Source organism: Artemia sp. Qi Xiang Cuo, chromosome 18 (genome assembly GCF_049724085.1).
Source record: "Artemia sp. Qi Xiang Cuo chromosome 18, ASM4972408v1, whole genome shotgun sequence".
In the NCBI taxonomy this organism is placed as follows: Eukaryota; Metazoa; Arthropoda; class Branchiopoda; order Anostraca; family Artemiidae; genus Artemia; species Artemia sp. Qi Xiang Cuo.
Genome location: NC_142811.1, coordinates 56235336 through 56379514, shown reverse-complemented (window position 1 = coordinate 56379514; position 144179 = coordinate 56235336). Strand labels below are relative to the sequence as shown.

Sequence of the window (144179 nt, the reverse complement as noted above, 5' to 3'; positions counted from 1 at the left end):
ACTACTGAAATATTCTAACTCTTGCATTTCAATGAAAGAAATCTAAAATGATCTTTGAAAAATCAAGAGAATGTATGTGTGACAAGGTAAACCACGACAAAAAACTACTGAAATATTCCAACTCTTGCATTTCAACGAATGAAATCCAAACTGAACTTTGAAAAATCAAGAAAATGTAACGGTGACAAGGTAAACCACGACGAAACACTACTGAAATATTCCATCTCTTGCATTTCACCGAAAGAAATCCAAAATGAACTTTGAAAAATCAAGAGAATGTAAATGTGACAAGGTAAACCATAACAAAACACTACTGAAATATTCCAACTCTTGCATTTCAACGAAAGAAATTACAAAACGAACTTTGAGAAATCAAGAAAATGTAACTGTGACAAGGTAAACCACGACAAAACACTACTGAAATATTCCATCTCTTGCATTTCAACGAAAGAAATCCAAAATAAACTTTGAAAAATCAAGAGAATATAACTAGACCCCGGCGCCGTGCCGATGAGGGAAGACCGGCGGCGGCGGGGCAAAAAACAGCACGCTGCGTCGCGCCGCCGGTAAGACGCCGGCGGCGCACCGTCGGTAAATTGTCGGCGGCGCGCCGCCAGTGCGATCAATGTTGACCGCAAACATTAATATTTTCATCAGTGTTTCTCAAATCCCAGCTTGAATTTACAACAGATTCGAGCCTATTCATGAGTTAAAGACTTCACAAGTCACTAGTTGGAAACTGCTCTTCTTCGTTATTCATCAAGAGAAGTAGAAATCTGGTAGATACGAAATGGCTGTGACGTTTCAGAACCTTTGCATAATACGAGTAGTTGAAGTATCTATTAGTTATGTATTCTTAACATAAATAATTATCAAAATTATTAGTTTTTTTCATCAAGCATTACTGCATACACAACTTCAAATACCGTATCACAAAATTCGTCAGTTATCTGGGTAAAAACTTTGAATATAACTTTGAACTTAGAAGCTTAATTTTTCATAATGCCCTTTGCCTATATCTTTTTTGTCACATTTAAAACAGTTGAAATGGGCAAATTTGATATTGATTGTTTTTTTGTTTTTTTTTGCTCTTTTGGATTCCTAAGAAGCCTTCTTTTAATAAAAAATTGTTTTTAATAAAAATTTTAAAAAAATGCATATTAAAGTTTTTTTTGGCTTCTTTATATAATATATGTAATGTATGCTAAGGCTGAACTGCTGATTTTTTATTGCGTTTGGCTGCTCTTTTGGATATTATTCATTTTTTCTTTTGGGGATTCATTCTAAATTATTAACTGATAAATACCTAATATCAGTCAAATTATAAACTGTATCTAAAAGGAGTAAATTTATCAAATTGAAAAATACATGATGAACACTTCACATGAGAACACTTCAATTACAATGACACAAAAGAAATTAATAGTTTATTGGCTATGAAGAAAAATGAAGTACCAGCTATTTTCTTAGGTAAAAAATCAAAAGCTCATCCGTTTTAAGTGGAATTAAATGAAATAATATGCAGACTGAAGTAGCTCCAGGAAGCTTTTGAAATGTTCATCCTAGTTCGTCACTTTTAATCCAAGCAAAATGTTAGGACACTTAGTATCAGTTATTGAGTTTAAGCTTTGATTTCCAAATGCTCACAAGAATTACCAAATTTAAGAAAGTCGCAACAATAAGTCACCTATGGTCAAAATACTTAGACTCCTCTTTGATCCCCACCAAGGCTCAAAGCTTCTGCTATGGTCATTTCCATGGAAATCTCCAAAGAGTTTCTTTTTAAAATAGCTTTCAAGCGTAGTTAGGGGTATTTAGACTTTTTTGCTTTTCTTCAAAGCTTTGAAAAAAGTGTTATAATATTCCAAATGTTACATTTGTGCATATTTTTGGTAATCATTTGTGGGGTGATGGAATTTTCTAAAACACTGTAGATACGTAAGAACGTTGCAACATCTAGTACCCTAAGGTCACAAGACTGTCAAAGACTCCTCCTTGAACCTCCCAAATTGAAAGCTTTTATTATGACCTGGCCTTTTAGTGTAACTTTGGCACTGGACCAAGGGCGCCATTGTTACTCGAGCGCAACGTTAGGTGGGGATGTCGATATCGCTTTCGTCACACCAATTCGTTTTAGTGTGAATCTGCCTGGTACATATGAAGGAATGTTTTCAAAGTAAACCCATTTCATCAATAGGAAAAAAAACCGGATTGGACGCATATGTTCCTTTCCCTTTGGACGATAAAACCATGCAAGTGCTGTATCAAGTATAACTCACGAAAATCTAGTTAATTTTGTCAACTTTTCAAATTTTTGGCATACCTGCTTTCAATAAAAAAATCAAGGTACTGTCACTTAAATATAATCAATCCCTATGCCCCCATTCTTGATGACATCTTGAAAGGATACCATCTCTGCTTTAAATAAAAAAAAATAATAAACTTATTGGCACCTATGCTTTAAAAAAAAATCGAGATATTATCATTTAAATATGAAAGCTCAATACCCCCCCCCCCTCTGGATACCACCTTGATAGGATGCCGTCTCTGCTTTCAATAAAAAAAAATGAACTTTTTGGGATCCCTGCTATCAATAAATAAAATTTCGGGCTATTATCATTTAAATATAATACCTCCAAACCCCCCACCCCCTCAGGATACCACCTTGAAAGGAAACCGTCTCAGCTTTCATTAGAAAAATAATTTACTGAATAATTAACAAGGTCACTATATGGTTCAAACAAACACGCAAAATAACGTTAAAAATCCTAGTGTTCCTTGAAAAAAAATTGAGGGTATTAGCAAAGAGGTACAAAGACAACAACAAAAATGTCGAAATTATTCAGATATACCTCAAATTATTGGAAAACTGAGTGATAGATTCGCCATGGCAATCCATAAGATCCAAAGAATCTAATTAACAGGGAGCGCACACACAAGTCAGATTAGGCCAAGAGCATGTAATAAGTTGCAAAATATCAAAGACGCTGAAAAAGTCTCAATGGGGGGGGCCCTGGTTCTGTTAAAATATTTCAATGATTTCTCGATGAATTTGGCATAATTCCTTTCCTTCTCCATTTTAAATGAAAAAAATAATTGTCCTTTTTGCACCCCCATTTTCAATAAAAAAATAAGGTTTTATCATTTAAAAATGATAGCCCCCTATCTCCCCCTCCCTATAGGCAAAAATTTACAATTTATTTATGAAGCATATTTTTGGGGTAACTTCCGGTTCAATCTTTAATTCCCCAACCTTGTACATAGCTTAGTCTATCGCTAAATTTTGTCTCAACCGAAGGCTGTTTTTTTTAGAGGGGGGGAGGGGGGGGGGGGGGTAAAAATGTTCCAGATAGAAGATTGTATTTTCTATCAGGTGTTCAATAATTGAGTATTAAACATTAAGAAAATCTTATCTAAAAACAGCAAAAAAAAATCTGCGAACTTACAATTCAGCTGCAGGAACAATCTGTCGGCTGTCAATTTCAAGATCCAACAAAAGGCTGAAGCTGTATAGTAGTGAATGCGTTCTATAATTCTATTCAACTTGAAAATAAAATTCTTGACTACGGATGATGTAAGAAATAGCGATTGGGAAACTGCATTCGAAATGGTTTAAACTCATTTCATAAAGACGATACTTTTTTTTGTCAACATATGAAGAACTGTGTATATTGCAATATTTGCAATAGCATGTTGCATCTGTTTGGTTTTTATGCAAAGTAACAAAAGAGCCGAAAAACTAATGAACAAGAGAGCAGTGAAGAATTATGGTATACAAAGTAATATTTGGCAGGGAAAGTCACTGGTGATAAATCACTAGGGGTGTCACCGTGATTGCGTGATTTTCGGGAGTTCGGGGAACCAAATTTTTTTTGGGGGTGACGCATAGATTTTCGGGGAAATACCCGAAAGTTCGGGGATAGTGCAAGCTCTGCTTGATTTCTAAGCAGGGAAACCGAAATACTAAACCACACGAGGAGGAAAAAATCCAACTTTGCAGTTGACGCAATAAAGAATTCCCGTAAAATTAATTTAAAGTCGACCGAACGCCACCACCTCTGCTGGCAGTTGCGTGCCTGCGGCGCGCCGTCGGTGTTACGACATTTCGGTCGCGTTCGACCGGGCCTCTCGTCAGCGGCGTTCGGTCGATCCGCCGGCGCGGCGCCGGGGTCTAAATGTAACTGTGACAAGGTAAACCATGACAAAACACTACTGAAATAATCCAACTCTTGCATTTCAACGAAAGAAATCCAAAATCAAATTTGAAAAATCAAGAGAATGTGACTGTGACAAGGTAAACCATAACAAAACACTACTAAAATATTCCAACTCTTGCATTTCAACGAAAGAAATTCCAAAATGAACTTTGAAACATCATGCGAATGTAACTGTGACAAGGTAAACCACAACAAAACACTACTGAAATATTCCAAATTGTATTTCAATTAAATAAATAAATAATGAAATATGAAAAATCATGAGAATGTAAGTATGAAAATGTAAACCACGACAAAACACTAATGAAATATTCCAACTTTAGCATTTCAACGAAAAAAAATCCAAAATGAAATTTGAACAATCAAGAGAATGTAACTGCGACAAGGTAAACCATAACAAATCACTACTGAAATATTCCAACTCTTGTATTTGAACGAAAGAAATCCAAAATGAACTTTGAAAAATCAAGAGAATGTAACAGTGACAAGGTAAACCACGACAAAACACTGCTGAAATATTCCAACTCTTGCATTTCTACGAAAGAAATCCAAAATGAACTTTGAAAAGTAAAGAGAATGTAACTGTGACAAGGTAAAGCACAACAAAACACTACTGAAATTTTCCAACTCTTGCATTTCTACGAACAAAATCCAAAATGAACTTTGAAAAATCAAGAGACTGTAACTGTGACAAGGTAAATCATAACAAAACATTACTGAAATAATCCAACTCTTGCATTTCAACGAAAGACATCCAAAATGAACTCTGAAAAATCAAGAGAATGTAAATGTGACGAGGTAAACCAAAACAAAACACTACTGAAATATTCCAACTCTTGCATTTCAACGAAAGGAATTCAAAATGAACTTTGAAAAATCAAAAGAATGTAAGTGTGATAAGGTAAACCACGACAAAACACTACTGAAATATTCAAATTCTTGCATTTCAACGAAAGAAAACCAAAATGACCTTTGAAAAATCAAGAGAATGTAACAGTGAAAAGGTAAACCACAACAAAACACTACTGACATATTCCAACTCTTGCATTTCAACGAAAGAAATTCAAAATAAACTTTGAAAAATCAAGAGAATGTAACAGTGACAAGGTAAACAATAACAAAACACAACTGAAATATTCCGACCCTTTCATTTCAATGAAAGAAATCCAAAATTAACTTTGAAAAATTAAGAGAATGTAACTGTGACAAGGTAAAGCACAACAAAACACTACTGAAATATTCCAACTCTTGCATTTCAACCAAAGAAACCCAAAATGAACTTTGAAAAATCAAGAGAATGTAACTGTGACAAGGTAAACCACAACAAAACACTAGTGAAATATTCCAACTCTTGCATTTCAACGAAAGAAATTCAAAAATGAACTTTGAAAAATCAAGAGAATGTAACTGTGACATGGTAAACCACAACAAAACACTACTGAAATATTCCAACTCTTGCATTTCAACAAAAGAAATCCAAAATGAACATTGAAACATCAAGAGAATGTAAGTGTGACAAGGTGAACCACGCCTAAACACTACTGAAATATTCCAACTCTTGCATTTCAACGAAAGAAATCCAAAATGTACTTTGAAAAATCAAGAGAATGTAAGTGTAACAAGGTAAACAACGACAAAACACTACTGAAATATTCCAACTCTTGCATTTCAACGAAAGATATCCAAAATGAACTTTGAAAATTCAAGAGAATGTAACTGTGACAGTGTAAACCACGACAAAACACTACTGAAATATTCCAACTCTTGTATTTCAACGAAAGAAATTCAAAAATGAACTTTGAAAAATCAAGAGAATGTAATTGTGACAAGGTAAATCACGACAATACACTACTGAAATATTCAATGAAAGAAATTCAAAATGAACTTTATTCCAACTCTTGCATTTCAACGAAATAAATCCAAAATGAACTTTGAAAAATTAAGAGAATGTAACTTTGACAAGGTAAACCACGACAAAACACTATTTGAATATTCCAACTCTTGCATTTCAACGAAAGAAATACAAAAAGAACTTTGAAAAATCAAGAGAATGTAGCAGTGACAATGTAAACCACAACGAAACACTACTTAAATATTCCAAATCTTGCATTTCAACGAAAGAAATTCAAAATGAACTTTGAAAAATTATGAGAATGTAACTGTGACAAGGAAAACCATGACAAAACACTACTAGAATATTCCAACTCTTGCATTTCAACGAAAGAAATTCAAAATAAACTTTGAAAAATCAAGAGAATGTAACACTGACAAGGTAAAGCACAACAAAACACTACTGAAATATTCCAACTCTTGCATTTCAACAAAAGAAATTACAAAATGAACTATGAAAAATCAAGAAAATGTAACTGTGACAAGGTAAACCACGACAAAACACTACTGAAATATTCCATCTCTTGCATTTCAACGAAAGAAATCCAAAATGAACATTAAACAAATTGAAAAAATGAACAAATGAACAAATTTTTGGCATACCTGCTTTCAATAAAAAAATCAAGGTACTATCACTTAAATATAATAACTCCCTATGCCCCCCTTCTGGATACCATCTTGATAGGATACCGTCTCTGCTTTAAATAAAAAAAAATTAACTTATTGGCACTTATGCTTTAAAAAAAATCGAGGTCTTATCATTTAAATATGATAGCTCAATACCCCCCCCCCGCTGGATACCACCTTGATAGGATGCCGTCTCTGCTTTCAATTAAAAAAAATGAACTTTTTGGGATCCCTGCTTTCAATAAATAAAATTTCGGGCTATTATCAATTAAATATAATACCTCCCTACCCCCTTTCTCTGGATACCACCTTGATAGGATACCGTCTCAGCTTTCATTAGAAAAATAATTTACTGAATAATTAACATGGTCACTATATGGTTCAAACAAACACGCAAAATAACGTTAAACAGCTTAGTGTTCCTTGAAAACAAAATTTAGGGTATGAGTAAAGGGGTACAAAGACAACAACAAAAATGTCAAAAATTATTCAGATATACCCCAAATTATAGGAAAACTGAGTCAGAGATTCGCCGTGGCATTCAATAAGATCCAAAGAATCTAATTAAAAGGGAACACACACAATAGCCAAATAAGGCCAGTATCCTATGAGAAATCGCAAAATACCCAAGACAATGAACAAGTCCTAATGGTGGGCCCTGGGTCTATCACAATATTTCAGTGGTTTCCCAGGGAATTTGATATCACTTTCTTCTGTCTCCACTTTCAATGAAAAAAATAATTATCTTTTTGGCATCCCTGCTTTCAATAAAAAAATGAGGTACTATCATTTAAATTTGATAGCCCCCTATCCCCCCCCCCTATTGGGAATAATCTACAATTTATTTATTAATAATATTTTTGGGGTAACTTCCGGTTCAATCTTTAATTCCCCAACCTTGTACATAGCTTAGTATATAGCAAAATTTTGTCTCAACCGAAGGCTGTTTTTTTTGGGGGGGGGGGGGAAAAAATGTTCCAGATAGAAAATTGTATTTTCTATCAGGGGTTCAATAATTGAGTATAAAACATTAAGAAAATCTTATCTAACAACAGCAAAAAAAAACATGCAAACTTACAATTCAGCTGCAGAAACAATCTGTCAGCTGTCAATTTCAATATCCAACAAATGGCTGAAGCTGTATAGTAGTGAATGCGTACTATAATTCTATTCACCTTAAAAATAAAATTCTTGACTACGAATGATGTAAGAAATAGCGATTGGGAAACTGTATTCGAAATGTTTAAACTCATTTCATAAAGACGATACTTTTTTTGTCAACATATGAAGAACTGTGTATATTGCAATATTTGCAATAGCATATTGCATCTGTTTGGTTTTTATGCAAAGTAACAAAGGAGACGAAAAATTAATGAACAAGAGAGCAGTGAAGAAGTATGGTATACAAAGTAATATTTGGCAGGGAAAGTCACTGGTGATAAATCACAAGGGGTGGCACCGTGATTGCGTAATTTTTGGGGGTTCGGGGAATCAAATTTTTTTGGGGTGACGCATAGATTTTCGGGGAAATACACGAAAATTCGGGGATAGTGCAAGCTCTGCTTGACTTCTAAGCAGGAAATTTGAAATACTAAACCACACGAGAAGGAAAAGCTCCAACTTTGCAGTTGACGCAATAAAGAATTCCCGTAAAATTAATTTAAAGTCGACCGAACGCCGCTGCCTCTGACGGCAGCGGCGTGCCTGCGGCACACCGGCGGCGTTATGACATTTCGGCGGCGTTCGACCGGGCCTCTCGTCAGCGGCGTTCGGTCGATCTGCCGGCTCGGCGCCGGGGTCTAAATGTAACTGTGACAAGGTAAACCACGACAAAACATTACTGAAATATTCCAACTCTTACATTTCAAGGACAGAAATCCAAAATGAACTTTGAAAAATCAAGAGAATGTGACTGTGACAAGGTAAACCATAACAAAATCCTACTGAAATATTCCAACTCTTGCATATCAACGAAAGAAATCCAAAATAAACTTTTAAAAATCAAGAGAATATAAGTGTGACAAGGTAAACCAAGACAAAACACTACTGAAATATTCCAACTCTTGCATTTCAACGAAAAAAATCCAAAATGAACTTTGAAAAATCAAGAGAATGTAAGTGTTACAAGGTAAACCACGACAAAACACTACTGAAATAATCCATCTCTTGCATTTCAACGAAAGAAATTCAAAATGAATTTTGAAAAATCAAGAGAATGTAAGTGTGACAAGGTAAACCATAACAAAACACTACTGAAATATTCCAACTCTTGCATTTCAATGAAAGAAATTCCAAAATGAACTTTGAAAAATCAAGAGAATGTAACTGTGACAAGGTAAACCACGACAAAACACAATTGGAATATTCCAACTCGTGCATTTCAACGACAGAAATTCAAAATAAACTTTGAAAAATCAAGAGAATGTAACAGTGACAAGGTAAAGCACAACAAAACACTACTGAAATATTCCAACTCTTGCATTTCAACAAAAGAAATTACAAAATGAACTATGAAAAATCAAGAGAATGTAACAGTGGAAAGGTAAACCACAACAAAACACAACTTAAATATTCCAAATCTTGCATTTCATCGAAAGAAATCCAAATTGAACTTTGAAAAATCAAGAAAATGTAACAGTGACAAGGTAAACCATGACAAAACACTACTGAAATATTCCAACTCTGCCATTTCTATGAAAGAAATCCAAAATGAAGTTTGAAAAATCAAGAGTGTAACTGTGACAAGGTAAAGCACAACAAAACACTAGTGAAATATTCCAACTCTTGCATTTCAACGAAAGAAACCCAAAATGAACTTTGAAAAATCAATAGAAAGTAACTCTGACAAGGTAAACCACAACAAAACACTAGTGAAATATTCCAACTCTTGCATTTCAACGAAAAAAATTCAAAAATGAACTTTGAAAAATCAAGAGAATCTAACTGTGATATGGTAAACCACAACAAAACACTACTGAAATATTCCAACTCTTGCATTTCAACAAAAGAAATCCAAAATGAACATTGAAAAATCAAGAGAATGTAAGTGTGACAAGGTAAACCACGCCTAAATACTACTGAAATATTCTAACTCTTGCATTTCAACGAAAGAAATCCAAAATGAACTTTGAAAAATCAAGAGAATTTAAGTGTGACAAGGTAAATCACGACAAAACACTACTGACATAGTCCAACTCTTGCATTTCAATGAAAGAAATTCAAAATGAACTTTGAAAAATCAATAGAAAGTAACTGTGACAAGGTAAACCACAACAAAACACTAGTGAAATATTCCAACTCTTGCATTTCAAATAAAAAAATTCAAAAATGAACTTTGAAAAATCAATAGAAAGTAACTGTGACAAGGTAAACCACAACAAAACACTAGTGAAATATTCCAACTCTTTGCATTTCAACGAAAAAAAATTCAAAAATGAATTTGTCACAGTTAAAAACACAACAAAACACTACTGAAATATTCCAACTCTTGCATTTCAACGAAAGAAATTCAAAATGAACTTTAAAAAATCAAGAGAATGTAAGCGTGATAAGGTAAACCACGACAAAACACTACTGAAATATTCAAATTCTTGCATTTCAACGAAAGAAAACCAAAATGAACTTTGAAAAATCAAGAGAGTGTAACAGTGAAAAGGTAAACCACAACAAAACACTACTGAAATATTCCAACTCTTGCATTTCAACGAAAGAAATCCAAAATGAACTTTGAAAAATCAAGAAAATGTAACAGTGACAAGGTAAACCATGACAAAACACTACTGAAATATTCCAACTCTGCCATTTCTATGAAAGAAATCCAAAATGAACTTTGAAAAATCAAGACTGTAACTGTTACAAGGTAAAGCACAACAAAACACTACTGAAATATTCCAACTCTTTCATTCTACGAAAGAAATCCAAAATTAACTTTGAAAAATTAAGAGAATGTAAATGTGACTAGGTAAAGCACAACAAAACACTACTGAAATATTCCAACTCTTGCATTTCAACCAAAGAAACCCAAAATGAACTTTGAAAAATCAATAGAATGTAACTGTGACAAGGCAAACCACAACAAAACACTAGTGAAATATTCCAACTCTTGCATTTCAACGAAAGAAATTCAAAAATTAACTTTGAAAAATCAAGAGAATGTAACTGTGATATGGTAAACCACAACAAAACACTACTGAAATTTTCCAACTCTTACATTTCAACAAAAGAAATACAAAATGAACATTGAAAAATCAAGAGAATGTAAGTGTGACAAGGTAAACCACGCCTAAATACTACTGAAATATTCCAACTCTTGCAATTCTACGAACAAAATCCAAAATGAACTTTGAAAAATCAAGAGACTGTAACTATTACAAGGTAAATCATAACAAAACATTACTGAAATAATCCAACTCTTGCATTTCAACGAAAGACATCCAAAATGAACTCTGAAAAATCAATAGAATGTATGTGTGACAAGGTAAACCACGACAAAACACTACTGAAATAATCCAACTCTTGCATTTCAACGAAAGAAAACCAAAATGAACTTTGAAAAATCAAGAGAATGTAACAGTGGAAAGGTAAACCACAACAAAACACTACTGAAATATTCCAACTCTTGCATTTCAACAAAAGAAATCCAAAATGAACATTGAAAAATCAAGAGAATGTAAGTGTGACAAGGTAAACCACGCCTAAATACTACTGAAATATTCCAACTCTTGCATTTCAACGAAAGAAATCCAAAATGAACTTTGAAAAATCAAGAGAATTTAAGTGTGACAAGGTAAACCACGACAAAACACTACTGAAATATTCCAACTCTTGCATTTCAATGAAAGAAACTCAAAATGAACTTTGAAAAATCAATAGAAAGTAACTGTGACAAGGTAAACCACAACAAAACACTAGTGAAATATTCCAACTCTTGCATTTCAACGAAAAAAATTGAAAAATGAACTTTGAAAAATCAATAGAAAGTAACTGTGACAAGGTAAACCACAACAAAACACTAGTGAAATATTCCAACTCTTTGCATTTCAACGAAAAAAAATTCAAAAATGAATTTGTCACAGTTAAAAACACAACAAAACACTACTGAAATATTCCAACTCTTGCATTTCAACGAAAGAAATTCAAAATGAACTTTAAAAAATCAAGAGAATGTAAGCGTGATAAGGTAAACCACGACAAAACACTACTGAAATATTCAAATTCTTGCATTTCAACGAAAGAAAACCAAAATGAACTTTGAAAAATCAAGAGAGTGTAACAGTGAAAAGGTAAACCACAACAAAACACTACTGAAATATTCCAACTCTTGCATTTCAACGAAAGAAATCCAAAATGAACTTTGAAAAATCAAGAAAATGTAACAGTGACAAGGTAAACCATGACAAAACACTACTGAAATATTCCAACTCTGCCATTTCTATGAAAGAAATCCAAAATGAACTTTGAAAAATCAAGTGAATGTAACTGTGACAAGGTAAAGCACAACAAGACACTACTGAAATATTCCAACTCTTGCATTTCTACGAAAGAAATTCAAAATGAACTTTGAAAAATTAAGAGAATGTAACTGTGACAAGGTAAAGCACAACAAAACACTACTGAAATATTCCAACTCTTGCATTTCAACGAAAGAAACCCAAAATGAACTTTGAAAAATCAATAGAATGTAAGTGTGACAAGGTAAACCACGCCTAAATACTACTGAAATATTCCAACTCTTGCAATTCTACGAACAAAATCCAAAATGAACTTTGAAAAATCAAGAGACTGTAACTATTACAAGGTAAATCATAACAAAACATTACTGAAATAATCCAACTCTTGCATTTCAACGAAAGACATCCAAAATGAACTCTGAAAAATCAATAGAATGTATGTGTGACAAGGTAATCCACGACAAAACACTACTGAAATAATCCAACTCTTGCATTTCAACGAAAGAAAACCAAAATGAACTTTGAAAAATCAAGAGAATGTAACAGTGGAAAGGTAAACCACAACAAAACACTACTGAAATATTCCAACTCTTGCATTTCAACGAAAGAAATCCAAAATGAACTTTGAAAAATCAAGAAAATGTAACAGTGACAAGGTAAACCATGACAAAATACTACCAAAATATTCCAACTCTGCCATTTCTACGAAAGAAATCCAAAATGAACTTTGAAAAATCAAGACTGTAACTGTGACAAGGTAAAGCACAACAAAACACTACTGAAATATTCCAACTCTTGCATTTCTACGAAAGAAATTCAAAATTAACTTTGAAAAATTAAGAGAATGTAACTGTGACTAGGTAAAGCACAACAAAACACTACTGAAATATTCCAACTCTTGCATTTCAACCAAAGAAACCCAAAATGAACTTTGAAAAATCAATAGAATGTAACTGTGACAAGGTAAACCACAACAAAACACTAGTGAAATATTCCAACTCTTGCATTTCAACAAAAGAAATCCAAAATGAACATTGAAAAATCAAGAGAATGTAAGTGTGACATGGTAAACCACGCCTAAATACTACTGAAATATTCCAACTCTTGCATTTCAACGAAAGAAATCCAAAATGAACTTGAAAAATCAAGAGAATATAATTGTGACAAGGTAAACCACGACAAAACACTACTGAAATATTCCAACTCCTGCATTTCAACGAAAGAAATCCAAAATGAACTTTGAAAAATCAAGAGAATGTAACTGTGACAGAGTAATCCAAGACAAAACACTACTGAAATATTCCAACTCTTGTATTTCAACGAAAGAAATTCAAAAATGAACTTTGAAAAATCAAGAGAATGTAATTGTGACAAGGTAAACCACGACAAAACACTACTGAAATATTCCAACTCTGCCATTTCTACGAAAGAAATCCAAAATGAACTTTGAAAAATGAAGAGTGTAACTGTGACAAGGTAAAGCAAAACAAAACACTACTAAAATATTCCAACTCTTGCATTTCTACGAAAGAAATTCAAAATGAACTTTTAAAAAATAAGAGAATGTAACTGTGACTAGGTAAAGCACAACAAAACACTACTGAAATATTCCAACTCTTGCATTTCAACCAAAGAAACCCAAAATGAACTTTGAAAAATCAATAGAATGTAACTGTGACAAGGTAAACCACAACAAAACACTAGTGAAATATTCCAACTCTTGCATTTCAACGAAAGAAATTCAAAAATGAACTTTGAAAAATCAAGAGAATGTAACTGTGACATGGTAAACCATAACAAAACACTACTGAAATATTCCAACTCTTGCATTTCAACAAAAGAAATCTAAAATGAACATTGAAAGATCAAGAGAATGTAAGTGTGACAAGGTAAACCACGCCTAAATACTACTGAAATATTCCAACTCTTGCATTTCAACGAAAGAAATCCAAAATGAACTTTGAAAAATCAAGAGAATTTAAGTGTGACAAGGTAAACCACGAAAAAACACTACTGAAATATTCCAACTCTTGCATTTCAACGAAAGAAATCCACAATAAACTTTGAAAAGTCAATAGAATGCAACAGTGACAAGGTAAACCCCGACAAAACACAACTGAAATATTCCAACTCTTGCATTTCTACGAAAGAAATTCAAAAATGAACTTTGAAAAATCAAGAGAATGTAACTGTGACAAGGTAAACAACAACAAAACACTGATGAAATATTCCAACTCTTGCATTTCAACGAAAGAAATCCAAAATGAACTTTGAAAAATCAAGAGAATGTAACTGTGACAAGGTAAACCACGACAAAACACTACTTAAATATTCAAACTATTGCATTTCAACGAAAGAAATTCAAAAAGAACTTTGAAAAATCAAGAGAATGTAACTGTGACAAGGTAAAGCACAACGAAACACTACTGAAATATTCCAACTCTTGCATTTCAAAGAAAGAAATCCAAAATGAACTTTGAAAAATCAAGAGAATTTAAGTGTGACAAGGTAAACCACGAAAAAACACTACTGAAATATTCCAACTCCTGCATTTCAACGAAAGAAATCCAAAATGAACTTTGAAAAATCAATAGAATGTAACTGTGACAGAGTAAACTACGACAAAACACTACTGAAATATTCAAACTCTTGTATTTCAACGAAAGAAATTCAAAAATGAACTTTGAAAAATCAAGAGAATGTAACTGTGACAAGGTAAACCTCGACAAAACACTACTGAAATATTCCAACTCTTGCATTTCAACGAAAGAAATACAAAAAGAACTTTGAAAAATCAAGAGAATGTAACTGTGACAAGGTAAACCACGACAAAACACTATTGGAATATTCCAACTATTGAATTTCAACGAAAGAAGTCCACATAGAACTTTGAAAAATCAAGAGAATGTAACAGTGACAAGGTAAAGCACAATAAAACCCTACTGAAATATTCCAATTCTTGCATTTCAACGAAAGAAATCCAAAATGAACTTTGAAAAATCAAGAGAATGTAACTGTGACAAGGTAAACCACGACAATACACTACTGAAATATTCCAACTCTTGCATTTCAACGAAAGAAATTCAAAAAGAACTTTGAAAAATCAAGAGAATGTAACAGTGACAAGGTAAAGCACAACAAAACACTACTGAAATATTCCAAATCTTGCATTTCAGCGAAAGAAATCAATCAATCAATCAATCAATTTATTAATACTAAAAAAAACAATAAAATTAAAAACTTAAAATTTATATACGCCCAAGAAGCTAAGATTTTAAATGGCCAACAAAACAAATAACAAACTATTATAAAGCACATAAAAAAAAAAAAAAAAAAAAAAAAAAATAAATTGGATAAGAGACATTTATTAAAATAGGAAAATTAATAGGAGAAAATAGGATAATTATTTGAAATATGTTAAATTAAAAAAAAAGACATAAATGTGGATGGAATGCGAAAAAAAAAGAAGAAAAAAGGGGGAAAATACTATACTGGAAATACCCAGCGAGAAAGTGCCTTTGCAGAAAGAGATAAAGGGACATCAGGAGGGATAGAGTTCCATAGTAAAATAGATTGATAAACGGGAGACCTCTGACCTTCTGTAGATGATCGCTTAGGTAGAATGAACCTGCGATAAGAGCTACGTAAAAAAGAAGAGTAACTACCTGAGCCTGACAGAAAGAAAAATTGCTGCAGAGATGGTGGAAGTGTACCTAGAAAAGCAGAATGTGCTAAATAAAGGTAAAGTTTACCCACAATACAATCCAGCAGAGCTATTTCAGTATCATTATAAAGATCAGAGGAAGGGTAAAAACAAGGTAGAAGAAAAGTAGCCTTCACTGGCCTATTTTGGGCTGTTTGAAGTGAGCAGAGAAGAGATTTATTAGTATTACCCCAGACAGAGCACCAATAACAAAGGTAAGGAAAAATAAAAGCATAATAAAGAGAAAGAATAACATATGGGTAAAGAAATGAGTTAACCCTTTATAACAATAAAGATTGGTGGAGGACAAGGGAGTGATTATGAGTAATATGAGGTTTAAAAGAAAGAAAACAGTCAAGATACACACCAATAAATTTCACTGTAGTAGCTTGCGGTATAATATCATTCCCATAGGTCAGGATGGTTGGCTCCCTTGCGTCTCTCATACGATAAGGGGTTCTAAAGTGTACAATGACACTTTTTTGGCTGTTGATAGTCATACCATTTGACCAGCACCAATCTTTTACTTTATCAAGAAGACCTTGAGCTAGGGAAATGGCATATGGCAGGTCCACTGCAGCAATGAAAAAGTTACTGTCATCAGCAAAAAGTATAGGGTGCACAAGGGGATGAAGACCATCAACAAGATCATTAATATAAATTAAAAACAAAAGTGGTCCAAGCACAGAGCCCTGTGGGACACCTTTCACAATAGGCAAGGAAGAGGAAGAAGTACCATTAACCGAAATATACTGAGATCTCCCTGAGAGGTAAGACCTAAACCATTCAAGTGGGACTCCATGCACTCCAAATGAAGATAATTTAGACAAAAGAACAGAGTGAACGACCATATCAAATGCCTTTGAAAAGTCAAGCAATAGACCCAAAACACACAAGCCCTTGTCAAGATTAACACGCACAAACTCTGTTGCATCTGAAAGTGCATGCAAGGTAGAGAAACTGGGACGAAAGCCATACTGATGGTTAGTTATAAGAGAATTACCTGCAGTCGTATTAGTACTAAATACAAATGAAGAGAGTCTACAATACACTACTTTTTCAACAACCTTAGAAATTACAGGAAGGAGAGAAATAGGTCTATAGTTTGAAATTAGAGATGAATCACCTTTTTTAAACAAAGGTACAACATTAGCAACCTTAAATAAATGAGGAAAAACACCAGAAGAAAGAGAGAGGTTAGTTATGTGTGAGATGGGGTTAGATTCAAACTGACCAATTTTTTAAAGAACATTGCAGCTTAAACCAAAACCATCAACTGAACGGCTACTTGAAAGCTGAGAAATAATGTTAGAAATTTCGGTATCACTGCAAGGGAAAAGGAAAAAAGACTTTTTTGCTAAGGGAAAACTACTTACTCTAATGTAGGGTGGAATAGGAACTGAAGGAAGTGAGGTGAAATACGAATTGAAGGCGGTTGCTGAAGAATTTTTGTCCACGAAAGATCCATAACCTTTCCTGTAGCGACAAGGGGGGGACTGTTTAAGTTTCTTGTGGGAAAGAGCTTCATTAACTACATTCCAAACCTTTTGCAAAGTCTCCTTACACTCATCAATTCGACGCGAAAAATATAGCTTTTTGGCTGCACGTACTGAAGAAGTAAGCACACTTTTGTAAAGTTTATACTTCAAAAGATCATCCTGTGTCTTACTTTTACATGCAGCCTTGAACAGAGACGCCTTCATATGTGTAGAATTGATCAGACCTCTAGACATCCATGGACATTTAGGTATGGAATTCGTTGGCCTCTTTCTAAGAGGAAAATGCTTATCCAACAGAGCTCCCATACAACACAAAAATAAATTCGTTGCACAATCAACATCATTAGCTTCAAGAACACTAGACCAATCATTACTCTGAAGACTATGTATTAAATTAGAAATTTCTTTATCTGTGGAAGTTCTAAAAAAAGACTCATCCCGCTCATCCATAGCAATCTCAGTTTGAGGCACAAAAAGTGAAACATAAATAGGGAAGTGATCAGAAAGATCAGTGAAAACAAGACCAGAAGTAAACTTCAAATTAGAAGAATGAGAAATGAAAATATTGTCTATTAATGTGGCAGAATTTCTAGTAGGGTCAACACGAGAAGGAAAAAAAATTGAAAGAAGTAGACCAGCAGAAGAAAGCACATCAAAGAGATGGTCACATTCATCACTTGATCCAATATTTTACCTATTACAATTAAAATCTCCCAAAACACAAATACATTTTTTAGAGAAAGACCCCACACAAGAAAGTTGATCAAGCAAATCACAGAACAGATCTGTTGGAAAAGGAGGGGACTTATAAAACAAACAAACAGTGTCACATGAAAACTGGCTTTTCAGATCAATAACAAGAGAATAAACTGTCCTACTATTTGACACTACTGATGTAAACAAGGATTCAAGGTCAGACCTTCTTCTAAACTCAATATCAGACTGTATAAATAAAGAAATACCTCCTGAGCACTTTGTTACCATTCTGGGGATATGGACAGCAACATAACCATGCATATCATAGGCTGTAAAATTTTCACCATCAGATAACCATGTTTCTGTTAAACCAATTACATCAAAAGGGCAAGAATTATCAGACCACAAATACGATTTCAGACTATCCCACTTATCTCTTATCCCACGCACATTCAAACAAAATACATTAAAGCTACTATTTAAAGACAGTGAGGGTACAATTTTATCACAATAAACAATGGTAGTGTGATAATTACAGCTAAAATTAACCATAGATTCAAGGAGAGGGTCAAGCGTGTGAGTCTCTTGTTTACCAGCCCTAATTGGTTGATCAAAAATAACCGAATTAAGAATAGAAGAATTCAAAAGAAAAGAGAAATCACCCATAATTATCACAAATAATAAATATACACATAGAAATATAAGTGGGATGGCACAAATTATCCAAAGTATTGGACCAAAGTATAATGTGACACCAGTTGCTATTACATGAGCTGCAAGTGTGCTGGACTGACAAAAAAATAATAGAAGTTAGGCTACATGAAGGTGAGAGGATCAGAAAAAGCATAATGAGATGTCAGTAAAATGAAAGTAGAATCAAAGTATTGGCCCAATTTATAATGTGGGACCAGAAAATTATGTAAGCTGTAACTGACATGAGAAAGAAAAAAAATAAAAATAAATAAAAAAAATATAATAGTAGTCAGCCTACCTGAAGGTGATAGGATCACAGACAAATATAAATGAATATCAATGGAATGACACATATTATTCCAAATATTAGCCCAAAGTATACTATGGGTAGTAAAAAATTACGAGAGCTGCATATATACTGACATGACAAAAATTTGATAGAATTCAGGGTACACAAGGGTGATAGCATCAAAAAATAAGATAAAGAAATATCAATGTGATGGCATATATTATTCAAAATATTGACCAAAAATATAATATGGGACCAGTCAAAATTATGCAAGTTGCATGTGTGTTGACATGAAAAAAATATGATAGAATTCAGGTTACAGGAAGGTGATAGGATCACTAACCCAGATAAGAAAATAATAGTGGCATGGCACATATTCATCAAAATATTGGCCCCAAGTATAATGTGGAACCAGTCAAAATTATATGAGCTGCAATTATGCTGAAATGACAAAAATATGAAAGAAATCAGCCTGCATAAAGGTGATAGGATCACAAACAAACATAAAAAAAAATAAATAAATAAATAACAGTGGGATAACATATATGATTCATAATATTTGCCCAAAATGCAATATAGGACCAGTGAAAATTATATGAGCTGCAAATGTGCTGACATGACAAAAACATTATAGAAGCCAAGCTGCATGATGGTGAAAGGATCATAAACAAACATAAAGAAAAATCAGTGGGAAGGCACATATTATTATAAGTATTAGCACAAACTATAATGTGTGACCAGTTGATATTATGGGGGTTACAAGTATAATGACACGACAAGAATATAATGTAAATCAGACAACATGATGGTGACAGAATCACAAACAGACATAAAGAAATGTTAGTGGGAAGGGAGATATCATCCAAACTATTGGCACAAAGTGTAATATGGTACCAGTCTAAATTATGTGAGGAGAGTAAAGAATAATAGAGGAATATTTTAAGAACAGCAAGTAAATCCCTACAGAAACAATGCAATATATTATAAGAAAATAAATCTAAATCCATCACTTTAATTTATCTGCATTTGCAGCACATAAATCAATTTCACTCTGATTATTAAACTTAACCACTCTTCCAGATTGTTTTTTATACAGGATATCACCTTTACTGGACCAAACATTACGTAAGCCAAGCTTTGACTTGGCATATGAAAGAAGTTGTAAGCGTGGTTTTGTAAGTGTCTCAAAAAATAGAATCCCTGATCCTTTCAAATCCTTCTTTTGTCTGAGATGCAGTTGACGAACTCGTAAGTTGCAAAATTCAACAACTATGGGTCTGGGTTTTGCAGATGGTTTGCCAATTCTTTTGGCTGATACAACATCAGACTGAATAATTGGTATGCCAGGAAATTTCCCAGCACATAGTGACATGAATCGACTTTCAGTGTTTTCAATGAAGGTCTCCTTTCACCCCAAAGACAGTGATTTGGTTGCTTAAACCCTGCTGTTCAAAACGGTCATTTAATCTTGCCAGGTTGGACTGGATAGGCTGGAAAGAGTTTTTAAGGTCTATCATGGATGACTCTAAAGTAGCCAATGAAGATTCAACAGAAAATATGCGTCTGTTATAGCTTTCAAGAGTTTTATTCACTAGATTACTAAGATCTAGGTTGAGGCCAGCATACACCTCCTGCTTGATTGCATCCAGCTTATCTGAAGAGATAGTGACATTATGTTGCATGGATGTCTGTTCCTCTTTCATTTTAACCACTGCCTCATCTACCTGGGAAGAGATCTTAGCCAATATAAGGTCATCAAGTAACCCTTTCACTGAAGATTTAAGGTTGTCAGGTTGTAGTGAATCTGCTAGCATTTTATGTTTGATTTTTATGCTATTTATGTGGTTAGTGAGCATGAGTAGTTGCTCTGAAACAGATTCTGATCCAGAGAATTGAATTGAGCTGTCAGACCTTAGTTCACGAGGTGGCTTGAGTTGACTTTTCATTTCTTATCTGAAGTAAACAACAAAACAGGACCAGAATAAGCAGTGGTATAAGACAGTTTGGGTATAAGGCAGGTGGGAGGGGGGACCTCAAAATGCGCAAATGAAAAAGTATTAAAAAATGAGGAGGGGGGGTCTTTGGGGGCCCGGGGGGCATTTGTCGGTCTGGGGGCATTTGGGGGCCCGGGGGGCCTTTGGAGCCCTTTGGGGTTGGGGTATGGGGACCTCACAACATTGTTCAAATGGAACTTGTGTATTATAACGACCACAGAGTTTCCCCCAAATCATCTTCTAAAATGTCTCTAACTGTTTCGCCAAAATCATTTTCTAAAATGGCTCAAACTGTTTCGCTCAAATAATCCCCTAAAATGTCTCAAACGGTTGCACCATGGCGCACCAAAGTTGCAAAGTTGCACCCACGTTTGCACCAAAGCACCATGGTGCTTTGTGTTAGGTAATGAACTGCTCTGAGACAAAAGAATTCGTATAGTTTCACTCAGTCGAGGGCTTGTTTCCATAGTTACACAGTTACATTCTCTTGATTTTTCAAAGTTCATTTTGGATTTCTTTCGTTGGAATGCAAGAGTTGGAATATTTCAGTAGTGTTTTGTTGTGCTTTACCTTGTCACAGTTACATTCTCTTGATTTTTCAAAGTTAATTTTGGATTTCTTTCGTTAAAATGCATGAGTTGGAATATTTTAGTAGTATTTTGTTGTGCTTTACCTTGTCACTGTTACATTCTCTTGATTTTTCAAAGTTCATTTTAGATTTCTTTCGTTTAAATGCAAGATTTGGAATATTTCAGTAGTGTTTTGTTGTGCTTTACCTTGTCACTGTTACATTCTCTTGATTTTTCAAAGTTCATTTTGAATTTCTTTCGTTGAAATGCAAGAGTTTGAATATTCTAATAGTGTTTTGTCGTGGTTTACCTTGTCACAGTTACATTCTCTTGATTTTTCAAAGTTCATTTTGGATTTCTTTCGTTGAAATGCAAGACTTGGAATATTTCAGTAGTGTTTTGTTGTCCTTTACCTTGTCACTGTTACATTCTCTTGATTTTTCAAAGTTCATTTTGAATTTTTTTCGTTGAAATGCAAGAGTTGGAATATTTCAATAGTGTTTTGTCGTGGTTTACCTTCTCATAGTTACATTCTCTTGATTTTTCAAAGTTCATTTTGGATTTCTTTCGTTGAAATGCATGAGTTGGAATATTTCAGTAGTGGTTTGTCGTGATTTACCTTGTCACAATTACATTCTCTTGATTTTTCAAAGTTCATTTTTGAATTTCTTTCGTTGAAATACAAGAGTTGGAATATTTCAGTAGTGTTTTGTCGTGGTTTACACTGTCACAGTTACATTCTCTTGATTTCCCTTGATTTGGAATATTTTAGTAGTATTTTGTTGTGCTTTACCTTGTCACTGTTACATTTTCTTGATTTTTCAAAGTTCATTTTGGATTTCTTTCGTTGAAATGCAAGATTTGGAATATTTCAGTAGTGTTTTGTTGTGCTTTACCTTGTCAAAGTTACATTATTTTGGTTTTTCAAAGATCATTTTGGATTTCTGTCGTTTAAATGCAAGATTTGGAATATTTCAGTAGTGTTTCGTTGTGGTTTAATTTGTCACACTTACATTTTCTTGATTTTTCAAAGTTCATTTTGGATTTCTTTCTTTGAAATGCAAGAGTTGGAATATTTCAGGAGTGTTTAGGCGTGGTTTACCTTGTGACACTTACATTGTCTTGATTTTTCAATGTTCATTTTGGATTTCTTTTGTTGAAATGCAAGAGTTGGAACATTTCAGTAGTGTTTTGTTGTGGTTTACCATGTCAAAGTTACATTCTCTTGATTTTTCAAAGTTCATTTTTGAATTTCTTTCGTTGAAATGCAAGAGTTGGAATACTTCAGTAGTGTCATGTTGTGCTTTACCTTGTCACAGTTACATTCTCTTGATTTTTCAAAGTTAATTTTGGATTTCTTTCGTTGAAATGCATGAGTTGGAATATTTTAGTAGTATTTTGTTGTGCTTTACCTTGTCACTGTTACATTCTCTTTATTTTTCAAAGTTCATTTTGGATTTCTTTCGTTGAAATGCAAGAGTTGGAATATTTCATTAGTGTTTTGTTGTGCTTTACATTGTCACTGTTACATTCTCTTGATTTTTCAAAGTTCATTTTGAATTTCTTTTGTTGAAATGCAAGAGTTGGAACATTCCAATAGTGTTTTGTCGTGGTTTACCTTGTCACAGTTATATTCTCTTGATTTTTCAAAGTTCATTTTGGATTTCTTTCGTTGAAATGTAAGAGTTGGAATGTTTCAGTAGTGTTTTGTTGTGGTTTACCATGTCACAGTTACATTCCCTTGATTTTTCAAAGTTCATTTTTGAATTTCTTTCGTTGAAATGCAAGAGTTGGAATATTTCACTAGTGTTTTGTTGTGGTTTACCTTTTCAGAGTTACATTCTATTGATTTTTCAAAGTTTATTTTGGGTTTCTTTTGTTGAAATGCAAGAGTTGGAATATTTCAGTAGTGTTTTGTTGTGCTTTACCTTGTCACAGTTACACTCTTGATTTTTCGAAGTTCATTTTGGATTTCTTTCGTAGAAATGGCAGAGTTGGAATATTTCAGTAGTGTTTTGTCATGGTTTACCTTGTCACAGTTACATTGTCTTGCTTTTTCAAAGTTCATTTTGGATTTCTTTCGTTGAAATGCAAAAGTTGGAATATTTCAGTAGTGTTTTGTTGTGGTTTACCTTCTCACTGTTACATTTTCTTTATTTTTCAAAGTTCATTTTGGTTTTCTTTCGTTGAAATGCAAGAATTTGAATATTTCAGTAGTGTTTTGTCATGGTTTACCTTACACACTTACATTCTCTTGATTTTTCAAAGTTCATTTTGAATTTCTTTCATTGAAATGCAAGAGTTGAAATATTTCAGTAGTGTTTTGTTGTGTTTTACCTTGTCACACTTACATTCTCTGGATTTTTCAAAGTTCATTTTGGATTTCTTTCGTTGAAATGCAACATTTGGAATATTTCAGTAGTATTTTGTCTTGATTTACCTTGTCACGGTTACATTCTCGTGATTTTTTAAAGATTATTTTGGATTTCTTTCGTTGAAATGCAAGAGTTGGAATATTTAACTAGTCTTTTTTCGTGGTTTACCCTGTCAAACTTACATTCTCTTGATTTTTCAAAGTTCATTTTGGAATTTCTTTCGTTGAAATGCAAGAGTTGACATATTTCAGTAATGTTTTGTCATGGTTTATCTTGTCAGAGTTACATTCTCTTGATTTTTCAAAGTTCATTTTGGATGTCTTTCGTTGAAATGCAAGAGTTGGATTATTTCAGTAATGTTTTGTTATGATTTACCTTGTAACAGTTACAGTCTCTTGATTTTTCAAAGTTCATTTTGGATTTTGTTCGTAGAAATGCAAGAGTTGGAAAATTTCAGTAGTGTTTTATTGTGTCACAGTTACATTCTCTTGACTTTTCAAAGTTCATTTTGGATATCTTTCGTAGAAATGAAAGAGTTGGAATATTTCAGTAGTGTTTTGTCGTGGTTTACCTTGTCACAGTTACATTCTCTTGATTTTTCAAAGTTCATTTTGGATTTCTTTCGTTGAAATGCAAGAGTTGGAATATTTCAGTAGTGTTTTGATATACTTTACATTGTCACTGTTACATTCTCTTGATTTTTCAAAGTTCATTTTGGATTTTTGTCGTTGAAATGCAAGAGTTGGAATATTTCAGTAGTGTTTTGTCGTGCTTTACCTTGTCACACTTACATTCACTTGATTTTTAAAAGTTAATTTTGGATTTTTTTCGTTGAAATGCAAGAGTTGGAATATTTCAGTAGTGTTTTGTTTTGCTTTAACTTGTCACAGTTACAGTCTCTTGATTTTTAAAAGTTCATTTTGGATTTCTTTAGTTGAAAAGCAAGAGTTGGTATATTTCAGTAGTGTTTTGTTATGGTTTACCTTGTCACAGTCACATTCTCTAGATTTTTCAAAGTTCATTTTGGATTTCTTTCGTTGAAATGCAAGAGTTGGAATATTTCAGTAGTGTTTTGTCGTGGTTTACCTTGTCACAGTTACATTTAAACCCCGGCGCTGCGCCGGCGGATCGACCAAACGCCGCTGACGAGAGGCCCGATCGAACGCCGCCGAAATGTAACGCCGCCGGCGCACCGCGCCCGGCAGAGGCGGCGGCGTTCGGTCGACTTTAAATTAATTTTACGGGAATTTTTTATTGCGTCAACTGCAAAGTTGGAGCTTTTCCTGCTCGTGTGGTTTAGTATTTCGATTTTCCTGCTTAGAAATCAAGCAGAGCTTCCACTATCCCTGAATTTTCGGGTATTTCCCCGAAAATCTATGCGTCACCCCAAAAAAAATTTGGTTCCCCGAACTCCCGAAAATCACGCAATCACGGTGCCACCCCTAGTGATTTATCACCAGTGACTTTCCCTGCCAAATATTACTTTGTATACCATAATTCTTCACTGCTCGCGTGTTCATTAATTTTTCGTCTCTTTTGTTACTTTGCATAAAAACCAGACAGATGCAACATGCAACTGCAAATATTGCAATATACACAGTTCTTCATATGTTGACAAAAAAAGTATCGTCTTTATGAAATGAGTTTAAACATTTCGAATGCAGTTTCCCAATCGCTATTTCTTACATTATTCGTAGTCAAGAACTTTATTTTCTAGTTGAATAGAATTATAGAACGCATTCACTACTATACAGCTTCAGCCTTTTGTTGGATTTTGAAATTGACAGCCGACAGATTGTTTCTGCAGCTGAATTGTAAGTTTGCAGATTTTTTTTTGGCTGTTTTTAGATAAGATTTTCTTAATGTTTAAAACTCAATTATTGAACACCTGATATAAAATAAAATCTTATTTCTGGAACATTTTTACCCCCCCCCCCCCCCAAAAAAAAAGCCTTCGGTTGAGACAAAATTTAGCTATAGAATAAGCTATGTACAATGTTGGGGAATTAAAGATTGAACCGGAAGTTACCCCAAAAATACGATTCATAAATAAATTGTAAATTATTGCCTATAGGGGGGGGAGATAGGGGGCTATCATTTTTAAATGATAGTACCTCTTTTTTTATTGAAAGCAGGGATGCCAAAAATATAATTATTTTTTCTTTTGAAGTAGAGACACAAGAAAATTATATCAAAGTCCCTCGGAAACCATTGGAACATATTGATAGACCCAGGTCTCTCCATTAAGACATTTTCATTGTCTTGGTTATTTTGCAATTTCTCATCGGATACAGGCGTAATTTGGCTTTTGTGTGTGCCCCCTTTTAATTAGATTCTTTGGATCTTATGGAATGCCATGGCGAATCTATCACTCAGTTTTCCAATAATTTGAGGTATATCTGAATAATTTCGACATTTTTGTTGTTGTCTTTGTACCCCTTTACTAATACCCTCAATTTTTTTCAAGGAACATTAAGCTGTTTAACGTTATTTTGCGTATTTGTTTGAACCATATAGTGACCTTGTTAATTATTCAGTAAATTATTTTTCAAATGAAAGCTAACACGGTATCCTATCAAGGTGGTATCCAGAGGGGGGGGGGGGGTAGGGAGGTATTAAATTTAAATTATAAAAACTCGAAATTTTATTTATTTAATGCAGGGATCCAAAAAATTTAATTTTTTTAATTAAAAGCAGAGACGGCATCCTATCAAGGTGGTATCCAGAGGGGGGGGGGGGGGTATTGAGCTTTCATATTTAAATGATAATATCTCGATTTTTTTTTAAAGCATAGGTGCCAATAAGTTTATTATTTTTTTTTATTTAAAGCAGAGATGGTATCCTATCAAGATGGTATCCAGAAGGGGGGATAAGGATTTATTATATTTAAGTGATAGTACCTTGATTTTTTTATTGAAAGCAGGGATGCCAAAAAGTTGAAAAGTTAACAAAATTAACAAGATTTTCTTGAGTTATACTTGATACAGCACTTGCATGGTTTTATCGTCCAAAGGGAAAGGGACATATGCGTCCAATCCGTTTTTTTTTCCTATTGATGAAACGGGATTACTTTAAAAACATTCATTCATATGTACCGGGCAGATTCTCACTAAAACGAATTGGTGCGACGAAAGCGATATCGACATCCCCACCTAACGTTGCGCTCGAGTAACAATGGCGCCCTTGGTCCAGTGCCCAAGTTACACTAAAAGGCCAGGTCATAATAAAAGCTTTCAATTTGGCAGGTTCAAGGAGGAGTCTTTGACAGTCTTATGACCTTAGGGTACTAGATGTTGCAACGTTCTTACGTATCTACAGTGGTTTAGAAAATTCGATCACCCCACAAATAATTACCAAAAATATGCACAAATGTAACATTTGGAATATTATAACACTTTTTTCAAAGCTTTGAAGAAAAGCAAAAAAGTCTAAATACCCCTAACTACGCTTGAAAGCTATTTTAAAAGAAACTCTTTGGAGATTTCTATGGAAATGACCATAGCAGAAGCTTTGAGCCTGGGTAGGGATCAAAGAGGAGTCTAAGTATTGTGACCATAGGTGACTTATTGTTACGACTTTCTGAAATTTGGTAATTCTTGTGAGCATTTGGAAATCAAAGCTTATATTCAATAGCTGATACTAAGTGTCCTAACATTTTGCTTGGATTAAAAGTGACGAACTAGGATGAACATTTCAACATCTTCCTGGAGCTACTTCAGTCTGCATATTATTTCATTTAATTACACTTAAAACGGATGAGCTTTTCATTTTTTACCTAAGAAAATAGCTGGTCTTCATTTTTCTTCATAGCCAATAAACTATTGATTTTTTTTTGTGTCATTGTAATTGAAGTGTTCTCATGTGAAGTGTTCATCATGTATTTTTCAATTTGATAAATTTACTCCTTTTAGATACAGTTTATAATTTGACTGATATTAGGTATTTATCAGTTTATTATTTGGAAAGAATCCCCAAAAGAAAAAATGAATAATATCCAAAAGAGCAGCCAAAAGCGATAAAAAAGCAGCAATGCAGCCTTAGCCTGCATGACATATATTCTATAAAGAAGCCAAAAAAAAACTTTAATATGCATTTTTTTTAAATTGTAATTAAAAACCAGTTTTTAATACAAGAAGGCTTCTTAGGAATCCAAAAGAGCAAAAAAACAAAAAACATTCAATATCAAATTTGCCCATTTCAACTGTTTTAGATGTGACAAAACAGATATAGGCAAAGGGCATTATGAAAAAATTAAGCTTCTAAGTTCAAAGTTATATTCAAAGTTTTTACCTAGATAACTGACAAATTTTGTGATATGGTAGTTAAAGTTTTGTCTGCTGTTATGCTTGATGAAAAAAACTACTAATTTTGATAATTATTTATTTTAAGAATACATAGCTAATAGATACTTCAACTACTCGTATTATGCAAAGGTTCTGAAACGTCACAGCCATTTCGTATCTACCAGATTTCTACTTCTCTTGATGAATAACGAAGAAGATCAGTTTCCAGCCAGCGACTTGTAAATTTTTTAACTCATGAATAGGCTCGAATCTGTTGTAAATTGAAGCTGTGATTTGAGAAAGACTGATGAAAACATTAATGTTTGCGGTCGACATTGATCGCACCAGCGGCGCACCGGCGACATCTCGCCGACGGCGTGCCGCCAGCGTCTTACTGGTGGCGCGGCGCGGCGTGCTGTTTTTCGCCCTGCCACCGCCGGTCTTCCCTCATCGGCGCGGGGCCGGGGTCTAGTTACATTCTCTTGATTTTTCAAAGTTCATTTTGGATTTCTTTCGTTGAAATACAAGAGATGGAATATTTCAGTAGTGTTTTGCCGTGGTTTACCTTGTCACAGTTACATTTTCTTGAACTTTCAAAGTACATTTTGTAATTTCTTTCGTTGAAATGCAAGAGTTGGAATATTTCAGTAGTGTTTTGTTATGGTTTACCTTGTCACACTTACATTCTCTTGATTTTTCAAAGTTCATTTCGGATTTCTTTCGTGGAAATGCAAGAGTTGGAATATTTCAATAGTGTTTTGTCGTGGTTTACCTTGTCACAGTTACATTCTCTTGATTTTTCAAAGTTCATTTTGGATTTCTTTCGTTGAAATGCAAGAGATGGAATATTTCAGTAGTGTTTTGTCGTGGTTTACCTTGTCACAGTTACATCTTCTTGATTTTTCAAAGTTCATTTTGGATTTCTTTCATAGAAATGCAAGAGTTGGAATATTTCAGTAGTGTTTTGTTGTGCTTTACCTTGACAATGTTAAAGTCTCTTGATTTGACAAAGTCAAGTTCTAATGTGTTTTGTTTAAATAAAAAGTTTTTACTATTCAGTGAGTTTTTTTTTATGGTTTACAGAACAAAAAATTAATCATCGTGAGTAGGATGATTTCAGGGTTGATTTCTTTGATGGAAATTCTATAGGTGTAACATTTTAGCAGTTTTTTGTAGTCGTTTAACTTGTCATAATTAAATTCTCTTGATTTTTCAAAGATCATTTTGGATTTCTTTCATTGAAATGCAAGATTTGGAATATTTCAGTAGTGTTTTGTTGTGGTTTACGTTGTCACTGTTACATTCTCTTGATTTTTCAAAGTTCATTTTGGATTTCCTTCGTTGAAATGCAAGAGTTGGAATATTTCAGTAGTGTTTTGTCGTGGTTTACATTGTCACAGTTACATTCTCTTGATGTTTCAAAGTTTATTTTGGATTTCTTTCATTGAAATGCAAGAGTTGGAATATTTCAGTGGTGTTTGGTCATGGTTTACCTTGTCACAGTTACATTCTCTTGATTTTTCAAAGTTCATTTTGAATTTCTTTCATTGAAATACAAGAGTTGGAATATTTCAGTAGTGTTTTATTGTGCGTTACCTTGTCACAGTTACATTCTCTTGATTTTTCAAAGTTCATTTTGGATTTCTTTCATTGAAATGCAAGAGATGGAATATTTCAGTAGTGTTTTGTCATGGTTTACATTGTCACAGTTACATTCAGTTGATTTTTCAAAGTTCATTTTGGATTTCTTTTATTCAAATGCAAGAGTTGGAATATTTCAGTAGTGTTTTGTCTTGGTTTACCTTGTCACACATACATTCTCTTTATTTTTCAAAGTTCATTTTGGATTTTTTTCGTTGAAATGCAAGAGTTGGATTATTTCAGTAGTGTTTTGTCATGGTTTACCTTGTCACAGATACATTCTCTTGATTTTTCAAAGTTCATTTTGGATTTCTTATATTGAAATGAAAGAGTTGGAATATTTCAATAGTGTTTTGTCGTGGTTTACCTTATCACACATACATTCTCTTGATTTTTCAAAGTTCATTTTGGATTTTTTTCGTTGAAATGCAAGAGTTGGAATATTTCAATAGGGTTTTGTTGTGGTTTACCTTTTCACAGTTACATTCTCTCGATTTCTCAAAGTTCATTTAGGAATTTCTTTCGTTGAAATGCAAGAGATGGAATATTTCAGTAGTGTTTTGTCGTGGTTTAGCTTGTCACAGTTACATTTTCTTGATTTTTCAAAGATCATTTTGGATTTCTTTTGTTGAAATGCAAGAGATGGAATATTTCAGTAGTGTTTTGTCGTGGTTTACCTTGTCACAGTTACATTTTCTTGACTTTTTCAAAGTTCATTTTGGATTTCTTTCGTTGAAATGCAAGAGTCGGAATATTTCAGTAGTGTTTTGTCGTGGTTTATCTTGTCACAGTTACATTCTCTTGATTTTCCAAAGTTCATTTTGGATTTCTTTCATTGAAATGCAAGAGATGGAATATTTCAGTAGTGTTTTGTAGTGCTTTACCTTGACACAGTTACATTCCCTTGATTTTTCAAAGTTCATTTTGGATTTCTTTCGTTGAAATGCAAGAGTTGGAATATTCCAGTAGTGTTTTGTAATGGTTTACCTTGTCACAGTTACATTCTCTTGATTTTTAAAAGTTCATTTTGGATTTCTTTTATTTAAATGCAAGAGTTGGAATATTTCAGTAGTGTTTTGTGGTGGTTTACCTTGTTACTGTTAAATTTTCTTGATTTTTCAAAGTTCATTTTGGATTTCCTTCGTTGAAATGCAAGAGTTGGAATATTTCAGTAGTGTTTTGTCGTGGTTTACCTTGTCACAGTTACATTCTCTTGATGTTTCAAAGTTCATTTTGGATTTCTTTCATTGAAATGCAAGAGTTGGAATATTTCAGTGGTGTTTGGTCATGGTTTACCTTGTCACAGTTACATTCTCTTGGCTGTTCAAAGTTCATTTTGAATTTCTTTCATTGAAATTCAGGATTTTGTAATTTTTCAGTAGTGTTTTATTGTGGTTTTCCTAGTCACTGTTCCATTCTCTTGATTTTTCAAAGTTCATTTTGGATTTCTTTCGTTGAAACGCAAGAGTTGTAATATTTCAGTAGTGTTTTATTATGTGTATGTGAGCGCTCATGATAAGCTAAACTAACCTAACTTAAACATGGAGAAATGTTTACTAGCTAACCTAAGCTAACTTAGCTAACCTAACCTAACCTAACCAAACACCAACCCAGACATGTAAACAAATAGATTCAGACATAGAAACAGAGAAAGATATGCACTTTAGACATTTAAACCAACAAAGACAAATTCTTGGACTTGCAAAAAAAACAACCCAGATACAAAACACTAGTGAAATATTCCTACTCTTGCATTTCAACGAAAGAAATCCGAAACAAACTTTGAAAAATCAAAAGAATGTAACCGTGACAAGGTATACCATGACAAAAAAACTACTGAAATATTACAACTCTTGCATTTCAACGAAAGAAATCGAAAATGAACTTTGAAAAATCAAGAGAATGTAACTGTGATGAGATAAACCACGACAAAACACTACAGAAATATTCCAACTCTTGCATTTTACGAAAGAAATTCAAAATAAACTTTGAAAAATCAAGAGAATGTAACTTTGACAAGGTAAACCACGACAAAACACTGCTGAAATATTCCAACTCTTGCATTTCAACGAAAGAAATTCAAAATGAACTTTAAAAAATCAAGAGAATGCAACTGTGACAAGGTAAACCATGACAAAACACCACTGAAATATTCCAACTCTTGCATATAAATGAAAGAAATTCAATATAAACTTTGAAAAATCAAGAGAATGTAACATTGATAAGGTAAACCACAACAAAACACTATTGAAATATTCCAACTCTTGCATTTCAACGAAGGAAATCCAAAATGAACTTTGAAAAATCAAGAGAATGTAACAGTAACAAGGTAAATCACAACAAAACACTACTGATACATTCCAACTCTTGCATTTCAATGAAATAAATTCAAAATGAACTTTAAAAAATCAAGAGAATGTAACTGTGTCAAGGTAAAGCACTACAAAACACTACTGAAATATTCCATGTCTTGCATTTCAATGAAAGAAATATAAAATGAACTTTGAAAAATCAAGAGAATGTAACTGTGACAAGGTAACGTACAACAAAACACTACTGAAATATTCAAACTCTTGCATTTCAATGAAAGAAATCCAAAATCAACTTTGAAAAATCAAGAGAATGTAACTGTGACAAGGTAAACCACGACAAAACACTACTGAAATATTCCAACTCTTGCATTTGAAGGAAAGAAATCCAAAAACAACTTTGAAAAATCAAGAGAATTTAACTGTGACAAGGTAAACCACGACAAAATACTACTGAAATATTCCAACTCTTGCATTTTAACGAAAGAAATCCAAAATGAACTTTGAAAAATCAAGAGATTGTTTCTGTGAAAAGGTAAACCATAGCAAAACACTACTGAAATATTCCAACTCTTGCATTTCAACGAAAGAAATTCCAAAATGAACTTTGAAAAATCGAGAGAATATAACTGTGATAAGGTAAACCAAAACAAAATCAAGATCACTTGAAAATTCAAGAGATTGTAACTGTGACATGGTAAACCATAACAAAACACTACTGAAATAATCCAACTCTTGCATTTCAACGAAAGAAATACAAAATGAACTTTGAAAAATTAGGAGAATGTAATTGTTACAATGTAAAGCACAACAAAACACTACAGAAATATTCCAACTCTTGCATTTTAACGAAAGAAATCCAAAATGAACTTTGAAAAATCAAGAGAATGTAACTGTGACAAGGTAAACCACAACAAAACACTAGTGAAATATTCCAACACCTGCATTTCAATGAAAGAAATTCAAAATGAACTTTAAAAAATCAAGAGAATGCAACTGTGACAAGGTAAACCATGACAAAACACCACTGAAATATTTCAACTCTTGCATTTAAATGAAAGAAATTCAATATGAACTTTGAAAAATCAAGAGAATGTAACATTGATAAGGTAAACCACAACAAAACACTATTGAAATATTCCAACTCTTGCATTTCAACGAAGGAAATCCAAAATGAACTTTGAAAAATCAAGAGAATGTAACAGTAACAAGGTAAATCACAACAAAACACTACTGATATATTCCAACTCTTGCATTTCAATGAAATAAATTCAAAATGAACTTTAAAAAATCAAGAGAATGTAACTGTGTCAAGGTAAAGCACTACAAAACACTACTGAAATATTCCATGTCTTGCATTTCAATGAAAGAAATATAAAATGAACTTTGAAAAATCAAGAGAATGTAACTGTGACAAGGTAACGCACGACAAAACACTATTGAAATAATCCAACTTATTAATCTCAATGAAAGAAGACCAAAATGAAATTTGAAAAATCAAGAAAATGTAACTGTGACATGGTAAACCACGTTAAAACACTACTGAAATATTTCAATGCTTGAGTTTGAATGAAAAATATTCAAAAACAACTTTGAAAAATCAAGAGAATTTAACTGTGACAAGCTAAACCACGACAAAATACTACTGAAATATTCCAACTCTTGCATTTTAACGAAAGAAATCCAAAATGAACTTTGAAAAATCAAGAGATTGTTTCTGTGAAAAGGTAAACCATAGCAAAACACTACTGAAATATTCCAACTCTTGCATTTCAACGAAAGAAATTCCAAAATGAACTTTGAAAAATCGAGAGAATATAACTGTGATAAGGTAAACCATAACAAAATCAAGATCACTTGAAAATTCAAGATATTGTAACTGTGACATGTTAAACCATAACAAAACACTACTGAAATAATCCAACTCTTGCATTTCAACGAAAGAAATTCAAAATGAACTTTGAAAAATTAAGAGAATGTAACTGTGACTAGGTAAAGCACAACAAAACACTACAGAAATATTCCAACTCTTGCATTTCAACGAAAGAAATCCAAAATGAACTTTGAAAAATCAAGAGAATGTAACTTCGATAAGGTAAACCACAACAAAACACTAGTGAAATATTCCAACACCTGCATTTCAACGAAAGAAATTAAAAAATGAACTTTGAAAAATCAAGAAAATGTAACTGTGACAAGGTAAACCACGACAAAACACTACTGAAATATTCCAACTCTTGCATCTCAACGAAAGAAATCCAAAATGAACTTTGAAAAATCAAGAGAATGTAACTGTGACAAGGTAACGTACAACAAAACACTACTGAAATATTCCAACTCTTGCATTTCAATGAAAGAAATCCAAAATGAACTTTGAAAAATCAAGAAAATGTAACTGTGACAAGGTAAACCACGACAAAACACTACTGAAGTATTCCAACTCTTGCATTTCAACGAAAGAAATCCAAAATGAAATTTGAAAAATCAAGAGAATGTAACTGTGACAAGGTAAACTACGACAAAACACTACTGAAATATTCCAACTCTTGCATTTCAACGAAAGATATCCAAAATGAACTTTGAAAAATCAAGAGATTGTGTCTGTGAAAAGGTAAACCATAACAAAACACTACTGAAATATTCCAACTCTTGCATTTCAACGAAAGAAATTCCAAAATGAACTTTGAAAAATCGAGAGAATGTAACTGTGATAAGGTAAACCATAACAAAATCAAGATCACTTGAAAAATCAAGACATTGTAACTGTGACAAGGTAAACCATAACAAATTACTAGTGAAATATTTCAACTCTTGTATTTCAATGAAAGAAATTCAAAATGAAGTATAAAAAATCAAAAGAATGTAAGTTTGAAAAGGTAAACCACGAGAAAAAACTATTGAATATTCCAACTCTTGCATTTCAACGAAAAATTTCAAGAGAATGTAACTGTGGCAGGGTAAACCACGACAAAACACTACTGAAATATTCCAACTCTTGAATTTCAACGAAAGATATCCAAAATGAACTTTGAAAAATCAAGAGAATGTAACTGTGACAAGGTAAACCCGGACAAAACACTATTGATATATTCCAACTCTTGCATTTCAACGAAAGAAATTCAAAATGAACTTTGAAAAATCAAGAGAATGTAACAGTGATAAGGTAAAGCACAACAAAACACTACTGAAATATTCCAACTCTTGCATTTCAACGAAATCCAAAATGAACTTTGAAAAATCAAGAGAATGTAACTGTGACAAGGTAAAGCACAACAAAACACTACTGAAATATTCCAACTGATGCATTTCAACGAAAGTAATCCAAAATGAACTTTGAAAAATCAAGAGAATGTAACTGTGACAAGGTAAAGCATAACAAAACACTACTGAAATATTCCAACCCTTGCATTTCTACGAAAGAAATCCAAAATGAACTTTGAAACATCAAGAGAATGTAACTGTGATAAGGTAAACCATAGCAAAACCCTACTGAAATATTGCAACTCTTGCATTTCAACGAAAGAAATCCATAAAAGAACTTTGAAAAATAAATAGAATGTAACTGTGACAAGGTAAACCACAACAAAACACTACTGAAATATTCCAACTCTTGCATTTCAACGAAAGAAATCCAAAATGAACTTTGAAAAATCAAGAGAATGTAACTGCGACAAGCTAAACCGCGACGAAACACTACTGGAAAATTACAACTCTTGCATTTCAACGAAAGAAATCCAAAAATGTACTTTGAAAAATAAAGAGAATGTAACTGTGACAAGGTAAATCACGACAAAACAGTACTGAAATGTTCCAACCCTTGCATTTTAACGAAAGAAATTCAAAATCAACTTTGAAAAAAAATAGAATGTAACTGTGACAAAGTAAACAACGACAAAAAACAAATACTGAAATGTTCCAACTCTTGCAATTAACAGAAAGAAATTCAAAATAAAATTTAAAAAATCAAGAGAATGTAACTGTGACAAGGTAAACCACAACAAAACACTACTGAAATTTTCCAACCCTTGCATTTCAACGAAAGAAATTCAAAATGAACTTTGAAAAATCAAGAGAATATAACTATGACAGGGTAAACCACGACAAAACACTACTGAAATATTCCAACTCTTGCATTTCAACGAAAGAAGTTCAAAATGAACTTTGAAAAATTAAGAGAATGTAACTGTGACACGGTAAACCACGACTGAAATATTCCAACTCTTGCATTTCAACGAAACAAATTCAAAATGAACTTTGAAAAATTAAGAGAATGTAACTGTGACAAGGTAAACCACGACAAAACACTACTGAAATATTCCAACTCTTGCATTTCAATGAATGAAATTCAAAATGAACTTTGAAAAATCAAGAGAATGTAACTGTGATAAGGTAAACCACGACATAGCCCTACTGAAATATTCCAACTCTTGCATTTCAACGAAAGAAATTCAAAATAAACTTTAAAAAATCAAGAGAATATAACTGTGAAACGGTAAACATGACAAAACACTACTGAAATATTCCAACTCTTGCATTTCAACGAAAGAAATTCAAAATAAACTTTAAAAAATCAAGAGAATGTAACTGTGACAAGGTAAACCATGACAAAACCCTACTGAAATATTCCAACTCTTGCATTTCAATGAAAGAAATTCACAATGAACTTTGAAAAATCAAGAGAATGTAACTGTGACACGGTAAATCACGAGAAAACACTACTGAAATATTCCTACTCTTGCATTTCAACGAAAGAAATACAAAATGAACTTTTAAAAATCAAGGGAATGCAACTGTGACACGGTAAACCACGACATAACACAAATGGTGGGGGGGAGACAAGCAGTTGGGGGGATGTGGCCCCTTTGTGTCTCTAAATGCACAAATAAAAAAGTATTAAAAAATGGGGGCCCTTTGGGGCTCGGGGGCGAGGGGGGTCTTTGGGGGACTGGGGGCATTTGAGGGTAGGGGGGCATTTGGGGGCCAGGGGGCCCAGGGGGCCTTCGGGGCCCTCTGGGTTTGGGGGGGCCTTTGGGGTTGGGGTATGGGGACCTCACAACATTGTTCAAATGGAACTTATGTATTATAACGACCACAGAGTTTCGCCCCAAATCATCTTCTAAAATGTCTCTAACTGTTCTGCCTAAATCATTTTCTAAAATGTCTCAAACTGTTTCGCCCAAATAATCTCCTAAAATCTCTCTAACAGTTTCGCCCAAATAATCCCCTAAAAGTAATTTCTGCGTGTTCCTTTGTTTTGGCATCCCTGCGCTGTCACATTTGAAATTCCTATGAAATCCTTTTCCGCGCTAATCTCTTCATCTCGAAGATGTTCCTAGCTACACTATTATGGCTTTGATAGAATATCAATTTATCTCTGTCACTAAAGATCAGAGAAGCCATATTTAAAAATAGAATATCAATTTATCTCTGTCACTAAAGACCAAAGAAGCCATATTTAAAAATAGAATTTCTAACTCTTTAGAGTCCCGTATAATTCCTAGGAAACAAGTGACGTCATTTCTAATTCCTCTTTCGCAGATCAGTAATTCCCCTCGATTATGCAAATCAATTCCCCTTTCATAGATCAATAATTTTCCTTAGAAACTACAAATAAATTCCCCTTTCGTGGATCAATAATTCCCCTTAGAAACAACAAATTAATTTCCCTTTCGTGAATCAATAATTCTCCTCGATTATGTAAATCAAGTTCTAGGAAATCCACTTCCCCCCTCTAGTACCAGATCAATACATCTCTCCACCCTTCATGCGCAGGTGCCAACTTCGTCCCGGAGAAATTACACTTAGAAACAACAAATAAATTGACCGTGAAAGAGGTGTCATTGACCCGTTAGAATCAATAAACCATTAAAATACATCAAAGTGAGCAAAAACCTGTTTTTCATTCTCAGTAACAAAAACCATAAAAACATGCATAAATTATGTGCAATCTATAATTATAGATAGCTCCCTACTAATAAAAATCTAGAATCTCCGTCACCAGGGCACTGAAGATATTGTAACCCGTGCATCTCTTCACTACTGCGAAAACCTTCAACAAGAATGTCTGTCTCCAAACTTTTAGATGGACCCTTATAATTTATAAAGCATACATGACTGACGGGATTTTCGCCCTTTTTCACTGCTCTGAACCAAATAAAACAATATTTATTTTTATCCCCACATATAATAGTTTTTTAGTGAAAGTGTCAATAATGACCCTTATACATCCTTTAACTGTGTAGTCATGGCCCTTGCTGCGTGTGTTCCACCCCCCCCCCCCCCCGTCACACACTACTATAGTCCAATAGGAACTATTCAGAAACCTATCTTCATGAAATGCCATTTTCAGTGACTCCTCTCCGTTTTGCTGTAAGATTTCCGTCAACGTTTCCATCCATACGGTGCCAATTGCCGATTCAGTTTTCATGAAATTCACTTTTGACATAGGGCAGATGCCTAAGACACCCAGTTTTTCAGATAGCGTGGCGTAGCCTCAACCTGTCCCCATAATACCTCACACAGCCTTAAAGTCCATATTTCCTCGTAAATTGGTATAGCGCTCTGCTGTTCCTTTAGGCTTGCTGTCTGTAAAGGTTGTCAAATAGTCTTTTACACTTGTTGTGGGAGAATCAGGTTCTTTTTTTACGATTTTTTTTCCAATTACAGGCCCCAAAAGTCAAAAGCTTTGCCTGGTTTCCACGCGTTTACAGGCTGCGATACAGTATCTTATTTTTCTGGCATTTGAAAGAAGAAAGCCTTTGATGTCTGGAGAAGTTGTCCCGATGCAACTGACGCGTTCTTGGATTTGTCGTCTGCGTCAACTGCTACGAGACCGCGAACGTAAGAGCTACTGGAGAGATTTGTAGTTTTATGCTATGAGCGGACAAGCGATGTCCAGGGTGTTGACAAAGCGAGAAAAGTGCTTTTTGCCAAGGGACGGCAGATTGACTGCATCCCACCAACACCCGACGCCCTTCTTCAGCACACCAGACGTGCACACTTTCAGGTTGGCCGAATTTCGGCAGGAGCAGCTGACCCAATTCAGAATCCTCCTTCCCCCTTTGAATTTGGATGGAAGTTCATAAATGATGAGTGGCATCCTGTCTGGACGACGCTACCCGAGGCTTCCAAGGCGTGCAAAAACCGGGCAAATTTGGCTGCAAGAAAGCCTGCAAGCCACCATGCAAGTGCATGAAGGCTTCACTACCGTGAACTGATCTGTGTACCCGTAATGGAGCGTGCTACAGACGCCAGCAACGAATAGGCTGCTGAACCAGGGCACCAACTGCGTACCACTTTTTTTTTTGCCTCTTTTTATTTCTTCCTTCAGTGATTAAAGTCATATCTTTAAACGAAAGTTATAGTAGTGGATTTGACTCTTAAAGGAGGGGCAACGAGGGGCAGTCATAGTTTTGCGCGTCACAGCTGTCATCCACGGTTTCCTTTGTCCAGTGTTTGCCACCCACTCCCAGCAGAGTAATCATAACCACCGCAGCCAAATTTGAAAAGAAACTCATTTTGGCATTTTCCCCTGCGACCCCCTAGTTTCCCCTCTTTCCCCTATCCAAGATTTAGGATGTAATACTGTACCACTCGATCTTGAGAATGCCTCCTGAAATGGTGAGAACAAACTTAGAGACAGCAGATCAGAAATTTCCCTTCTTTAGCATTTCCACCAGGGGAAATATTTACCCTTGTTTCCCCCCTCCCAGGACATCCTCTGCATTTTCACCATGGCATTAAATCAGTGACTATAGAAGATTGAATAAACAAACAGAATACCAATTTGAAATAGGCAAAAACAAATATTTCCCGTTTCCCCCCTGTTAGGTGAATTCACCCCCCTGCCCCCACCCCACCCCCTTCCTTTGATGGTGGGACACTCTATTTTCCATCACTGCTTCAATTTCATTCTAATACCGAGTATACACACCGAATATCAAGCTAAAATAGGGAAAAAGAATTTTGTTTTTCCCTCTTTTGGGTGACTTTTACTCCGTGTTTCCCCCTCTTAGATGGTCGGATCACTTGTGTTCCAGTCTCATTCAAAAGAGCGAATCAAACTACCCTTGTGGACCAACTTTCACACTCTTCTTCAAATTTGCACGAACCTTTAACTAAGCGACTATATATATGGTTCTCTCAGCAGACAAACTCCAATTAAAGACAAGTAGTCAATTAAACGCAAGTATGACCCGTCCTAGCCTCGGGTATGTTTCCAGCCAGGGGGTGTAAAGTGGGGTTATGTAGGACAGGAGAAACAGAGTAAAAACTTAGTTTTATTTATAAATATATATATAAAATTAATGAATCGGATTAGAAAGCTGAAAAGTATTTGAATGAACTAAATAAAAAATAGCTACAATTTGAAGTTAATTTCGACTTTTTCGCTTTTATCCATGCTATGCAAGAGTCCAAATTATAAAAACACAAAAACAATCGTGAAGGAATAAATTAAAAGAATCTGGAATTTTCAATCCGGCCAATTACTTTTAAAAGTTTTTTTTGAATTTATAGTTTTCGATTGCTTCAAATATTCAGTTTCTTAGGCTCCAGATCTTTTTTAAAAAAGCTACCAGGTTTCACATTAGATTTTTTTTCCATTTCCTGGGAATTTATTCAGATAAAAAAAACGGCCAAATTTTATATCCTTTTTCAAAGATCACTTGTGCAAAATTTCACTGCGCTGGTATGGCGAGTCAGAGAGCAAGATCTCTTTTCGTAGCATAGGCAAATTAACATTGCAATGAATTTAGTGACTTTCACCTTAAAGCACTTTCAATAAGTAAATGAAACCCAAAACAGACAGAAAATGAATTAAATTGTCACGATAAAGTTTAATAAAAAGAAATTACAGCAAATAGGAGTAAGGCTATCGCCTCCTATGACTTTTGAAGCCCAGGAGATCATTCTCACTTTACTTAGAAATATGTATAATTTTAGATTACTTTAAAAAACTTTTTACCTCCGTTAAGCCAAAAATGAGGACCGATGTTTATTAATTTAGTATTTTTTTTTTAATTTTTCGACCAAGAGCAATAGTAGTTTTCCAGTTTTTAAGATTTTCAGTTTAATATACAAATTATTTGAAAAAAAATACGTTTTCTAAAGAGTTAAAGAGGCTGAGTCACAAGTTCGAACTTTAAAACGTACAGGGATTAAACGGTACATTTGGGGGGCTGCCACCCCCAAAACCCCCCACTTTTGCAGCCTCTTTTGTTAAGATTTTTGTTTTGAGGGTCTGCTGCCCTTCCTGAACCCCCGCTTTTTTCCTTGCAAAGAAATGCTTTGCAACACGAACAAAGTGTGCTTGAATCCTATTGCATCTCTTTGATTAGAAACAGTACTGAGGCTGTTTGCTGGATTTTTTACAGGAGATTTTTCCCTAACCGATAACAAGCTACAATGTGATGAACTTGGTACGACCAACTGATTGAAGGCTACAGGACTTAAAAAACCTTAGCAAAAGTGGCCGCAAAAGCGGGGAGGTTGGAGGGCGGCAACCCCCCAGCTGTACCTCCTAATCCCTGTGCGTTTTAAGGTTCGAACTTGTGACTCAGCCTGTTTAAGTCTTTAGAAAACGTAGTTTTTTTTCAAATAATTTCTTCACGTTTTAGTACAGTTTATTACTTATTATTGCTTGACTAACTGTTAGCTGATCGTGTCAGGAGGTAAAGTTGGGAGGCTGGCGCCCCCCAAACCCCCGCTTTTGAAGATTCTTGTGTTGAGGCTTTTAATTCCTGAATACTCAAATCAAATGCACAGTAAGATTTTCTTTTTTCAACTTTTCTTCGAGCATGCGGGTATACGGCATGTTATCAAAGCAGTGGAGACTTACCTGTAAGCTGAAGGCCGACTGTGATATTCTTCTGGAAACGTCTGTTGAGCCGAAGGATTTAATAGATTGGATTTAAAAAAAAACTGAGTTTCTTTTTTAAACTTTAAATTTAAGAGATATTACTTTAAATTCAATATATAAAAAATTTACTCTGACGGGGAATCGAACCCGGGTCTTCCGTATGACAGACAGGAATAGTGACCACTGTACTATCAGAGACTAATGGTTAATTATTTTTAGTCTCTGCAATCTATTTTCGACGCAAGCAAATACAAATTAAGATTTTCGTTTTTCGACAAAAAAACTTCTGGGAAATAGCTGGAATTTTTGGAAGCTTGCAGTCGGTCTTGTCAGGTTAAGAGGACTATTTTGATCTAATTTAATGATAAAATACTATGCTTTAAGGAATTTCAAAAATTAACATGGGCTCTTAAAGGAAAACGAGGTTTTTCGTAAATGTAAATTCGGGGTATAATTTTTTTCGGTCTGTCAAAAGGCCCTAACAGGTCGAATTCCGCTTCGAATGAGTCCTCATTCCCAACTGTGGCCTGTAGGCGTGCTGGTAAAAAAAAAACTTGATGTTTGGTTTTTGGAAAACAAGGAAGGAGTGATCGGATTGAGCTGAAATTTTGAGGATAAGCTCCCAGGCCCTAGGAAAGCTTATTCTCTAAATTTCAGCCCGATCGGACAACGTTAAAGGGGGGCTGTGGTGGGAAAAATTAACATGGCTCTTATAGGAAAACGAGGTTTTTCGTAAATGTAAATTCGGGGGATAATTTTTTCGGTCTGAAAATATCAAAAGGCCCTAACAGGTCGAATTCCGGTTCGAATGAGTCCTCATTCATTCGGATCCCTTGCCAGCTGTGGCCTGTAGGCGTGGCTAATATTTTTTTTTATGAACATTAAGTGGCTATATTTGGTTTTTGGAAAACAGGTAAACAGGTTTGGAAAACAAAACTCAACAAAAAACTCTCATCTCACGTCAGTGCTCCGATATAAATAAAAATGAAGAAAGAAAAAGCAAAAAAGGAACTACAAGGTTTGAAAAAAAGCACATGAACATTTCTTTACTTCTTATTCACTTTGATCATTGTACTTATCATCATCCGACCATAGACCTTACTTTCGTCTATGCCACCTGAGGTACCCAGGGCACCAAGGAGGAGTTGCCGATCTTCCCTCGGGTTTGCTGTTGCAGTGATGCCCCCCTCTCCCGTTGTGGTAAAACGGAGATAGCCGTTTTGTTCGACGTAGTTAAAAAGTCCGGAAATAATGTTTTTAACTATGACACTCCTCCCACAGCTCTCAGGGCAAGGGTTGTAAGTTATGCCCTGGGGGCATATAAGGTTTTGTTTTCATAGAAAGCGTTGTCGTAGAAAATTCAAAAAGGAATCATTCGATTGGAAATTGAAACGGCTAGTGCCCCTTTTAATGATCAAAAGTGATTGGAGGGCAAGTTAACCCCCCCCCCTCTCACGCCCACCTTTTCCCCCAAAAAATCCAATTAAAATTTTGAGATAGCTATTTTGTTCAAACTAGTTGAAAGTTCTGGAAATTAGGTCTTTGAGGAAGACAACCCCCTTACAGCTCCCAGGGCAAGGGTTGTAAGTTATGCCTTGGGTTATATACGGTTTTTTATAGAAAGTGTTGTCGTAGAAACTTCAAATAGGGGTCTTTCAATTGGAAATTGAAAGGGCTACTGCCCTTTTAAATAGTTGGAAGTGATTGGAGGGCAACTAACTCCCCTCTCACGCCCACTATTTCCCCAAACACATCTAATCAAAATTTTGAGATAGCAATTTTCGTCAACGTAGTGGAACGTTCTTGAAATTAGGTCTTTGAGGATGACGATCCCCCCCCCCAGCCCTCAGGGCAAGGGTTGCAAGTTATGCCCCGGGGGCATATAAGGTTTTTATTGAAAGCGTTGTCGTAGAAACTTCAAAAGGGCTCATTCGATTGGAAACTTCAAAAGGGCTCATTCGATTGGAAACTTCAAAAGGGCTCATTCGATTGGAAATTGAAATGAATAGTGCGCTTTTTAATAGTCGAAAGCGATTGGAAGGCAAATAACACCCCTTCCACGCCCACCATTTCCCCAAACACATCCAATCAAAATATTGAGATCGAAATTTTCTTAAAAGTAGTTAAAATGTACGGAAATTCGGTCTTTGAGGATGACAACCCCCCCCCCCCAGCCCTCAGGGCAAGGGTTGTAAGTTATGCCCTGGAGGCATATAAGGTTTTTATTGAAAGCCTTGTCGTAGAACAACGCTAGCCATTTTGTTCAACGTAGTTGTAAGTTCTGGAAATTAGGTCTTTGAGGATGAAAACCCCCTCACAGCCCTCAGGGAAAGGGTTGTAAGATATGCCTTAGGGTATATATGGTTTTTATAGAAAGTGTTGTTGTAGAAACTTCAAATAGGGCTCATTCGATTCGAAATTGAAAGGGCTAGTGCCTTTTTCTGTAGTTGAAAGTGATTGAAAAGCAACTAACGCCCCTCGCACGCCCACCATTTCCCCAAACACATCCAATCAAAATTTTGAGATAGCAATTTTGTTCAACGTAGTTGAAAGTTCTGGAAATTAGGTCTTTGAGGATGACAACCCCCCCCCCCGAGCCCTCCGGGCAAGGGTGGTAAGTTATGCCCTGGGGGCAGATAAGGTTTTTATTGAAAGCGTTGTCGTAGAAACTTCAAAAGGGCTCATTCGATGGGAAACTTCAAAAGGGCTCATTCGATTGGAAATTGAAATGAATAGTGCCCTTTTTAATAGTCGAAAGCGATTGGAAGGCAAATAACACCCCTTCCACGCCCAACATTTCTCCAAACATATCCAATCAAAATATTTAGATAGCAATTTTGTTCAACTTAGTTTAAATTTCTGGAAATTCGGTATTTGAGGTTGACAACCCCCCCCCCCCCCAGCCCTCAGGGCAAGGGTTGTAAGTTATACCTTGGGGGTATATAAGGTTTTTATTGAAATCCTTGTCGTAGAACAACGCTAGCCATTTTGTTCAACGTAGTTGTAAGTTCTGGAAATTAGGTCTTTGAGGATGAAAACCCCCTCACAGCCCTCAGGGAAAGGGTTGTAAGATATGCCTTAGGGTATATATGGTTTTTATAGAAAGTGTTGTTGTAGAAACTTCAAATAGGGCTCATTCGATTCGAAATTGAAAGGGCTAGTGCCTTTTTCTGTAGTTGAAAGTGATTGAAAAGCAACTAACGCCCCTCGCACGCCCACCATTTTCCCAGACACATCCAACCAAAATTTTGACATAGCCATTTTGCTTAACGTAGTTGGAAGTTTTGGAAATTAGATCTTTGATGATCAGAATCCCCTCACAACCTTCTTGGCTGAGGTTGTGAGGTATGCCCTGTAGGTATATAAGTTGCTTATAGAAAGCGTTGTCGTAGAAAATCAAAAAGGGATCATTCGATTGGAAATTGCTTAAGGATTGTTCTGGGTACCCGGCTGACTGATCGCATTTCAAAACATAGGATATACAAAAAATGTGGTGCAATAATGCTTTCTAGGTCTATAATGAAAGAAAGGTTGAGGTGGTTAGGGCATGTTGTGCAGATGAAGGATGACAGACTGCCGAAGATTGTTCTTTTCGGCCAACTATCTAGGGCTAAACGGAAGGCAGGTCGTCCCCGTTTGGGGCGGGAGGACGTCATAAAGAAAGATTTAAAGGAAATGGGGACTTCGTGGGTGGATGTAAATAGGGAGGCTTTGAATAGATTGGGGTGGAGGAGGAGCGTGCGTAGCTGTGTTGGTCTCAGGCGGCTTGGTGCTGCGATGAGTTGTTAGTAGTAGTAGTAGTGTGCCCTTTTTAATAGTCAAAAGTGATTGGAAGGCTTGAAATTTTTATAGTAAAGATTGATGTGGGTACAATGTATTACTATTTTTCTTTTTAGACCAGGGAACTTTGTATCGAAGGGGTTGTCGTTGGAACTTTGAAAAGGGCTCATTCGATTGAAAACAGAAACGGCTAATGCCCTTTTTAATAGTCGAAAGTGATTGGAGGGCAACTAGCCCCCCCCCCCCTCCCTCCACGCCGACCCTCCCATTTGCCCATTATGTTTAAAAACTAAATGTTGCCTTAAGATTAAATCATATGCATTGTGTTGTTGCTAACTCTCAATAAGGTATCTCAGCAATATTCCAAGAACGACTTAGGTTATTATGTTCATACATCCGGGGCTACTTCTGCTCTTAAAATTTAACCAAATCAAAATAGCGTAAGTGTATCCAAGCTATCAAAGAAAGTAAGCAAATTTTTTTTTGCGAATGGTATCAAGTTTTCTATGTCGGGTCAACTAGAGGAGGTATGAAACTAAATTAAACACTACTATTTGTGTCCAGATTTTTAAAAGGGTGTATGTTGTTAAAAATTGCTGAAAATTTTACTCCAGCATACAAATAGCAGGCCGAACTATAAAGTCTTAAAAAAACGAAAAGATTTAAAGTATTATTTTCTTTTTCCCAGAAAAGACTATGTCAATATAAAACGAACAGAAATTAATTAAAAAAAACTTTTTTCCACAAAATAAGCTTTTTAAAGAAAACTAAACAACTCCATTAAACCAAAAATGAGCAAAAATAAAATCAAATTATCTACCAAGCGTGAAACTACCACAAATCAGCATCGATAAATAAATTTAACCCAAAACGAACAGAAATTACAATAAATAACCGGGTCAAACTTAAAACGAGCAGAAATTAACATGAATAGGACTCAATACCCCTATGCCTTCCCAAGGCCAGAACATAACTTGCACTTTCATGAAAAAAATACAAATGAATGTGCACTGTCAGTTTAATATACATATACTGATATTTAGTAATCAAAATGTTAATATTATTTGATTAGTTAAAGTTATAAAAGTAAAAACATTTATTGCTATCTCAAAATTTTGATTAGATGTGTTTGGGGAAATAGTGGGCGTGAGAGGGGAGTTAGTTGCCCTCCAATCACTTCCAACTATTTAAAAGGGCAGTAGCCCTTTCAATTTCCAATTGAAAGACCCCTATTTGAAGTTTCTACGACAACACTTTCTATAAAAAACCGTATATAACCCAAGGCATAACTTACAACCCTTGCCCTGGGAGCTGTAAGGGGGTTGTCTTCCTCAAAGACCTAATTTCCAGAACTTTCAACTAGTTTGAACAAAATAGCTATCTCAAAATTTTAATTGGATTTTTTTGGGGAAAAGGTGGGCGTGAGAGGGGGGGGGGGGGTTAACTTGCCCTCCAATCACTTTTGATCATTAAAAAGGGCACTGGCCGTTTTAATTTCCAATCGAATGATTACTTTTTTAATTTTCTACGACAACGCTTTCAATGAAAACAAAACCGTATATGCCCCCATGGTATAAATTACAACCCTTGCCCTAAGGGCTGTGGGGGGAGTGTCATAGTCAAAAACGTAATTTCCGGACTTTTTAACTACGTCGAACAAAACGGCTATCTAAAAATTTTGATTGGATGTGTTTGGGGAAATTGTAGGTGTGAGAGGGGTGTTAGTTATCCTCCAATCACTCTTGACAATTAAAAAGGGCACAAGCCCTTCTAATTTCCAATCTAACGAGCCCTGTTTGAAGTTTCAACAACATCACTATCTATAAAAACCTTATATATCCCCAGGGCATAACTTACAACCCTGGTCCCGAGTGCTCTGAGGGGGTTATTATCCTCAAAGACTTAATTTCTAAAAAATTTAACTACGTTGAACAAAATGGCTATCTAGAAAGTTTGAATGGATGTATTTGGGGAAAATGTGGGCCTGAGAGGGGGGTTAGTTGCCCTCAAATGACTTTCAACTATCAAAAAGGGCACTAGCCCGTTGAGTTTCCAATCGAATGAGCCCTTTTCCAGTTTCTACAACAAAACTTTCAATAAAAACCTTACATTCCCCCAGGGCATAACTTACAACCCTTACCCTGAGGGCTGTAAGGAGATTGTCATCCTCAAAGATATAATTTCCAGACCTTTCAATTACTTTGAACAAAATGGCTCTCTCAAAATTTTGATTGGATGTGTTTGGATAAGTTGTGGCCATGGAAGGGGTGTTAGTTGCCTTCCAATCACTTTCGACTATTAAAAAGGGCATTAGCGATGTTCAATTTCCAATCAAATGAGCCGTTCTTGAAGTTTCTACGACAAAGCTTTCTATAAAAACCTTATATGCCCCCAGGGCGTAACTTACAGCCCTTGCCCTGAGGGCTGTTGGGGGGGGGAGATTGTCATCCTCAAAGACCTAATTTCCAGAACTTTCAACTACGTTGAACAAAATAGCTATCTTAAAATTTTGATTGGATGTGCTTAGGGAAAAGGTGGGCGTGAGAGGGGGGTTAGTTGCCCTCCAATCACTTTCGACTATTAAAAAGGGCACAAACCCGTTGAATTTCAAATCGAATGAGCCTTTTTTGAAGTTTCTACGACGACAATTTCTATAAAAACCTTATATGCCCCCGGGGCATAACTTACAACCCTTGCCATGAGGGTTGTGGGGGAGTGTCCTCCTCAAAAACATAAGTTCTACCTGGAAACCAACTACGCTGAACAAAATAGCTATCTCGAAATGTTAATTGGATGTGTTTGGGGAAATGGTGGGCGTGGAAGGGGTGTTAGTTGCCTTCCAATCACTTTCGACTTTTAAAAAGGACACAAGCCACTCCAATTTCCAATCGAATGAGCCATTTTCGAAGTTTCTACGACAACTTCGATAAGAAATGCCCTGGTCTAAAGGAAAAAAAAAAAAATAAATAATACATTGTGCCAACATCGTTCTTTACTTAGGCAGCGCGATTGCGCTGCCTATGATCTATCTAATCTTTACAATAGTCTTAGTCTAGGAGAGTTGAAGGAGCCACATTCTTCTTCCTAAAACTACACTATTCTTTCACTAGTAATGTTTCTAGCTTTTCTTTGCAAAGTAAGCTTTCTTTCGCTTCCCAATTGTCAAAAACTTTTACTTTTCAATATCATTTATTGTAATTTGAATATGGTTTAGCATGTTCTCAAAATATTCTTCCCATCTCTTTTTAATACTTTCCTTATAATTAATTTTGGCTCCATTTTTATCGTTAATTGGGACTGTGTAGACTGACTACTTTCTCAAAATTGTTTAACAAGCCAGTAAATATGTTACTTTGTTTCATTGCATTTTCAGATAATTGGAAATTGCATCCATGGATACCAATTTATACTTTATTAATTCATAATTTAATCCCTTCTATACTTCCTTTACTTTCATGTCATTCTTATAGAATCCGTCTCTAAAAATAATTTTACACACGACCCTCCTCTTTTCTACCAAGGTTCAATAGCTTTTCCAAAAATTTCTTGCTATGTTTCTAATTTTCTCTCAAATAGCTCGAGAAATTCTACTCCTTGAGTCTACCAGCGTAACAACTTCCTAGAGGGCAGTTAGCCTTCCTAAATTACAGCTTTAAATTCCGCAAGTCCAGCTTTTTTTTAGCAGTAAATTTTTAACTTCCTGGAATTTGGTTTACACGTGCAGCTTTTTTTTAGTTCTAAATGAAGTCTCTTACAATCAACCTCTAACTAATTCCAACTTTGAATCCCCTTTATTAGTTTATTGGAAAGAAGCATTCTCGTTCACTCTAATCTTTTTAAGCACATTATGGTATCAAACTGTTAGTGAGGGTAAAATCGGGCTAATGGAAACAGACACTCTAGAAAAAAAAATTAGTTTTGACAATAATATGAATTCAAAGTTTAATCACCCTTTTATTAATAATAAAAACTGTTAAGACTGTTAGGATAAAAACGGTTTGCACTAATCTTGGATGGCTACTGAGACGTCTTGTTTTCATTTCTAATTTTTTTCTTTTTCAGTACGTAACAACTAAATATTTCGGATTAATTTAACACTGCGTGTGTTTCTTATCATGAAATTTCAATTCCGTTTTTCTGTCTTTTGTTTTAGGTTTTTCAGATTTTTATAGCCTGTACCCATTTTAAAGGTTCCAAAACCTTTATATTGTGTCTTTGATGCTACTGCTACCTTGTACCTTTGATACTACTGATAAAGCCTTTTGACAACATGAGCGCATACAGTGTGTTTTGAATTGGTGTACCATCTCCCTCAGCATTCCCTGAGAGCCTCATTTTATACACTTAGCTTTTTTGGAGATCAAGGATCGTATATCCCCCATTTTCAATTAATACTTACACATGTAAATAATGACTAAATAGTATAACTTAGCCCAATGCCCTTAGCCCAATGGCTAACTGGGTTATCTCATCCCTACAGTCATAGTTATTTGGCCTTTTAATTATGCTGAAGAAAATAGCCCTCTTACAGCAATTGGAGGTAGGGCTGGTTACACTCCATTCGCTTTTAACCCACAAAATAGTGCTAGAATTTCTAATTTTCATTCGAATAAGTTTCCTCCGAGGTTCCTAAGACAATTTCTTCTTCACAAAATGGCTTGGTGAGAAAATAAACATAAATAGAATCCATCTTGCTCTTAAATATAATTGCACGATTGTGCTGCCATGGATAGAATTAATTATAACAAAAAATTCATTATTGTAATAATTATCTTTTCAATTCGTCTATTTGGAATTTAATTCTTCCATTCTTTATTTTAAGTTCATTCCTTTCGAACACACGGGAATAAACTGGAAACATTAAAAATAGAATCAAGAAAGTTTATTTGGTCACAGGGAGAGAACATAAAACTTCTAATTTAGGAAATTAGGTCAGGAAGCATAAAACTTCAGCGCCGACACAACTCTTACATATGGTACAAAATTTGCCCCTAATATATTTGCAATACTGTTTTTACTGTTCCTTTGTATCATTTGTTTTTACTGTTTAAAACTCTTGTCTCTGTCAACCTATCCTTTTAATTCTTCCATTTTTCCTTTTAAGTTTATTGTTTTCAAATGCATACAAAAAAACTTGGAAAAGGTTAGAATTAAAACTGTTTCTTTTATCTCAGGACAAGAAAAATTACACCCTATAACTTAATTACCAGCGCTACCCTCAAATGACATAGCATGAATCGTATGACAGCATATAATTGATATAAATTGGCACTGACATTGACATAAAATAAATGGGAGCAAAGAAGAGACTAGAAAAAAAAGAGTTTAACAGAACCAAAATTCCTTTTTGTGTATCTTGTGAAGATTTCACAGATATATAGTTCTTGTATGTAGTACATTTCTATGATTTGTCTTTTGTATGCATTGTATTATGTTTACTCAGATGAAAACTACCAGAAAACTTTTTTCTACATAAACTCCCCTAGTGAGGGATCTTTCGAGCATGAATTCTTTTATGTCTACTCAAATTAGAAGTTCTTGAGAAATGTTTCTTACACGTGGTACATTTATACGGTTTTTGTCCAGTATGGGTTTTCGCATGTGTACTCAAAGAAGAACTGCTTAAAAACTGTTTCTTACATATAGCACATTGATATGGTTTCTCTCCAGAATGGATTCTTCTATGATTAATCAAATTCGAATTATTAGTAAACCGTTTTTTACATGTAGTACATTCGTATGCTTTCACTCCAGAATGAATTCTTGCATGTTTCTTCAAACCAGAACTGTCAGAAAACTTTTTCTTACATATAGCACATTCATATGGTTTCTCTCCAGAATGGATTCTTCTATGAGTAATCAAATTCGAATTATTAGTAAACCGTTTTTTACATGTAGTACATTCGTATGCTTTCACTCCAGAATGAATTCTTGCATGTCTCTTCAAATGAGAACTGTTAGAAAACCGTTTCTTACATGTGGGACATTCGTACGGTTTATTCCCAGTATGGATTCTCTGATGAGTTTTCAAACTAAAAGCCCGAGTAAAACTATTATTGCAAATTAAGCACTTGAAAGGTTTTTCGTCGGTACATATATTTTGATTTGTGTTCAGCTTAGAAGGATTCAGAACATTTTTCGTGCATGTTAGCCGACAAACGGTATCAGAAACAATGTCTAAATGGTATCCTTTCTTATCTGAATATGTTGCATTAACATGATTACAGCTTATTTTTAAATCAGTTCTACTTTCCACTTTACGTTGGGAACCTAAAGCCTGGAAGCCTCTTTCCAATTTCCTAGTTATATTGGATGATTCATTACGGCAAAACAGCAGGGAGGCATGGGTTCCTAAAATAGAAATCATCAAACTTTAGAAATACAGCTTGTGAATATTTTTTCCCAAGGTTGCAATGTTGCACAAAAAAAATTCTTGCATCCAATTTCAACTCCAGAACGTACAATATTTTTGGGAATAAATAAAAACCTGAATCATACTAGAAAATTATTGAAAATACTAGAGTGGCCAAAGTAAGAAGACAGGTGCCGACCATGTACAACTTTGTATGAAAGGACCGGTACTGAAAGGCTAGGATTGAGTCCAGTAAATTGAAAATTAAAAAATGTAGCAGCCATATGGAATACAAACTTCTTAAAGTGGTTGGAGCTCAAAATGCCCTAATACCTTTTTTCAACCTCTGTATATAGTCATCAGATGCTTATTAATCAAATGTCGGTGGATTGGGTCCAGTAAATTGAAAATTAAAAAGTATAGCACCCATATGGCATACAAAGTTCTTAAAGTGGTTGGAGCTCAAAATGCCCTAATACCTTTTTTTCAACCTCTGTATATAGTCATCAGATGCTTATGAATCAAATGTCTGTGGATTGGGTCCAGTAAATTGAAAATTAAAAAGTATAGCACCCATATGGCATAAAAGGTTCTTAAAGTGGTTGGAGCTCAAAATGTCCTAATACCTTTTTTTCAACCTCTGTATATAGTCATCAGATGCTTATCAGTCAAATGTCTGTGGATTGGGTCTAGTAAATTGAAAATTAATAAGTATAGCAGTCATATGGCATAAAAAGTTCTTAAAAGTGGTTGGAGCTCAAAATACCCTAATACCTTTCTTTCAACCTCTGTATATAGTCATCAGATGCTTATCAATCAAATGTCTGTGGATTGGGTCCAGTAAATTGAAAATTAAAAAGTATAGCACCCATATGGCATACAAAGTTCTTAAAGTGGTTGTAGCTCAAAATGCCCTAATACCTTTTTTTCAACCTCTGTATATAGTCATCAGATGCTTATCAATCAAATGTCTGTGGATTGGGTCCAGTAAATTGAAAATTAAAAAGTATAGCACCCATATGGAATACAAAGTTCTTAAAGTGGTTGTAGCTCAAAATGCCCTAATACCTTTTTTTCAACCTCTGTATATAGTCACCAGATGCTTATGAATCAAATGTCTGTGGATTGGGTCCAGTAAATTGAAAATTAAAAAGTATAGCACCCATATGGCATACAAAGTTCTTAAAGTGGTTGGAGCTCAAAATGACATAATACCTTTTTTTCAACCTCTGTATATAGTCACCAGATGCTTATCAATCAAATGTCTGTGGATTGGGTCCAGTAAATTGAAAATTAAAAAGTATAGCACCCATAAGGAATACAAAGTTCTTAAAGTGGTTGGAGCTCAAAAAGCCCTAAAAACTTTTTTTCAACCTCTGTATATAGCCATCAGATGCTTATCAATCAAATGTCTGTGGATTGGGTCCAATAAATTGAAAACTAAAAAGTATAGCACCCATATGGCATACAAAGTTCTTAAAGTGGTTGGAGCTCAAAATGCCCTAATACCTTTTTTTCAACCTCTGTATATAGTCATCAGATGCTTATCAATCAAATATCTGTGGTATTCATTTTGTTCGGCATTCTCAAATGGAAAATAAATATATATCGGACATGGTTTATAAAACATAATTATCAAAAAGAACAGTCGGGCGCCCCCTGCCTCCCTAAATGGCTTGAGTGTCATTTCCTTACTTACAGAAAACGCTATCTGTGCACTAAAGATCCACAACAACAACAAAAAAGGATCATAACAATCATTAAGATTGTAGGTAAGATTTGTTTAAAGTAGATTAATTATTAAAATGTAGGCAGTTTTCGGTATGACTTCACTTATGACTTTATTTAACACAATAAATTAAAATATAAGCCATCACAAATATAAATCAGTAGGATAGGGGAAAAAATTTAATTTTTTCTAACGCGCAGAGTTTACTTACATAAACATTCCTAGAAATATTCTTAACTAATAAATAAATTAAAACAATAAAAAAAGAAAAGAAAAGATAAAAAAAACACAATAGCCTTCCTCGATACACCCCCAATACCACTGTTTTTTGTTGTTGTTTTTTTCAATATTGACACTATGGTAATTCAAAATAAATGGCGACTCTTCAAAATTAAAATTTTTCAATATTGTAATCATTAAAAGGAAAATATTTAAACTGATTTTTTTCACCTAGGTGTAAATGAGGCCTACCTGTAGGGCATTTAGGAGGGTGTTATGCCATAATAATTGAGACTATAGGAGTGAATTACTAAAAGTACATTTATTGTTAAAATAAAATGATATTAATTACAGACGGTTTTGGTAATTTTGTTCTTCTTCAATATTGGCATTGAATGGCAATAGATTGACCCTTCAAAACTGACGTCAATTTTTCAAGATTGTAATCATAAAAGGGATTCTGTCATCACTGTGTTTATAATTTCACCTAGACACAAATGAGGCCTGCCTGTAGGGTGTTTAAGAAGGTGGTATATTTACTCTTATATTTTTAATTTCAGTTCATTTTAAGTTTTACTTGTTCAATCGTAAATGCCTCAGATTAAATAATCCACGATAAGTACTTGCTGTATTTTTTTTTATCAAATACGTATCTGAGATTATGCAGACTCGTGTTCGCATAAGAAGGTTTTTTTGGCCCTGTTTTCGTGCCTCCTTTGGCTGAAAAATATTTTTTCAGGTTCCCATTGGTCCAAAAGCATACAATACTACGTTTAAAACTGATCAAAAACAACTGGTTATTCAATCCATGTCCTAACCTAAACACCCTGCTCTATGCCAAAACTGTGGACCCTTGTAGCCCAAAACCATGAATTTCAAGTAAATAAAGAAGACTTCTCTCCGAAATTTTCGCCTTTCCAAGTCCAAAAAATAATACTTTATGGCTGACATTATACTAAATCCGGCTGACCATAGCCTAATATTTTCTGCTTTTATATTTGTTTATCGTAGGATGTGAGTTTCAGACCATAAAAAAAAAAAAAAAAAAAAAAAAAAAAAAAAACTTTTCTGGGAAGTACAATAATTTTCAGCATTTGGGATTCCTTCACCCAAGATCTTAAAAATATAAATTTTGAGCTAATGCCAAAAAATAGTTCTTTCCCCAGGCTTGAAAAAATCACGCCTAAGAACTGTAAGTTGTTCACACTAGATGCCTCTTGGGACAGGGATATATAGCAGAACATTCAAACTAATCTAAAAAAAAAAATTCTCTTGTCTTCATGTTCCATAAAACTCTCCCCCTCAAAAAATTGTACTTTCCTGTTGGCCCCCGTAACAATCTCTAAGAATTTCAAGTCAATCTAAGACACTATTCGGTGCGCTCTTTTTGGGTTTAATTTTGAGGTGAGCTTACCACTGTAACTAACAATTTCCTTGTGCAGTAGCATGTTCCCTTTTCCAATGAACGATTATATACTTAAAACAATGGAGCAAAAAAGTTTTGGGGTGTCATTTTAAGACAAATCAATGTTTTTTTGTTGGGAAGTTGGAGTTTCCTTGTTACAAAGATTATCGGATATAAATGACAAGCCAATGGAAAGAATCATTATCTAGCCCCATTTTTTGGGTTTCCTTGTGCAGCAGTATGTTTCCTTTTCCAATGGACGATTCAATACTTAAAAGAATAGAGCAAAAAAGTTTTGGGGTACTATTTTAAGACAAATCGATGTTTTTTTTTTGTTGGGAACTTGGGGTTTTTCTTGTTACAAAGATTATCGGAAATTAATGACAAGCCAATGGAAAGAATCATTATCTAGCCCCATTTTTTGGGTTTCCTTGTGCAGCAGTAAGTTTCCTTTTTCCAATGGACGATTCTATACTTAAAAGAATAGAGCAAAAAAGTTTTGGGGTGCTATTTTAAGACAAATCAATGTTTTTTTTGTTGGGAACTTGGGGCTTTTCTTGTTACAAAGATTATCGGACATAAATGACAAGCCAATGGAAAGAATCATTATCTAGCCCCATTTTTTGGGTTTCCTTGTGCAGCAGTAAGTTTCCTTTTTCCAATGGACGATTCTATACTTAAAAGAATAGAGCAAAAAAGTTTTGGGGTGCTATTTTAAGACAAATCAATGTTTTTTTTGTTGGGAACTTGGGGCTTTTCTTGTTACAAAGATTATCGGACATAAATGACAAGCCAATGGAAAGAATCATTATCTAGCCCCATTTTTTGGGTTTCCTTGTTTAGCAGTAAGTTTCCTTTTTCCAATGGACGATTCTATACTTAAAAGAATAGAGCAAAAAAGTTTTGGGGTGCTATTTTAAGACAAATCAATGTCTTTTTTTGTTGGGAACTTGGGGCTTTTCTTGTTACAAAGATTATAGGACATAAATGACAAGCCAATTGAAAGAATCATTATCTAGCCCCATTTTTTGGGTTTCCTTGTGCAGCAGTAAGTTTCCTTTTTCCAATGGACGATTCTATACTTAAAAGAATAGAGCAAAAAAGTTTTGGGGTGCTATTTTAAGACAAATCAATGTTTTTTTTGTTGGGAACCTGGGGCTTTTCTTGTTACAAAGATTATCGGACATAAATGACAAGCCAATGGAAAGAATCATTATCTAGCCCCATTTTTTGGGTTTCCTTGTGCAGCAGTAAGTTTCCTTTTTCCAATGGACGATTCTATACTTAAAAGAATAGAGCAAAAAAGTTTTGGGGTGCTATTTTAAGACAAATCAATGTTTTTTTTTGTTGGGAACTTGGGGCTTTTCTTGTTACAAAGATTATCGGACATAAATGACAAGCCATTGGAAAGAATCATTATCTAGCCCCATTTTTTGGGTTTCCTTGTGCAGCAGTAAGTTTCCTTTTTCCAATGGACGATTCTATACTTAAAAGAATAGAGCAAAAAAGTTTTGGGGTGCTATTTTAAGACAAATCAATGTTTTTTTTTTTTGGGAACTTGGGGCTTTTTTTGTTACAAAGATTATCGGACATAAATGACAAGCCAATGGCAAAAAAGTTTTGGGGTGCTATTTTAAGACAAATCAATGTTTTTTTTTGTTGGGAACTTGGGGCTTTTCTTGTTACAAAGATTATCGGACATAAATGACAAGCCAATGGAAAGAATCATTATCTAGCCCCATTTTTGGGTGTACGTCATCCCAGGCTAGTTTTTTTTCCCCGCATGAGAGTTCGCTTGGTTCAGAAGCTACAGGAGCAATTTTCCAAGTCGTTCAGTAAGAAAATTTGACTTATTTTTAGGGGCAAGGTATTTTTCTTTTTCTCCCCGTCCGTTGGGGACAGGGGGAATCAGTTGAACCAATCACTTGATTCAACTGAATCAAATGATTTCAGTTAAAAGTTTCAAATCATTAGGAAAAGCAAGTTTTTATTTCCATTTTTGGAGACATTGTTCCCTAAATTACTTATTTTAATTTCAGCAAGCCTTGATCCAGAGATTTGAGGCTGTAAGTTTAAAACTGTTCAAGGGCAAAATGTTTTTGAATCGATTTCTGGCCCTTCTCTCGTCAACACAACATTTGGACCCCTTAGAATAAATCAATCAGAAATTATTTCTTGTTCTCTTTTTGGGGCATAAAATTATAACAGTGTCCCAATTAAAACAAGAATTTAAGCCCTTTTTCTGTCGTCCGTTTTTGGGGGGCTATATTTTCTCACTGGTTCTCCATGCAAGCTAGGATACACAAAACTATACTAGATTGTTTTAACTCAATGACTTAAGTTGTACATCTATTAGAAATTAATAAGGGACAAAATGTTTGCTGGGTCAAGTGGGTACCTTCCCTCCCCCGCCAAGAAAAAACAAAAATAACCTTTTTGACCCAGAGAAGGACTTCTGAAAGTTCAAGACATGGTCTAAATGCCACCCTTCCATAGCGAAAACCCTCTCTTTTTACCAAATTAACTAAAAAAAAATTTCCACAAAATAAGTTTTTCAAAGGAAAGTAAAGAACTCCATTAAACAAAAAATGAGGAAAAAAAAATCAAATAATCTACCAAGCGTAAAACTACCACAAATCAGCATCGATAAATAAATGAAGCCCAAAACGAACAGAAATTGCAATACATAACCGAGTCAAACTCAAAACGAGCAGAAATTAACGGAAGTTGGGCTCAAAACCCCTATGCCTTCCCAAGGCCAGAACATAATTTGCACTTTACTGAAAAAAATTTAATTTTTGTTTGTTTTTATAACTTTAATAAATCAAATAATATTAATATTTTTATTACTAAATATCAGTATATGTATATTAAACTGACAATGCACATTCATGCATTACATGCATTCTGTGAAGGGGTTGTTATCCTCAAAGACCTAATTTCCAGAACTTAAAACAACGTTGAACAAAATGGCTATCTCAAAATTTTGATTGGATGTGTTTGGGGAAAAGGTGGGCGTGAGAGGGGGGTTAGTTACCATCCAATCACTTTCAACTATTCAAAAGGGCACTAGCCCTTTGAATATCCAATAGAATGAGCCTTTTTTGTAGTTTCTACGACAAGGCCTTCTATAAAAACCTTATATGTCCCCAGGGCATGATAGATAAGATAAGATATTTATTTCAAAAAATGACTATCACAAGCCCCGAAGGGCCGAATTCGCATTTAGGGGTCATATAATAAAAAAAAACATAGAAACAGCACAACAACTAAAAAACTGGCTAAACAATGTCAAAAACAACAATATCAGAAAGGCAAAGCCATTCATTAGTCTAAAAAACAAAAAGTGTCAAATGTTAGAAAGTTAAAAAGGCACAAACTAAAACAAAACAAAAAAAAAAAGTTCTAAAAAGGTTTAAAAGAGAGTATATAAAAAGGGGAGGGAACGGAAGAACCAAATCGAAACAAGCAATGGTATCAGCAGCGCAAAAAAAACACACAAAAAACAAAAAGTGGTTTATTTTATGAGTAATTTAGGGGTCAAAGTTTTTTTAATATCTGGAGGTTAAACAACGGATGGGGGGACAAGATAGGGACGGGTTCAGAAACAGCACGTGGCAGGTGGTGTCTGGATGTAGAGTGTCTTGTGGGGAAAATGTTTTCCGTGCGAGGGTTTATTCTTGCATTTTTTGAAAAAAGCAGACACAACGTTCCTCTCCTGTGCTCAAGAGTTTCCAGCTTGGCTTTTTTTAGAAGGAGTGAATATGGTACCAAAGTTTATTTAAAAATTATTATTATGGCTCTTTTTTTAATAGATTAAATTTTATATGATTAATCACGGGAGATGCCAGGATGCCAAACTGGACAAGCATATTCAAGATGCGGGCGGATAAAGGAAGTATAAATCCTTAAAGAATGGGATGAAGGGACGTTAAATTTATTCAAGAGCTTAAGGAGAGACATGGACGCATTAGCTCTATGGACAATATCTTTCACGTGGATATCCGACTTTAAATTAGAGGAAATTGCAACCCCAAGTAATTTACAGGAAGACACAGAAATATCTGGGGGGATAGGAAGGCGGGAGTAGATTTAAAGAAATTTATCGTCATTATATTTGATTTAGTGGAATTTACTTTCATATTTAGGTTCTTAGCTTCATCCTAAATGTGGGTTAGAATTTCAAGGGGGTCACTTTTAAAATTCCTGTGACATACTTCGAGGATCGACAAGTAATCCACGTATTTTCACCTTTGGGGTAAGTCCTTACCAATATCGTTAGTCATGACTAGAAATAAAAGTGGTCCCAATAAGGTTCCTTGAGGAATTCCACAATATATAGGGAGGGGGTTAGAGAAAATATTTTTGTATTTAACAACGAGATCTATTTGAAAGAAACGATATAACAAGAGGATCAAGTTTAAAGTTAACCAGTAGTGAACGAATTAGGGTCGTGTGGTCAACCAGGTCAAAAGCTTTTTGGAAATCAACTAAGACAAGGTTCAGCCAGACATTTGGTTTATCAAGGTTACTTACGATGATATGCATTAAGTGCACAAAATAATGGGTGGTGGAAGTTTTCTTTAAATTACCAAACTGCCGAGTGTCAATACGTGGACAAATTTTATCCTCAAGCCAGTCACAGAGGAAACCTTCATAAAGTTTGGAAAAAACAGAAATGAGTGTAATGGGGCGAATGTTGGCGAAAGTCAAATTGGTACATTTTTTAGGGACAGGTGTTGTAAAACCTTGTTTCCAGCAACTTGGGAATTTACCAAATTTTGTGATGTGGTTGAAAATATTTCATAAAGGCTCAGCAATTTTGTCCAAAAAGGTTTTAATTAAGTCAACTGGGATGTCCAAGAGACAAATACTTGATTTTCTAAGCTTACGAATTTTATTTATAACATCAGAGGGAGAACTAAAGGGGAAGGAAGTATTGGGAGGAATAGTTGAACTTGAGCCAGTGAAAGGGAGGAGACTTTGCACGATGGAAGCAAGGTACAAGTTCAAATCGTTGGCAGTCCTATAAGAGGGTTCAGGGAGATGAAAATCAACTTCGGAAGGACTTTTTCCGCAAATTTCTTTAATTTTTCTGTACCATTGCTTGGGCTTGTTAGAATATAGATCTTTGACTTTACTATTATAATAATTAGAAGCTCCTTTTCTTAATATTTTCTTTAGGAGCTTCCTTAGACTATTAGCCTCAGTAATAAGACCTGCTTTGAAAAAATTGATTTTTTTTCTTTTAAGTTTTTTTAAAGACTCAGTAACATAAGGCTTATCTGTAGAGCACGTTTTAAGTTTTTTCTCAGGGAAGTGGACTTCATAATTACTCCTCAATAAATTTTGGAGGGAGAAAGCCATGTAGTCAACGTCATTTGTTTGATACACAGTGGACCAATTTTCAATAGTAATCCAGGAGCCAAAATTGAAAAGTCCTGTGTCAGTGAGAGGTCTATAAGCGGTTTCAGTTATAGAAAACGACTGTTTAACTTTAGCAAGCGGAGATAGGAAAAGGCTAAAGTGATAACTACCCCGTAGAGGGGACAGAGTGAAGACGGGCTTGTAAAACTTCGAAAGATTAGTGCAAATTAAATCAAGAGTAGTATTGCCTTTTGTAGTTGGGGACATTAACGACCAGTTTTAAATTAAAAGCGTTACATGTAGAATCAAGTCTTATATCGTTTGCGTCACCCATCAGGAAAATTCCTGCATTTGGGTATTCAGATAGTACGAATAATAGTCAGGTAATTTTTCGATAAAATTTATTTTGTCAGCGGATCTCTGATTAGGGGAGTAATAAAAACAACAAAGGACAATTAAATTAAAAGGACGCGGCAAGACTTTAGGTCGAACACAAACCCACGTAACTTCATCAAAGGGAATACGACAAGGAATTGGGATTTCACTTGGGTTTAAATCATTACGGACAAAGAACAGAATTCCGCCACCTTTCTTACCCAGAGGGTGGTTTTCTGGTCTGAGTTTAATAAATTGAGAAAAATGGTTAATCTTTAACAGGTGCAAATTTTGAGCTTGAACTTCAGTAATAGCGATTACATGCAATCTATATATTTTAGAAAGGGTGTCTAATTCATTAAGTTTTTCAAAGTTAAGGCTTTCAGCGTTGCTTAACAAAAGTGTGGGGAATCGAAAGCGACTTGTGAAGGTACCGTTTTTACACTTTACTTTTTTACATCACAGATGGGGTCAGAGGTTCTAGTGGCATTCTTGACGGAGGTTAAAATTGGATATTGAGAACAAGGGACAGCGGGATAAAATCCATCTTTTTCAAACACAATTGCATTTGATTGAGCAGGTACTAGCGAAGACTCTAAACAGCGGTAACTATTTGAAGTTTTAAAAACTCTGCATGGAGGTGTTACAAGAGGACCGTTCTGCCTGCTTACTCTTAAACCAGAATCATACTGGTAGGGTAGCCACGGGGGATAAAGTGCAAGGGAAGGGAGAAAGGTTTCCTGGTGATCTGGGAATAAGTCAAGTCTTATTCCCAAGTCTTAGTTAAGGGCATAACTTACAACCCTTGCCCCGAGGGTTGTAGGGGAGTGTCCTCCTCAAAAACATATTTTCTATTTGGAAATCCACTACGCTGAACAAAATGGCTATCTCAAATCTTTGATTGGATGTGTTTGGGGGAATGATGGGCGTGGGGTGCTAGTTGCCCTCCAATCACTTTCGACTATTTAAAAGGGCACTAGCCCTTTGAACTTCGAATCGAATGAGCCTTTTTTGAAGTTTCTACGACAATGCCTTCTATAAAACCTTATATGCCCCCAGGGCATAACTTAAAACCCTTGCACCGAGGGTTGTAGGGGAGTGTCCTTCTCAAAAACATATTTTCTATCTGAAAACCAACTACGCTGAACAAAATAGCTATCTCAAAATTTTGATTGGATGTGTTTGGGGGAATGAAGGGCGTACGGGGGGGGGACTAGTTGCCCTCCAATCACTTTCGACTATTAAAAAGGGCACTAGCCCTTTGAATTTCCAATTAAATGAGCCTTTTTTTGAAGTTTCTACGACAACGCCTTCTATAAAAACCTTATATGCTCCCAGGGCATAACTTAAAACCCTTGCCCCGAGGGTTATTGTCTTCCTCAAAGATAATTTCTATCTGGAAATCAACTACACTGAACAAAATGGCTATCTCAAAATTTTGATTGGATGTGCTTGGAGGAATGATGGGCGTGGGGGGGGGGGGGCGGCTAGTTGCCCTCCAATCACTTTTGACTATTAAAAAGGGCACTAGCCACTCTAATTTCCAATCGAATGAGCCCTTTTCAAAGTTTCTACGACAACTCCTTCGATACAACATGCCCGGGTCTGGAGAAGAAGAAATAATACATTGTGCCTACATCGTTCTTTACTTAGCCTACACTATCGCGCTGCCTATGATTACAACTGGTCATTTGCATACTTTTCTTATACTTTTATACTTTTTTACACATTTTAAATCTTTAAACTTTTATACATTCGTATACTTTTTTGGCCCATGCCTCAGGGTTAGCGGAGTTCGTGTCATCTCCATAGAAATATTTATTAGACCTTTTGAATACTTCAAACAAACTTACTATCTCTAAGTTTGGATAAGATCCCTTTAGGTGTGGGCAGCAAAAGCCACACCATGAACATAGTAACCCTCCAAGCTCCAACTACTGAAAAATATTTTAAAATTTTAAGCTTGTAATAGAATGAGCCACCTCCCCAGTTTCTACAGATACCCTTTGCATAAATAGGTGCTGAAAAAAAATGATATTGAACACACATGCCTCTTTATTCAGACAATATTCTATGAATACTCCCGACCGTTTTGATGGTGTATCTTTCTCATTTGACCACCTTGATATTTACCAGTAAATACTGATGACCAGTTTTCCCACCTAGAGCCCTCTAGGATAGTCCAACACTTCAAATGATTCTTTTCAAGCTTTAAAATTTTTATTGTATTGCGTTGCAATTCAAATACTTTAGAAATTATTCTTTGTGAATTCAGGTATTTCTATATGGATTAGTAGCCTACTTTTCATTCCTACGAAAAGTACGCACATTCCCAAATGACTTTCAGTATATAGATATATTGTCTTTTTACCTTTCTTCCCCCTTGTAGTTAAACCTGATTTAGGAGAGCGAAAATGTTCTTCGAGTTTTTCATATATACAGGGTGAACTGATCAGGATATTATCTTCCTTCTTAGACGATAAATCAAGATTTGTTATCTCAAGAACCTGGTTGTGATTATTCAGAAAAATGCCTTCGATTTCTGAAAAAAAAATGCAAATAAATTCAGGTTTAAACCCAAATAGAGAAATTTAAGCTGCTGCTCCTCTGAAATTATAAAATTTAGAAATTAAATTGGTCCTGAAAGCGTCAGTACTATTTTTTGCTAAGACTGTATTTTTACCATCTGTTCAACCAGAAATATTCTTTTGAGGATTTCTACTTCCTCCCCTCCCAGGGGATTTTCGTAGGAATCCCTAGTTGATTAGGATTAATTATTATAGTTCACAATTTTCAAATCTACCGTTAATTATGCGATGAACCTAATTTGTACAAGATGAATTCTCAATATTTTAACAAATTAAACACATCACTTTGGCCATAAATATACGCTCTCGACAAGATTCTTTCAACAAAAAACAATACAGTTCGAACTTCACTGAAAAGTATTTACAACCAAAACTAACCACACATGATTTTTTCAAACCCGTGGCGCTATGCAAAAAGGGGCTAAGTCTACTATTTTTTTTCAAAAATGACTTAAGCATATGAGTCAAAAGAGCTATCGATTGATCTACTCAAAATGGGTTTATCTTTAATTCTGTAAGATTTATAAAGATTTACAACAGTTCGGAAAAAAGAGCCCAAGTTTCTTAGCTTCTAAGTAACAAACAATTCAGCAATTGCGACTTTTTCAGCAAAATTCCGATCAAAAAGTTAGCTAGAAATCAGTCTTTAAAGTATCAAGTTTCTTAAATTCTGATTTTCCAGAAAGATTTTTACATTATGTGTTTTTATTTTTGTTTCGTCCTCTCGGAAAAGTGGACTTACAACCTTTTTGCAAAAAGCCACAGAAATTTCCTTAACCTATTGAATGTCAATATTTCAAGGATATAAGCTTAAAAATAATACAACATTTAAGTGACACTTATTTATCAATATACTTTTAGCAACTGTATGGGATCGATTAGGCTGACTTCTGCTTTGTTAACGGTTCATTTTATAGACTGTATTCCGGTTCAGGGTCGAATGGTACGCTGCATCCAAGCATTGTCTCTGAGAATGTTTGCCTATATACATATATACACTTTCAACATTCACCGGAATGTTTGCTCGTTAATACTTAGGTCCTCTTTGGACAGAAGTACTAGAACGTGAATGTGATCAATTATTAATTAACATGTTAATTAAATGCAAATTAAAATTAGTTACAAAAATTTCCCACAAAAAAGTTTTTCAAAGAAATGTAAAGGACTATATCAAACCAAAAATCGAAAGTTCTACTGCCCTTTTTTAGAGTCCAAATTTATTAGAGGGTGACAAGCTCCCTTCCACGTCCTTCTCAAATAATCACTTCCCCCAGTGGGAATTAAAGGTCAAGCTAAGCTTGTATACCTCCATGGCAGTGATGGTAGTTACAGGCAATGAGGCTCGATCTTCCGTCCCTGGGCAGCAGAGGAAATCCGTCAGCGCACCTCAAAGTGGTGGAAGGGTGTCAACACCACTGAGCTCCACGCCGAGCGATTTGGTGGTCAACGCACACTGGGTGACCGGTAAGACTGGGAACCTTGCGGTCAACTCTATTCCCAAGAAACATCGATGGATGTGAGACCTAGAAGAAAAGTTGTAACGGCTACGGCGTCCCCGGCAAGCGACACGGCCCCTGTATTAGCGCAGGTGTCGAGAAGTAAACAAGCCAACCATACTACGGCGTTCCCGGCAGGCGACGCGACTTCGAATATGGCGGCGAAGTCGAAAAAACCTTTTCATGCCATAAATCTAGGAAAACCCACTACAGTCATTAATGTGTCGATAATTTCTACCTATGCCCCCACCCGTGACGCTGCTGATACGACCAAGGATGATTTCTACGGCGAGCTACAGCAGCCGTCTTCTTCTGTTGCCGCACGTGATTACTTGATTGTTGCTGGAGACTTCAACGCAAGAGTTGGTCCGTCTGACCAAACCACAAGACAAGTCCTGGAAAAATTTGGACAAGGTCACAGATGCGAGAATGGGCAAAGGTTGTTAAACTATGCCTTGATGAACCACCTTGTTGTCACCAATACCATATTTCAGCACAAACCTAGCCACCTTTTAACTTGGCATTCAAATGACGGTGTCACTAAGGCTCAAATAGACTTCATTCTCTTACGCCAGCGCTGGAGAAGCTCCGTACAGGACTCTCGCTCTTACAACGGTGCGGACACAGGCTCGCAGTCTGGGTCTGACCACAGGCTTGTTGATGCAAAAATTTTGCTACGTCTTGCAACTCGGACGAAAAACAAACCCAAGGCCGGATTCGACATCGGTAAGCTCCAAGACAAAGAAGTTCAGCAGGCCCTCAATTTGGAACTGACTAACCGATGTGACGCCCTCAGTTCTGATGAAAACCCAACCCCCGAGAAGAGATGGGAGACATTTAAAACTGTTATGAAAGAGACTGCTCATGAGATCCTTGGCCTATAAAAAATAAAACGACAGCACTGTATTACCGCTTGGACCCTGTAAATTGTCGTTGAGCTAATAAAAAAGATGAGCGGCTCTAAAGAAGAAACAAAAGTGCTGCGCAGACAGGTAAAACGCTCCGTTCGTCTGGACCGCCGCCAAATGTGGGAAGATGCTAACGTGTCGTTAGAGAAAGCAGCATGCTCACATGATACCCGCAAGCTTTACCAGATCCTGAAAGAATCCGTTGGTAAGAAAGCTGCTGTCTCAGAAATAGTCAAAGACAGATCAAGAAAAATCATCAGTTGTCAGAAGGAGCGCTTAGCAAGATGGAAGGATCACTTTCAGATCTTCCTAAACCCATCTCCATTATCCGCTCCTTATGCTTTCCGACCTGCCGTTTCTAAAGAGCCATATAACTTTGAGCTGGACATACCAATCAGATCCAAAATACTAAAAGTAATCCAGACCCTAAAGACCCCCACCGCCCCACGTGAAGACAGCCTCCCCCAGGGCGTGTATTAACAATGCCCTTGGGTCACTACTGAACAGCTCCATGGCATTCTCAAAGAAGTATGGAGGACCAATTCTTTCCCAAAAGATTGGAAGACATCAGTCATTCTCCCCTTCTATAAGAAAGGAGATAAAACCGAATGCAAAAATTACCGCGGAATAAGTCTTATAGACATTGCGGTCAAAATATTCGGGATTATACTCTTGAACCGCTTCAAAGGGGCAAGGGAGGAAAGAACCCGAGAAAATCAAGCCGGCTTTCGGCCAGGTAGAGGCTGTACTGATAATATCTTCGTTTTTCGCCTCATTATCCAGCAGTTTGAAAGGTACAATCTACCCCTAATCTTGATGTTCCTGGACTTCATTGCCGCCTTCGACTCTGTCACTCGCCAGAAACTTTGGAAGATCCTAGAGAATGACGGAATGCCGCTGAAGTTTGTTGAACTGATGAAGGCATACTATGACGCGTCAGTGAGCCGAGTTCGAGTCTATGGTGAAGAAACTGAAGAATTCCTGGTTGAGTTCGGAGTAAAACAAGGGTGTATCCTCTCTCCGACTCTGTTCAATTATTGCGTCGATTGGGTGCTTGAAAATGCACTGGCGTCCTATCCAGGAGTTCAGATCGGACAGAATCTCTCACTGACTGACCTCAATTATGCGGATGATGTTGGCCTCCTGTCAGAACCCCTAGAAGCTCAAAACATGCTTGACAACGTGGTGGCCTGGGCAGACCTGATCAGCTTGAAAGTCAGCACAGAGAAAACGAAATTCATGGCTATTAACCACGACCCAGGACCATTCACACTAACTGTCAACCCAGTTCAGCTGGAAGAAGTCAACTGTTTCACATACTTAGGCTCCTAAATATGTATTGACAGATCCTCCAACGCTGATATCCAACAGAGAATACAGAAAGCGCAGACAGTCTTTGCCTCCCTTCGGAAACCCTTATGGAATCGCCGCGAAGTCAGTGTCCGAACGAAAGTTCGAATCTACATGGCACTAGTCCACACCGTTCTCCTTTACGGATGCGAAACATGGTCGGTAAAACTACAGCATGAGAATACGCTGAAGGTGTTTGAGCATACCTGTCTGCGAAGAATTCTCAGAATACATCTGCGTGACCGTATCTCCAGCACGGATCTACGTCGAATGTGTAATATTCAGAGAGATGTTGCGCTCACTATTAAAGAACACCGTTTGAAATGGTTGGGCCATGTTTTACGAAAGCCACCAGAATACTTGCCTCGCCAAATACTTCTAGTCGAGCCTATTAGCTCCTGGAAGAGACGCCAAGGAGGACAGAGGAAAAACTGGTGGAACCTGGCCAAATCAGACCTTGAACCTATCGGGGGATTCAGAAAGTTCGGACACAGATGGTCAACTCAGTGGCTTACTTTTGCAGAGCAGCTGGCAGAAGATCGCTCAACATGGTCCAAAAAGGTCTCCAAGATCATCGATGCCGGGCGAGGTGGAAACGCCTGATTCCCGCCACAAGTAAGTAAGGAAGTACTTCCCCCAGTGTCATCCCATTAAATTTTGAGATAGCTATTTTGTTCAATATATTTGAAAGATCCAGTAGTTATGCTTCTAGGGATGACAACAATCTCGAAAACCTTGGAGGAAGGGATCAAATTTACGAAAGTTGGCCGTTCTTTTTTTTTTAAATCGGTATTGTTATTGGGAAAGGCAGGTATGCTTGATCCTTTGTTTCCAAAAACAGTCATAGTGTGTTCCTAAACAGTGCCAGCGTAAGTGGCGGAGCACCACCGGTGCCACATCTGATGGTACTAGGGCAAGGTATCGCGGTCGAGACGGGACATGAGTTCTATGACTTTTTTACGCACGGGTTCTACGAGTTTTTGGCCAAAGCTTATGCGTCCAATAATTTACATAAACAAATATTTTTGAAGGAGGACGGTTACACCAGGATATAATTTCAATTATGATAAATCCAAATACCCCCTTCCTAGCCCAACCACGGTTCCAGAGAAATAATCTATGTCAGTCGTAAAAAATAAACCATTTTTATTACCAATATGAACATCAATACAAACTCGCTAGTCTCTAAACGGGAACTAACTAAAAAAAACATTTAGAAACAAAAGAGGTGAGTTTTCCCATCACGTTACGCCGTCAGCCAATGAAATTAATGGAGTCCCAAAATTGAACTTGTATTATGCATAAGCTATATTTCAATGAGGTTTGGGTAGCTTGTGAAAATACTAAACTAAAACTTCAATTCAAACGAACAAATTTCTGGATACAAATATTATTGGATGTGAGCTGTCTCTTTGCATTACGATTGGTAATGAGAAATCTGAATTTATCAGTTTTGGAGCGGATCAAACGCATTCTGTTCAATTTAAGTGCATTTCCTTTCATGTCTATTTTTTTTCTGTTTTTTCCTTTAATGGGGTTATAATACAGTTCTATCTTATGGTCAAGGTAGTAACTTTTTTATTGTACCAATCTAAAATTTTCAACTTTAAAAGTCATTCCCACTCTTCTAAGCCTCGTTGAAACTTGTCTCATGTGATTTTTGTGTTTATTAAACAAGGTTGAAAAAACAAATCAGTTCATACCCAGGTATGAACTAGTAAACGGTGTCAAAATTAAGATACAATCTACAAGTTTTTAGAAGAGATCCTTTTAGTCCAAAAGACAAATATCTCATTTGGTATAGCCCAAGCAGTGTTATTACCCTGAAAGCCGTTATTACCAAATCTTCTTGATGAATTTTTACTTGCCAGTACCCTCTTCCTAAAGTCTAAAATCGATATGAATTTTGTAGAGCATATTTACTCCAAAATCATGTTTATTTTTTATATTGGATACATACCTGATTCCGAAATGGTAGTAAGTTTCCTGGAATCTCAACAAAATTGAATAGCGCCATCGTTTTTCGGGACTAATACGGCCAGTGCCGCTAACCATCCGAAGTTAGATGATTCTATGATCCCTAAATTGAACATTCGATAGGGCTATTGTTTTATAAGATTTCTTTACATTTACCGGTATTTTCTGTACCACGTCCTTCGTTTTTCCGATTTTATCTGCCAATTTAAACACTGTGTCTAACTCGGGTAATCAGTATTTTTGAGCTTGGCTCAGATTGGTTTCAAAGAAATTCTTTCAATTGTATGTATATGTGTTTGAGCTGAATCTATTATACCTAAAAGATGAGAGATGAGATGGGTTGTATTTTCAACTAATAATTACATTTTGTTACAATATAGTTTTAACAAAATGAAATTTTGTTACAAATAGTTTAAAGGTCGGATAAGAAAAAATCCGGTGTTAATACAACCCCCCAGGGCCCGGGGGAATCCGTTCTAAGTTGTGCCCTGAAGGCATGTATGGTTCTTATGAAAAGGGTGCTCGTATAAACTTCATTGAGGGCTCATTCGATTGGATATTGAAAGTTCTATTTCACTATATAAGATTCAAGAGATTGAAGGGCAACTAGCCCCCCCCCACACACACCCATTTTCCCCTACACCCATCCGCTAAAAATTTTGAGATAGCCATTTTTTTAAAAATTGTTCAAACATTAGATAACAAAAACTCCGGTGTCAACATAACCCCCCAGAGCCAGGGGGGTAAGCGTTGTCCTGGGGGCGTATATGGTTCTTATGGAAGCGATGCTCGTACAAACTTCAGAGAGGGCTCATTTTATTTGAAATTGAAAGTCCTAGTTTACTTTTTAAGTCAAACAATATCCGAGAGCAACTAGCCCCCCCAATTCCCCCACACCCTTTTCTCCCCAAACCCTTCCGATAAAACTTTTGAGATAGCCATTTTGTTAAAAACAGTTCAAAGGTCAGATAAGAAAAACTCCTGTGTCGAAGCAACCCCCCACGGCCCGGAGGCAGGCGTTATAAGTAATGCTCTGGGGGCATATATGGTTCTTATGGAAGGGATGGTCGTAAAAACTTCGGAGATGGCTAATTTGATTGGAAATTGAAATTTCACGTTCACTTTTTAAGATTCAAAAGAGATCGGAGGGCAACTAGTCCCCCCCCCCCCGCCCTATTTTCCTCAAACTCATCCGATATGAACTTTGAGAGAGCCATTTTTTCAAAATAATTCAAACATCATATAACGAAAACTCTGGGGTCAACACAATCCTTCAGGGCCCGGGATAGGCGTTGTAAGTTATGCCCAGCAGGCATATGTAGCTTTTATGGAAGGGGTACTCGTATAAACTTCAGAGAGGACTCATTTGATTGGAAATTGAAAGTACTAGTTCAGTTTTCAAGGGCCAAAAGAGATCAGAGGGTAACTATCCCCCCAAAATTCTTTCCCCCAAATGCATCCGATAAAAATTTTGATATAGCCATTTGTTGAAAATAGTTCAAAGGTCAGATAACAAAAACTCTGCTGTCGACTCAACCCACTAGGGCCCGGGGGTAGGCGCTGCAAGTTATGCCCTGGTGACGTATATGGTTCTTATTGAAGGGATGCTCGTATAAACTTCAGAGGGCTCGTTTGAATGTAAATTTAAAGTTCTAGTTCAATTTTTGAGAGTCAAAAGAGATTAAGGGGCATGTAACCCCACTCCTCACGCCCTTTTTTCCGCAGACCCATCCGATACAAATTTTGAGATAGCCAGTTTTCTGAAAATAGTTCAAAGGTCAGATAAGTCCACTGTCGACACAACCCCCCAGGGCCGGGGGGTAGGCATTGTAAGTTATGTCCTGGAGCCTTATATAGTTCTTATGAAAGGGATTCTCGTATAAACTTCAGAGAGGGCTCATTTGATTTGAAATCAAAAGTTCTAATTAGCTTTCTCAGAGTCAAAAGAGATCAGAGGGCAACTACCCCCTCCCCCCCCCCCCTCCATGCCTCTTCTTCCCCAAACCCATACGATAAAAAATTCTAGGCGGCCATTTTGTTAAAATAGTTTCAAACATCAGATATTAAAGCTCCGGGGTCGACACAACCTCCAAGATCCGGGGACCGGCGTTGTAAGTTATGTCCTGGGCGGATGTATGGTTCTTATAGGAGGGATGCTCGTTTTAACTTCAGAGAGGGCTCAGTTGATTGAAAATGGAAAGTTCTATTTCACTTTTAAATATTCAAAAGAGATCGAAGAGCAATTAGCCCCCCCCCCTACACCCTTTTACCCCAAACCCATCCGATAAAAATTTTGAGATAGCCATTTTGTTAAAAATATTTCAGACATCATTTAATAAAAACTCCAAGGTGGATGCAAACCCATTTTTTTACTTTGATATTGTTACTTTGATACTAGTTTTAATACTTTGATGAACATTTGATTTTGAAAAAAAGTTTGATTTTGAGATAAGGTATTTTCTTAAACTTGAAACTTTTTGCAATCAAAACGAACAAAAATTAATTAAAAAAAACTTTCCGAAAAAGAAGTTTTCCAAAGAAAAGTAAAGGCCATTTTAAACTTAAGATCGTCAGATACAAATACCTGTTAAAATTCAAACTCAAAACGACCAGAAATTACTATTAAATAATAAATGAAACCCAAAACGAACAGAAATTAAAAAAAAATCATAGCAAAAAAACATACAACAAGTAATAATACAAATGAATAAATAAGTCTTAAAGCGAGTAATGCTTATAATTGAATATGCAAAACAATCTTAAAACGAACAAAAATCACTACAAACAAGAGTTTAGGTATCGCCTCCTTCTCTCACTATAAAAATCTAAAACCTACTGCGTGATGGCGCTTTGCTGAAAACTAGATGTATCTAGAACAGTCTTGGAAAGTATAAATAAAATATAATTAAATATTTGATACATAATGATATTAATTGTTCAAAGATCCATCAGTTCAAGATTTTATTTCACTCTAATTTCATTTTCATTTTCAATGCTGTAAGAACTGGAAAAGAAAATATTTGTAATATAATTCGGTTTCAGTGAAGCGCCAATGACGCAGTAGGCTTTAGGTTTATACAGTTAAGGAAGGGGATGATTTTAGGGGTGTTGAACAATTTTATAAAGAACTAATAAATTAAACTGAATATTTTATGTATAATGATATTAATTGCTGAAAGCTCATCAGTTCAAAACTTTACTATAATTTTAAAGTTTATTTTCAATATTAAGTACAAAAGAAAATATTTGTAATAAAATTCGTTTTCAATAAAGCGCCAAACTCTTGTTTGTAGTGATTTTTGTTCGTTTCAAGCTTGATTTGCATATTCACTTTAAGTTTCATTCGTTTATGATTTATTTATTCATTTACGTTAGTATCTATTGTATGTTTGTTTGCATTGATTGTTCATTTAACTTCTGTTCGTTTTGAGTTTCATTTAGACTTCAATAGCATAATATTTTTTCTCGTTTTAATCTTGATTTGCATATTCAAATTAAGCATTGCTCGCTTTAAGATTTATTTATTCATTTTTATTATTACTTTTTGTATATTCTATTGCTTTGATTGTTTATTTAATTTTTGTTCGTTTTGGGTTTTATTTATTCTTTAATATCGATTTCTAGTCGTTTTGATTTTGAATTTTAGCGGGTATTTGTATCTGATAATCTGAAGTACAAAATGGGCTTTACTTTTCTTTGAAAACTTCTTTTTCAACGTTTTTTTTATTTAATTCACCTTCAAAAGTCCGTTCCAACTTATTTGCAATTTACTTCTGCCATCCTTCCAAATATTAGGACTTCATCACCTTCTACAAATTCTCGGACAAAAACCAATTTGTCGTACCACATTTTAGTTTCTTCCACATTTTCTCCTTGGACATACTTTGTTAGCTCACGATATTTCTTTAATTTTTCACGCTTGATAACGGTTTTTACGCTAAAGTTTGACTCTTTCTCATAGCTTTATTTTTTTAAAGAATAAAAAATTTAGCGTACAGAGCGAGGCATTGAGGAGGGGCAGCCCCTTTCATATATGGACTAATTTCTGTTCGTTTTAAGTTTTAACGTCGCTCTTTACTTTCAGTTAAAAAAAAACTTGTTTTATTTATTTAATTCTACCAAGGTTAAAATGCTTTCTCTAATATTCCTTGCTATTTCTCTAACTGTCTCCTAAAGAACTATTAGAATTAAAATAGTGCTAATATATACAACGTATTTTGTTTCAGTTAAGTTCAAAATATGTTCTAGTCTTCAAAAGGCATGAGGGGACGTCATCCCTACTTCCTGCTCGTTTTGACTTTGACTGGGTTATTTATTATAATTTCTGTTTGTCTTGGGTTTTATTCATTTATTGATGTTGATTTGTGGTGTTTTACGCTGGGAAATTATTTGATTTTATTTCTGCTCAGTTTTGGTGTAATGTAGCGTTTTACTTAAAAAAAAAAAAAATATGAAAAAAATTTCTAAATTGATTAAATCTTATAACGTCTGATTATAAAATGTGACAGCTGGTTTTCGTTGTTAGAAGACATGAATTTTACTCTTCTTAAATAATTTTGGGCGATCTCTGAAATTAAGATATTTGTAATTCTTACTTCTTTTTTGAAACTTTGAAATACAAAAAGATGGTTTAGTATAATTTTTAGCCATTCAACTCAAGTGGTTAGCACGCTAGACTTGAAATCCTTTGTCCATGAGGGCAAAGGGGGTTTGAGTCCTGGTGTCGCTAGTTATTTGGTAGGGAATGGAGATCAGTTGCCTTATTTTTATGCTTAGCAAGAGTCAAACCAGCTTTAAATGGGTACTTTGGGAAATCTGGGGAAGTGTAAAAAGGTGCAAAAAAGCAAAGAATAGTTGGCCCCAAGCGTCCCATTGCACATCCTGGTTGAAGGGCCATAAAACGAATATCAGCACCATTAGCAGGAATTGTAAAATCCAATGCCAAACTCTGTACCTTAAGTTTTCGTTGCCATACTATTGAAGGAAAAACAATGGTAAAGTGGAAATAAACATTCTTTTTCTGAGTATTTTAATGAAAGGAAAATACCTCAGAGGGTTGCAAAATAAGTACGAGTAGCCATAGAAGTTGTGTGCAGAGGTCACGATCTGGAAATTTAGGCATTTAGCAAGATATACACATCGGATTCCCTAAAAGTTTTTTTGCACCATACATGATGTAGGCAAATTTATTTTAATTCAAGTCTTAGAGTTTTTGTATTAAATTTACAGTTTTAAACTTGAGAGTTTTAGAGTTCAAAAAAACGTGTCTCAGCTATACCAATCCACCTCCGTTATTAGCTATAAAAAGCAAGATAGAAACAGATTTAAAACAGCTTGTTATTTGACATAACGTCTGTCAAATGGGTACCTAAAACCAGCCCAAAAAATCTTGGTTTTTAGATTTATATTCCCAACTTGTTTCAACATTGAAAAAAACCTCCTTGGGCCTTACAGATTTCAATTTTTACATCTTTACTTCATCCACTTTCTTTACAAATAACATACTCAGGTAACTAAAATCTATTTACTTTAGATCATCTTTTTGTTACCTACCTCACCTCTTCACCTTAATTTATTCCTATTTTAAGAGAATTAGTCTTCTTAATTTTAATCGGCTTATTTTTACAATAGTCTCTGCCTAGGAGAGTTTGAACAAACTATACTGTTCTTCCTAAAACTGCAATGAACTCTGAATTAAAACTTGTGTACAATCCGATAAGTTTCAATAATCTAAGTATATTGTCTTTTACAGATACCAAACAAATACCTCAATAATTACCAAACTTACATTTATCGGTTTTTTTTTCAAGGGATTTAGTTGGAAAAACTCATTTAACAAACTATCAGCAGATGATACTTTATTATTGCTTAAACCTTTCAGTAGCCCACTGTTTCAAGCTCTTCTTTGCAAAATAAATCTTCGTTCGCTTCAAAAACGTCAAAAACTTTTAATTTTCGATAAAATATCTAGTAATTTGAATATAATTTAGCACTATCTCAAAATATTCTTCCAACCTCTTTTTTAGACTTCCCTTGTTTTCAATTGTGACCCCAATCTTACCATTAACTGGGACAAGTCCAGACTAACTATTTTCTCTTCATTCCTTAACAGGTCATTAATTGGTTTAAAACATCTTGCTGTATTTCAAGATCACTGATAATTTTACATATTGACAAGAACTAACATTTTTCAAATTCAGACCTTCTCTTTTTCTTTTATATTCCTCTTATTCTCATAGGATTTGTCACAAAGCAAGTTTGTACATACCCCTCCTTTTTTCTCTCTTTTTTCAAGGCTAAAGTAATTTCGCTAAAATTCCTTGCTAATTTATCAAATTCCCACCACAGTACCCTCTTCGACTTTGCAATCTATTTTTCTAAGATTTCTATATTGACCTACGATATTTTTAAACTTTAAATCATTGTTAACTATCATATTAATTTGTTCCTGGAAAACTCCCCTCGAATTCTACTTCTACAGTCTACCAGCGCCATAACTTCCTGGAAGGTGATTACCTTTCCTAAACTTCACTTTAGATTTTAAGCATCCAGCTTTTTTTTAGTTTTAAATCTTGACTCTTGCAATCAACCTCTAACTAATTCCAACTTCTGGCCCTCTCTATTGATTAAATAATGATGCGTTTATTAGAAAAAAGCGCTTGTCTTTACAATAAAGTTGTTAAACAGTTTATGCTAGCAAACTGTAAGTAAGGAGCCAGGCTAATTGTGACAGTAGCTCTAAAAATCATGTTTTGATAACAATAAGAATTAATAGTTCAAGTAACCTTAGGCTAATAATAAAAACTATTAAATGCATCATAAAATGGTTTTAAAAAATCTTGGCTGGATTTTGAGATGTCCTGTTTTCATTTTAAACAGGTTTATTGGGAAGAAGCGTTGGCATTCATCCTATACTTTTCAAACAGTTTATGCTAACAAACTGTAAGTAAAGACAAACTCGAGCTAGTGGTAACAGAGACTCTCGAAAGAAAAGGGGTTTGATAAATATATGAATTAAAAGTTTACTCACAATTTGATTAATAATGAAACAATTAAAGGAAAGAAAAAAATGCTTTACACTAATCTTGGCTCTTTGCTGTGATGTCATTTAAATATTTTTAGAGTTTTTTTTTTTTTTTTTACTTAGGGAGTAGAAACAAGAATATTTTGGTGTAAACTAACACAGTAAACGTTTCTTATCATGACATTTCAATTATGACTTTTCTCTGTGTTTGTTTTTATTTATTTTTTTTAAGGTTTTTAGATTTTAGTAGCCTTTACCCATTTTGAAGGTTCCAAAAGCATTCTTCATATTTGTTCATAATTATACACTGATTATCATCTTACTGTAGACTACAAATATATATGTTTAAAACCACACAAACAAAAACACACGCCTAATACTGTGTACAAAAATATACAAAGGTTCTTGATGCTTGAAAACATACCTTCATTCTTGCAAGTAGTTACATCAAATTTAGGAGAGACAAAATCAACTTCAAATTTCGTAGATATACTGGGCGGAATGATCAAAGTACTCTCCTCCTGCTTGGATAATATCTCATAATTTGTATTGCCAAAAACCTTTTCATCTTCATTTGGAAATAAGTTTTCAATTTCTGAAAGGAATATACAGATAAATTTACACTCAGAATAAACATAAGGAAACAGATCAACTGCTCCACTAAAACTACAAGATTTTAAATTTAAATTAGCAAGAAAACGTTGACACTATTTTTAGCTTGAACTGCTTTTTCACCTTTGATTTCAAGGAAAATTATTTTCAGGATTATCACTCTACTTTCCCTAACTGAATTTTGTTGGGATCCCTTGTTTAGAGATAACACAGTCCAGGGTTTTCAAAAATATTCAATAAACTTATTTTCTATATGGGATGAATTATCAAAATTATAAAAAAAAAACTTTTATATGGCACAAATTGCTATCAGTAAACATGTCCAGAAACATCTTAAATGAATAATTGACTATTTTTATTTGGTCCACTTTTTTTCTGATTGTAGAGGTAGCATAAGTTAGCGTTCACATTCGTGATATAACAGCTATTTAGCTATACAAATACCAACAATTCTTTTCCAAATTTATTCTGCAGAGACCATTGTCAACGATGATTTACATCTTCATTAATGAAAATTGCTGTGAATTTTATTTCAATAAGAAAATCATTGTGAATTACTAATGTCTCAAAAGAAAGGACATATTTTTGATTATCCAAAGAATAAAATATAAAACCTATAAAAATTCTCCCAAAAAATTTTGGTAATTAATCATATCTGCAAGTAACAAAGAGATTCACTATCATAAATTAGAATCCCAAAATCCTACTTTCCCCAAAGAACAGTTGTTATATACAATATTTTTATATTTACACCCCCTCCCCCTGAAACAACCCCGTCCTCGTCCTACTTTTTGACCTAAGTCCACTCACAAATTAAATAACTCTATTCCTCCCATTTTGGCAATATCCCAATATATCCCCCATTTAATAAATTTTTTATCTAACAAAAACAAAGTAAATGTAAATTCTATTCATGATTAAAAAACAATTCAGCTGAAAGTAAGGAGCACTAATAAAACTTGAAGTAAACAAAAATTATTAAGCATGTGACAGGGGTTGCCCTCCACAATATCTTGCCTTTTACGCAATTTTTTTTTATTATTTTCAAGACAGCTTCTAATTCTAATTAAAAGTCACAATTAAAACAAAGGGATAAAAAGTCAAACTTTAGTGTAAAGAACAAGCTATTTAGGAAATGGCAATCCCCTCCCAAATGTAATAATTTCTGCTTGTTTTGAGTTTTAATGTTGTTTCTTACTTCCAGTTGGAAAAACTTGTTTTTTTTTAATTTCCGATCTTTTATAATTAGTACCAGGATATCTGGATCTCCCTCAATGAAAAATTGTCTCCCCTTAAGGACAATTCTTATATTGGAAAGTTTCTCTCACCATGTAAATCCCCCTTTCTAAGAAAATTGCCCTTGGACAATTCGATTCTGGCTCAAAATTCCCAATGTAAAATTTCTTGCAGATAATTACGCCAGAGAAATTCTTTTTAGCACACTTTCATTTGAAAAAAAAAATTAATCTGATTGTTTCTTAAATCATGCCAGAAATCCGCCTTTTTATTGAAGTTTTTTCCAGAAAGTCCCTTCCTCCCTTCCGGAAGAAAGCTGTTCTGCAAAAAATTCTTTCCGTGGATAATTTCTCCCATTGAAAATTTCCCATGCAGAATTATTCCTCTAGAAATCCCCCCCCCCCTGGAAAGACCATTTAGACAATTCCAAACTTGTGAAAAAAATCCAGAAAATTCTGCTTAGCATCTCCACAGAGATAGTAAGACAAATAAACGGAATTTTGTGTAGGAATTCTGGCTCATTCTCTCTCTTGGAGAGTGTACCCTCTGGAAACTTCCCTCCCCACAGAAGATTTTCCCCATCAATAGTCCCCCCAGCAAAAAATTCACCCTTTCCTTTAACAAACGTCAGCATATTTTCAAATAACAAATACTATAACTAAGCAATTGGCGAATTGATAATTTACAGACCATTCCCCAGGGGCTATGAAGAGGGGGGGGGTCACGTCATCCTCAGAGACATTTTTACTGGATCTTTAAACTATGCTGAGCAAAATGGCTATCTCGAAATTTCGATCAGACACCTTTAGGGAACAAAAGTGCATTGGGCTACTTGCCCTTCAATTTTTGGGTCATTTCTATAAGTTTTAGTTTTCATTCAAATGAACCCTCTCACAATCTTCTAGGATCATTATTTTGATACAATTACCCCGGTGTGGAAAAGGGGGGGGGGAGGGGGGGTAGCATGGTAGTCATGCTTCTTGGCAGTTTTCATGGCCTAGAGCAGTGAAAATTTCCCATGCAGAATTATTCCTCTGGAAATCCCCCCCCCTGGAAAGACCATTTAGACAATTCCAAACTTGTGAAAAAAATCCAGAAAATTCTGCTTAGCATCTCCACAGAGAGAGTAAGACAAATAAACAGAATTTAGTGTAGGAATTCTGGCTCATTCCCTCTCTTGGAGAATGTACCCCCTGGAAACTTCCCTCCCCACAGAAGATTTTCCCCATCAATAGTCCCCCCAGCAAAAAATTCACCCTTTTCTTGAACAAACGTCAGCATATTTTCAAATAACAAATACTATAACTAAGCAATTGGCAAATTGATAATTTACAGACCATTCCCCAGGGGCTATGAAGGGGCGGGGGTCACGTCATCCTCAGAGACATTGTTACTGGATCTTTAAACTATGCTGAGCAAAATGGCTATCTCGAAATTTCGATCAGACACCTTTAGGGAACAAAAGTGCATTGGGCTACTTGCCCTTCAATTTTTGGGTCATTTCTATAAGTTTTAGTTTTCATTCAAATGAACCCTCTCACAATCTTCTAGGATCATTATTTTGATACAATTACCCTGGCGTGGAAAAAGGGGGGGATAGCATAGTAGTCATGCTTCTTGGCAGTTTTCATGGCCTAGAGGAATTTGTTAGCAGACTTTGTCAGAAAATGCTATTACTTCCGCTATCCCTGAATTTGTTAGCAGCATTCGGAATTTCGCTGAGTTATGCTATTGGCCACTTTGTAACTTTTTCCTTACCTGCAATTTCCCCTAATAAGAACAAAAAAACATGCATCTGTAATCTTTCTTCTGGCAAAGATAAAAATTCCACAGTTTTGTAGATCTGAGCTTGAAACCACAGCAGTATTTATTTTCTGATATGCTAAGCCTGATGGTGTTATTTTCATTAAGGTACTTTGACTTTTTACAGTGTTTCGTCCTTTTTCAAAATCAATAGAATTCTCTCCAGTTTGTAGCTTTTGATATTTAACTCTAAACTTAATTTATCTTACATATTTGGAATCAGCATAGTAATCCGATTCTTTTAATGTGTCTATTCATATCAAAACCCTATTTTTTAGAGTTTTGTTTACTATTAAGCTGGGTTACTTCTAACTTAGTTTCTTACCACAAAATGTTTGATTACTTGGCTAAATTCTTAAGACTACAACTAACCTTGCTTAATTATGGCTTCATCAACAACATCAGTTGCATCCATGTTACAGTCAAATTGAATGTGTTATTGAATCCCAAAAGTAAATTACTTCTTCAGGTGACCAGACTTTAGGTTTCAAGACTTTCTTTCCTAGAAAAAAGTCAATTTTTCAATTGGACAATTAAAAACTTGATGTGTTTCTTATCTGTTCTTTACTTTATCTGGGTCCAATCCCATGTAAGAGCACGGTATACAAACATAGCACCCAGCTTAAGTGTGTTGTGAAAAACTTTGTCCTAGCAATAATGGCAGCAATAAAAAGAAAAAGACTGATCTAAAGGAAACATATAAAATACTTATAGACCAAAGATGAGATAGACAATATAGATCAAATATTGCATATAGACAATATAGATAAATATACACGGAAAAATTAATCATAGCATCCTCCCCCTCCCAGCTCAAATATAAGCAAAAAATCCAAATCAATGTGAAAAATTTGATCAAAGTGGGCAGTCCCAAAGTTTTGAATAGATAAAATAAGTAAATAGATAAGCCATACTGGACTCAGTATGTGATATACTACCATCCTCTGGGGGTTATTATGACACATTTGACTGTGTCCATTATTAACCCTGCTTCTAAATATCAGTGAGCAAGAAAAATCTGAGAGATTCTAAAAGGAAACCAGTATAAGTTACTAAAACATTAGAAACATACATAGCCTATACATTTTACAAAAATAAGAAATAAAACCAACAGAAACATTTTATACTACCCAACACTTCCCTATACCATAAAAGAGCAATTCTCACAAAGCAAAAGCTTAAACTATTATGAATGGTTGATAAATTTTTGTTCCTTAGCTGCAAATTTAACCCATTTAGTATAGTTTCAACAATTTTGGGTAGTCCTAAACAAGTAACAGTGATCTTATTATCCCAATTTTTTAGTAAATCTCCAGGATTTTACAGCAATTTTACTATTAAAATGGTGATTAGCAGTATAACTACTGAGTATTTTACCGTGTCAAAAGTTAATGTTTCATTTAAGTTTCTTCTTCAATTGTAAACAACTGGAGCAACAATTCAACAATCAGTTTATGTTCTGCCTAGTGAGAATGAGTGGGTTTAGTATTTTACGCACGAGTTTTCATCGCCTAATGCCGATCTGGAAAACCAATTTTTTATTGAGCTCGACGCGAGTCTTGCGGAATTTGAACGGAAAGATGGTTTTTTTGTGTCTAATTCGTCTGTCAGTGAGGCACTCTCGAAACTGAAGAAGACGTTGTCGAGGGGGGTGGATAACCTGTGCGGATTGCATTTGCAAGAGGGAAGTCAGAACCTTGTCAAGCACCTTTGTCTCCTGTACCAAATGATTTTTAATGCTGGAACTGTTCCTGACCTGTTCTGCACGGGTGTAATTACTCCTGTACTTAAAAGGGGAAAAGACGGGGGGCAGTGTTCTTCTTACCGCTCAATAACTGTCGCGCCTGTACTGTGCAAGTTATTTGAATCGCTTGTTGTAAATAGGCTTAGTGCTACATGTAACACGCCGGATAACCAATTTGGTTTAAAAAAGAACATGAGTAGAGAACATGCGCATCATATGATTGCTAATTTGGTGATTGACGCCGATGATGCAAATAAGACACTGTATTTTCCCGGTCACGATGTCAACCGCGCGTTTGACTCCGGTGTGCACCCTCAGATATTGTTGTCTGCTCGGAAGCGTGGCGCGGATAAGTCTATTCTACGTGCATTGAGGAATATGTATTGTAAATTAAAAGTGCGTGTAAATGTACCGTGTGTTAATGCTTTAGTCTTATATCTTCTAGTCTTATACCCATAGAGAAGGGAATACGCCAAGGGGCACTTACTTCGCCACTGTTATTTAATAATAGTATTATTTCATCACAAGAACCGGTTCAGTCTACTACATGTATCTTTAGAGGTCTCAATGTTTCGCTGATCGATTATGCCGACGATATTTTGAACGCGAGTAAAACACTTGTAGGCATCGAAGAGAATTTTTGTGTTTTGAGTAAGGAGTACGGTAACATAGGTCTTTCTTTTAATCCCCAGAAGCGTAAAGTTCTCGTATATAATAGCGGCGTTAAAGATAGTTTACCAGTTGATGTTATTTTCGGAACTTATACAATTAAGTCTTCGTCTAAGATTATGTACTTCAGCCTTCCAATATTTAGCGATCTTAAAAAAAAACTCGCGATTGCCTTGTTTCGTTGTTCGCTGTAAAGACACGCAGAGCTTATGGAATTCTCGTTTCAATGAAGTGCCACTTTAACCATTTTCTACTTGCAAGGGTGTATAACGCTTTTGTTTTGCCACATGTGCTAGCCCTATCTCCCTTTTGGAAAATGTTTATTTCGTCTGATCGCCGCAGTATTCGGTCTACTTTCAACAGATATGGCGAGTATTTGCTTCGTCTTCCAATTTGGATGAGGAATTCGAAAATATCACTGAAGTATGGTATAGCCGATCCGCTGATAGCTGTACTGAATCGCCGTGCTCGATTTGCAAAGGCATTTGAACCAAGCCACTCTTCGTTATACGTCGCAATAACTTGAAATTGTCATATTTTTTTTGTCGTAGTAATCGTCTTGTTTTTCTGTAGTTGAGTTTTCTTTGGATATTTTGTTGTTATTTTTTTTCTTTTCTTGTACTTCATTTACAACATTTTGTATTTTTAATAATGGGTAATAAAATAATAATAATAATAGGAATATTCCACCATAGGATCTTGCCAAACAGATTTGTAACTCTTTTATGCAGAGTATCACTCTAGATTTTATGTCACTTCCACACGGAATGAATGCCAAATCGCAACTGATAGTGCACATCCCTTCACTCCCTGTCCAAGAGACAGCCTTAAGTAACCAGTGGCGTTATTTAGGGATAGGAGGGCTGGCTAGGGCTATAGCCCCACCCTGATTTTAGCAGGGGCCCCAAATCAGCTGTCACAATTTCTGTCAGTTTGATTTGTGGGAAGAAAATTGTGTAAAAAACTGTCTCAATTAAAACAAATCCGCTTCTAACATAGCTGTACTTCACAACTATATGTTGTGGCCTAGTTGGCTCCATTCCCAAACTTATTTATTTATTATTCCTATGTCATATATCGTGATACATTTGTATTGGCTTGTTGTTACAGCCACAGTTACCAACTTTCATTACAGTAAAGTATTGACCCTGTGATTAATAATAAAATTATATATGTCAGTTTTGTGATTCTTGAGCAGTGACCCCCTCTATATATACGTATTGTGTACTCTATATTTCTTTGAGTCTATTTATGAATCTGTTGTGACTCTTTTCTGAGTCGCGTGTGACTCAGGTCTTATCTACTCCTGGACTTGGTAAATAAAACACCACTTTTTACAATGGATGACTTTTTGTATTCCTAGCAGCCATAGACGTATTATTGTTAATAAACACCAGACCGTATGGGATTTTGGCAGTTCCTTACATTTTTTCTTCTTGGCCTCCACTCAATGCCTTAAATTTGAAATTTGGTTTCATTGAAAATGGTTATTTCAGGAATTTTAATTCTTGAATTGTCTTGAAATTTAGCTTCTTGAATTTTGAAAAAAAAAAAAAATCAAAGTGAGAATTTCCAACCAATAATTTTTTTGATTTCAGGAAAGATAAGAAATACAAGAAAAAATATTATATAAAAGGAAAATTCAAAGAATCAATAAAATCTTGAAGTCATGGTGCTTAATCTCACACACCAATGATCATAACAAAACAAGAATACGAAAAAGGGCAAGATTTGCTAATAAGAGAGTTAAAAAGAAATTTTTGCCAACAGTTAAAGACCAAATATTTTGATTTCACAAACGAAAGGCTTTATCAACGGGGGGGGGGGGAGGGGGCTTAGCTTGAACCAACTTATAAAAAAAGGCGAGAAAAATATGAAAAAATATAACAAATAAGAGCTATACAATAAAAACATGAGCATTGAATGAAAAAATCAGACCTATCAATTGATGTCAATTGAAGAAAATTTATGGCGGGGGGAGGGAATTTTACTGTTCACCATCATCTAGAAGGAGATGAGAATTTGTTGTTTTTAAAAATTTTCTGTGGAAATACCAAGCCAGTTTCATTAGCGGCCACTTTTCAGGGGGGCAACCCTGTATTATAGCAATTGCACTGCATGCAATTTACATTAATTACAATGCTCAGAGACTCAACCTTTTGTTTTGTGATTCCATTCAGAATTTATGAGATGAATGGCATCTTTCTTCTTCATCCTTCAAGAGCTGTACTGTTTTATTGCCAATAGCAATACACGCTACCAACTGTTTGTTAATGCTCAAAAAGTCATTGGCATAACTGTTCGTCAGCTTGAGAAATCATTTACTACAGATGGGCATCCCAAAATAGATCATTGAACAATGTACTGAATAAATATTACTGTATTTTGGCTGTTTTATCAATTTGGCAGCTCAGGCCTATGGACTTGCAGCCTGACTTCAGACATTTGAATTTAAATTTATACTCCATCTAACAGACATTTTGTACCGCAAAGTCTGTCTGAGCAGCTGCAGGAAGTTGACCACGCAGGACGCAGGGCGTGTGTTTTTGTCTTATTGCAGTTATGTGAGATAAAATTATCGAAATGTAAACTGATGATAGTTTTGATGAAATCTTTCATAAAGCAAAAGAGTTTTCTTGTGTGTGCAGCCTCACTGAAGACCTTTTGCAAAATTTTCAGAATTCTGATTCTTCATGTAAAAGACCAAAGTATGGACAGCAATTAGCTTCCTGCTTACATGATTTTGTAACGATTCAGACTTTGGGAAAAAGCAATCGTGTTGAAGTGAAAGAATCAACTAAAAATGCTTTCAGAAGGGGTCATTTTCTCAGGACAGACATATTGTGCTCCCTGTTTGAAAGTTACTTCATGAATGCTCTTCCACCGTTAGAGTCAATCTCTGAGTTATATGTTGATCTGCTGCATTTTATCAATACTAGCCGACTAGCTAGTGTAGCAGCAAATTAAAAAGGAACTTATATTGACACAACTCTGCTGGCCTTGCAAATGGATCTTGTGAGAAGATATATAGACTCATTAGCCAATAAGCAAGAAGATTTATTTGAACTTTACAATTGTCTGGTCAATAGTGACAGAAGACTCAGTGATTTGATGTTGATATCTAGTAAAAAGACTCTTGTAAAATGGTTTGATTTCAATGCTAGGGTTAATATTTTTGGAAAAATGAGACCTTGCCCATTTCCAGTGTTGCAACAAAACAGTAAATTACTTTCCAACTTAAGTTCTCTCTGTATTCATTAATACTTTTTAATTGATTCTTACTATTACTAGTCGATTTTGGGACAGACCTGTGCTAACCACAATGAAGAAATATTGATCTTCAATAACTGTAAGCCGGCAAACTTAGGGGGCCCATATAGGTTGCTTAGCCCCCCCCCCCCCCTCCACCTTTGCTCAGAATGAAATGATGCCATTGTTAGTAACATCTTTTTCTTTTGTTTCAAAATGCTTGATGTATTGTATTTCATAGTAGGTTTGTTTGTTAAAGAATTCAGACCCGTTGGATAAATATTGTTTACAATTGAAGAAGAAACTTAAATGAAACATTAACTTTTGACAGGGTAAGATACTTAGTAGTTATACTGCTAATCACCATTTTAATAGTCAAATTGCTGTATAATCCTGGAGATTTACTAAAAAATTGGGGTAATAAGATCACTGTTACTTGTATAGGACTACCCAAAATTGTTTAAACTATACTAAATGGGTTAAATTTGCAGCTAAGGAACAAAAATTTATCAACCATTCATAATAGTTTAAGTTTTTGCTTTGTGGGAATTGCTCTTTTATGGTATAGGAAAGTGTTGGGTAGTATAAAATGTTTTTGTTGGTTTTATTTCTTATTTTTGTAAAAAGTATAGGCTATGTATGTTTCTAATGTTTTAATAACTTATACTGGTTTCCTTTTAGAATCTCTCAGATTGTTCTTGCTCACTGATATTTAGAAGCAGGGTTAATAATGGACACAGTCAAATGTGTCATAATAACCCCCAGTGGATGGTAGTATATCACATACTGAGTCCAGTATGGCTTATCTATTTACTTATTTTATCTATTCAAAACTTTGGGACTGTCCACTTTGATCAAATTTTACACATTGATTTGGATTTTTTGCTTATATTTGAGATGGGAGGGGGAGGAAGCTATGATTAATTTTTCCCTGTATATTTGATCTATATTGTCTATATGTAATATTTGATCTATATTGTCTATCTCATCTTTGGTCTATAAGTATTTTATATGTTTTCTTTAGATCAGTCTTTTTCTTTTTATTGCTGCCATTATTGCTAGTACAAAGTTTTTCACAACACACTTAAGCTGGGTGCTATGTTTGTATACCGTGCTCTTACATGGGATTGGACCCGGATAAAGAACAGATAAGAAACACATCAAGTTTTTAATTGTCCAATTGAAAAATTGACTTTTTTCTAGGAAAGAAAGTCTTGAAACCTAAAGTCTGGTCACCTGAAGAAGTAACTTACTTTTGGGATTGAATAACACATTCAATTTGACTGTAACATGGATGCAACTGATGTTTTTGATGAAGCCATAATTAAGCAAGGTTAGTTGTAGTCTTAAGAATTTAGCCAAGTAATCAAACATTTTGTGGTAAGAAACTAAGTTAGAAGTAACCCAGTTTAATAGTAAACAAAACTCTAAAAAATAGGATTTTGATATCAATAGACACATTAAAAAAATCGGATTACTATGCTGATTCCAAATATGTAAGATAAATTAAGTTTAGTGTTAAATATCAAAAACTACAAACTGGAGAGAATTCTATTGATTTTGAAAAAGGACGAAAAACTGTAAAAAGTCAAAGTATCTTAATGAAAATAACACCATCAGACTTAGCATATCAGAAAATAAATACTGCTGTGGTTTCAAGCTCCGATTTACAAAACTGTGGAATTTTTATCTTTGCCAGAAGAAAGATTACAGATGCATGTTTTTTTGTTCTTATTAGGGGAAATTGTAGGTAAGGAAAAAGTTACAAAGTGGCCAATAGCATAACTCAGCAAAATTCCAAAAGCTGCAAACAAATTCAGGGATAGTGGAAGTAATAGCATTTTCTGACGAAGTCTGCTAACAAATTCCTCTAGGCCATGAAAACTGCCAAGAAGCATGACTACCATGCTATTCCCCCCCCCCCTTTTTCCACGCCGGGGTAATTGTATCAAAATAATGTTCCTAGAAGATTGTGAGAGGGTTCATTTGAATGAAAACTAAAACTTATAAAAATGACCCAAAAATTGAAGGGCAAGTAGCCCAATGCACTTTTGTTCCCTAAAGGTGTCTGATCGAAATTTTGAGATAGCCATTTTGCTCAGCATAGTTTAAAGATCCAGTAACAATGTCTCTGAGGATGACGTGACCCCCCCCCCCCCTTCATAGCCCCTGGGGAATGGTCTGTAAATTATCAATTTGCCAATTGCTTAGTTATAGTATTTGTTATTTGAAAATATGCTGACGTTTGTTCAAGGAAAGGGTGAATTTTTTGCTGGGGGACTATTGATGGGGAAAATCTTCTGTGGGGAGGGAAGTTTCCAGGGGGTACACTCTCCAAGAGAGAGAATGAGCGAGAATTCCTACTCAAAATTCTGTTTATTTGTCTTACTCTCTCTGTGGAGATGCTAAGCAGAATTTTCTGGATTTTTTTCACAAGTTTGGAATTGTCTAAATGGTCTTTCCAGGGGGGGGGGGATTTCTAGAGGAAGAATTCTGCATGGGAAATTTTCAATGGGAGAAATTATCCACGGAAAGAATTTTTTGCAGAACAGCTTTCTTCCGGAAGGGAGGAAGGGACTTTCTGGAAAAAACTTCAATAAAAAGGCGGATTTCTGGCATGATTTAAAAAACAATCAGATTTTTTTTTTTTCAAATGAAAGTGTGCTAAAAAGAATTTCTCTGGCGTAATTATCTGCAAGAAATTTTACATTGGGAATTTTCAGCCAGAATCGAATTGTCCAAGGGCAATTTTCTTAGCAAGGGGGATTTACATGGTGAGAGAAACTTTCCAATATAAGAATTGTCCTTAAGGGGAGACAATTTTTCATTGAGGGAGATCCAGATATCCTGGTACTAATTATAAATAATCGAAAATAAAAAAAAAAACAAGTTTTTCCAACTGGAAGTAAGAAACAACATTAAAACTCAAAACAAACAGAAATTATTACATTTGTGAGGGGATTGCCATTTCCTAAATAGCTTGTTCTTTACACTAAAGTTTGACTTTTTATACCTTTGTTTTAATTGTGACATTTAATTAGAATCAGAAGCTGTCTTGAAAATAATAAAAAAAAATTGCGTAAAAGGCAAGATATTGTGGAGGGCAACCCCTGTCACATGCTTAATAATTTTGTTTATTTCAAGTTTTATTGGTGCTCCTTACTTTCAGCTGAATTGTTTTTTAATCATGACTAAAATTTACATTTTATCTTTGTTTTTGTTACATAAAAAATTTATTAAATGAGGGATATATTGGGATATTGCCAAAATGGGAGGAATAGACTTATTTAATTTGTGAGTGGACTTAGGTCAAAAAGTAGGACGAGGACGGGGTTGTTTCAGGGGGAGGGGGTGTAAATATAAAATATTGTATATAACAACTGTTCTTTGGGGAAAGTAGGATTTTGGGATTCTAATTTATGATAGTGAATCTCTTTGTTACTTGCAGATCTGATTAATTACCAAAATTTTTTGGGAGAATTTTTATGTTTTGTTTCAAGTTAACCTGTGTGTTCCGTCCATGAAGATTCCTTCATGGATCAAGAAATCGTTTTATATTCTATTCTTTGGATAATCAAAAATATGTCCTTTCTTTTGAGACATTAGTAATTCACAATGATTTTCTTATTGAAATAAAATTCACAGCAATTTTCATTAATGAAGATGTAAATCATCGTTGACAATGGTCTCTGCAGAATAAATTTGGAAAAGAATTGTTGGTATTTGTATAGCTAAATAGCTGTTATATCACGAAAGTGAATGCTAACTAATGCTACCTCTATAATCAGAAAAAAAGTGGACCAAATAAAAATAGTCAATTATTCATTTAAGATGTTTCTGGACATGTTTTCTGATAGCAATTTGTGCCATATAAAAATTTTTTTTATAATTTTGACAATTCATCCCATATAGAAAATAAGTTTATTGAATATTTTTGAAAACCCTGGACTGTGTTATCTCTAAACAAGGGATCCCAACAAAATTCAGCTAGGGAAAGTAAAGTGATAATCCTGAAAATAATTTTCCTTGAAATCAAAGGTGAAAAAGCAGTTCAAGCTAAAAATAGTGTCAACGTTTTCTTGCTAATTTAAATTTAAAATCTTGTAGTTTTAGTGGAGCAGCTGATCTGTTTCCTTATGTTTATTCTGAGTGTAAATTTATCTGTATATTCCTTTCAGAAATTGAACTTATTTCCAAATGAAGATGAAAAGGTTTTTGGCAATACAAATTATGAGATATTATCCAAGCAGGAGGAGAGTACTTTGATCATTCCGCCCAGTATATCTACGAAATTTGAAGTTGATTTTGTCTCTCCTAAATTTGATGTAACTGCTTGCAAGAATGAAGGTATGTTTTCAAGCATCAAGAACCTTTGTATATTTTTGTACACAGCATTAGGCGTGTGTTTTTGTTTGCGTGGTTTTGAACATATATATTTGTAGTCTACAGTAAGATGATAATCAGTGTATAATTATGAACAAATATGAAGAATGCTTTTGGAACCTTCAAAATGGGTAAAGGCTACTAAAATCTAAAAACCTTAAAAAAAATAAATAAAAACAAACACAGAGAAAAGTCATAATTTAAATGTCATGATAAGAAACGTTTACTGTGTTAGGTTACACCAAAAGATTCTTGTTTCTACTCCCTAAGTAAAAAAAAAAAAAAAAACTCTAAAAATATTTACATGACATCACAGCAAAGAGCCAAGATTAGTGTAAAGCATTTTTTTCTTTCCTTTAATTGTTTCATTATTAATCAAATTGTGAGTAAAGTTTTAATTCATATATTTATCAAAACCCCTTTTCTTTCGAGAGTCTCTGTTACCACTAGCTTGAGTTTGTCTTTACTTACAGTTTGTTAGCATAAACTGTTTGAAAAGTATAGGATGAATGCCAACACTTCTTCCCCATAAACCTGTTTAAAATGAAAACAGGACATCTCAAAATCCAGCCAAGATTTTTTTAAACCATTTTATGATGCATTTAATAGTTTTTATTATTAGCCTAAGGTTACTTAAACTATTAATTCTTATTGTTATCAAAACATGATTTTTAGAGCTACTGTCACAATTAGCCTGGCTCCTTACTTACAGTTTGTTAGCATAAACTGTTTAACAAGTTTATTGTAAAGACAAGCGCTTTTTTCTAATAAACGCATCATTATTTAAACAATAGAGAGGGCCCGAAGTCGGAATTAGTTAGAGGTTGATTGTAAGAGTCAAGATTTAAAACTAAAAAAAAGCTGGATGCTTAAAATCTAAAGTGAAGTTTAGGAAAGGTAAATCACCTTCCAGGAAGTTATGGCGCTGGTAGACTCTAGAAGTAGAATTCGAGGGGAGTTTTTCAGGAACAAATTAATATGATAGTTAACAATGATTTAAAATTTAAAAATATCGAAGGTCAATATAGTAATCTTAGAAAAATAGATTACAAAGTCTAAGAGGGTACTGTGGGAGGAATTTAATAAATTAGCAAGGAATTTTAGCGAAATTACTTCAGCCTTGAAAAAAGAGAGAAAAAAGGAGGGGTGTGTACAAAATTGCTTTGTGACAAATCCTATGAGAATAAGAGGAATATAAAAGAAAAATAGAAGGTATGAATTTGAAAAATGTTAGTTCTTGTCAATATGTAAAATTATCAGTGATCTTGAAATACAGCAAGATGTTTTAAACCAATTAATGACCTGTTAAGGAATGAAGAGAAAATAGTAAGTCTGGACTTGTCCAAGACAATATACTTAGATTATTGAAACTTATCGGATTGTACACAAGTTTTAATTCAGAGTTCACTGCAGTTTTAGGAAGAACAGTATGGTTTGTTCAAACTCTCCTAGGCAGAGACTATTGTAAAAATAAGCAGATTAAAATTAAGAAGACTAATTCTATTAAAATAGGAATAAATTAAGGTGAAGAGGTGAGGTAGGTAACAAAAAGATGATCTAAAGTAAATAGCTTTTAGTTACCAGCTCCAGTAAATAGCTCCAGAGTTATGCACATACATAAAATCGAGATCATTTTCCATTATGTTTAGACCAGAGCATGCAGTCGAGAGTACTTGGGATCTAAGGCTTTCCGGATTCATCAAATCACAATTCGTATCTCCAGCAACAACGTATGACAAATCTGGGGTGCGACCTTTGGCAATAGCGTTTGCTTATTTCTGACAAGCACTATTGAGCTTGGAATCTGATCTAGATTATTTGTAGTACGTAGGCAGATAAACTGAGAAGATTATTGTCCGTTCAATCTTGATCGCAAGAAAATTATCGGATACTTGGAAAACTGTCGCGTGTAAAGATTTTGAAGCAAGGATTGCGATACCGCCTGAGGGCTGGCCTCTACCACTCGATTTCACACCAACTGCAAAAAGATCGATTGAATCACTGATATTTAACAGTTCAGTCCCTTCTTTTGTAAGGAAATGTTTCTGGAGACATACAATGTTATGACTGCGAATTAAGTTTTCGAGGGTTGGCAGTTTGTTGATTACATTTCCATTAATGTTCCAAGTAATCAAACTTAATTCGTTATTCATTTCTTAATCCATTTCGTATGACTGCGAATTAGATTTTCGAGGATTGGCAGTTTGTTGATTACATTTCCATTAATGTTCCAAGTAATCAAACTTAATTCGCGATTCATTTCTTAACTCCAAGTAACTTTTGCGCTTCCGGACAGCTGAAACTGTAGCACGAATATTTATCCGAACCACAGAGTACGCATTTAATCTGTTTGCCTCAAGGGTTGTCCTTAGTGCTACTGTGGTTATCCCCACATCTAGAACACTTGGCTTTGTTCTTGCAGAATTTGGCCGCGTGACCAAATGCTTGACAAATGAAACATATCATTGGAAGAAACAGATATTCAGAGATTGGGATGCGTTCGTAATGGATCACTGGTGGCGATTTAATGGCGCTTTTAAGGTCCACTTTGGAAGAGAACTGAAGTTTCAACAACCAAGAATTACACAACTGCGAAGCTCTCGAACAGTTCCGAATAATCTCGCAGAGTTCCACATCGCTCTTATCTGCAGGAACGTGGCGTGCTATTCCGTAGAAAGATGGTTGTTTCACTTTTGCCTCAACAGATCTATCGTTAGCACATAACACCTACGCAACTGCGTTGGCAGAGTCCTTATCAGCTAGTACTACGCGCCACCCACTTTCATTGCTCTCAGTTCAACAATACTAGAGGAATTATGGCCACATACCTAATCCAAGTACTCCTTTCTCATTTCTGGGACCCTCAAGTCTTGAGAAAGGTTCTTTAGTACAACTGCGTAGGTCAGCTGGTGTTTTAATATTGGAATTAAAATTGTACTGAAAATAAAATTGACGAATATTAATCTACCACTTGCACTATTTGAAACTGGGGGGCCGTACAAGTTTACGAAGTAGCCCCCCTTGCGAGTAAGTCTTCGTTTCATGTTTTGCAAATAGCTAAGCTAAGAATTTTCTATTTTTATAATAGAAAAGGGATGGAAGGACAGTCTATAGCATCGGCGCTTGAAGAGATAAAAAAGGCAGTGTTCGAAATCCCTAGGCTGTCGTAGAGTATCGATGACGTTAAACTAAGCCTAACAAGTAATGAAGCTAAAATGAAAGAGTTTAATCTTAAGCAAACGGAGACAGCTCAAGAATTGACAACCATTCGAGCAGAGCTGGAAGTATCTCGTAAGAAAAATATGCGGCTAGAGGAAGAAATGAAGCAGACAAATTTGATTTTTATAAATTTTCCCTCTTATGTCGAATACAAGCCTATTAGATGATATAATTGCGCTGATCTGTGATATTGTTCCAAGTTTAAAAGCATCAAAGTGGGATGCTATTTGTTTAAGGGGACCACAAAACCCACGCCCTATTTTAGTAAAGTTCAATTCCAAAGTTACATGAGACACTTTGTTGAGAAATGCCAACCTTTTCCAGCGAAAGAGGATATCAGTAGCGCCAGATTATACGTCAGAAGAACGCGAGGCCCGAATAGCTTTAGCACCCACATTATCTCAAGGTATAATCGAAAAGAGAATTGTGAAACAATGCGGAACAAAATTATGCACAGACAATCAGATGTTCGTTTATGACTTTGAGAGAAAAACAGTGGTGGAAATAGCGGAGCCGACTATGGAGAACCAAGCTCATAGCAAAGATGCCAGCACGAAAAACCGTATCCCGAGAAAGTCTTATATGCGATCCCCCTCTAGCGATCGCGATTCAGATCCGTAAATTGACAGCATCTCAAACAGTGATTCAGATACAACGCTCATAGAAAACCCGGTTGTGGTACTAGACCCTAACATTCCTAGTGGAAGCCACGCAAAAAGGGATAAGCCGAAAGGGAAAAGGAATCTGGATATGATTATAAGCCTAAGCAACGATTGTAAGCAGGATCGAATAAATGTAAGACCAAATAAAGGACCAAAACCGGAAAAGAAAAACAAGTTGTAGTCCTAAGAAATATGCCCAAACTCCAGCAGAGCGACAACCATTTGTCGTAGGATAGGGAAATAGCCATATTTAGAAACTATCAGCTATTACGTTGAATGTACATGGTCTAAGTAGTAAAAGAGATATCAGTTTAAATAGTTCATTTTTGGATCCACAAACAACTTGCTTTGTTGAAACATGGTTACTGCCATAGGAGGAAATATCAGTGTTTGATTATGTTGTTTTTCGTGTAGATAGAAGGGCATCAAGGAATTCCAGGAACTATGGAGAAAAGGTACCAATGATTCGAAAGTGCAATTTTGGAGCCCCTGTCGAAATTTTCCTTCAAAACGGAATAACTCTGCTTAGCCGTGACTTGGAGCGCCATCTCTTGAAGCTGCTTTTGTATTTCAACAATAGGAAACGTTGACAAAATATCCGGTACACTCAGATAAGATAAGAACATATACTTCAGTCAGTTTCCTGTTTTTGACAAGAAAGCAGCTCCAGACAATTTTTCAGGTATGCAATGTTCAAACCGCAGTTACTTTGTTACTTATTGCAAAAAAAAAGTTGGGATTGGCACAAATGCATCAAGATACGTCTGATTTTATCGTAATTCTAGTCACATTTTCTTTTCTTGATAAAATTAAATTAAAATGGCAACAAGTATTACATTGTCGAAACCAGGTTCGAAGTGTCGAAAATTCTTGTTTGATGTAGTGGAATACCAGGCGCACTAAAAGTGTTGCTTCGGTCAAATTCAAACGTAGATAATGGCTTCTATAAATTGATTTATTTTTTTTGCGAATATCTTGTACAGTAGTAACCTTGTCAAAATTTTCGACAGACAGCAACAGGCCCTGTCGAAATATAGGTGACTCTCGAAATTGCACCGGACATGTAAAACAAATGAGAAATAATTGGTGTCAAAATTCCAGGGTCCATTGACGAAAATATAGCTGTCGAATTTATGGGCGCCAGCTACTGCCAAATATTACAGAGGTTCGCATGGTTGTCATTTTTCCCTTTCCTTAGCACTATTCAATGAAACAAAAAAAAAAAAAATCAAATTTGAAAAATCTTATTTTTTTTTTGGGGGGGGGGGATGGAGTGGGTAAACACCTAGAACCATGTCATAGAAATATCAAAAGTGACCCCTCCCCCCCCCCCCAAAAAAAAAAAACCTGACCTATGTTTTGGATGAAGCTAAGAATATGCATAAGAAAATAAAATCCACAAAAACAAATATAATGACAATAAACATCTTAAATTTCTTGAAATCCACTCCTGTTTTCCTAAACCATACCCCTTCCAAAATACCAGTGAAATAATTTTGTTATACTAAATACTATTTGTATTTAAGGCTGTATATAATAATTTGTTAAATCAATTTTGTTATAGTGAATTCTACATACTTGAAACAATTTTGTTAGGTTTATTACTTCTACTTTTTGAATAGTGTTTTATACTGGTATACATTAAATGAAGTTGAAGAAAAACAAAGAAACAAGAATATAAGTGTCGAATACACCAGGTTCCACCCACAGGTATTCCCCAAGTATTTCGACATATGTCGAGATGGGTTCCGACGTGCGTCGAAAAAAGGTAACTAATTTGTTGTGTCGAATTTGTAGGTGAAAATGCTCTAATTTCGGAAAATCGGAGTTTTGTACCCTTTTCAGATAAAACTTCAAACTTCTCATCAAACAATTAGATTCCTAGATGTTTTTCTTTCATACTGAACATACTGGGGGGGGGGGTTCTAGGTGTTTACCCACTCCCCCCCCCCAAAAAAAATAAGATTTTTCAAATTTGAAATTTTTTTATTTAGTTTCATTGAATAATGCTAAGGAAAGGGAAAAATGACAACAAATGACAACTTATTTGCATGCCTCTCCTTATTTCTCATTTCAACCAAACAATATTTCCTTCTAGAAATAATATACTCTACTTTAACTGGAAAGTGGTCCGATCCTGTTTGATGCATCACTTTCACTTTCAGGGATTCAGTTTAAAGCCCAGTATCAACCAATATATAATCAATTAAACTAAAACAAGGTACAGAAGCACAAGCGTAGTCACCCAAGCTTCCATCCTAAAAAAAATCTCCCATTGCCAATTACCAATCCAGAACCTCCACACAGTGCAAGCAGCTTCCTCTCCCATGAGTTAACTCTCCTTTTTCGATCTTGGCTCTTTCGTGGTATAAAATACATTGAAGGAAAAATCTACGCTACAGGGTCATCTTCATCATCTGAAACAAAATTCATATTTAGCTCTGATTGTTCAGCAGTGTAAGCGTTTAAATCACCTATTAATAACACTGAATCGCCACTATACCGCGATCTAATAAGAATCATTTCTTCCTTAAGTAGTGACCAAGTATCATCTTCACAATATGAACTATTCTCTGGTGAAATATAAACACACCCCAATATAAATCACTTCCCCAAAAAATTCAATACTTGCTTGGCAGACAACATAAACTGGGAAATTTCTGTTGCTTAACTAGCACTAGGGTAAAGGCACCGATGATTCGACAGTTTTTGTAAAAAAAAAAAACAGTTTCTACTCCACAAATCCCGTTTTCCTAGACCCTATCCCTTCCGAAATGCCAGTGAAACAATTTTGTTATACTAAATTTTTTATACTAAATACTATTTGTATTTAAGGCTGTATATTATAATTTGTTAAATCAATTTTGTTATAGTGAATTCTACATACTTGAAACAATTTTGTTAGGTTTATTACTTCTACTTTTTGAATAGTGTTTTATACTGGTATACATTAAATGAAGTTGAAGAAAAACAAAGAAACAAGAATATACGCGTCGAATACACAAGGTTCTGCCCACAAGTATTCCCAAAGTATTTCGACATGTGTCAAATACACCAGGTTGCACCCACAGGTATTCCCCAAATATTTCGGCATGTGTCAAATTGGGTTCCGAAGTGCGTCGAAAAAAGGTAACTAATTTGTTGTGTCAAATTTGTAGGTGAAAATGCTCTAACTTCAGAAAATATGAGTTTTGTACCTTTTCAGATAAAACTTCAAACTTCTCAAAAAACAATTAGATTCCTAGATTTTTTTCCTACATACTGAAACCCTTTTCAAACCAAAAGTCTTTAAATTAGGATTTGTGGAGTAGAAACTGTTTTTTTTTTACAAAAACTGTCGAATCATCGGTGCCTTTACCCTAGTGCCAGTTAAGCAACAGGAATTTTCCAGTTTATGTTGTCTGCAAAGCAAGTATTGAATTTTTTGGGGAAGTGATTTATATTGGGGTGTGTTTATATTTCACCAGAGAATAGTTCATATTGTGAAGATGATACTTGGTCACTACTTAAGGAAGAAATGATTCTTATTAGATCGCGGTATAGTGGCGATTCAGTGTTATTAATAGGTGATTTAAACGCTTACACTGCTGAGCAATCAGAGCTAAATATGAATTTTGTTTCAGATGATGAAGATGACCCTGTAGCGGAGATTTTTCCTTCAATGTATTTTATACCACGAAAGAGCCAAGATCGAAAAGGAGAGTTAACTCATGGGGGAGGAAGCTGCTTACACTGTGTGGAGGTTCTGGATTGGTAATTGGCAATGGGAGATTTTTTTTAGGATGGAAGCTTGGGTGACTACACTTGTGTTTCTGTACCTTGCTTTAGTTTAATTGATTATATATTGGTTGATACTGGGCTTTAAACTGAATCCCTGAATGTGAAAGTGATACATCGAACAGGATCGGACCACTTTCCAGTTAAAGTAGAGTATATTATTTCTAGAAGGAAATATTGTTTGGTTGAAATGAGAAATAAGGAGAGTCATGCAAATAAGAAACAAGAAAAAAAGGAACTAGCAATTTTACCTCATATAGAAAAAACGGCAATTGGTCACATGAGCAATGGGTACTGGTCCATGAGAAATTAATTAATGAACTCATAGCGAAATAAATAGACAATCTGAAGTATAAGGCCGAGATACCGAATGCCGACCTGGAAACACTATCAAATAGGTTTTCACAAATATTAAGCGAATCACAGGCATCAGTGAAACCAGCCCAGAAAAATGAAGATAGTTTTTATGACAAAGAATGTAAATTCAACAGCGTTAATCTGGATAAAATAGTACTCAATGTAAAGAATGCCCTGGATGATGAATCAAAAATCGAGGCACTAACAAGATACCGTTTAACACGTAAAGAGCACAAAAAATTAATAAAAGGGAAAAAGGAAAATTATGAAAGAAAAGAAAAACCCACTCTTTCAAAGTGCTTTAGAGAAAATAATGGTAGGGAGTTTTGGGAAATATCAAAAAGAGGTAGGCTATAAGACCTACAGTCAAAGGTGAGCGCCCCCAAAACTTGGCCCGATTACTTCAAACAACTACAAGAAGATACCCAGGATAGCAACATACATCTCCAAGAGGTATTAGGTCTAGATAACCGTGAAAGAGCATCATTCCCTTTGAACCAGGAAGATTATGTGTTATGCAACCGAATCATCCCACAAGAAATTGAAGATTCACTTGACAAGATACGAGGTGATTCAGTTCCCAGGCCCGATGGAATTCCTATGAAGATCTTCAATGCATTTAGAACTGTTCTATTACCTTTTTTGGCCTCATTATTTAACCTCATAATTTTAAAGAAGAAGTGGTCAATGACCTGGAAAACCTCACTCATTCTCCCACTTTATAAGAAAGGTAATCCCGCTAAACATAATACCTATAAACCAATAAGCCTCCTAAACAGTGCAGGAAAAGTTATAGAAAAAAATATAGATAAAAGGCTGGGAATGCGGATAGAAGAGAAAAAAATCTTTCAAGGAGAACAAGGTGGGTTCAGACCAGGCTATTCTACACTTGATAGAGTTTTATTATCAATGGTCTTGTAGGAAAATATTGTAAAGGTAAAGGAAAGTTATATGTGGCTTTATTTGATTTGAAATCAGCATTTGACAGTGTAGATTGTGTCTTATTATTTAATGCTCTGTTAAATCTAGGTCTACCAATCCCTTTTATACAAATTCTATTATCAATGTATTCATTGAAAAAAAGCTTTGTGAAAGTTACTAGGAAGGGAATATCTCTGCCATTTTTCTCGAAAAGGGGCATGCGGCAAGGAAATAATTTCGCCAAAATTATTTGCTATGTTTATTAATGATATTGTTCTTTATTTCGGACAAAGATGGGCACCTACTCTCCGACTGGGAAATCTGAAGATGTCAATGCTACTATTGGCAGACAACATTATATTACTGGCAAACACAAAGAATGACTTACACACTCTCTTGAATCTCCTTGAAAAACATTTGCAAGAGAAGAAACTAGAGAGGAATGTCACGAAATCCCAAATCCTGATTTTTGGAATCAGTACCACAATTTTTATTGAATGGAAAAATGCTGGACGTGGTGGAAAAATCCAAATACTTAGGTTTCATCCTTTGTCGAAATGAAAAATGGACAAGTCATATTACAACAACGGCACAGAAAGGAAGAAATGCATTATTTGGAATATATACGTAGAAGCACAGCGATTGCAGAGATGCAACAGCAACAAGAAATTTTAAAAATAAGTTTTTTCTGAATTATTGTCTCGATTAATCAGAAGCTGTACTGAGCTCCTCGTGCTCAGAATCCTTCTCGGGCCCATACTATGGTGTTTGTTTTGCGGAAGTTTTTCCCACTGTATAGTACAAACGGTCTGGAATCATGTTATCATCCTCTCCTTTTTAGCTTAAAGCTTACTCAAAAAGGCAATGCAAAGAACTCGCCCTAAAAAAATGTCCCTCCGGATCCCACCCCAAATACTAATGAAATTGATCCATTTTTGCCCCATCCTGGCTGGTCAAGCTCCCTATCACAAAGCTCACATGAAAGCTCAAATTCTGAGGATAGGACAGTGATCAGTGTTGGAGCAAATGTCACTATAGATGATAATGGCTTTCAAGGGGTCCTTTCTAGGAGCTCCAAAAAAGGGAAAAAAATATCCCAATCAAAAGTATTTCCCCTCCTCCTTTCCAAGATTATCCTTCCCAAACCTTAGTAATTTACCTCAAAATTTCTCCAAATACCCCCTTTGAAATAACAAAGATTACTACAATAAGGGTTCCAACTTTCAAAATGTTAAAATCAATGTTTTCTCTTAACATTCACCGTGATGGATTTTTGCTAATAGCTGTCCAAGATCAGAAATCAGCTGATATAATATTAAATCTAAAATCTCTTCTGAATACCCCAATTAACTCATCTAAATGGAACCCAAAACAATCCCCAACAAAAATAGTAGTATATAGTGTTCCCCAAGAAATACCAATTCAGGAGTTAAAAGAAGGGCTCTCAGATAGGGCTGGTAACACAATTCCTGTAGAAGATGTCACTCAACTGGGTAAACCCAACTCTAATGGATTAAAAACAAGTAGATCTTTCCTATTTACACTGAAGGAAAAAATTAATATAACAGAAAAGTTTTTCCTATTTGGGCAAATCGAACCGCACAAGGAATCCAAGCCAAAGCCTATCCAGTGTCAGAAGTTTCTGAAACTGGGACACACAACAAATAAATGCAATGAAATTTTCCTAGCTTGTAGTAATTGTAAAGGCTCCCATCCTAAGGAGTTGACAACTTGCAACAACACTCACAAACTTGCAACTTGCAACAACTTGCAACAAAGCCTACATGTATCAATTGTAAAGGCCCACATGAATCCACCAATGAATCACAATGCCCTGCATATAAGAAAAAAGCACTAACACTCCAAATAGCCACAGAGAAGGCCATTCCATACCCTTTTGCAGCTATGGAAGCAAATGCTGCCCAATCACACCAAATAAAACCTATGTTGAAATCAAATAAAACTTCCAAGTCAAACACTCCCAATGCATCAAGTACTCCTTACAAAACACCATCCTTTAAGCCCCCCAGCTCACATATCTATCAGAAAGAATCACCAAGCCAACAAGCCTCCTTGCCTAGTGAGATGAGTCGGCCTGGCACCCCCTCCCAACAACAAACAAACCAGAAACACTACCAGGAATTATTCCCTTAACTGACAAACTGGATGCACAGCCAAACATTCAAACCCCAAATATATGATTATTCATTCTAAACTTCAATACAGTTCAGGCCATGAATATACAACAACAACAGAAAACAAAAATCATTGCTGAATTGGCAAAAATCTACATCCCTAATCATATGCTCATTCAAGCAAAAAAATATTCTTGCTCTACTAATAACAAAGCTGAACATTGATACACAGTCATAACAAATAAATCAACAACACGACACATATAAATACTCCAGTGGAACGTAAGATCACTTACAGAAAATAAGCTAAATGAATTAATATCTTTTATGAATAATAATTCCATCAATATTGCTTGCCTCCAGGAAACTCCTTTAACCCAAAATCAACAAATTAAGTCTCTGGGATACACTATCCTGAGAAAGGATAGATCATCAGAGAGAAAAGTAGGCGGAGTAGCTTTATTAATTAAAAATAAAATACAATTCTGTGGCATCAACTTTCCTGATTTTTCAAATGATGTTGATACAATTGGTATCAGTGTTTGGCTGAATAATACAAAAACTTACATAATAAGCTTTTATAGCGCTAATGGCCAAAATACAGATGCCATGGATTTCTTCAGCTGTATAAATAATTCTAATATGTTGAAAAATGTTATTATTTGTGGAGACTTTAATGCCCACAGCCTTTTGTGGGGGAATAAACCAGCAAATAAAGCTGGTAAGTTCATTGAGCATATGACTTCAAATAATAACGAATTAGCTGTTGCTACCCCTCCAAACCTGAATACATATTTCAACCCCAAAGTGGCAGTTTCTCTACAATTGACCTACAAATTGTGTCTTTAAATATTTTGAATAAAATTTATATAAATAAAATTGATAGTCTATGTACTGACCACTTTGCTATAGTTTGCTCCCTAAACGAACCTGCTGAAACCCTATCACATACCTCCAAATATATCAACACTAAAGCAAATTGGCCTATGTTCCAAAATAAGCTAAATGATGAAATTACAAGTTTCACCCAAAATTCATGCATTTCAAACGCAACAGTTGACACGCAAGCTGAAGTTTTGGCATCTTTACTAATAGATGCAGCTAATCAAGCTTTCCCCATGACCACACCCAGGACAACCGTCCCTAAACAAAGTCTTGAATTCTGGTTTACAACTGATTGCCAAAATAAATTGAGAACAAAAAAGGCAGCTGGGAGAATATTCATAAATAAACACCTACTACATATTTAAAAAAATTACAAGCAGAATTTAATCCAAAAAGGACCATAATAAATGCTAAATATAACTACTGGAATAATTTCGTAAATAATCTCTCCAGAGAAATACATAGCCAATTATACATAAAGTCATAAGCCACATCTGTGGGAAAAAAAACTTCCCCCAACCCACTCCTGTATGAGCTTATACATATTAATACCCATTATGACAATGATAATGAAAAAGCTAACATCAAACAATTGTAGCAAAATACCCCCAATTCTTATGAACCCAAGTTACCAACCTCGCCCAGGATCCGAGTATATAACCAGCCCATTTTCAATCCAGGAAATGAATAATGCAATACATCATATTTGGACCAAGACTAGCGGCAGCTATGACAATATACACCCTACATGGATAAAGAATCTCACCCCTTCATACAAACAGGAATCTAAATTGTTATAATCATGCTTGGGCTTCATCTATGTTCCCCAATATCTGGAAATGTTCGTCCCTCTTACCAATCCTAAAGAAAAATAAACCCAAAAATAACCCTGAGTCCTATCGGCCCATAATGATTACTCCTGTGGTGGAGAAAATAATGGAGAAAATGATTTATTACCGACTCCTCTGGTTTGTTGAAAACAATAATATGATCCCTTACACTCAAACTGGCTTCAGGAAACCCCATTCCTCAACAGATACTTTCATATTGTTAACAAATGCAATAAATGAATCATTCTATAAAAAAAATGTCCTAGTTGCAGCTTTCCTAGCTTTTGAAGGGGCATATGACAATGTGAACCATCAAATCCTTTTAATTAAACTTGCAAACCTTGGACTACCCCCCAAGCTAGTATCTTTTATAAAATCCTTCATAGAATTGCGAAGTTTCATTGTTTGTGTAGGTTCAGCCTCTTCACCCCAAAAGACAATAACCAAAGGCCTTCCTCAGGGAGCAGTCCTCGGCTGCCTCTTTTTTGCCCTGTATCTCTGGGACATGAATCTCCCCCCCCCCACGACTCTACAATATGCTGATGATCTGGTACTATGGACATCTGGCAACACCTTTGAGATTGCACAGTCAAAGCTGCAAAAGTCACTTTTCCAATTTGAAAAATTCTCTCAACATTCAGGTTTACCCATTGCACCTACCAAGTCAAAAATAATCCAATTTCACCGAAAGCGAAATCATGTTAATGCAAGACTAACTCTAAATTGAACAACTATTCCAGAAGATAATCATATTAATTACCTAGGTCTCATGCTTGACCAAAAACTTAATTTCCATCTCCACATTTCAAACACAATAAAAAAATGCTATAGACAAACAATTATACTAAAAAGACTTCTTTCTACACACTGGATCAGCAAGAAGAAAACCTTACTCCAGTTATATAAATCATATATATAACATCATATTGATAATAGGCTCGTCTGCTTTGGTGGATGTGCAAAGACCCAGATACAAATAATTGAAACAATACAAAATAATATAATATGTCTCATATTTGGTCTTAGGAAACCCACAAGCACCAAGTTTCTGCTTAGAAAGTGGATTAACAACAATAAGGGAGAGAAGTAGCTTTCTCTTAATAAAACATCTTACAAAAATTAAATTAAATAGATCACACACCCTACATAATTGTTTAGGAATTCTAGCCATAAATAGAGGCATTGCAAATGAGTATGCCAATATCCAGAAGAAGTTCCCTGTACCCACAAAGTCTATTGCACCTACTTTCCCCAAATCCCCTCCATGGAATTGGTCAATCCCCATAATAAATACTGATTTCTCAAAGTGGACTAAAGATTTGACCCCTATTGCTTTTGTCCAGAAAAAATTTGCTGAAGTTAATACAATTACTTATAAAAACCATTTCCAAATCTTTGTTGATGGGTCCAAAATGAACGAGAAGGTAGCAAGTGGTGCCTTCCTTTCTCACCTGAAAATTGCAATGGGTGAGAGATCGTATAATAATGTATCTATAATGTCTGCAGAGTTAAATGCTATAATCATGGCATTAGAACACCTTATGGAAAATAAACCCTTGATTGCTAATTCAAATAATATTATAGTTTATTCTGACTCTTTATCAAGCCTTGAGTTGCTGTCTTCAGCTCCTCAGTATAAGCTGGAAATTGACACTTATCATTGTCTTAGTATTATAGATAATCTTGCTTCAAGTGGCATAAGAACTTATCTTCAGTATATTCCTAGCCACTCTGGTATAAGTGGTAATCATCAGGTTGATGAAATAGCAAAAAATGCTATAAATATTGGCCAACCAAGTGGGAGACCAATCGCCATTAGAGATATTAACCGATTGAGACTATCAGATATTATGTTTAATAAGAAAAATCCTACTCTTTCCCCCTTTCCCAATAAGTACTTTTCTAAAATTTATCACAGAATTCGTTCTGGAACAAATGGAATAAACTTGCCTGCATTCTCGTATCAGTTTCCTAATTCAAGTGGTTCAGTTCCCCTGTCCCCTCTTTGCAAGTATTGTAATATGAATAATGAAACAATTGACCACTGCCTATTTGAATGTAATATGCTGGCGTCTGCACAGTATAGCTTGCATTTTAAACTGTTAAAGTGCTTCAAACACCACAAAATCTCGCTATCAGCGAAGAGCCTAGCAGACTATTCCTGCACACAGAGCACAGAAATCGATATCAATCATCTTATATTTGAACTCCTTGAGTCGAAAGATCTACTGAAAGATATTTGAGAATATCTAATAAATAAGAGACAACCAAGCCAGTAGCTCTGTAGCCCACAGAGTGAAGCAAAAGGAAAAGGGCTAAATAGTATCAACTGAAAAGCCCACCTGCTGTGAAATAGAAGAAGAAGAAGAAGCACACTAACATCAGAAATAAGTGACTTAAGCCTCCACAAATATATATTTAATACTAAAATAATGCCTATCCTAAATTACGGATCAGAAATTTGGGGGTATCAGCCGGCAAAGCAACTAGAAACCCTTCAACTTTAATATTATAAACGGGTTTCTGGCTTACAGAACACAACACCTACGTTACCATTAAAAGGTGATCTTGGTATATTTAACCTGAAATTGAAAAGATACATCCAAATCATCAAATTTTGGTTAAGACTCCTCAAACTTCCCCAGAATAGATTTACCCGAGCAGCATATGAAGATCTTCTCCTTCAGTGTAACAAAACATCATGAACAGCACAAATCAAAAGGATATTAGTTGAAAATGGAGTTTCAAGTTCGTGGGAGAAAGGAAAAGGGACAAAAGATCATGAAGAGTTCTTCAAGGAATTTAGTGCAAGACTTGAAGACCAAGAAGTGCAACTCTGGCAATCAGCTGTGGTTAAATCTCCGAGTCTTACTTTGTATAGGGTAAGTGTACTGATGATTTGATATTTTTGTAAAAAAGAATACTTTTTCTACTCCAGAAGGCTTAATTACTTTTGGTTTGAAAAGGGTTTCAGTATGTAGAAAAAATATCTACGAATCTAACTGTTTGATTAGAAATTTGAGTTTTATCAGAAAAGGGTACAAAACTCCGATTTTCTTAAATTGGAGCGTTTTCACCTACAAATTCGACAGAACAAAAAAGTAATATGTTTTAGCCGTAAGTCGGAACCCAATTCGACACGTGTCAAAATACTTGTGGACAGATGCAGGTGGATTCGACAAACCTATTCTTTTTCTTTATTTCTTCGTTTCGCTTCAGCTTCTTTAAATGTGTAAATACATGAAATACTATTCAGATAGTGGAAGCAAGAAACTGAAAAAATTGCCTCGAGTATAGGGATAAAATTGGATAAACATATGGAGTGTAACTGTGTGACCTAGGTCTTAATAATATAATGTGTTATATAATAGTGTGATAATAGGTCTCTTTATAAATGCTATCTAGAATGGCCCACTTTCTCTCAGCTTTAATGGTCCAGCAAAGATTGCTTTGTTGTTCACAAATAAAGTGCTGTCAATATTTAGCCATTTCAAAGTTAATCTACAAGTTTAATCCACTTTAAAAAAATTTAGTTTTAACTATCCTTTGTCCGGAAAGTCTAAAATTCGTGAAATATGCATGTCCTGCTTAAGATTATTAGAAGTTTGTGACACTGAGGAGCTTAACATGTTTCATTACCATTATGGGTGGGATAGGAATTCCACGCTAATTAGTGAGAGGTTCAGAGAGAATATTTTGTATTTTAAGGCTTGGTATCAATTTGAAAGAAAACATGTATAAAATTTACTAACAGAGGGTGTACTTCAGATTTATTCGATGATAAATGAATTAGGGTGTTGTGATCAACCAAGTCAAATGATTAAAAATACGAACATAGCATGAGGCAAAGCGGCAGTTCCTCAGATGATGGAGAAATCTAGCTTCAAATCAGTAAAACTAAAATTTAAAAAAAAAATTTTTAATGTTTTTTTCAAGATAAATATTATTACAAATAATAATCATCAAAATCTCTGGTTTTTGAGAAAGTACCCGTAATTTGACAACGATGTTTCCGTCAGAGGATCCTTGAATTTCGACACAAATTGTTTCTCATCTGTTTCACATGTTCAGTGAAGTTTCGACAGTCACATATATTTTGACAGGGCCTGTTGCTGTCTGTCGAAAATTTCAACAAGGTTGCTACAAGTTATTCTCAAAAGAAATGAATCTCATAATAGAAGCCAATATCTACATTTGAATTCGGCTGAAGGAACATTTTTAGTCGGTCTGGTATTCCACTACATCAGACATAGTTTCGTCAATATAATATTAGCTGCCATTTAAACTTAATTTTATCAAGAAAAAGCCAATATGGCTACATTTCAAAGAAAAGCAGATGTATCTTGATGCATTGGTCCTGATCCAAACATTTTTTTTTTTTTCAAAAAATAAGCAAGTAATGACAGTTTAAACATTACCGTAGATAGCCAAAAAATTGTAGGGAGCTCATTTTGTTATGAAAAAAGGAAACTGATTGAATTGAATATTCTTTTCTTATCTGGGTGTATTGGATATAGTGTCCATGGTTTGCATTGTCAAAATTTAACAAAGGCTTCAAGAGATAGTGTTCCAAGTCACGACTAAGCGGAGTTATCCTGTTTTGAAGGATAATTTCGACAGGGGTTCCAAAATTGTACTGTTGAATCATCAGTGCCTTTACCCTAGAGAAGTAAAACATAATTTTGGACAGGAGTTTTATTTTAAGCTGGGATTGCCCATTATATATCTGAGGACTTTGATTAAGATTCGAGCTAATTGTCTTCCAATTTATGGTAAGGTTGTAAGGAAAATGAGGGAAGGTCTGGAGGCCGGGTGTAGGTGCTTGAGCTGTGGTGAGAATGATTAAGGGTTGGGCCATTTCCTACTCTGGTGTAAGCAGCTTTCTCATTTATGGGGATCAATTATCCAAGAGGGGAAGATAGGCTGCTTCGTGGGTTTATGAGGTCTTGATCTCCCCGTTATATTGTGGCAGTGGAAAATTTTGTGTTGAAGGGAAGGATGTAAAATAGAGTGTCATTTTTCTTTAGTATCTGTCTTTTTTGTATATGGCTTTAAAAGGCTCTTAAATACAGATTATTATTATTATTATCAGAAAAGCAAATATTATAAATGGAAAGTGCACAAAATAAGGAATGAAATAGTGTTACTTATTTTATTTTGGAGTGTTTTTTGTTCAGAAGAGCCATTATTCTACAATGTTGCTAGCAGGTATACCTCTAAGCTGAATTCTAGGCTATATAGAAATTCATCCCAAATATCTATATTGTTGACCTCACAATGGAGAAAGTTTAATTGAACGAAAGCAGTACCATTAGCATTTTTATTCTATGCTCTTTCCAAATAAAGTATTTGTATTCCAAAAATATTTCTACGCTGATGGTCCCAGAGAGGGTGACCTATCATAGGCAGCGAAATAGCGCTGCCAAAGTAAAGAACAATGTTGGCACAATGTATTATTTTTTTTCTGGTTTTGACCAGGGCACTTTGTATCGAAGGAATTGTCGCAGAAACTTCAAAAAGGGCTCATTCGATTGGAAATTGGAATGGCTTGTGCCCTTTTTAATAGTCGAAAGGGATTGGAAGGCGACTAACACTCCTTCCACGCCCACCATTACCCCAAACACATCCAATCAAAATTTCGAGATAGCCAAAAAAATTATTTTTCGGCCCCCCCCCCCCCCCCCACAGACCTCATGGCAAGGGTTGGAAGTTATACCCTGGGGCATATAAGGTTTTTATAGAAAGCTTGGTTGTAGAAACTGCAAAAAGGGCTCATTTGATCAGAAATTCAAAGGACTAGTGCCCTTTTTATTAGTTGCAAGTGGTTGGAGGTCAACTAACCTCCCTCTCATGCCCACCTTTTCCCCAAACACATCCAATCAAATTTTTGAGATAGCTATTTTGTTCAACGTAGTTGAAAGTTCTGAAAATTAGGTCTTTGAGGATGACAACAAACCTCCCCCCCCACAGCCCTCAGGGCACGGGTTGTAAGTTATGCCCTGGGGGCATATAAGGTCTGTCATTGATAGCTTTGCTGTAGAAACTTGAAAAAGGTCTCATTCTATTGGAAATTCAAAGGGCTAGTGCCCTTTTTAATAGTCGAAAGTGATTGGAGGGTAACTAATCCCCCTCTCAAGCCCACCTGTTCCCCAAACACATGCGGTCAAAATTTTTAGATAGTCATTTTGTTCAACGTAGTTAAAAGTTTTGGAAATTAGGTCTTTGAAGATGATAGCCATCTCAAAACCCTCAGAGCAAGGGTTGTAAGTTACGCCCAGGGGGCATATAAGGTTTTTATGATAGCAATGTTGTAGAAACTTCAAAAAGGGCTCATTTGATTAGAAATTGAAAGAGCTAGTGCCCTTTTAATAGTCAAAAGTGATTGGAGAGCAACTAACCTCTCTCTCACGCTCACCTTTTTCACGAACACAACCAATAAAAATTTTGAGATAGCCATTATGTTCAACGTTGTAGAAAATTCTAAAAATTATGTCTTTGAGGATGACAAACCACCCAAACCCCTCAGGGCAAGGGTTGTAAGTTATGCCCTGGGGCCATATAAGGTTTTTGTAGATAGCATTGCCGTAGAAACTTCGAAAAGGACTCACTCAATTGGAAATTCTTTTCATAGAAAGTGCAATACCGCTGCTTAAGTAAAGAACAATGTTGGCACAATGTATTATTTTTTCCAGACCAGAGCACTTTGTATCAAAGGAGTTGTTGTTGAAACTTCGAAAAGGGCTCATTCAATTGGAAACTGGAATGGCTAGTACCCTTTTTAATAGTCAAAAGTGATTGGAAGGCAAGTAACACCCCTTCCATGCCCACCATTTCCACAAACACATCCAATCAAAATTTTTAGATAGGCATTTTGTTCATTGTATTTGATTGTCAAATAGAAATTATGTTTTTGAGGAGGACACTTCCCCAAAGCCCTCATGGCAAAATTTTGAGTTAGCCATTTTCTTCAACATAATTGAAAGTTCTGGAAACTAGGTCTTTAAGGATGAACCCCCCCCCCCGAGCCCTCAGTGCAAGTGTTGTAAGTTATGCCCTTGGGGCATATAAGGTTTTTATAGAAAGCGTTGTCATAGATTCTTAAAAAAGGTCTCATTTGATTGGAAATTGAAATGGCTAGGACCCTTTTTAATAGTCAAAATTGATAGGATAGGAACTAACACCCCTTCCACACCCACCATTTCCGCAAACACATCTAGTCAAAACTTTGAGATAGCCATTTTGTTCAACGCAGTTGAAAGTTCTGGAAATTATATCTTTGAGCAGGACACTCCCCCTTCCCACAGTCTTCAGGGCAAGGGTTATAAATTATGCTCTTGGGGCATATAAGGTTTTTATTGAAAACTTTGTTGTAGAAACTTGAAAAAGGGCTGATTCGATTGTAAATTAAAAGGGCTGGTGCCCTTTTTAAGTCAAAAGTGATTGGAGGGCAGCTAACCCCCCCCCCTCTCACGCCCACCATTTCCTGAAATACATACTGTACAATCAAAATTTTGAGATAGCCATTTTGTTCAACGTAGTTGAAAGTTCTGCAAATTAGGTCTTCGAAAATGACAACCACCCCAATTCCCTCAGGGCGAGGGTTGAAAGTTATGCCCTGGGGAAATATAAGGTTTTTATAGAAAGTTTTCTTGTAGAAAGTTCAAAAAGGGCTCATTCGATTGGAAATTCAAAGGGCTAGTGGCCTTTTTAATATCCAAAAAGTTAATGGAGGGGAACTAACCCCCCTCTCACACCCAGTATTTTCCCAAACACATCCGATAAAAGTTTTGAGAGACATTTTGTTCAACGTAGTTGAAAGGTCTTGAAATTATGTCTTTGAGGGTGAAACTCCCCCTACAGCCCTCAGGGCAAGGTTTGTAAGTTATGTCCTGGGGGCATATAAGTGTTTTATAGAACACATTGTCGTAAAACTTCAAAAAGGGTTCACTCGATTGAAAAATGAAAGGGCTAGTGCCCTTTTTAATAGTTGAAAGTAATTGGAGGGCAACTAAACCCCCTCTCACGCCCACCATTTCTTCCAACACATGCAATCTAAATTTTAAGATTCATTTTGTTCAACGTGGTTATAGGTTCTGGAAATTAGGTATTTTAGGATGATAACTCCCTCTGAGCCCTCAGGGCAAGGGTTTTAAGTTATGCCCTGGGGGCATATAAGGGTTTTTATAGAAAGTGTTGTTGAAGAAAGTTCATTTGATTGGAAATTGAAAGGGCTAGTGCCCTTTTTAATAGTTGAAAGTGATTGGAGAGCAAGTAACCCCCCTCTCACCCCCACCATTTCCCCAAACACTTCTAATTAAAATTTTGAGATATACATTTTCTTCAACGTAGTTGAAAGCTCTAGATATTACGATTTTGAGGATGACAAACCCCCCAAAGCCCTCATGGGAAGGGTTGTAAATTATACCCTGGGGACATATAAGGTTTTAAAAGAAAGCGTTTTAGTAGAGACTTCAAAAAGGGCTCCTTCAATTGGATATTGAAAGAGCTTGTGCCCTTTTTAATAGTCAAAAGTGATTGGAGGGCAACTAACCCCCTCTCACATCCACCATTTCCCCAAACACATCCAATCAAAATTTTGAGATAGGCATTTTGTTCAACATAGATGAAAGCTCTGGAAATTAGATTATTGAGGATGAGACTCCCTCCCCCCACAGCCTTCAAAGCAATGGTTGTAAGGTATGCCCTGGGGGCATGTAAGGTTTTTTTTAGAAAATGTTGTTGTAGAAACTTCAAAAAAGGCTCATTCAATTGAAAATTGAAAGGGCTAGTGCCCTTTTTTTAGGCTAGTCAAAACTGATTGGAGGGCAACTAACTCCCCTCTCACGCCCACCTGTTCCCCTAGTTATGCCCTGGGGGCATATAAGGTTTTTATAGAGCATTGTCATAGAAACTTCAAAAACTTTGAAGGGCTAGTGCCCTTTTTAATAGTAAGTTATCGGAGGATTGCTAATACCCCTCCCATGCCCACCATTTCCCCAAAAACATCCAACAAAAAATTTGAGATACTGTAGCCATTTTGTTCAACGTAGTTGAAAAGTCTGGAAATTATGTTTTTGAGGATGACACTCCCCTTACAGCCCTCAGCGCAAGGGTTGTAAGTTATGCCTCAGGGGCATATAAGGTTTTATAGAAAGCGTTGTCATAGAAACTTAAAAAGGGTTCATTTGATTTGAAATTGAAAGCGCTTGTGCCCTATTTAACAGTCAAAAGGGATTGAAGGGCAACTAACGCCCCTCTCATACCCAACATTTCCCCAAACATATTCAATCAAAATTTTGAGATAGACATTTTGTTCAACATAGTTACAAGTTCTGGAAATTAGGTCTTTGCCAGGGTTGTTGAAGAAACTTCAAAAAGTACTCGTTCAACTGGGAATTGAGAGGGCTAGTGCCCTTATTAATAGTCAAAATTGATTGGAGGGCAAATATCCCCCCATACCTATCATTTCCCCGAACACTTCTGATCAACATTATGGTAAAGCAATTTTGCTGAACGTAGTTGAAAGGTCAGGAAATTATGTTTTTGATTATGACATCCCCCCATGGCCCTCAGGGCTAAGGTTGCAAGTTATGCCCTGGGGGCATATAATCTCATATAGAAAGTGTTGTTGTAAAAACTTCAAAAAGGGCTCTTTTGATTGGAAATTGAGAAGGATATTGCCCTTTTTAACCATTGAAAAGTATTCAGAAGGAGAATACCCCCCCCCCCCCGCCCATCATTTCCCCAAACATTTCCAATCAATAATGTTTTTATAGATAGTTTTGTTGTAGAAGCTTCAAAGAGGGTTCATTTGATTGGAAATTGAGAGGACTAGCGCCTTTTTTATTAGTCAAAATTCATCAGAGGGCAAATGTCTCCCTCCACGCCTATCATTTCCCCAAAAGCTTTTAATCAAAATTTTGATATAGCCATTTTGTGAGGCCTATCAGAAAGGTCTGGAAAATATGTCTTTGAGGATAACAAATCCCCCCAGCCCTCAGGGCAAGGGTTGTAAGTTATGCCCAGGGGGCATATAAGGTTTTTATAGAAAGCATGGTCATATAAACTTCAAAGGGGGCTCATTGGATTGGTAATCAGACGCTCTAGTGCTCTTTTTAAGAGTAAAAGTCATCAGAGGGCAGCTACCTTTGCCCCCTACACACACGTCATATTGTCCCAAAAATGGGTCTAATACAAATTTTGAGATAGTCATTGTATTCAAAACAGTCTAAATGTGACAAAACAAGGCTCTTGGGGTTGAAACAAACCCCAGATATTAGGGGCAAGGGTTGTAAGTTATGCCCAGGGGGTGTTAAAAGTTCTTATGGAAAGGATGGTTGTTTAAATGCAGAAGAGTCTCAGTCTTTCTCCCTGAAAAACACTATGTCAGTATAAAACAAACAGAAATTAATCAAAAAAACATTTTGCACAAAATAAGTTTTTCAAAAAAAAAAGTAAAGGACTCCATTAAACCAAAAATGAACAAAAATAGAATCAAACAATCTACCAAGCATACAATTACCACAAATAATTATCAATAAATAAATGAAACCCAAAACAAACAGAAATTAAAATAATTCAAGCTCAAAATGAGCAGAAACTAATCTGAGTAGGGTTCTAAACTCTATGCTTTATAAAAGCCAGAATATAATTTGTACTTTACTGAAAAAATCCTTTTAAATGTTTTCACTTTAAGAAATTAATGTTTTCACTATAACTTTAAGAAATTAAAAATTAATTAAGATTTTAAGGAATATATATCAGCATATGTATATTAAACTGACAATCCAAATTTTTTTCAGTAAATTCATTTGAATTTTTTCAATAAAGTACAAATTATATTCTGGCTTTTAGAAAGCATAAGAAGAAGCATTTATTGAAAAAAAAAACATATCAACAAAAAATTATTGCTGCCTCTCCTAAAAAGCAAAGCTTGTCCATGGGGGAGGTAGAGAAAACAAAATCCTTAAAACAAAGAACACTTGGCCACCGACACCACTAATACCATCACACTAAACAATAAATACAAAATAATATCATATATTATACTTCCTCTGGGAACATCATATCAACAAAACCCCCACAATGAATAAATCAATTAATAAGTCAAAACTCATATTCAGCAAAAAGCAGTTCCTTAATGATTTTTCTAAAAATATTGGGGTCACCAATAGTCTTAATATCACTATTCAAACTATTCCATTTCCGCGTACCTCTATAAAGAACAGAAAAACATGAACAGGAAGATATACCTCTAGGTACACAGAGGTCCGCGCTACCCCTTGTATCATGAGAATGAACAGTAGACCTAATGGACAATAAATCACCAAAACAATGAGGCTGAACATCCTGCTGCAGTCTAAAAATAAACCACAATGCATAGAATTCACGAAGGCATGCAGCCGGCAAAATTTTTAAAGTTGGGTAAATTTCTTGAACAGACTTACGTGGAGACATACCAGCTAAAATTCTTACTGCATGATTTTGTAGAACTCTTATTGGTTTTAGGGTAGAAGAAAAAGTAGAGAGCCAAATACTCGAACAATAAAGTATATACGGGTATATTAAAGAAAAATAAAGATGGCGAAGGACAGACTTGGGAAAACAATGTTGGAGTTTCTTCATTATATCGAGATTTCTTGCCAAAATTTTGCTAGTTAAAGTTACATGTTCCTTAAAAGATAGAGTTTCATCTATTACAATCCCGAGGTATTTAAAAGATGCAGTCCGTTTTATAACGCCATTGGGCATATCTAATTCCTTAATCCATGGGTAAAAGTTTGATGATCACGAGAAAATAATAAAGTTAGACTTAGCCATGTTAATCCTTAATTTATTTACCCTCAGCCATGCTATAATTCTATTAACTGATTCCTTCATGGAAATCTGCAGCAGCTCCGCTGTCTTAGCTGTGCTAATGGCTGTTGTGTCATCAGCAAAAAGTGAAACTGTTTCATTAGTCGGGTTTTCCGTTATTTCATTTATTCTATAGCAAAAATTATTTAGACAATTTGGTAAATCATTAATAAATATCAAGAATGATATAGGACCAAGAACTGATCCTTGCGGAACACCTATTTCAATACGTTTTTTTTCTGAAGAAGAATCATTTAGTTAGACATACTGATAACGGTTACTTAAAAAACTTCTTAAAAAATTTAATGATTTACCCCTCAAACCATACACCTCACACTTCTTAAGTAGAAGTTCATGATCCAAAGTGTCGAAAGCTTTCATCAGATCTAAAAATATAACACCTATTTTGAAACCTTTATCTAATACATCATTAATAATAGTTGTTAAATAAATCATCGCCTGTTCTGTTGTCCTTTTTCTACGGAACCCAAATTGTGTCTCTACCAGTAACTTATGATCCTCCAAAAAACTCATCATTCTAATACTAAAACACTTCTCTAAAACACGGGAAATAATGGGTAAAACAGATATCGATCTATAGTTGCCTGGGTCATTTTGAATACCACCCGTATGAATTGGGGTTATACGGGCAACTTTAAAACAGTTTGGGAATTTTCCTTGACGAAAACACTCATTAATTAACCCACATAAGACTTCAGCTATAACAGGAAAAATACATTTAAGTGTTTTTAGAGTAATATGATTGCTACCAGATGAATTACTACACAACCCATAAACAATTTTTTTAATTTCATCAACTGTTAGAAGTCTAATGTGAAGAGACACATCAATGGAGTCCCTCAGTAAGGACTCGGACGTTGGATCACCACTATCAGGTACAACTGACATAGCTAAATTCATATTCGAAAAATAACTCGAAAAAAATAATTCATTGCATATGTCCTTTTCAGAATTCAAAGTCTTTCCAATTACACTAACTAATTCATCATGTACACTATTTATTTTTAATCCAATCACTTCTTTTATTAGTCCCCAGGTTTTCTTAGGGCATCCTTCGACCTCCTTAAACTTTTTCTCCAAATATTTCTTTTTTTCATTTCTTAAAATTGTATTCAACCTATTTCAATAAATTTTATATAAATGCTTGTTTTCTTGTGTCGGGTTAATTATTTGAGCTCTAAACAATTTATCTCTTACATTTATTTGCTTCAAAATCACAGGACTAATCCAAGGTTTTTTACTTGAGTGCTTTCTATTAAACGGTTTCAATATGACTACTTGACTTATCAAACTCTGCAACTTTTCATAAAATAAAACAAACTTTGAATTTGCGTCCTGAACTTTGCCTAGAACATCGTACCAATCCACCTTTTCTATATCATTTTTAAGTTTTACCATCACATTTTTACTGATCACTGGAATCCTTGATTTTTGCCTTTAACCACCTTCGTGACAGTTCTAAAGCTAGCTGAAACTCCAAAGTGGTCAGATACATCGTTGATAAGGACCCTGGGAAGACTCAAGGGTACATTAGAAAGAATGTTATCCAGAAGCTTAGCTGATGTTCCCGTAATTCTTGTAGGGATGTTTATACAAAGATGAAACCCATTATATAAACTTTTATTAATATATTCAGTGCTAGTAGATGACTGATCTATAAGGTCAATATTAAAATCCCCCATAATAAAACATGGCATAGAGTTAATCGGAAGTTTCATTAATTGTTTTTCAAATAGGTCCAAAAAGTCTTGGAGCAGGCTCTGTGGAGGTCTATATACTACAACAACACAAAAGTTCAAATTCTCTCTAGTTATATGTAAAACAAAACACTCGCAAACTTTCTCTCTATATATTGTAAGATCTTCTCTTATTGAAACCTTATAATCAGCCTGAGTGTAAGCTGCTAGGCCTCCATGTTGGTAATACTCGCGATTCCTTACACATAAATTATAACCAGGGATATGTAGTAATTTAACCACGTTTCAGTTAAAGCAATCACCTGAAAGACATTAGTATTTATTAATCCTGATAAAAAATTATGCGCAGAATTCAATCCCTGACAATTCAAATGAAAAATGTTGAGGCCAAAACGGCCCCTATCACAATACAAGGGCAGTGCCCCTTCTTTAAAAATATACCTTGATGGTTCATTTGTGAAAATCTCAGTGGCATTAATATCTACATTTCTATTTATCCTTTCATTAAACGGGCTGGAAAAATCAACCCTTCGACTTTAAAGTTGCAGGACATTGCTGTTTTCAGGAGGAAAAATGATATCTCTAACCATCATCAATAAAAGTTAATGTATGTGACGGTAGAGGGTGGCAGAGGCGAAAAATATCATTATCTCCTAAACATATATCTAGACCTAGATAAATACAAAAAAAAATAACAAAATATATTCCGGCAAAGCGGACATACAATTTAAAAAAACACATTATTGCAAGCTTCATGGCACAAGGCAAAACAATTCAAAAAGACATCAGCCCGCTACCACCCACTCAAAATAATTTCACATTAACAAACATTTTAAATTATTTACTCAAAAATAAATATTATCATTAACCCAAACATTTCAAATACTATCACTATCAACTTTTCCATAACTATTTGATTAAACCAAGTGAAAAAGAAAAGATAATTAACCAATAAGTAAAATAAACACATTCAATAAAACACTCATTTTTTAGCACCTCTGGAAGCTGTGGAGGGAGGAGACTTATGTGCTAGTTCCTCCATCAATTCATCATACGTAAACTTCACTTTCATACCACCCGGACGTTCAAACTGAAGATATGGTGGAACTGTGTTTGATACCCATGAAATGATACCCACTGTTTTAAGACACAATATTTTTTCATATAGTTTTTTTCTTGCCTCTCTCACAGAAAATGGGGCATCATCACTCACATAAATGTTTCCCTGGTTTGCTATCTTTCTTCCTTTAGGCTTCTTCCCATTTTTAAGGATTTCAATCTTGTTTCCACGGTTTTTTACATTAACCTTAAAATATTTCTTATCCTTTTTTATTGCAACAACTGAAAAATGGGGTATCACTGGTAAATTTAGTCCATTTGTACATATCTCGGTAAACATACGTTTGGCTTGATCTTCATCCTCAAAGACTGCATTCCATACAACCACACTGTTTTCATTAGGCTGATATTCTGCTGCCATAAGCCTATCAGACATACACAGGGTCTTTTCTTTAAAATATTTAACTTATCTAACTGACTGCAAATATCTAACTGACTGCAGGCTAAAATTATCATTTTTCAACAAAGAAATGTCATTTTCTACAGCATTTGTACAAGACTTAATCCCGGAGAATTCAGACCTTAAGGCTATTTGCTCTGATTCAATTGCTTTTGTTCTATTTTCTACTACAATGAATCGCTGATCAATTGATTGGACTGAGCTACGAGTTTCACGCATAATGTCCATCATCTTTGCAAAGTCCTCTGATAGGGTCATTAACGAAACCTGAGTTGTCACTGGCTTCCAAATATCCGGATTTCCTGACGTATTTGGGTTACTTGTAGCAATATCCTCATTAGAATCAATATCTGGACGACTCCTTTTATTTTTTTTTTCTTGCCCATCTTAACTTAGTAATAGCTAAGATTGACTTACTGGCAAAAGAAGAAGCCACCAGTCCTAAATTAGTCCTTTTTCCACCACTGTACTATTGCTTTAATCTCATATCACGAATAATTTGAACCTTAAATCACTTTAGAGGAATAAAAGCTAATGATTTCTGTTGTTGAGTTTTATTTAGGGAAAGGCTTGTATTTTCAGATTGTCTTTTTTTATCAGATTGTACAAAGTTTTCAATATATCACAGCATGCAGATAATTTAGCAATAAACCATCGTCATTCATTTCATTACGTGATTCATAGAGTGGGCGATAGCAAGCAATACGGTCTTAACCGGTTGAGCAATGAATCATGACTAAAATAGGGTATAGAACCCTACTCATATTAATTTCTGCTCGTTTTGATTTTGACTTATTTTAATTTCCGTTTGATTTGGGTTTCATTTATTTATTGATACTGATTTGTGGTAGTTGTATGCTTGGTAGATTATTTGATTCTATTTTGTTCTTTTTGGTTTAATGGAGTTCTTTACTTTTTTTCGCAAAACTTATTTTGTACAAAAACTTGTGTTGATTAATATAATACAAAAGTAGTACTGTCCTCATTAAAGTGTTAATAGAACAAAAGTAGACTAGGGTGCTGTTAATTCTAGTTTAGCTAGTTTTTGCTATCTTGGAAAGGGGTTAGGTTATGAAAGTGAAACTTTTAGTAACGAGTCCAGGGCCAAAAATATTCCCTGGGAGGGTTTTACCAAACTTCCATGTTAACTTTCTTCTGATTTTTAAGTCTTAGAAACTTTCCTATTTGAAAAATGACATTTTGATAAAACAACATCGTATTTTGATTTTCAGTTATTGGTTTCTTTTTCCCTGGTTTTAGGCCTAGTTCTGAAAACACAATTCCTGTTATTTGAGTAGAATTTTAAGCCATATCAATGTTTTTTTTTCTAATTTTAGGAAATATATTTTCAGAACTTTGAATCCTCATAAATTGGGATTGGGCCAAAATGTAAAGCTTAAAACAATTTTCTTTTAGGCCTACTTCATTTAAGCAGAAGATCTGTCTTGCAAGGTGTCATTTTTAGTCATTTTTAGGTGTCATTTGGATTTGCAGCCATCATAAACAAACCTTCGGGTTTTTGTAGATGGCCGCTGTAAATTTGTTTGTATTTTTTTTATGCTAAATAACACAACACAACAGCAACCTTATAAGAAAACCTAAATATATTTTCTTGTGATTATTATCGCTTCTAATCAGCAGTTGTACCAAACCTATCCTGCTCAAGTCATCCTCAGGGCTATACTGTGGTGTTTATCCTCCCCATAGTATAGTGCAGACGGTTTGATATCATCTATTTTACCTTCTTGTTTTATTTTTATATTTGTGTTTAAAGCTTTTTCCAATAGGCAATGTTTAGAAGTCCTCCAAAAAAAACGTCCCCCCATATCCCAAATCAAATTCCATAGTGAAAGATACCCATCCTGGCTGGTCAAGCACATTATCTGAAAGTTCTAATGATAGCTCCAATTCGGAGAATACGACAATGATAATTGTAGATCCTAATGCAAACAAAAATGATGATAATGGGTTTCAAGAGGTCCTCTCTAGAAGCTCTAAAAAAAGGAAAAAAATCTCCCCAATTAAATGCATTTTCCCTCTGCCTGCCCAGGATCCTCCCTTCAAAAACTTGGGAATTTACCTTAAAATTACTCCCACCACTCCTATTGAAATAAAAAGGATCACTGCAATAAGATTTGCAATTTTTAAACTGCTAATATCAATGTTCTCTCTTAACATTAACCGTGATGGATCTCTGCTAATAGCTGTAGAAGATCAGAAATCAGCAGATACAATAATTAACCTTAAATCCCTTCTGAATATCCCAATTATTGCATCTAATTGGAACCCAAAACAATCACCAACAAAAATTGTAGTTTATAATGTTCCCCTAGAGATATCTACTCAGGAGTTAAAAGAAGGCCTCTCAGATAGGGCTGGTAACACAATCCCAGTTGAGGATGTTACCCAACTTGGAAAACCTAACTCTACTGGCCTAAAAACTAGTAGATCCTTCTTATTCACACTAAAGGATAAAATTGATATCCCATGAAAATTATTCCTATTTGCGCAAATCAAACCACACAAGGAATTCAAACCTAAGCCTCTATTCAGTGTCAAAAGTGTTTCAAACTGGGAAACACGACAAACAAATGCAATGAAATTCTCCAAGAGTGTTGTAATTGTAAATCTTTCCATCCTAAAGAGCTGACAACTTGCAAGAACACCCAGCCTTCATGCATCAGTTGCAAAGGCCCACATGAATCAACAAATAAATCATTATGCCCTGCATACAAGAAAAGAGCTCTAACACTCCAAATATCAACAGAGAAGGCCATCCCATACCCCTTTGCAGCAATGGAAGCAAATGCTGCCCAACAATACCAAATAAAGCCTGTAATGAAACCAACCAAAGCCCCCAAGTCAAATGTCCCAAATACATCAAACACGCCATACGAAACAATATCTTCTAAGCACCCTAGCTCAAATCCCTATCCGAATGAATCACCAAGTCAGCAAGCCTCGTTTTCCAGTGAGATGAGGGAAGCCTGGCCCTTCCTCTCCCTAGAAGAAACAAAGCAGAAACACTACCAGGAATCAATCTCTTACCAACAAACAGGATGCACTACCTAAAATACAATCCCGAAATATATGCTTATTCATTCTAAACTGTAATGCAGTTCAGGCCATGAACATACATCAACTACAGAAAACAAAAATTATTGCAGAATTGGCAAAAATCTACATCCCAGATGATATGCTCATTCAAGCAAAAAAAGATCTTGCTTTACTTTTAACAAAGCTGAACATTGATACACAGTCATATGAAGAATAAATCAACAACACAACATTTATCAATACTCCAATGGAATGTAAGATCACTCACAGAAAATAAGCTAAATGAACTAATATCATGTATGAATAATAATTCCATTAATATTGCTTGCCTCCAGGAAACTCGTTTAACCCAAAATCAACAAATTAAGTCTCTGGGATATACTATCCTGAGAAAGGATAGATCTTCAGAGAGAAAAGGAGGTGGTGTAGCTTTATTAGTTAATAATAATATAAAATTTTGTGGCATCAATTTTTCAGATTTTGAAAATGATGTTGATGTAATTGGTATAAGTGTTTGGCTGAATAATTTAAAAACTTACATAATAAGCTTTTATAACCCTAATGGCCAAACTACAGATGCCAAGGATTTCTTTAATTATATAAATAATTCTAATATGTTAAAAAATACCATTATTTGTGGTGATTTCAATGCCCACAGCCTTTTGTGGGGGAATAAACCAGCAAATAAAGCTGGTAAATTTATTGAGCATATGACTTCAAATAATAATGAATTAGCTGTTGCTACCCCTCCAAACCTGAATACATATTTTAACCCCAAAAGTGGCAAATTCTCCACAATTGACCTACAAATTGTGTCTTTAAATTTTTTGAACAAAATTTACATAAATAAAATTGATAGTCTATGTACAGACCACTTTGCTATAGTTTGCTCACTAAATGAACCTGCTGAAACTTCATCTCATAACTACAAATATATCAACACTAAAGCAAATTGGTATATTTTCCAAAATAAGCTAAATGATTAAATTACAAGTTTCACCTAAAGTTCATGAATTTCTAACACAACAGTTGACACACATGCTGAAGCCTTGACATATTTACTAATAAATACAGCTAATCATGCTATCCCCAGGACAACACCTAAGAAAACATTCCCTAAACAAATTCCTAAAGCATGGTGGACAAATGAGTGCCTAAATAAATGGAGGATAAAAAAGGCAGCTGGGACAGAATTCATAAAAAAAAAACACCTACTACATATTTAAAAAATTACAAGCAGAATCTAATCTAAAAAGGACTATAATAGATACTAAATATAAATACTAGAATAATTTTGCAAATAATCTCTCCAGAGAAACGCATGAGCCAATTATACATAAAATCATAAGCCACATATGTGGGAAAGACTTCTCCCAACCCACTCCTGTATGAGCTTATACATAATAATACCCATTATGACAATGATATTGAAAAGGCTAACCTATTTGCAACTCTTTTTGTTAATAAGCTAACATCAAATAATCAAAGCAAACTGTCCACAATTCCTATGAACCCTAGTTACCAACCACGCCCAGGATCTGAGTACATAACTAATCCATTTTCAATCCAGGAATTGAATAATGCAATACATCATATTAGGTCCAAAACTAGCAGCAGCTATGACAATATACACTCTACATGGATAAAGAATCTCACACCTTCATACAAACAAGAACTGCTAAATTGTTATAATCACGCTTGGGCATCTTCTAGGTTCCCGAATATATGGAAATGTTCGTCCCTCCTACCAATCCTAAAGAAAAATAAACCAAAAGATAACCCTGAGTCTTATAGGCCCATAATGATTACACCTGTGATGGGGAAAATAATGGAGAAAATGATTTATCACAGACTCCTCTGGTTTGTTGAGAAAAATAACATGATCCCACACACTCAAACTGGATTCAGGAAATACCACTCCTCAACAGATGCTTTCATTTTGCTAACAAATGCAATAAATGAATCTTTCTCAAAAAATAATATCCTAGTGGCAGCTTTCCTAGATGTTGAAGGAGCATATGACAATGTGAACCACCAAATCCTTTTAAATAAACTTGCAAACCTTGGAGTACCTCCTAAGCTAGTATCCTTTATTAAATCCTTCATAGAAGTGTGAAGTTTCATTGTTTGTGTTGGTTCAGCCTCTTCACCCCAAAAGACAATATCCAAAGGCCTACCTCAGGGAGCAGTCCTCAGTTGCCTCCTATTTGCCCTATTTCTCTGGGACATGAACCTGCCCCACACGAATCTACAATAAGCTGATGATCTGGTGCTATGGTCATCTGGCAACACCTTTCAGATAGCACAGTCAAATCTGCAAAAGTCACTTTTCCAGTTTCAAAAATTCTCTCAACATTCAGATTTACCCATTGCACCCACCAAGTCAAAAATAATCCAATTTCACCGGAAGCAAAACCATGTTAATGCAAAACTAACTCTAAATAAAACAACTATTCCAGAAGATAATAATATTAATTACCTAGGTCTCATGCTTGATCAAAAACTTAATTTCCACCTCCACATTTCAAACAATAAAAAAATGTTATAGAAAAACAATTATACTAAAAAGACTTCTTTTCACACCCCGGGGTTAGTAAGGAGAAAACCTTACTCCAGTTTTATAAATCACATATAAGACCCCATATTGACTATGGGCTCATCGTCTATGGTGCATGTGCAAATACCCAGATGCAAAAAATTGAAACAACACAAAATGATATAATACGTCTCATATTTGGTCTTAGGAAACCCACAAGCACCAAGTTTCTGCTTATGGAGAGTGGATTAACAACAATAAGGGAGAGACGTAGCTTTCTCTTGATAAAACATCTTACAAAAATTGAATCAAATAGCTCACACACATTACATAATTGGTTAAGAAATCCAGCCATGTATAGAGGTATTGCAAATGAGTATGCCAATATTCAAAAGAAGTTCCCTGTACCAGCAAATTCTATTGCACCTACTTTCCCCCAATCCCCTCCATGGAATTGGTCATTTCCCATAATAAATACTGAATTTTCAAAATTGAATAAAGATTTAACCCCCATTGCTTTTGTCCAGAAAAAATTTGCAGAACTTAATAAAATTACCTATAAAAATCACTTCCAAATATTTGTTGATGGGTCAAAATTGAATGAGAAGGTTGCAAGTGGTGTTTTCCTTCCTCACCTGAAAATTGCAATGGGCGAGAGATTATTTAATAATTTATCTGCAATGTCTGCTGAGTTAACTGCCATAATCATGGCATTAGAACACCTTAAGCAAAACCAATCTTTGATTGAAAATTCGAATAATATTATCATCTATTCCGACTCTTTATCAAGCCTTGAGTTGCTGGCCACAGCTCCTCAATATAAGTTGGACATTGACACTTATCATTGTCTCAGTATTATTGATAATCTTGCTTCAAGTGGCATAAAAACTTACTTTCAGTACATTCCTAGCCACTCTGGCATAAGTGGTAATCATCAGGTTGATGAAATAGCAAAAAATGCTATAAATATTGACTAGCCAAGTGGGAGGCCAATCCCAATTAAAGATATTTACCAATGGAGGCTATCAGATATTAATTTTAACAAGATTAATCCTACCCTATCCCCCTTACGCAATAGAAAGTATCTTTCTAAAATTTATCATAAAATTTATTCTGGAACAAATGGACTAAATTTCCTTGCATTCTCATATAAGTTTTCTAATTCAAGTGGTCCAATTCCCCTGTCCCCTCTTTGCAGGCATCGTAATATGAATAATGAAACATTTGACCATTGCCTATTTGAATGTAATATGCTGACGCCTGCACAACATACCTTGCTTTCTAAACTGTTAAAATACTTCAAACACCACAAAATCCCACTATCAGCCAAGAGCCTAGCCAACTATACCTGCACACAGAGCATAGAAATCAACATCTATCATCTTATATTTGAACTCCTAGATTCGAAAGATCTGCTGAAAGATATCTGAATATATCTAATAAATATGAGGCAATCAAGCCAGTAGCTCTGTAGCCCACAGAGTGAAGCAAAAGGAAAAGGGCTAAATTGTTTTACTGAAAAGCCCACCTGCTGTTAAATAGAAGAAGAAAGAAATAAATTAATTTGAATTTGAATTAATTTGAATTAAAAATTAATTTGAATTTTACAAGACCAAAATTTTTAAAGGTCTTCAAAGGTCACTGCCCTCTAGAGGGAGAAGAAGTGGATGTAGGTAATTCAAGATACCTTCCCAGTACATACTTTAGTCTGTAGACCCATCCCTCAAAGTTTCATTTTCTTAAACCCTCCTTTCTATGATATCAAAAAGAATCTAAAGTATACTTTTATCGAAAAGTAGTAACACAGCAATCTTTATTATATGTTCTTTCAAAATATAATATTTGCATTCCTGAAATACCTCTCCTCTGATGGTCCCAAATATAGTCTAGCTCTATGTTTTTTTTTTACATCTATTTGATGTGTAGCCTATTTCTTTGTATTTCCATGCTTCTTGTGTTACTTTCTACATATCTTTACCCTACAAGTTATTTTATGGTACACAATTACTTTGCAAAAACTACACTTAAGCAAAATATTCCTTCCACTCAGTGTTGCCACCCAAACTTGGAAGAATTTACTAAATCTGAAAGGAAAAAATTTACAAAATTGCATCTGTGTTTATTAAATCCTTCAAAAATTTTTGGTGTGTGTGGCTAATGCTGCACATGCTCCATCAAGCTTTGATTATTACTATAGGAGGATAATCAATAGGAGTTCCCAATCTTTTTTTTGAGTTTTCTTCTTTCTCTGTCTGGTTCTCTTTTCTTTTATTTTCTTGAAATAAACCTACTGCTGTTGCTTGTCACTTGAAATTTATATATTTATTACTAAAACTACAGATATTGCTGCACAGGCTGACAACATTGATTTGTTGGAGTTACAAGAAGCAGAATATTTCTTTACCCTAAAAAGCATGGAGCTACTTCTGATTGGTTGAGTGTAGGAGCACACTTGCACAGCATAGAAGCCAAACTCCACCTTGAAATGTCTCTTTTTTATGACTCCTTCATAAGTCTAGTACTAGACTATTTTCATCCAATGGGGGTCAGTCATGATAGTTGGAGAAGGAGAAACAACAACCTGCTGCAAATTTTCACCAGTTGATAAACAACTGTCCTGTTTATTCAAATAACTTCTTGCAGACTTCACCAAGTTGGAAAACAGTTGCTCATTTGCTCCTGCAAGAAGTGAATTCAAAAGGGCAACAGTTGTCTTACCACTCCAGTAGTATCTTGTTGGGAGAAAAGATTCTAACAAAAACCTATTGCAAGCAACACCCTGCCTAGTAAGCCTTGTCTGTACTTGACAGCTTTTTCTTAACATCTCCTTACAGGATCTTTCCTGGCACCAATGAAGAACTCAAGAACCTCAAATGCATCTTGACCCACCCAATTCTTTTTTATGACAAAGTGCTATAAAACCATTATAGGAGCTTTAATTATTAAAATGATTATCTTCTCAAGATCAATTGTTAGAACAAATCAGAAATAAATTTTAGCAAACATATGGAAATCTTCAAATACAGGATAAAAAAAATGTCCCTTCTAGTAGTTTCCATGAAGACACACAAAATTCCAACCTCCCAGAGGATATGATATAGGTGTATCCAGATGCACAATGCAAAAAGAAGCAAAGTAATAAATTTGGTAACTATTTTCTAGTAACCAAATCACCCTTGAATGAAAATTGGTCAAAACTTTTGCACCCAGTTGTATGCCTGAACAAACCTTCATCCACATTTGGTATTTCAACAAGGTTGTTAGCTTTGTAAGTGCTCAGAAAAAAGGGTAAAATTCTAGTTTATCTACTTTTTGCTGTCTTGGAAAGGGGTTAGGAGGAAAATGAAACTTTTGTAATAAATCCAGGGCCAAAAACATACACTGGGAAGGTATTTCCAAGCTTCTCTGTTAAACCTCTTCTGATTTCTAAGTCTTATAAATTTGTCTACCTGACAGGTCTTTACCTATTGAAATTTTGACAAATAATATTTTAACTTAATTTTCAGCTATCACCCTCTTTTTCTCTGGTTTTAGTTCTGAAAATACAATTCCTGTTATTTGTATAGAATTTTAAGCAATGTCAAGGCTTTTTTCTAAGTTTAGGGTATGTGTTTGAAGATTTTTGAAACCTCACAAATTGTGATTAAGCAAAGTTGTGATGCAGAAAAAAGTTTTATTGTACTTCATTTAAGCAGGAGATCTATTTTGAAAGTTCCACATTTATAACAAAAAGATTTTTAAAAGTCATCAAAATACTGCAGAAATACTGCAGACTCTTCAAAGCTCTACACCATGGGACGGAGAGCTGTGTTCAAGTGAACGGCCGCTGCAGCCCGTTCTTCCAAATCACAACAGGAGTGCGCCAAGGATGTGCAGTTGCCCCAGAGCTCTTCAATGTCATCATAGACTACGTTATGACAAGGACTACTTCACGTCTCAGCTTTGGACTCAAGTTTGGAGATCGTGTCATTACAGATGCTGATTTCGCCGATGACTTGGCCATTCTGGCGGACTCCATGGAGCAGTTGCTGGAAGCGCTTTGAATCCTACAAGATGAGGCTGCAAAAGTAAGACTGCAGATAAACTGGACTAAAACGAAAATTATGGCCATTGACCCATCCTCTCCTGCTGCCAATCCTTCAGTTAGCCTGGATAGCACCACTAGCACTGAAGTTGTCCAAAGGTTCACCTACCTGGGCTCCATAATTTCTTCAGATGGCTTGCTTCTTTCTGAACTACAAGCGAGAATATCCAAAGCGTCTTCTTTCATGGGCAGACTGAACCGTCACCTCTGGCAAAAACCAAACATCAGTCGCACAACAAAGCTGCGGATTTTCAATGCCCTTGTCGGCTCTGTGATGCTCTATGGAGCTGAGACGTGGCAAGCTTCAGCTGCAACCCTCAAGGCAATTGATATCTTTCAGTCAAAGAGCCTGAGGAGGATCGAAGGTCTATGATGGTTCGACTTTGTCAGCAATGAGAAGCTGCTGCAGCTCACCAAGCAGTCTCGGTTTTTGACCCAAGCAGCCAAGCGAACACTACGATGGTTTCGACACCTACTTCAAATGCCTCCACACATACCTGCAAAAATGATCCATGACTTCAACCCTGTCAAAGCCAGTTGAAGCGACCTCGCAGCCAACCAAAGAAACGATGGTCTGACAGCCTGTCCAAGTTCCTGGCAATGGCAAATATCAGGTTGAGCAATGTGCAAACGCTTGCCATGGACCGAAGTGGATGGAGGAGGCAGACATCACTCTCTACTCCGAGCAGCACCCAGCAGGAGACATAAGTCAAGTAAGTCAAGTAAGACATGGTTTTGCCTTTAGACCCATCCCTTAAATTTTTGTAGGCCTATTCCTAATCTAACCCTTTTCCAAAAAAAAAAAAAATGTAGCTGAACTAGAATTTTGCCTAAAAAAAAAAAATCTAAACTATTCCTCACTGCCCAAAAAATCTATAAAGTCCTCCTGAACAGTTAATCAAGTATGTGTTCTACCTATATTGGGAGGAAACAACCATTAGGAAAAACAGTTAAAAGGTTTTTGGAGGACTCAAAAGTTTGCAGTTTTGATAAATTTCTAGGTGGCCCTATAATTTAGCTATGATGAAAGTGAAAACATCATTTGATGCCTTTTTTATGCCCTTTGATAATACAATAATTGCTGGTAAATTTACAGGTGGTGCTATAATTTAGCTAGGATGAAAGTGAAAACATCATTTGATGCCTTTTTTTAAGCTCTTTCATAATACATAATTGTTTCTGTTGAAAACTGCATTTTGAGCCCTTAAAGGGGCCCCAAAGGTATTTAACATGAATTATGAAAGAGAATAAAAAAGCATCAAATGAGGTTTTCACTTTCATCCTAGCTAAATTATATGGCCCACTGCAAACTTACCTTGAACTTTACTACCCCCCCCCGCCCTAATGTGCAAATATATACCCTGAATTGGAATATACCCTGAATTGTTGACAGCAATTTTTCTAATTGCAGAATTCAGTGCTATTTTTGTCAATGGCATTTGAAAAACTTGAAACAGTAGGAAAAGTTTGAATTAAGTGTTTGAAGAGTTTTGTGAATGAGGTTTGAATTGTTATAAATAAGTATTTTTTGAATATATTATTCTCAAACAACTTATTTATATGCTAGTGAAATGTTTTTAACCACTTTTCAATAACTTAACTAGTGTTGATAACTTCTTTGTGAGGTTACAAAAATTAAATACCTTTAGGGCCCCTTTAAGGACTGAAGATGCAATTTACAACAGATGTGATTATTGTAATATGAAAGAGCATAAAAAAGGCATCAAATGACATTTTCACTTTCATCCTAGCTGAATTATAGTGCCACCTGCAAATTTACCTAATTGCTTCTGATGCAAAGTGCATCTTGAGCCCTTAGAGGGGCCCCAAAGATATATATTGGGTCAATATATACCACATCATATTATTGAGTTAGGACTAAAGTGAATACACCATTCGATGCCTTTTTTTATGCTGATTATGAATATAATAAGCATTTCTATCGGAAATAAATTTCAGCCCCCCCCCCTTTTATATGCCCATTCAGGGGTAGGTTAGGCATAGCCTTTATAGGGGGGGGGGGGCTGTAATTCATTTCCAATATAAATGCTTATTATATTAGTTATCAGCATAAAAAAAAAGGCATCGAATGGTGTATTCACTTTATTGGAAACTCAATAATATGATTTGGTATATATTGACCATATATTGTAACTACACAAAGAAGTTAAAACCTAACCTGCAAAATACTGAATTTTCAATTCAAACAATTTTCCTGCTGTTTCAAGTTTGTCAAATGCTGTTGACAAAAATAGTGCTGGATTTTGTAATTCAAAAATTTTCTCTCAACAATCCAGGGTATATATTTGTACTTTACCTAAGGGTGGGGTAAAGTTCATGGTAAATTTGTAGCAGGCCATAAAATTTAGCTAGGATGAAAGTGAAAACATCATTTGATGTTTTTTATGCTAACATAATTCATATAAACTACCTTTGGGGATCCTTTAAGGGCTCAAGATGCAATTTGCACCAGAACAAATATTGAATTATGAAAGAGCATAAAAAAAGGCATCAAATGATGTTTTCAATTTCATCCTAGCTAAATTAAAGGGCCACCTAGAAATGTATGCAGTTTCTGTCCACCTATTAGAAAAAACACAAAATACATTATGGGTCAGTTTTTCCTCCCCCATTAGGACTTACCACACCAGTGGATACCGATATATAAGTTAAAACAAATTTGTTGGTCGTATGCACGCTGTACGTTTTGAAAGCTTTGTGCTCGTGCGATATACTGACATAGTTGCCAGGTGGTGAGCATTTGTGGCATTTTGGCGCTCTCGCCGATTTCGCGCATGTCAAAAAAATTCAGCACAAAGTGGGCACATTTTTACCTTCACAATAACAATGACAAAACTCAAAATTTTAAACTCTGGTGTTTACTGACAACTTCCACTGACAGATTCAGGAATCTGTTTATAAAGACAGGTTGAATTTTTAGAACCCCGTTGGGATTCTCATTTCACATTCCAGGCTCCATGACGACCTAAATTTAAATTATTAAAGCGTGCATTATGCTAAGCGTGTAAACCAAATGGGAAAGCGGTCGAATTTCGATAAAAAAAAAAATACAGAAAAGAGTGGGAAAAGCTGACCTTTGTTCGACATAGCTCAAGCAGCTCTTTCTGTCTTGAGCTTACCCATCACCAATCTTTTCGTCCACAGAGTGCTCTCTGTTATGAATCTTGTCAAGTACAAAATTCGAAACAGGATGCACCTTAAAATAACTCTACTATGACCATCCGACTTAGTGGTCATTCACACGGGGCTTATGCGGGGCTCCCACGGCGTCAATAAAGTTAATAAAGTATTCCGCTAAGTTACATACCGTAAAATTCGTCGCGCTCAAACATGAATTTTACCTTCCTAACTTTATGGAAATTTTTTGAAGCAATTAATTTGAATTATTCACACGTTCATTCTTGAATATATCTGACATTTTTTTTTTGATAACTTTTTCAATTTAATAAGTTAGTCTTAAGTTAGACGTTGTTTTCACTTTAAATTTATTAAAGAAGGCTCAGATAAAAAGTAGCCTAGGCCCCCAAATTTTTGCTGGACTATGTGATAAAAACTTCCAGTAGGCTGATCAGTTATTAGTTCATCAAAATTCATAAACACCTAGGCCAATTTGTGCTCATCTGAACAATAAACCGAGTCTGTACCAAAATCAGTTCCTTCCGAACTTGTGAATTTATAAGCTGGCCTAGGTCTGTATCAGATTTAACCGAAATCCTATTTATCTAAGCTTATGCAATATTTAATGATTTACATTTAGGAAACTGCGGTAAAATTCTAGCTTAGCTACACTTTGGTATCTTTGAAAGGAGTTAGGTCAGGGAAATGAAATTTTCAGGGACAGGTCCACAGACTAAAGTAGCCCTGTGTCCCAGGAAGGCACTTTGAAGTACCTACCTCCACTCCTCCCTCAACAAGGCAGTGAGATTTGATGACTCTAAAAAATCTTAGTGTTATGAACATGAAACTTTACAAAATAGATTTTCTGCTTAAATCAAGGACAACAAAACTGTTTTCAGCTTCACATCTTTGCTCAATCCCAATTTATGAGGTTTAAGAGTTCTACAAATAGATTTCCTAATTTTAAAAAAACAAATGATTAATATGGCTTAAAATTTTACTGAAATGATCAGAATTGTATTTTCAGAATAAAGACAAGAGAAACAGAAACTGGTATCTGAAAATTAAGGTAAAATGTTATTTTGTCAAAATTTCAATAGGTTTTAAAGACCTGTCAAGTAAGCAAACAAAAGAGCTTAAGAAATCAGAGGGAATCTTGGCAACACCTTCATTTTCATAAACTAACCCCTTTCCAAGATAGTAAAAATTGTTATACTAGAATTTTGCCAAAACTGGTATTATTTTTATTGTGAACAGTGTTATATAAAAATAAACAAAAGATTTATGCTACAGACAAAATTATGACACAATTTTGTGCTGCCTAGAAATTTGTCACACTCAAAGTCAAAATATAAAAACCATTTTATATTTCTGATTGATTGATCATTATTCATATTTTTTTCTGATTAAAAATCTGGTATTTAATTTAAAATTTCTGGACCCCAAAGAAAGTGTTTGTGTTTTACAATAATTTTTCATCAACTAATGAACTTACATCTATTGAATCCCCTGTAAAATTTCAGTGCAATTCAAGATACAGTGAGACACAAGTTTCAGCATTCATGCTGCATGCTTCCAAATGAGGTGTAAGATTACTATCTCAAAAAGTATAGATTTGTATGGTATCTAAATAGCCTGTGTGGTTTTTTTAATTTTTGCACTAAGTTTAACAAAAAAAATAAAAAAGTTATATGAAGGGGAAAACCCTTGGTTTTATGGTATGTTGAAAGTTGGGGGATAGAGGGGGGGGGGTGGGAGTGGGATCTGGACTTGCTGAACGTGGCAAAACAGCTAGAATGGGTGGTAGCAATGGATTCTTACTAGGTAATTTGCATTACATTTTTCAGAGAGGGCAAGCAATGACATTAAGTGTATGATGAATAAATTTTTGAAGGTTTAAAATTATCTTTGGAGCATAAAAAAAGTCCAACATGCTTCTTATTGAACTGAAATGGGAGGTAATGTTTAAACTTATGGGTTGCTTTATCTCAAGGAGGCTTTCATATCTTGAAGGCGTTTTCTGACATTTAATTTAGAGGTAGCATGACAAAGGGTTTGAATCCCTTCTCCTATGAATTGAATGTAATGGGATCTGATTGAGGTTCGTTACCTCTATCCTGAGACTAAGGATTACAAATTTAGGAATGCTTGCTGTCCTCTGATTCTGATTCCCAATAGGAACGTTACCTAGAGTACACAAGAGATCTGACTGGAACCACTAATTGATCAAATTCTTAAGATGCATGGCTTCAAACTAAATTCACTGTACAACCAATGGAATTCCTCCCATTTTTTTCTAGTTGCAAATACACATATGTTTAACATTCCCTGTTCTTTGCTTTTTAGATAAAAATGGAAGAAGAAATTTTATTACTTTTGAATATGCAGTTGCTCCTGATATTACTTTTGAAGAAAAGGAGAGTTGTAAAAAGTACAAGAAGAGTTTGGGTGAGGAATGTCTTCAAAGTTTCTAAGCGAAAAGAACAGGGCCCAGTTCACAATTTAATGAAAGAGTTGCTTTTTTCAAATGGTATAATTATATCTGCCAACTATGTAAGAATGTACCCAGAAACATGGAATTTACTTATAAGTAAAGTGTTAGCAAGATTAGAAAAAAAGACAACCAAAATGAGGACACCTATCACTCTTGGTGAAAGACTTTGTATTACTGTGCGCTACTTATCAACAGGTAATTCCCAAAAGTCTTTGACCTATGAGCACAGACTTTGGCACAGTACAATAGTAAAAATAACACAGGACACCATGGCTGCAATTATTGAAACTCTTCAAAGTGAGTATTTACCCACACCCTCTACAGAAACATTGAAGGAAATTGCTGATAAATTTCTTCATATTTGGAATATTCCAAATTGTTGTGGTGCTGTGGATGGTAAGCACATCCGCATCATTGCCCCTCACAATTCAGGCTCAACATTTTATAATTATAAGAATTATTTTAGTATTGTCTTAATGGCAATTTGTGATGCTGATTACAAGTTTACCTTTGTTGACATTGGTGCACCTGGTAGTGGGAGTGATGGAGGTATATTTTCTGAAACAAAATTTGCCCAAGACTTGGATAATGGGACCTTCCCTCTTCAACCCAATGCTCTCCTCCCACAATCAAGAGTAATGTTTCCTCACTTTATTGTGGGAGATGAAGCTTTTCCTCTGAGAATGCATATCATGAGGCCATACCCAGGGAAATATTTAGCAAATGACAAAAGAGTTTTTAACTACTAGCAAGGGCCAGAAGAGTAATTGAAAACAGTTTTGGCATTTTAGCCTCCAAGTGGCAAATCTTCCACACACCAATTAATGCCTCACTTGAAAAAGTAAACCAAATTGTTATGTGTTGTGTTATCTTGCATAATTTTTTGAGAGTGAGGGATAGCATAACATCAATTAATGCACGATACATACGTCCTGATGAAATTGATAATGGTGATGAAAATAATGCCCAGTGGAGAAATTTCTCAAGGCCAGTTGATACATGGACTAACATAAGAAGAAGTAGTGCAAATAACTATACTGCAAGGGTGAGGCAACTTCGAGATGTATTCTGCAATTACCTCAATGGTGTTGGGAGTGTGCCTTGGCAGAATGATATTATCAATAGACAATAAATCCTCAATTTTCTTTTCCTATCTGATTATAAACTTGTGCTACATACCATATTGTCTAGTTTTAGTAATATTCAAATTATAAATAAAGTACAATATATTGTTTGTATAATTGTTTATTTACTCACAGGCTATACTAAAACAAAATAAAGAATCATACTAAGTGCCATACAAAAATATACATAATAATAAATGTATATATATATATATATATATATATATATATATATATATATATATATATATATATATATTATATATATATATATATATATATATATATATATATATATATATATATATTAAAAATAAAATATACCCTAGGAAGTATGCAAATGGCAGTCCACTTACTTCCTAGCATAATTATGAAAGTCAAAATTTCTTAAGATAGATGCTTGTTGTTTCATCCTTTTTGATGCTAAGTCTCAATATTTTGCTAGTACAGCATACATTTCTGCTTTTGCACTTATCTGCAAATCACTTGGTAAAGTCTTTAAATCTTTTGAAATTGCCACAGCAAATACATCTGGAATTTCTTGTCCATCGTTTGACAGTTCTTTTTTACTTTTATTCACCATTGCCTCCACAACATCTCCAATTCTTTGGGTGAGTATGATGTGTGTGTATATATATATATATATATATATATATATATATATATATAGTATATATATATATATATATATATATATATATATATATATATATATATATATATAATATATATATATATATATATATATATATATATATATATATATATATATATATATATATATATATATATATATATATATATATATATATATATATACAATACATCTGGAATTTCTTGTCCATCGTTTGACAGTTCTTTTTTATTTTTATTCCCCATTGCCTCTACAACATATCCAATTCTTTGGGTTAAGCTAGTGATTTGCAAATCCAGCTCTGTAGACTTGGATTTCTTCTTGCTATTAGAGCTAAAAGAAGAATTATTCAAGTTAAAGATTATATATATATATATATATATATATATATATATATATATATATATATATATATATATATATATAGACCTATGAATTTTATCCTCTTGGGCTATAGGTTATGGCTAGCAAGGTCTTAGGGCTTAGATCATGTTAAAAGCCAAATTTGCAATGGTCCTTTTCTAGTTAGACTCTGTATAATTTTGCAAATTGGAAACATTCCAAATTGATAGTAAAAATAGTGCTCTGAGTATTTCTAAACTAACATTTTACCTACAACTTCTCCTTATTATGAAGGTCTGAAACATCTATCAAAATAGATTCTATCTTATGTTTACTTTAAGTTAATTAATCTCTATCCAATCCACGTTAATGCAAAAGTTATCAACCTGCTTTCTTATTACATGTACCCCTGGGCACCCATTTGGGGGGGGGGGCTCCCCCCCCCTGGCTGAATGATGCGTCCTTTTTTTTTTTTTTTTTTTCTTAGATTTATATTATTTAGCATAAAAAGTGCAAATTATATGAGTTTTGCCCCCCCCTGGAAGTCAGCTTCTGGGCGCCCACGCCTGTACAGTCTTACCCACAGTGTGATGAGGACATACCTAGGAATGATAGTTCCAATTGTCTACAGTTTTTTAAGGTGATAGTTGGAGATTTGCTGAAATTTTCTTATTTTGGGCAATAAAAATTGGAAAATGGTGTTGATCAATCTGTCCAAATTTTTAAGGTGAATGTTGGTAGCTTGTTGACAGTTTTTAAACATCCATAAACAACTCTACAATAACAAAACAACATTGTTCAATGTGTAAAAACTAGAAAACTACCAGTACATGCATTTGCAATACCAGAAAATGAGGACAATATATATATATATATATATATATATATATATATATATATATATATATATATATATATATATATATATATATATATATATATATATATATATATATATATATATATATATATATATATATATATATATATATATATATATGTATATATATATATATATATATATATATATATATATATATATATATATATATATATATATATATATATATATATATATATATATATATATATATATATATATATATATATATATATATTATATATATATATATATATATATATATATATCACAGAAAAGGGAATAAAATTGGTAGTGCCAGCATTGGTAAAATTAAATTATAGACAATTCCAATAATTTCTACTCTTGACTATGCACCCTATCCCTCTAGGCTATTAGTACCAGTAACAGCCAAAGACTTTGCCTCCCCAAAAAATAAATTATTACTCTATGATATGCAACATGATTTTATGAATCAGATTTTACTTCTCTACTAATTGTTTTCTGCATTTTTAGATAACATATTTATGCCACTCATCTTTATTCTTTTAAAGCAAATGAATACTACAATTAAGCTAGAATATCATGATTTTCAAAATTCAAAAATGCATATAACCATTGAAAAAAAAAATGTAAACAATAATAATATAAAAACAAAAGTGTAATATATTATATGAGGTTATGGCTAGGACCACTAGGGGTGAGTGGGCAGAGGAGATAATCATTAGAGCAGCAAAGTTGTACTTACAGGGACCAAAAATTGGAAAATCTAATGGAAGGTATATTAGGGCAAAATTACCTTAAAGTTGATTTACATGCCTATTTCTAAACCCAACTCAATAATATGATTTGTTAGATATTGACGAAAGTATGTCCCAGGACTGTATTTTGAAGTACATACTTTACACTGTTTCTCTTTCAAAAGGGTCCTGACCTTTGATGACCTTTGAAAATCTGTGTTATAAAAGTGGAAGCTTGCAAAATGGATCTTCTTAAATGAAATTGTTTTCAGTTTCACAACTTTGCTCAATCCCAATTTATAAGATTTTAAAGATAGTCTATATACATTTTCTAAATCTTGAAGAAATAAACAGTAATATGGCTTAAAATTCTACTCAAATGACAAGAATTACATTTTCAGAACTAGTCAGACAAAAAGAAAATGATTGCTAAAAATTAAGGTAAAATGTTGTTTTGTGAAATTTTCCATAGGTAGATAAATTTCAGTACCCTCTAGAGGGACGACAAGTGGAGATATGTACTTTAAAATACCTTTCTGGGACATACTTAAGCCTGTAGATCTATCCCTGAAAGTTTCATTTTCCTAAACTAGTCCCTTTTCAAAAAAGCCAAAAGTAGCTAAAGTAGAATTTTACCAAAGATTGTACTGGCTTTTATGTTGACATTTGGATATGGTAGGCTATTAATAGAGACACTTTTCCTGGGTTTTGTTTAAGCTTTAAATTCACAATACTAGGACAACTGATTGATTCTCTCTAGATGCTTTAATTATTTTGACTGATTAAGAGAACTTCTCAGGCATGGGATAGCCTAAAAAGAAACCTATTATCAATACCCTAGCAATATTTTCAAAAGAATGAACACAGATGTTAGCTCACCTACAAAATGAGGACCCAATTCTTGACACATTACTTCACTTAGGTTATTTCCTTGAATGCATTTTCAACACAAATTCTGTCCTTATGTTTCCCTTGTGAGGAACTGTATATTAAAGGTTTATTTCTCACTAGTGAAATAAGCAAGTCTTCTGCTTCAATGTTCCACATATTAGAGAAAAAGGTTCAAGACAGGCTATCTAATTAGTTTCTTTTATCTGAATTGATATTTTCTACAAGTCTTTTCCTATTGGCTAAACTTTCCTGGACTTATGGAAAAAGTTAAATAAAGTTTAACTTCTTTCCGACAACCATAAAGTCAATAAAGTTATAATGGGAAAACGGTTTATTAACCTTACGGACAGCTTTATTAACTTTATTGACGCCGTGGGAGCCCCGCTTTAGGCGTAGTTGTAGTCGCGCCTAGGTTCCTAGCTTATCTGTTCACACGGAGCGTTCTTTCTTGAATCTGATTCTACGAGACCGACCAATCGTGGCTTACAAATTTGGTACAAGAATTGAAAGTTGAAAAATATGGATGAGGAGGTTCTGGACTTAACGTTTTTGTGTGGAGTTTTGTCTGGATTGGGACTATATATGCTTATGGCAAGCCAAGCTGGGAAAACAAAAAGAAGAAAAAGGATATGGACAAGGGAAGTCTTCAAAGAGCCAAGAAGATTGTTTAAAAGATAAGTCCAGCTAATAAATCAAATGGATTATTTCAAGGATACTGAATATTATTATGACTATATGAGAATGTATCCAGCAGAATTCAATTTTCTCTGTGAGAGGCTTAGCCCAGCTTTTGAAAAGAAGACCACAAATATGAGGCACCCCATTCCTGTCAAAGTCAAGATTGCTGTATTAATAAGGTGAGGCTTTTTATTGAACTTCCTACTGGACCAGATAAATATTTTTTGTTAAAAGTAATAATATAGTAAAATTAATACATACTATCAAAACAAATGTTTGTTAGGGCTGTTTTTTCACTCATCATTGTGCTAAGATCTAATATCTTTTGTCAGAAAACACTTAACAGTAAAATCTTTGAACTAGGATCTTACTTATTATGTTGTTTTATACCAACGTCTTTAATCATTGTGATCTGATCAGTGGTCTGAAGACAATGATGAGTATATCATGAAAGTTATCTGATCATTGTTCTATTTGGCAGCAAACTTGACTTCACGCAAAATATTAAAGAAAATTATTTGGTTAGTTTCTTATTTGAATTTATCATAGAATCTGTTTCTTTAGATAAAATATGTCATTACACATAAATGGCCTGAATCATGTTCCTAGCTTCACTTTATTGTTTGGCTTTCCAGTGCTATAATTTAATTTTAAGCATTAGTGTTCATGGGTGCCCATAAGCTGAATTTCTGGGGAGGAGGGCAATCCTTGTCTAATTGGTACTTTTAATGCTATATAATAGAAATCTCAGAACAAAAATATAAAAATAAGACAGCATCATTCAACCAGGGGTGGGGCGGGCACCCCCCTTATGGGTGCCCATGTTAGTGTTGGAATAATTTTCAGTCAAGGATATCTGTTGTTTAAGTATAGTAGAGAAACATTTAACCAGTTTGAACATAAAATAGCCTAGTATAGGACAGGAGCTGATCAAATAGATCTATCAAAATATTTTCCATATAATACAATTTCTAAATATAATTTTTACTTTTTCATATTACACCCCATATCCCTCCACCTGATGGAGACAAATATGGCTCTCTCTGTGTATAAAATTTGCTGATTAAAAAAAAATGGCTTTATTAATCAAATCTCATGATATATTCCATTCTTACCTATATTGTTTTGGCCCTAGACCTACACTTTCTTAAATAAATTTCTTTATTTCCATCCCTTGGTGTCTCAATTTTATTAGACACTTATAATCAATTAAATCTGTGTGCATTACACTGGACTTGACTTGGTGTGAATATCCCATTTCTCTATTAGTTTCAGGGCATTAGTTTCTGCGACGATAACATACAATAAACTTGATTAGATATATGACTATTGAAGGACCTGTAGAGAAGGAAACATGTTAAGAAACCAATTCATATTTCATAATATCCAGAATAATTGGAGGTAATTCATCTTGCATGCAATTCTGCTACACTTAACCCCCACCCCCTCTAATGTGCAAATATATAGCCAAACTATTTTTTTACCATCTATTTTCCCAATAGGTCTCGCTGGTTTCAATTACCTGTAACTTGAATCAACTGTGAAAAACAAGAACCATAAAAACAAGTGTTAGGTGGCAGAATGTGTCAGAAATATATAACTGAGGTTATACATGGGTATTGTCAGGGGAGTTGGGGGTAAAGTATAGTATGGCTGCATGCAAAATGTGTTAGCTCTAATTATTCTGCATATTATGAAGCATGAAATGTTTTTATAACATGTTTCCTACTCTAGACTTATACCTTTCAGTTTTAAAGGTTTTTTTTGGCTCAATACTCCAGAGCCTACATTGGAGATGAACAGACTTGAATTGATTAATATTATCAATGAAGCAAAAGCTTCAGATTAGAATAAAGACACTCAGTTAAAACATATTCTTGAAAAGCATCAGGTTGAGCAGGAGAAATTGTTAGTGTTGCTACCATGACTAAAGGATAATATAAAGTTCAAACTTGGAACATCTCTAGCTTCATCTTATTTTAAAAAAGGTATTAAGGTTTTGGAAGACAAGCCACTAAAATGGTATTTGGCATGCAGGAACTCTCTTACCTTACAAGACTTGATAAACTGAAACTGCCAATGCTTGTATACAAGAGAAGAAGAGATGGTGCCATTCTTACCAACAAAAGCCAACATTCTCTCAGTGCGGTTTCCTGTTTTTGGTTGAAATTTAAGAACCAGAAGTCATTGACTGAAACTTGTAAAGCATTCTACTTTAATCAGAGTCCACACTTCATTTGTTCCCTCAAGAACTGTAAATTATTGGAACAAAGTCTTTGAAGATATAGCTACTGCTTAATACTTTCAAATAAAGGCTGGATGCTTAGTGCTCCTTGAGGAAATGAAAACTTGACTAGGAAGCCATTGTTCATCCGCCTGCACCGGGCCACTAAACAATTTATGGATCCTCAGCTTTTGAGCTTCACAAGGAAAAATTCACAGATTGCTCTAAGCAATGGTAAGTTCATTTTCAGCTAGCCAATTAATAACAAAAAAAACTAATTTGCCCAAACCTGAATTTACTTCCTCCTTAACTATATGTGTCTTGTTTGACATTTAATCCCAGTGTTTGTATCTGTGCCTTGGTTTTCTTCATTAATGACTTTCACAGGCACCCTTTTTGTAACGAATTCGAATGCCAATAATAATTTATTTCAAAATTGTATTAAAATCTACTTTTCTTTTGAAGGTATCTTGCTGAGGGGAAGTCCCAAAGAACTCTCAGCTATGACTTCAGGATTGGCCGTTCGACTGTGAGCCACATTCTTCGAGAAACAGCACTAGCTATAGTATCCTTCTTTGAAAGTGAATATCTACCAAAGCCAAATCAAGTCATTCTGGAAGAGTCCATGTCAGGATTTTTGACATACTGGAATCTCCCTAACTTCTTTGGTGCCATTGATGGTAAACATGTTGAAATTCAATGCCCAGGAGGATCTGGATCAGAATTCTACAACTACAAAAATTATTTTTCCATTGTTTTTATGGCTTTATGCGATCCCAGTTACAAGTTTTTTTTATGTTGATATAGGAGCTCCTGGGAGTGAAAGTGATGGGTCAATTTTCAAGTCTAGTTCTTTATTTTCTTCCCTGGAAAACTTAAGTTTTCAAGTTCCTGAAGATCGACCTTTGCCTGGGAATAGTGAGCCATTCCCTTGCTTTATGGTAGGGGATGAAGCCTTTCCCTTGAAAAGGTACTTAATGAGACCATATCCATCCAAGAGTGCTGATAAAGAGCGAAGAATATTCAATTACCGACTATCCCGAGCAAGAAGAATTATAGAAAACTCTTTCGGAATTTTGGCATCCAAGTCGAGGATCTTTCGGCAGCCAATAAATGCAAGAGATGATAATGCAAAATTATTCATAAAAACTACAATAATTCTCCACAATTTCTTAAGATCACGTGACTGGGCGAAATCCCCAGCAGCAAGATTTATTAACCCTAACATAGCTGATCAGCAAGACAGAGAAGATGGACATTGGCGCTATATTACAGCCAATGACACTGGGTACAGAAGTCTCAGGCTTGTTTCAACCAATTTTTCCTCAAGGGATATTACCCAAATGAGAGACAATTTAAAAGACTACCTTCTAACAGAAAATGGACGAATGCCATGGCAGGATGAATATGTTGACCAGCGTTTAACATGGTAAAGGACAACGTCATTTATATTTGTTTGTTTGTTTTTAGTTTTGCCATTGTTAAAACTATCATTTACTAATGTATAAATGGAACTATTTGAATTCTTTTTATTTTATTGATAAAACAATCTAAGTATTTCGCTACTTACCCATTTAAAGCAGTTTATTTAATTTTTTTCCTTTCTCCGCAGTTCAGGCTCTTTAGTTGGCCATCTGGGGAATCCTCGAAGTCTCATTTTTCTCCTCAATCTCTCTGTCTCACTAAATGTATAATTTTTTTTCTTCAGCTTCAACAATATACACCTAGCCTATTACTACTTCTCACTCTGAACCTGATAGACCCTGATTGTCAAGCTGCAGGAGAATAGCAAAATTTATAAGCTTAAATACCATTTAATAATTAGATTACAATCACTTAATTCTTAAAAGTAGCAAAAAATCAAATACACAGAAATATTTACATAAAACACGCTAGGGGAGTGCAAAATCACTGCTGTTTATGAACGATTGCAAGGCGGCAGTTCTACAATATTAAATTCAACTTGATTGAAAACTCTAATAATTTTCTCCTTCACAATGGCCCTTTTTCTTGGGTCGAGCCTTGAGTATCTGCTGTGGATAAAATCAGCAAAACGCCTTGCATCATTGTCTACTTGTGGTTCTTGGGTGGCAAGTCTAGCCTCCATGAAGACATGAGCTTTATCAAAAAAATTTGATATTTTATTTTGGACAATAGAAAACTCAGCTTCAGGGCCAAGTTTCTTACTTTTAACACCAGCTTTAGATGTTGATGATGTGGGTGGAGATGTAGATGGTTCTACAGGCTGTGGAGTGGCGGCTGTAGGTGCAGTTGTTTGGAAAACGTTGTTAAAAGTTATATCTGGGATGGAGGTTATTATGGAATTAGGTCTGGATACTTTTTGGCTGGCTCTTCTGTAGAGTGTATATCTTCTTCAAAAGTATCTACATTTGACAGACGGCAGTTAACCTGAAAATATAGAAACCATTAGACTCAACTAGTGTTGTAACTGGTAAAATTAGGTTTTAACGTACTTTACAGTAATTTTATGGACTCCCTTAAATTGACATTCTACCTATTTTATGTAAATTACCTAACATACATATTTTACTGGTGCCTTACATATTTTACTGACATTATGCCACAAACAATATTCATTTAGGTACTAGAACTTTTAATTTCCATTCGAATGAGCCCTTTTCCCATATTCTATGACCACTGGGTCGATACGATCACCCCCGGGAAAGAAAAAAAACTCGTATCCCTACTTCTGGCAAACAATTCAAAATTCTACATTTTTGCAGATAGGAGCTTTAAACCTCTACAGTAGGTGTCTCTAATCTCTTGAATCTGACTGTCTAATTTTCATTAAGATTCTATGACTTTTAGCGGATGTGTCCCCTTTTTTCAGGACTAAGGCAAATATTCTCAGGCATTGTAAATTTTGATGGATAGTGACTAAACTTGATAAAACCTATATATTTGAAATTATCATGAAAATCTGATTCTTTTGATGTATCTATTGGTATCAAAATCCGTTTCTTAGAGTTTCAGTTACTATTGAGCCAGGCCACTCCTTACTTACAGTTTGTTACCACAAACTGATTTGAAACTTTATATGCCCCGAGGGCACAAGTTACAACCCTTCCCCAAGCCTCCAAAGAGGGTTATGCTGACCCCAAAGCTCTGTTATTAGATT

The 144179-nt window shown here is 35.0% G+C and overlaps 1 protein-coding gene across 5 annotated transcripts; it reads right to left on the bottom strand.

Annotated features, from left to right (window-relative positions):
• Positions 1–50604: 50604 nt before the first annotated feature.
• LOC148941678 (uncharacterized) lies at positions 50605–130630 on the bottom strand. Of its 5 annotated transcripts, none has more exons than XM_089103935.1 (6): positions 130560–130596; positions 126237–126511; positions 80688–80817; positions 77089–77259; positions 63693–63863; positions 50605–52225 (listed from the first exon to the last, which is right to left on the bottom strand). In XM_089103935.1, exons 3-6 carry the CDS (start codon positions 80728–80730, stop codon positions 51357–51359), a joined length of 1254 nt encoding a protein of 417 aa, XP_088960061.1. In that variant the 5' UTR covers positions 80731–80817; positions 126237–126511; positions 130560–130596; the 3' UTR covers positions 50605–51356. The 5 variants fall into 5 exon arrangements, with proteins under 5 accessions (XP_088960061.1, XP_088960062.1, XP_088960060.1 ...); XM_089103936.1 differs by having other exon boundaries at positions 126312–126511; XM_089103934.1 differs by lacking the exon at positions 126237–126511 and having other exon boundaries at positions 130560–130630.
• Between the last annotated feature and the right edge of the window lie 13549 nt (positions 130631–144179).

What these genes read in the sequence shown, in the direction of transcription:
- LOC148941678 (XM_089103934.1), bottom strand. Translation starts at nt 80,730, where the DNA reads ATGGATGCAACTGATGTTGTTGATGAAGCCATAATTAAGCAAG. An exon ending in TGAAGCCATAATTAAGCAAG is followed by an intron (nt 77,260 to 80,687) that starts GTTAGTTGTAGT and finishes TATTCCTTTCAG; the next exon opens with AAATTGAAAACTTATTTCCA. An exon ending in AACTACAAGGGGGAAGAAAG is followed by an intron (nt 52,226 to 63,692) that starts GTAAAAAGACAA and finishes TTTCTATTTTAG; the next exon opens with GAACCCATGCCTCCCTGCTG.